This window comes from Lemur catta, chromosome 25 (genome assembly GCF_020740605.2).
Source record: "Lemur catta isolate mLemCat1 chromosome 25, mLemCat1.pri, whole genome shotgun sequence".
NCBI classification, from domain to species: domain Eukaryota; kingdom Metazoa; phylum Chordata; class Mammalia; order Primates; family Lemuridae; genus Lemur; species Lemur catta.
The window spans coordinates 12,087,320-12,218,801 of record NC_059152.1 but is presented as its reverse complement, the minus strand read 5'-3'; the positions used below and the strand labels follow the sequence as shown (position 1 = coordinate 12,218,801).

Sequence of the window (131,482 nt, the reverse complement as noted above, 5' to 3'; positions counted from 1 at the left end):
GCCAACTAAAAATATATATAGAAAAAATTAGCCGGGCATGGTGGCGCATGCCTGTAGTCCCAGCTACTCGGGAGGCTGAGGCAGTTGGATCGCTTAAGCCCAGGAGTCTGAGGTTGCTGTGAGCTAGGCTGACGCCACGGCACTCACTCTAGCCCGGGCAACAGAGCAAGACTCTGTCTCAAAAAAAAAAAAAAAAATGCCAGTGCAGAGGAAGTGTGTGGCAATGATTTATCCATTGAGAAGTAAAGGGAACTCCTCCCTCCCCCACCCAAATGGTCTGTTCCCGACTCTAAACACTCCCAGACGTGGTTTGCATTTTTCTTCCTGCTGTGTCTCTCGCCAGGCTGCCCTGACATTTGTGAAACGGCTCCCGGGCCGGCTTTGCCAACATCTCCACTTTGAGACCCGTAGATGGTTATTCCTGGCTCCCCCCCGGGAGTGTCCTGGAATCCACCAGATCCAGCCCCTTGACCGGAGACGAGTCTGCTTGTTCCGTTGCCTCTTTCATCATTAGCCAAAGCTCAGGGACTTGGTTGAAACTTCAGGCAATTAAAAAGACTGACTTGTGGGGCTCGTAGCATTCTCACTGTGCTGTCCCTGCTTGGATCTGATTTATGTCCCATTAAATGAATCCCATTAATTTGAAATATTACCACAATACCAAGATCTATGAAGAAGGGAAACAAATACGGAAGAGTGGAAACAGTTGTCTGCTAGGTTTCTACAAGGCAAGAAGTAAGGCAGGGCAGCCCTCCCTCTCCGCTGGCTCTCTCCCTCCGTGCGTAAGTGAAAGCCACTGTCCCGTGCCTCCGGGACCCTCAAGAAATACTTTTAAATGATGGGAGGTGGCTGGAGGAGGGAATCGTGCCCATGACTTGACCCCAAATGCCATGTTGTAATCTGGCTCACGACTTCACCCTGCAGGTCCAGGCAGGGGAAAGGTCATATCCCATTTGTAATGACCTTCCAAGATCTCTCTCGTCCTTTCCTGTTCCACTGCCAGCAGCGCGCTCCAGGTCTCTCGGCGCGTGCCGCCCTCTCAAATCACCCTGCACCCCTCTGCCGGCCTCCTCCTCCCTAGCCCCTCTGCTGGGACAGCTCCCTTTCTGTTATCACTTTAGGCCAAAGCTGTGTCTGGACTTCGCTGACTGTCACCAGTGACCTCACGTCACCAGAGCCCTGGGGACAGGTCCATCCTCACTCCTGCCTCCGAGCTGTGGTCACGTCACTCCACTTGGTCAGAAAGCCCTTTTTCCTCAGGCCCACCTGTCAGAGCTCTGCCAGTTCCTGAAGGTTGGGTTCCAATGCCACCTCTCTGACCTTCCCTGCACCCCCTGTCCTGTGGTCACTGTTGTGTCCTTGGCCACCAGCACAGCAGGGAGCAGACCTGGGTACTGACTGCGCACAAGGACGACGGTCAAGAAGCTCCAGCGGCAGCTGAGTGGCTCCACGGTCGCCATGGTGACCACAGGCAGCTGTGTGTCCACCTGCGTGCAGCGTCCCCAGAGCCACCTGTATCCTCCCTGTCCCTGTCACTGTCTGGGTCTGGCACCCACAGCTGCTCTCACCTTCCACAAAACCAATATGAACTCTCTGGCTACAGGGCACTCCCGCTGGTCTCTAGAGGAATTGTTGGGCTAAAACACAGAAATATGTAGGGCGCCAGTTAGGCTCTTTTGGAAACATCACAAAACAGAGACCAGATCAAGAAAGCTACGTATCTGAAATATTAGTTATGTTCCTATATCCACAAATAGCAGCTAGATGGGCTCAGCTGTTCCAATCCCCTTTAAACCTGAGTCAGAGAAAGCAAAAACCCAGCTTTCCATGTATCATATATTTGGGGGGGAAATCAAAGAACTTTCTGAGGTTAATCTTATCTATTTAATATAAATTTTCATCTAAACAGCCCTAAGTGTTTTAGACACATTAGCACGTAGGTCCTAATAACATCCCTCTAAGAAGAAAGTCGGCCGGGCGCGGTGTCTGTAATCCTAGCCCTCTGGGAGGCCGAGGCGGGAGGATCACTCGAGGTCAGGAGTTCGAGACCAGCCTGAGCAAGAGCGAGACCCCGTCTCTACTAAAAGTAGAAAGAAATTATCTGGCCAACTAAAAATATATATAGAAAAAATTAGCCGGGCATGGTGGCACATGCCCGTAGTCCCAGCTACTCGGGAGGCTGAGGCAGGAGGATTGCTTGAGCCCAGGAGTTTGAGGTTGCTGTGAGCTAGGCTGATGCCACGGCACTCACTCTAGCCTGGGCCACAGAGCAAGACTGTCTAAAAATAAAAGAAGAAAGCCGAAAATTTCCTTCACGTGAGGGCCAGGGAAACAAGTATAGAGACAGAGAAAAGAAACTCACAGAATACATCAGTGTTAAGAGACAGGGATAAAACTCAGAGCCTGGGAATCTCCAAGGAGTGAGCCGTGACAGTGTGTGATGCACACTCCTTCATTCATTCATTCATTCATTCATTCCGTGAGTTCTCTCTCCACTCACTGCTGGGGACGCGGTGGTGGCGTAGGCAACGCTAGACTGTCCTTTCTGTCCTCGTCAATGCCTCTTTCCTTGATAAAATGTTAAAACCAGGTAATATGATCACTCACCTGAGTTTCGGTTCTTCTGAAGGTGCTTGCTTGCGTGGGTAGTTGTTGGGTTTGGTGTTGGCGTGTGTGTTGGGGGGATGATCACTGGAGGTTTCTATTCAGCCACTTTGCTCTGCCCCCCAGGACTGCCTCCAGCTTGTGACATTAAAAACAGAATAAGTATTTGTCAGTGGGAGCCAAAGAACAAAAAGGAATCCAAAAGGCTTTCCCCCGGAGTGCTTCTGGGTCCTGTTTTTCTACTCCGAGGAGGCAGAAAAAGGCGCCAGGTTTAGATTGGGAAATTATGTCAGCCCTGCGCCCGACACAGTCTGGTTTGAGAAAAGCAAGAACCGGGAACTGTATTATCCTACTGGCCAGTTTTTCTTGGCTGGTTTCTCTCTTTCTAACCACCCCTGCATCTGCCACTTGGTATGCAAAATGCAGAGAGGTCTTTTCATGAAGGTCTTTATCAGTGTGAAAGCTTTTGTGGTTACAAGCAAGTGCATGAACAAAGGTGAAGTTACATTAAATTGGCTCTGATTTCTCTGAATCTTCTCAAATTATCTCATCAGTTAGAGAAAACTTGATTTAAGAATTTGTAATTGGCTCACTGTACAACAAATCACAATTTTAAAGCTGTAAAAACTCTGTAGATGATTTAGTTTCACACTTTCGTTTTCCAGATAAACTAAGGCTGGAGAGATGAAGTGACTTGCTTGACGGCAGCAGGGTTGGTTTGGCACCCACATGTCCTGACTGAACACTCTGCAGCTGGTCATGCCCTTTCCTCCTCCTAGAGTTTCCGGGCATTCCTGATTCTGGAATCCTGTAGGTCCCTCTGCCAGGGACTTGAGGGTGTCCTGGTCCTGGCATGTGGCACCAGCATTCCCCACTGTGTTCTCCTGTCTACCTGCATGCTCACCTGAGAAGCCACTCCAATACCGACCTTGGGGATGATGTCGCCTGACTTCATTGTCGGAAAGGTAGCCCTGATGTCATTCTCCCAAGTCAGCAATCTGTGAGCCTTGTGAATGGTAAACATCTTAGCTTTGGATCAGCTAATAAAAATAAGAGGTACAAGCCAAAGTCAGCACTTTGGAGGTCCATGTCACCTGGTCCAGTGCTGTCCCGTCTAGGGGGTCTTTCCCAGTTTCCTCAGGCAGAGCCATTCCCCAGCCCCTTTGTCCCCACTCAGATTTCCTAGGCTGTTAGGACCTAATTTGTGGGCTCTCCCCTACTAAGACTGTGAGCTCCTTCTGGAAAGGGTTATTTTACTCAACTATATTTCCAACGTCTAGAACATAGACAGCTTGTCCTCAGATAGTTGCTGGGTCCAAACGATGGCTGGCTGGGTCTGGGAGGAAGATGCCACGTGGACCAGACAGCAATATAAATGAACTTTCACACTCACCAAATAAAAGGTCACTTATAGTCAGGGGCACCATATGAATTATCATCCAAACCAGGATACTTTTGAATGAAAAGTGGCACTATTAATATTTACTGTGGGACAGTAGGCTTAAATGAGGATTGTTTTGAGTATACTGGTGTATGGCTGTACTCCTTGTCATATAGGTTTGAAAATTTTACCTCTGGAAATGATGTATAGTAAGAAAAGAAACATTAAGTAAATGCATGACTTGAAACTACTAAAAGAAGAGAAGTCTGTTAAAAAAAATCAAACAACTACATTCTACCAAAGTATACTGGGAAACTAGGGGAATGTTAGTCCGGAAGTTACTGATCCCTTATTGTGGTTTAGACAGTTTATCACATGACTCCACCCCATGGCACGACAGATTGGTCTAAGTGGTCACCTGATCTGAGTTGGCCCAATCACCATCCTTTCCCTGAGATTCTGGGACCGGAACTGGAAACGATGGGCTGTCTGAGGGGCCCAGATGCAAAGCTCAGCACTTTAGCCCTGCACCCACCAGGTGAGGAGAACAGGATTGCAGAGCAGAGAGGAGCACAAAGCAGAGACAGAGGGACAGGCCCCGTCCGACACAGCAAACATTCTGGGCCCAGAGAAGAGTATAAACGGACTCACATATCATGTGTCTACAGATTTGGATGTTATAAATCCATTGTCAAATGAAATATGTTCTGTCTTCCCACCTTACTAAATACATCTTTATAACCAAAAAAAAAAAAAATGGATATGGAACACGTATAAGGCTGTACTGGTCTTATATACCTAAAAATTTGCAAAATGCCAGAGACAACTGAATTTAATCATTATTACCTGTCTGGTGCTCTCAATCGGCTGTGAAGTCTGCCTGAGTAATAAAGATGTACCTGATTCATAAATCATATTAATTGCATAAAATACACCATTCTTGCCTTCGTTTCAGCACATCACTAATGTGGTTCTAGTCAAGATTTTCACTTGATTTTTGCTCTATCAGTAATAATCTATAGGATTAAAAAATAAAATTGTAGTCAAAGTACACAAAATTTGAATATATTTTTTAAAAATTTAAAATGTACACATTTTTAAAGTTTTTTGCTCTTAAAGTGTTCAATGATATCCACTAAAGTTAAAGGCAATATACAAATTATGATTTATAAATATGAAATTAAAAATCAAACCTTTAAATAAAGCTGAATTTTAATTTAATTTTAAAATATAATTTTAATCTTAAATATAAAAATTATTTGCAATTTTAGCATTTGGTGTCCACTCAGTGGCCAGTGTAAAGTGTGACTGGCATCATGGATCATGCGTGTTGTGACCAGACCTATGTATCTTAATAGTTCCCACGTGCAACTATCACATAAGCCATGCTAATTCATGGAAAACTCTTGAATCGGGTCACAGAGCAAGAAAAAACCAATCTGGGCCACTGGGGCGAGACACATCACTGTGTAAGAATCCCTTGCCTTCCTACCCTCCGAAGGGAAGAATTTGACAAGACAGTTTTTCCCCTCTTATCTAAGGCATCTCAGTTGCTCAGATAAGTCTTAGAAGAAACGCGCCAGCGTGTAATCTCAGCACTCCTGGTCTCTTCATGCTCCAGGGCTGTGCAGCCTGGGATCGGGGCTGCTCAGGCGGCTGGCCAGGGTCTCACTGGGGGTCCAGAGCTGTGCCCCTGAGCACGCACATTACCAAAATTAGACTATTGGTTATTCCGACCCAAAGGTGGAGCAAGAAGGAGATATAGAAAGGGAAATTAGGCTGGGCGCTGTGGTTCACACCTGTAACCTCACTTTGGGAGGCCGAGGTGGGAGGATTGTTTGAGGCCAGGAGTTCAAGACCAGCCTGAGCAACCCCATTGCTACAAAAAAAATTTTTTAAATTAGCCTGGCACGGTGGTGTGTATCTGTAGTCCCAGCTACTCAGGAGGCTGAGGCAGGAGCATCGCTTGAGTCCACGTGTTCGAGGGTACAGTGAGCTGTGATCACGCCACTACACTCTGGCAACAGAGTGAGATCTTCTCTCGGGAAAAAAAAAAGGAAATTAGAGGGGTCAAGTAGTATAGGCATAGATGAATGCAGATTATTTTAATGAAAATGTTCTTGATAATGAATGGATTGCAGAAGTCAAGATTTTACTAATAAGTAAAGGCACTTAAGATACAAGTGTTCATAGATGATATTTAATAAAATTTTTTTATCACAAACAGGAATATTATATATATATATAATATAAATTTCTGGAGTGCTGGTAATGTTCTGTTTCTGGATCTCAAAGCTGGTTGTAAAGGTATGTTGGGTTTGTGAAGGTTCATCAGTGTGTACACGTGCATTTTTCATACGTATGTTGTACTTCAATAAAAAGATCTTTCAAAAAAGGAAAGGATAGGCCGGGCGCGGTGGCTCACGCCTGTAATCCTAACACTCTGGGAGGTCGAGGCAGGTGGATTGTTTGAGCTCAGGAGTTCGAGACAAGCCTGAGCAAGAGCGAGACCCCGTCTCTACTAAAAATAGAAAGAAATTATCTGGCCAACTAAAAAATATAGAAAAAAAATTAGCCGGGCATGGTGGCGCATGCCTGTAGTCCCAGCTACTCGGGAGGCTGAGGCAGGAGGATCACTTGAGCCCAGGAGTTTGAGGTTGCTGTGAGCTAGGCTGATGCCACGGCACTCTAGCCCAGGCGACAGAGTGAGACTCCATCTCAAAAAAAAAAAAAAAAACGGGGAGGATAGCTCCTTTCCCCTCTGCACTGACCAGACCACATCCGGACTATCATGTTTAAGCTTGAAGTTTCATTTTAAGGAGTATGAAGAGGTGGGAGAGAAAGAGCAACGAAGGAGCTATTTAGGCGGAACAAGAAAGGCCCAGTTTTTGTGCATTCAGCTCAGTGACGGTGCCAGGTTGACTGCCAGCTCTGACACCATCTGAGTGACCTGCAGGAAGCCACTCACCACTTCATGTCCCAGCTTCTTAAACTACAAATCACAGCAGCTTGACTAGATGTTCTGAGAACTCATTATCTCTAACGTGCCACGAGCACTGGAAGGTGTGTATAAAACACGTGCGGGCAGACGTGTGTCAGAGTTCATCGGCTCCCCGCGCATGTTTCTCTTTTGTCGCATGTATTTTTCATCCAGCTGTGAAACTGGATGCAGAGTTCACATTTACACGTTGACCTGGGGCAGAAAGTGCTGTATTCCCTTCACAAAAATTGCTTCTATACCAAACTGGTCATTTAAGGAGTTAATCTGCAGGTAAAAATTGTTCTAGCTTTTTGTATTAGAAGCCTACTCACGGAATGATTCATTGATTCAGAGTCTATTTTTGGACAGAGATGTATTAGTTTAAATTCTGATCCTAATAAATGACAATTCTCAGTCTTTGTCAAGATTATAAATAAGCTTTGACAAATTGGTTCATCCTGACAGGATCTCTAGAGTTCCATTAAATAACAAGCCAACCTATATGGTCCCTGGATGCACGACAGCTGGAAGATCATCTAATAATACGGTGGCATTTCTACCTGGTAGATGGCCGGAAGCCACCAGTCTACTTGATGACAGGTTTGTTTGACTTAGTAAGTGGAAGGAGACTAAGGGGTAAGGCTACGTGCACTGGGGTCAAATTCCCACTGGTTCTGCCACCACTGAGCATGTGGCAAGCGCCGTGACGGGTAAGTCACTTCTCCCACCCGAGCCTGCTTCTCTGTCACCAAAGTGGGGATGATCCTAGTACCTCCTCACAGGCAGCCCTTCCGAAGATTTTTTTTTTTTTCTTGAGACAGTCTCACTCTGTTGCCCGGGCTAGAGTGAGTGCCGTGGCGTCAGCCTAGCTCACAGCAACCTCAAACTCCTGGGCTCCAGTGATCCTCCTGCCTCAGCCTCCCTAGTAGCTGGCACTACAGGCATGTGCCACCATGCCCGGCTAATTTTTTCTATATATATTTTTAGTTGGCCAGATAATTTCTTTCTATTTTTAGTAGAGACGGGGGTCCAGCTCTTGCTCAGGCTGGTGTCGAACTCCTGACCTCGAGTGATCCACCCACCTTGGTCCCCAGAGTGCTAGGATTACAGGTGTGAGCCACTGTGCCTGGCCAGCCCTTCCAAAGATTAAATGAGCTAATCAATGTACAACAGTTAGAAAAATGCCAATGTCGTAAGTGCCCAAAACACGTTAGCTCCAAGAGGGCCCCAGTCCCTGGAGAGGGAAGCATCCGGCTGTAGCTGTCCCCCGCCTAGCCACCCACAGGGAAGAGGGCAGCAGGCCTTGTGACGCGCCCACGCCAGCGTGGCATCTGAGAACAGAGCAGCGGGGGCTGCAGGGGCGGCTCCGCAGTGACCGAAAGCAGTTTCACCGAGTTCCGCACACTCTGCACGGGGCCCAGGGGCCAAGGGCTCTGGAGGTTGAGAGGTCAGCAGGTGGGACAGAGGCGGCCGTGTTCGTGCTCTGGTGGCCAGTGGTTCTGGGCAGGCAGCGGCCACCCGTCACCAGTGGCCACAGCACAGCCGAGGCTGCTGCCCTAGATGGAGCAGGAGCTAGAGCTCAGCGTGGGGACATCAGGACCAAGGCCTGCAGGCAGCTGAGATGTCGGCTTGGGACATCGGACTGTCCCCGGAAGACAAAGAGAACTTAGCTGGGAGCTTAAACAAGGCAGTTTAAAACTGAGTCACCTTGTGTCGGCACAGGTCACATTCTCTACGACCAGTAGAAGACACTGGAGTCTCTCTATCTATTCAAGCAGTTACAGAGACTTATTTGTACACCCGCCTTTTTGTAGACTACTATAACTGGTAAAATTTGTTTACAACATGTGCAAATAAAGGGATTTTAGATTTATGGGAACATAGTTTGAAGAAAAAGGGACTACCGTGACTCTAATGACAGCTATAATATTACTCAGGGACATGCTTGGCTTCGTGATGCGAGTTGGAGGAAATCACCGGTGCAGCAAGGTGGATTTCCGCGACGTCTTAGCTTGATGCTTCTCAGCGTGGCTCCTGGACCACCTCGGTGGCTCCCCGGCGACACTGGTGAAGACACAGACCCCAGACCTAACCCCAGGCCCCTCCGATCAGAACAGAAGGAGACTTTTCAAGCCAGTGCTGGAGATTTTTCTTTTTCTCTTTCTCTTGTCTGTCTCCACGTGCTGCCACCGAACACTGGTTTTCACCCTAAACCCCTCAAAACCCTTAAGATCACAGGACTGCCACGCTGATGGCGTCCAGCGCAGCCGCGTGGGAGGGATCACTCTGTTCTGAGGGTGGCAGTGCTGTCTGATGGAATGTTCTTTGATGCTGGGACTGTTCTGTATCTGCTGCCCAATGTCGTAGCCACTAGCCACATGTGGCTACCGAGCACTTGCAAGGCTGCCGGGAGACCGAGGAACAAGCATTTAATTTTAATTGTAATGAGTTGAAACTTAAGTAGCTTGGGCGTGGGGCTGACAGCAGCGATGGCTGGACGGGAACAGATCTGGGATATTCTCAGAGGTGAACCGAGGGGTGATCAATTGGAAACTGGGGAAGGGCCAGTGCAGACGCAGGAGCCACCGGGGTTTCTGGCTGAAGCTGCTGAGTGCAGAGGGGCCGTGGGCTGACGCAGGGAAGAGTGGGGACAGCAACAGATTTGGGGGCGAGGAATTCAAGCTGCATCACAGACGTCGTCATGAACACAGTCAAATCCTGTGGGGCTGGGCCACACTGGGTTTCTGTAGGTGGTTTTGCTCTTCTCTCCTCTGTGGCCCGTAATTCCTACTCCCTGGCTGACAAATTCCCGGAGCGTAATGACGGCAGAGTTGGCAGACGTCAGTTTCTCACCCCTTAATACTTTCTACACCAAAGAGATTCCACACTAAGATTCCTAGTGTCCTATCAAATTTTGATCTGGAAGGCTTAAGTTATTTTTGTGAAAGTTTTAACATCTTGATTCATAGGAGCAATTTTATCACTAGAACTGTGACACTGTGGGACAATGAGAAATGTACTTCTGCTCTCTGCCCTCCGGTTCCTGGCACGGAGCTCCTAAAACCCTCGGAATTCCCTGAGTGACTGGAGTGAGAGAATCATCTGTTGTTCTTCATAACAAGCACTTTCGACCATACCTGGGTTTATGCGACGCGGTGATGCTGGAAGGATGGAGGCCGGTGGCCAGAGCTTAGGGGGTCGGAACTGTCAGCCTCCACCCCAGCCTCCAGGGAAGAAAGACTGGCTGGGAATAGAGGTGATCACCAACGGCCCGTGATTGGATCAACCGTGTGCACGCAATGGGACCTCCCTAAAAACCCTAAGTGAAGGAGTTTGGAGAGCTTTCGGGGTGGAGAGCAGGGAGGTGCAGGGAGGCCAGAGCACACCCGGCCCTGTTCACATGTAGCCTTTATGACACGCATACTGGTAATATCACAGTAAGCACGGGTTTCCCTGAGTTCCGTGGTGATTCTTGCAAGTTATCAGACATGAGGAGGGGCTGTGGGGACCCGGATTTATAGCCAGTCCGTGAGAAGTACAGGAGGCCCGGACTTGTGATCGGGCAGGGGACAGTGTCGTGGGACTGGGCCCTTAACCTGCGGGGTCTGTGCGCACTCCAGGAAACCAGAGTCAGGACTGAACGTCAGGTGTCTGGGCAGTTGGGGAGATGGCTGGGGTGGGGACAGAAGTCGCACATTTGCTGTCAGAAGTGTTGTGAGTTATAACAGATCACAGGAAGAGCTTAGCTCCTGAGGCAAGTCTATAATATCAAATCCATAATGGTATTAGATTGCCACAGGGGAACATCATTTGGGATTGTTTCTGTGTAAGCAGGAACTCTGTGGGTCCAGCATAATCATCACTAGCTACACGAAGCTATCTGAGTTTAAATTAATTAAAACTAAACTGAAAACTCAGCTCCTCAGTGGCACCAGCTCCATTTCAAGTGCTCAGTAGCCGCATGAGGCCACTGGCTACCCTACGGGACAGTGCAGAAGTAGAACATTCCAGATCATCAAAGAAAGTTCTACTGGACAGTGCCGAGTTAACCATAAGGTCCTCAAGGAAGGAAAGGCTTGGGGAGTTGATGGCACAGGGGAGAGCGTGGGCAGCAGGTGTGGGTGAGGTCGGAGAAACAGAGAGGCCACATCAGTGGGCCACGGCAGGAGACCGAGTGGCATCGGGGGCAGTGAGAAGGGGTGGGGAGTAGACAGGGCAGGAGACTGGGGAAGTGGCCAAGCGAAGAGGCAGGTGAGAAGAGTAGGCTTGGTACAGGACAGCGTAGGGCCAGGATGGAGAGTGGACCCTGATGACATCCCTGGACTAACCCACCACCCCCTTGAACACACATTTCAAATTCTTCAGGGGCAAAGGGATGGACAGCCAGTAGCAGATGAGGGATCCCTAACGGCAACTGCTGTAGCATAAGAGAACCAAAGCGCGTATACACCATTAGCCTGGCTCACAAAGCAGCGGGACCGTGGCCTGTCCCCCCGCCGCTGGCCTGGGCAGGGCCACCCGAGACACACTCTGTCTCCAGGTCTTCGCCACCGAGGAGGCAGAGCAGGCCAAGGGCGTGGGACATGCGGGATCCCGGTTCTCACGCGGGAAGCCAGCAGGATGTGGGCGGCCAACCAGACGGAAACCGGGCCCCGACAAAACAGGTCTCGCTTCCTCAGAACGAGCAAAAGGTTTCAGTGTGAAAGCAAACCTAATTCTGATTTTTAAGAGAGAGATTTGTGTTAAAAAAGAAAAAAAAAGCTTTACACAGAGGACAACTTGTATGGTGGCACTCTGGCTGATTTTTAGGTGCAATTTCTCAATTTTACAGAAGATGTGATGACAGAATTTTAAATAGCATCACGCAAAAATGCATTCCGTATTTCCAGGGCCTTCCTGAGATAAAGACAAGAGCCCTCAAAAACGGGAGCCAGAGCGCCAGCCCCTTCTCGGCCATCAGACAAAACTGCTTGTGACGTTTTGTTCAGACCATGGTCAACTTGGCCCAACGACTGGGACCTAGGGCGGAAGACGAATGTTCTCCCAGAACATCTTTCAGTCACGGACTTTAAGCATGTTGTTTCCCAGTATTCCCAACAATGTTATAATTACATTACTTACATGAGGAAAATTCGACTATTAAAATAAAAATTACAACATGGTAAGTTTAAGCTGGTAAACTAAGTTTCAAGAAAAATATACTCTAATTCTGGGGTGCCATGAGCTGAATATCTGTGTCCCCACCCCCGATCCACACGTCGAAGCCCTAACTCCCAGTGCGACGGTGTAATATTTGGCGCTGGGGCCGGTGGGAGGCATTTAGGTGTAGATGAGGTCGTGGAAGGTGGAGCCCCCATGATGGAGTTAGTGTCCTTAAAAGAAGAGGGGGAGACACCAGGGCCCCCCGTCTCTCACCATGTGAAGATGCAGCTAGAAGCTGCCATCTATGAGGAACGGGCCTTCACCAGACATCGAATCTGTCTGTACCTTGATCTTGAACTTCCAGCCTCCAGAATCGTGAGAAATAAACATCTCTAGTTTAAGCCACCCAGTGTATGGTATTTTGTTAAGTAGAGCCCCAAATGACTAAGACATGAGGTTTAGACACAGTCTGTCACACCTTGGAAAAGTTAACTTACTTATTTGGGCCATTTCCCTAATTGAAAAACAGGTACCTCACGATTTAAAATCATAAAGTGTTGGTGATACAGCAAAGTCACTGATAAAATGGAAGGATTTTCAGACGATAAACAAAAAAGAGAGACAAGTTTTAAAAACCTATTCATTTCCACTTTGTTCAATCTCTGCAACTCTCATCTTGCTTTGCAATCCCTCAGGGTGTATCTGAACAGAGCTCCTCTGTGCTTGGAAGTTCAGCCTCACACGGGACCACGCCGCACCTGTGCCGCGGCGGTGCACGCGGTGCACACGGGACTTGCACTCAGAAGACACAGGCTCCAGGTCCCTTCGCTCACTACTGGCATCAGTGACTTCTTTGAGCCCCACTTCCTTTATTTGTAACAGATATAAAGCGTGGACCAGTTTTAGTCAAAACAGGATGAAGCGAAGAGTGCAAAGAAACTTAAAGGAACCTGATAGACATATGAAGATTTTGCACGGTACAGTGCTAAGGGTTCTCAATCCCGAAAAGAGCCAGAGAATTGAAACCTTGGTTCCCCAAGACCCTGGTGGGGCGGGGCAGGCCCTGGGGTCAGAGAGGACCGGTTAGGAATCCCCTCATCACTCCTTCAACAGCACGGCAAGCTTGGAGAGTCACTAACCTCCCAAAGCCTCAACTGCCTTACCCGTAAAGCAAAAGTAAAGACGCTGATCTTGTTTGAGTGCAGCGTTAGTCTCAGGAGGAAACTGATCTGTGGATCTGAAATCTGTTTATAAAATGAGATGTGCCTAACGATTCCCATCATTCTCCCCTTCTCCTTCGGCGGTGCCCAGACGGGATGAGAACGTGAGGCCACATCCTTGTGGCTGCTTTGCAGCACGTGTCAGCACCAACAGCACCTGCCACGGGGCAAGGCCACAGCTGCTGGGAGTCAACTGCACAGGACGCATCCTACCAAAGCTCACAGGCAACTCCGCTAATGGCCAGCACTAGGAAAGCACGGTGACACAGTCTCCTAAGTATGACACACAGTTATGCTACTCTTATGTAAAATTTCCAGAAAAAAAACTACATAACAGAAAGTAGTGAATAGTTTGGTTTTGACTCTTTAACAAAAATCAAAGAATAAAAATGAAAGTGACTTGGAAATGGCAACAGTTTAATCAACGCATTTTACTTATTGTCACTTACCCTGTCTGGAAAAAGATGAGTAATTTTCTGAATGTTCCTGTACCTGAAAGTGAAACTAGCCCCCACAATAAAAACATACATAATCCAGTGCCAAAAACTGGTGATTTGCAGAAATCACCCCAGTTTATTTTTTTCCAACAAAGAAAAAAAAAATGGTTCGATAATTCAGTGTTTGGGACGTCGGTGAATACTGTTTGTATCTTTCAAAACAAGCGTTCTCGGCCGTGGGACACACACTGACAGGCTGTGAATCTTCCGTAGTTCCAATCAAACAGAGAACCCACACAGGGACATTATGTGAGTCAAAAAAAATACCCTATTACAATGTACCTAAAAAGAAAGTCTTTGAAAAATAAAGGAATGAAAACACTCCTATTCGGTTGTTGGTTTTGTTCATCTTCATGATCAATTTTTGGTTGTTCAAGAAAACTTTTTTTTTTTTGCTGTAAGGAGGGAGTTGTATGATTTTTAAAGTGGAAACCAACAGGCCACTGGCTAATATATACACTTTTCCTCCTGGAAGAGTAGCTTTTTTCCCCCCAAAAACCCTCTTTCGTGATTTTTGTTATGGTTCAGAAAAGTAAAGAGAATGGTTTCAAGTATTCAATTCCTATCAAAAGTCAGTATCAAAAGTAATAAAGGACCTAATTTCTTTATAATTCCATGTTTTAAAAAATAACTTAAGAAGCAAGAGGTCCGGCCCTTTACTTGTATAAATACCACAGCGGAACTAGAGTTTCTTAAGACACCCTGGAGAGGAGTCCGTGTTTAGCACCTCGATCATTGACCTTAGCGTTGGAAATGTCTCTGATACCGATGGCAGCGCCTTATAAGAAGGTGAAATACTGAAAAAGAAAAACACAAAGAAGGGGTATGAAAATTAACACAATTTTACAAAGAAAGGGGCAAGGCTGATGTTATATTTATTTCTATTATTATATTCATATACTTCGATGATTATATTCACCCCTACGTACATCACATCAGACGCTATCAGAAAAGCAGGGAAGAGCTGGGAACAGACCAGACTATGGCGATCGACTGGGGTAGGCTCACGTTACGAGCTGCTCGGAATTCAACTAGAACTTGGAAAAGGAAAATTCAACTCTGACTTACACACTGTCACGTGCCACAGGTCCTGTGGTGGAACCTGCTGGACGTGGAGTCAGAAGACACAGGCTTGAGGTCCAGCTTCGCTCCTTGTTAGCTTTAGCTGTTCCTCTAGGCCCTGCTTCCCTTATTTGTAATGACTGAACGAGATGAGGTGTGACAAAGTACGCTGGGAAACGCTAGCTGCACAACGTAAGGTAGCACTGTTCTTCTTCCCTTAAAGCGCTGTTGAACGATTCACACTGCACAGTTACGTAAGGAATGGCAGCAAGCTCTGTGGCCACGTGGTCATGTGACTGACACACACAAACTAACAAAACCAAAGCAAGAATGTACTGGGACTTGGTGTAAGTAACTACTGAGAGGTTTTCACCACAGAGCTAAGGGCGTCCTTACAAGTTAGCCACAGTGGACTATAGGCACAAATTTCTCCATTTAAACACGAGTACAAATTCCCCAGCAATGACTTGAGTGGCTCTTGTGTCAAATAAAGGTGAAGGCAAGACTGGGGGCAGTGGGGATATAAAAAACAGAGAAGGGGCAAGACCAAGCAAGGTCACACGGTGAGACCTGCTTATTCTTTACTAACTACCAAAGCATCTGGGAGTTAAATTTTACTAAGAGATCGCAGTCTGCTGGACTCCTCGTGCACAGTAACTGCCAGGGGTAACCCGCCGGGCTGGCATTCACTGTTCACACATACTCCCTGCCTAACTTACAACACAGTGCCAGCTTCTCCAAACTGGAGTGTAATAAAATGCAGTTAAGTAGGCTAAGTGCTACCACCTGGAGTCACGTATAATGGGTTCTGCCTGCAGGTGCAAGTTCACTCTTGAATACTGAGCCTAAGAGTTGGGAATAAAGGGTAAACAAATGCCTGATTATATCAATAAGACATTTGTAACATTTCTTTCACTATTTTCCTTATTTTGTATTCATTGTTCATTTTTATCCATCCACTCATCCTTAAGGGGTCTCATACACAACTATAAAACCTCTTAACCTTCAACAGGTGGATTAAATTTGTTGTAGCAAATATTAACTTATAAAACAAGTGTAACAATTCCAGTTTTCACAGAGCTCCAAAGTAACAGGAAGCCCTTCCCTGCTCCAGCTGAAATGTCCCTTTGTCAGCCCTCGTCCACCAGTTACCTTTTCAAGTTCATCCAGCTTTTGGCTATTTTGCTAAAGGCCTCTGAGCCAGGGGCTGTCATGGCTTCAAAGTCAACTAACTGAAAAAGAAAGAAATTTAGGAATGTCACTAAATACAGAGCAGAAAGTTACAGTTTGAGATCTGTTTAACTCACATGCCTTAAAATAATAAATCCCACAGGTTGGGATTTAACACCCAACCAAGCATTTCCTCATTCCGGCTCCGACGTACCTTCCCTTTGGGAATTTTTCCCGCGACTTCTTTTCCACTTGCCATCAGCGCTCCCACGATGACCGAGTACGCGATGACACTGTTTAAGCAAAGAACAATTGTCAGCTTGTCCTGCTCCATAAACAGTTATCATGTTAAATCTCACCATGGATTTTCCATCATAAAAGATAAAATTTTACTTAAGAAGTCTTTGGAATAAAATAGTAAATGTTTCATTAAACATGAGACTATCTCTACTTGTTTTAAAAACATTTACTAATTTATTAATTTAAGGGTAAATGTCACCAAGAACATTCCTTTTCTGAGGAACAAAAAACTGCTTCCTTTTATTAGGAGTTCCTTTCCTACTTGTTTTTTCCTATTCTTGTGAAATAATATATTTAAAAATGTGCCCATTTATATTTTTAACAACTTCATAAGGCTCAGCATTTTTCAAAAAGAAATTTATTTTTAATTATTATGGGTACGTAACAGCTGCATATCTTTGTAGGGTACATGTGATGTTTTGACACAGGCATGCAATGTGAATTAAACAAATCAGAGTAATTGGGGTATCTATCACTTCAGGTATTTATCATTTCTGTGTGTTAGGAACATTCCAATTCCACTCTTTTAATTATTTAAAGCACACCCTAGCTTACTGTTGATTATAGTCACTTTGTTGTGCTATCAAATATTGTTCATTCTATCTAACTATATTTTTGCATCCATTAACAATCCCCATTTTATTCCCCCACCCCCACTACCCTTCTCAGCCTCTGGTAACCATCATTCTACTCTGTTTCCATGAGATCAATTATTTTTAATATTTAGCTCCACATACAAGGGAGAACATGCAAGATTTGTCTTTCTGTGCTTGGCTTATTTCACTTAACATGATGTTCTCCAATTCCACCCATGTTGTTGCAAATGGCAGGATTTCATTCTTCTTTGTGGCTACGTGATATTCCATTGTGTGTATGTATCACACTTCTTTGTCCATTCATCCATTAGGTTAATTCCAAATCTTGGCTATTGTGAATAGTGCTGCAATAAACATGGGAGTGCAGATATCATTTTGATATACTTAATTCCTCTCCTTCAGATGTATACCCAGCAGTGGGATTGCTGGGTCATATGATAGTTCTATCTGTACTTTTTTGAGGAACCTCCACACTGTTCTCCATAGTGGTTGCACTAATTTACATTGCTGCCAACATTGTACAAGGATTTCCCTTTTTCCACTTCCTCGCCAGCATTTATTACCTGTCTTTTTTATAAAAGCCATTTTAATTGAGGTGAGATGATATCTCATTGTAGTTTTGATTTGCATTTCTCTGCAACAATAATGTTGAGTACTTTTTCATATATCCATTGGCCATTTGTACACCTTCTTTTGAGAAATGTCTATTCAGATGCTTTGCCCATTTTTAATCGGATTATTTGATTTTTTTCCTATTGAGTTGTTCGAGCTCCTTATATTCTAGTTATTAGTCCCTTGTCAGATGGGTGGTTTGCAAATATTTTCTGCCATTCTGTAGGTTGTCTCTTCCTTTTGTTGATTGTTTCGTTTGCTGTGAAGAAGCTTTTTAGCCTGATGTGATCCCATTTGTCCAATTTTGCTTTGGTTGCCACTGCTTTGGGGTATTACTCTTAGTCCCTGCCCAGACCAATGTCTTGAAGCATTTCCCCAATGTTTTCTTTATGTAGTTTCATAGTTTCAGGTCTTAGGTTTAAATCTTTAGTCCACTTCTATTTGATTTTTGTATATGGTGAGAGTTAAAGGCCTAGTTTCATTCTTCTCCATGTGGATATCCAGTTTTCCCAGCACCATTTATTGAAGAGATTGTCCTTTCCCCACTGTACGTTCTTGGCACCTTTGTCAAAGATAAATGCACTATAGATGTACAGATTTATTTCTGGGTTCTCTATTCTGTTCCATTTATCTATTAATACATGTCTGTGTTTATGACAGTACCATGCTTTTTTGGTTACTACAGCTCTGTAGCATAATTTGAAGTAAGGTAATATGATTCCTCCAGTTTTCTTCTTTTTACTCAGGATGCCTTTGGCTATTCTGGGTCTTTTGTGGTTCCATAAAAATTTGAGGATTATTTTTTTTATTTCTGTGAAGAATGTTATTGGTATTTTGATAGAGATTGCATTGAATCCGTAGATTGATTGCTTTGGGTAATAGGGACATTTTAACAATACTAATTCTTCTAATCCATGAGCTTGGAGTATCTTTCCAGTGTTTGTGTCCTCTTCAATTTCTTTCATCAATGTTTTATAGTTTTCATTGTAGAGATCATTCACTTCATTGGGTAAATTTATTCCTAGGTATCTTATTTAATTTGTAGCTATTGTAAATGGGATTATTTTCTTGGTTTCTTTTTCAGATTGTTTACTGTTGGCATACAGAAATACTGCTGAGTTTTGTATATTGATTTTTGTATCCTGCAATTTTACTGAATTTGTTTATCAGTTCTAACAGGGTTTTTTTGTAGAGCCTTTAGGTTTCTCTAAATATAGGATCATAGCATCTGCAAATAAGGACAATTTGACTTCTTCCTTTCCAATTTGGATGCCCTTTATTTTCTTCTCTTCTCTGTTTGCTCCAGCTAGAATTTCCAGTACTATGTTGAATAACAGTAGTGAAAGTAGGCATCCCTGTCTTCTTGCAGATCTTAGAGGAAAGGCTTTTAGTTTTTCCCTGTTCAGTATGATACTAGCTGTGGGTCTGTCATATATAGCTTTTATCGTGTTGAGGTAAGTTCCTTCTATACCCATTTTTTTGACAGTTTTTATCCTGAAGAGACATTGAATTTTAACAAATGCTGTTTCAGCATCAGTTGAAATAGTCATATGGTTTTGTCCTTTGTTCTTCTGATACAAAGATGTATCACACTGATTGATTTGCATACATTCAACCATGCTTATATCCCTGGAATGAATCCCACTTGATCATGATGAATAATTTTTTTAATGTGTTGTTGAATTCATATTGCTAGTATTTTGAGGATTTTGGCATCTATGTTAATCAGAGATACTGGCTTATAGTTTTCTTTTTTTTGTTGTGTCTTTGTCTGCTTTTGGCATCAGGGTGATACAGGCCTCGTAGAGGGAGTTTGAGAGTATCCCCTCCCCCTCAATTTTTTGCAGTCTAAATAGGATTGGTATTAGTCCTTCTCTGAATGCTTGGTAGACTTCAGCAGTGAAGCCATTGGGTTCTAGGCTTTTCTTTGATGGGAGACATTTTGTTACTACTTCTATCTCATTCCTTGTCATTGGCTCATTCAGGTTTTGGGTTTCTTCCTGGTTCAATCTTGGTAGGTTGTATGTGTCTAGGAATTTATCCATTTCCTCTAGGTTTTCCAATTTATTGGCATATAGTAGCTTATAGCAGTCTCTGATGATCCTTTGAATTTCTGCAGTATCATTTGTAATGTCTCCCTTTTCATCTCCGATTTTTTTATTTGGGTCTTCTCTCTTTTTTCTTAGTCTGGCTAAAGGTGTGTCAATTTTGTTTATCTTTTCAAATATCCAACTTTTTGTTTTGCTGATCTTTTGTATTTTTTGGTTTCAATTTCATTTATTTCGGCTCTGATCTGTATTATTTCTTTTCTTCTACTAATTTTGGGTTTGGTTTGCTCTTGTTTTTCTTATTCTTTGAGATGCATCATTAGGTTGTTTATTTGAAGCTTTTCTACTTTTTTGATATGGCACTTATTGCTATAAACTTTCCTCTTATTACTGCTTTGGATGCATCCCATAGGTTTTGATATGTTCTATTTTCATTTTCACTTGTTTTAAGAAATGTTTAAATCTCCCTCTTAATCTTGTCATTGATCCCCTGTTCATTCAGGAGCATGCTGTTTAATTTCCATGTGTTTCTATAGTTTACAGTGTTCTTCTTGTGATTGATTTCTAGTTTTATTCCATTGTGGTCAGAGAAAATACTTGGTATGCTTTCAAATTTTGGGATTTTTAAAGACTTATTTTGTGACCTAACATACAGTCTATCCTTGAGAATGATCCATGAGCCGAGGAGAAGAATGTGGACTCTGCAGCTGTTGGGTGAAATGTTCTGTAAATATCTATTAGGTCCATTTGTCCTATAATGCAGATTAAGTCTAATGACTCTTTGTTGATTTTCTGTCTGGATGATCTGTCCAGTGCTGAAAGTGGAGTGCTGAGGTCTCCAGTGATTCTCGTATTGGGGTCTATCTCTCTCTTTAACTCTGATAACATTTGCTTTATATATCTGGGTGCTGCAGTGTTAGGAGCATAAATATTTAGAATTGCTATATCCTCTTGCTGAATTGACGCTTTTATCATTATATAATGACTTTATTTCTTTTTACATATTTGTCTTGACATCTATTTATCTGATAGAAGCATAGCTACTCCTGCTCTTTTATGGTTTCTGTTTGCATGGAATATCTTTTTCCATCCCTTTATCTTCAGTCTATATGTGTCTTTACAGGTAAAGTGGATTTCTTGTAGACAACATATAGCTGGCTCTTATTTTTTTAAATCCATTCAGCCACTGCATGTCTTTTGATTGGAATTTAGTCCATTCATGTTCAATGTTATTACTGATAGGTAAGAACTTACTACTGCCACGTTGTTATTTGATTTCTAGTTGTTCCGTGGTTCTCCATGAGGCCTGGCTTCAAAATGCATATATATAATAAACTTTGTAAATAGAAATATATTAATCTTATTTTTTAAGCATTAAAAATGTTGGCCCCCAAAGAAGAAAAGCAGAACATATTCTCAGAATGTACTAACAGCCTGGTGGTTTGGAGCTTTGGGGTGTGTGTGAACTGCAGAAGCTCTAAGGCGGCTGTTAGAGGCTGAGGAGATTGCAGGGTACCTTTGCCTGCTTCCTCAGGCGCTTGCGAGGCAGGGTCCCCTGCCTTAGTCACTCCAAGACAAGCGTAGGGCACAAGTGTGCAGGGGTAGGGTAGGAGGTGTTTGGAGGAAGTTGTGCTTGCACTCGTGCAAGAGGAGAGAGAGGGGGCTGGCTGCTTCTGAGTGGAGTGTGGATGGCAAAAGTCCATGGGACCCAACATTGGCACCATGGTGTTGTGCTTTTCCTAGAACCAACTGGCTTATGATAATAACAGATCTTGCCTTTGAGAGTGTGCAGCCTAGCAGGGGGCACAGGATGGCACAGATACCTTGAGAGCAAGTTTCTAAATGCCCTGAGTGGACACCAAGGAAAGCAAGTTGAGTGGATTCCTGGGGTCACCTACCAAGGAAGACTTCACAGAGGCTACACACACAAATACTGCATCCTTAAGGATCCTACTGAGCAGATGTAGGGACGAGGGACAGAGTAGAGAATGACTGGTGCTGCACTTCTTTCAGCGTCACACATCAGCCAACAGAGCTGCTGCAGGACAAAGGACGAATGCGGGGAGTTCTGTGCCGTGCCCACACAGGTGGTTCACAGAGGTGGTGTCAACAGGCCTTACCCACATTTATTCAGTGGACGCAACTAGCAATAATTATGCTGATAATATAACATTTATGTTCCTATTTAGTTTCAATGCCTTTTAAATACTGTAACCAAATCAACTACCATATTTAGGGGAATTTTGCTTTCTGAAGCATTAATTAAAGATAAACACATTCAAGAGAATTATTTTTAGCCAAAACATCTCAAGTTTAAATATGTGCTAGCAATGGCAATATGCCGTTTGTTTACATGGTTTACTGGACATAGTACTGGGAAAAAAAGAGAATAAGATGAAAACTCTACAGACATATCCTTTGTTTTAATGACACCTTAAAAACTCCTGATGCACTTATACAAGTAGCAAGGATTTATCCAAAATAAAAATATTAAGGAATGATTAGGACCCCAAAGTATAAAATATTAGGATTAAAGGTCAACTAATGGCCAAAAAATGGAAGAGGGAGAAGAAGGGAAAAGAGTAAAGGGCTGTAAGATGCCAAAAATTAAAACACACTGAGCACAACGCATGACACATAGCAAACCTTCAGTAGATTTTTGTTGAGTGGATGAATCCCTATCGTATTAAACATAAACATACTACATTAGGACTATCTTTTTTTTTTGAGACAGAGTCTCACTCTGTTGCCCGGGCTAGAGTGCCGTGGCGTCAGCCTAGCTCACAGCAACCTCAGACTCCTGGGCTCGAGCAATCCTCCTGCCTCAGCCTCCCGAGTAGCTGGGACCACAGGCACGCGCCACCATGCCCGGCTGATTTTTTTTCGTATATATATTTTTAGCTGTCCAAATCATTTCTTTCTATTTTTTTTTTTTAGTAGAGACGGGGTCTGGCTCTTGCTCAGGCTGGTCTCGAACTTCTGACCTCGAGCGATCCGCCCACCTCGGCCTCCCAGAGTGCTAGGATTACAGGCCTGAGCCACTGCGCCCAGCCAGGACTATCTTTTATAATTCTTCAGATGATACGGCAGATCAAGGAAATCATTTTTGAAGTGGATTTTGGAAATACATAGGGTCCTCTCACCAGTTCTTGGTGTACTTTTATACCTATATCCATAACAGGATAAGCAAAAAAGGACACATTTCTAAATTTAAAAGAATTTTAATGACAAGTTATCACTTACCTGGATCCTCGAGAAAGTGGCATTAAATTATAAAAGTAATAAACTAAGGATAAGATTAAGTTACAGACAGCATCAGCCTCCTAGAAAAAAAGACACAGGCTCATGAACTTACATACTCAATTACAAATTAATTTTTCATTAGGTGACAAGACACTTAAGAATCATTTATATCAGGGAAAGGATTGTTTCATTCCTCTCCCATAAGAACCAAGAACCCACTTTTCACATTCTTAAATATTCTATACTTTTTTGTAGCATTGTTTCCAATGAAAGGAAATATATGCACAGTTCAATTTAGAGCAATGTTTTCCCAGCTGTTTCTTAAACTGTAACCCTTTGAAAGACATAAAAATCTCAGTCTCCTTTGATGCTATTTGAAATGTCAAAATATATATTGTGATTAAAATTTTAAGAAGCACTTATTAATACCAAATATGCTTTTCAAACATGTTCCCTCCCTCAACAGACCCAGGTAAGCCCCTTCCCCCAACACTGAAATGAGATTTAGTTGATAAATACGCTTAATTATGCATATGGACTTAGATGCTTAATTCCATGGATGAACTGATTGAATGGCAGACAGTAAAGTGACATCTTGAGGGTTAGGGGCATCCGTCGCAGCACGCAGGATGGGGACCTGGTGGGGAGAGAATGTCTGCTAGGAGCTGCCACCCGAGGGACGTGGCCCCAGACGAGAAACGGGCTGCCAAGTGCACGCCACTCCGGTGTGCTTTCGCTGCTGTGAACCAGTGTGCATGCGCCATCTGGCTCACGTTCAAAAGCTCACTGCAAACATCCAGTACAAGCAAAAACCACAGCGAAGGGAAGAAAATGGCAGAAAAGGTGAAGCACGGGCCATTTTCATTATGGATCAACTTTTCATTTAAATCCTGTCAAAGCCTAAACTTAGGACAGTACGCAGCACCAATGACATAAATAATAAATTTATCATCCTCCCCCATTGCTGTAGTTACTGAGTATGGGAAATTTTTTATATTAAAGAATGTTTAGAGGTCTATTTAATCTGATTTTGGTGTAAGATGTACAGTCTCAATGAAAGGACAGAGGTTTTAAAAAGTTTACAAAGGAATCACAGGAAGAGCGGAAACCATGGAAACAAAGAAACCTACCCCAAATTCTGATGAAAGAATCAATACTTTTCCTTTTGCCGTCAGATCTTTATAAAGTGCATCTATTTCAGCATGATATAATTGCGTCCTTTCTTCTGTGGTTTGAGTTTCCACAGAAAATAGTATATTGCCAACTCTGGAAATACAAGAATGGGTGTCAAAGGTATGCATTATACAGTTTAAACAGCCAAATACAGAAAGCTAAAAAAAAAGAAAGAAAGAAAGAAAGAAAAGCAAACAGCATGCTGATGTGGCACTCAACGTATCTAACTACAGACAGGTGAGGCATATTTTATAAGAATGCATTTTTCCAGAAAACATGATACTTTCCTCACAATTTAAGTGACAAGTTACTCATCTGCTCACAGTAAGTCTAAGCACATGTAGTTATATGAGCTTACGCTAACATACGGGAAACAATTATACACAGTGAAGAAAGCATTTAAATGCCCATACGCTGTCTCCAACAACTTGTGTCCCTAGATATTTTCTCAAACGGCCACTCCAACACGACTGAAGACCAGGAGCAAGAACTGTGCCTAGGAAGGAAGTTCAGGGACTTTGCTGGTTTTTGTCCTTTTAAGCCTCTGCTACACGCTTAGCTCCACTGAGGCTCTACGGAGGATGTAGGTTTGATGTGACAGGTATTTACTGAGTAACAGCATTAGGAAAACATGGCCCTTAGTTCTTAGATCCTACAAACAAAAGCCCAGCTGCTGCCTTGATTGAGGAAGGGAGGGAGAAACTGGGCTGCAAATTAATATGGGACCATGCTTTGGGCCATAATACAGCCCTTCAGGGCTTCAAAGGATGAGACTGGATCTAATCCAGAAGACATGCGGAAAAGCAGGACAGGTGTCATGGGAGAAGCGACCTGAACATAGGTCTTGAGGGTCAGGAGTGACAGACCTGGACACAGGAGGTGAGCTCGGGAAGCCAGCAGTCCAGTCGGACTGGCAGGGCAGGCTGTGACAGGAAGGTGGCCTGACTCAAGCAGGAAATGTCGGGGCCACGTCCCGGGAGGCTGTGAGTGCCCGGCAGGGAAGCTGGTTTCAGGGGCGACAGGCAACAGCAGGGTACGGGGAGGGGAGGCATTTGGGGGGCCAAGGAATGGCTGGTGCGGGGGCTTTAACAGCGCTGCTGAAGCCCGGTGGAAGCAGACGGGAGACGGGACACCAGGCGGGGGTCTGCCCGAGGGGTCGGGAGGCCCAGAGCAAGGGAGGCAGCCGGTGGCTGAAACAGGCAGCTGAGGAAAGACACCGTGTTTCAGGGGGGACAATTCCATGCCCAGCTGACCCTCGAGCAACACAGGTGTGAGCCGCACAGGCCCCCGTATGCAAGGGTCTGCTTCTGCCCCTGCCACCCAGCCCCCTCCTCCTCCCCAGCCTGCTCAGTGTGACGATGACAACAGTGGGACCTTTACGTTGATCTACATCCACTTAATCAATAGGAAATACATCTTCTCCTCCTTATGATTTTCCTAAAAACATTTTCTTTTCTCTAGCTTACTTCATTATAAGAATGTAGTATATAATACATATGGCATTCAAAGGACGTGTTCATCAGCTGTTGAGGTTACTCGTGAGGCTGTTAGTCAATGGTAGGCTGTCAGTGAAGTTTTGGGGGAGCTAGTTACATGCAAAGTCTGTGTCGGGGGAAGTGGGGTTTGGTGCCCCTACCCCCTGCGCTGTTCAAGGGTCAACCGTACTGTTTTATTTAGTGATTCCATTTCTGCCTGGGAATCTGATCTGAGGATACACATCATGGATATGTGAAAAGGTAGGAAAACACTTTTAACTTTAAATAGCACAGCCTGGAATTCCTCCTGGCGGAGAATGATCTTGATTGGGAAAACACTTTGATAAGCAGCTTGGAGTAGAGCTGGAGACTTCAAGGATATGGAAACACTACAAAGTCTGGAAGTTGCTTTAGTGGTGTTTACTCGTGCAGGCCTGTTTCAGTTTGGACGTGGGACTTGCAGAGGCGGCTCCTGGTACTTTGAGAGTGAAAGCACCCTTCCACAGGCTGAGCACTGAACAAGGGTGTGTGTGTGTGTGTGTGTGTGTGTGTGTGTGCGTGCGTGCGTGCGTGCGTGCGCGCGCGCGCGCATGCAGTTACAGGTATATGGAGGTTGCCATTTGAAGTTTGGATTTCAGATACAAATAAAACTATAGTTAATAAAAACATTCACTTTAGTATTATTTACAAAGTAAAACAATGGGAAACACCCTAAATGGTCAATAAAAAAATCAGTAGGAGAAATTCTACAATATCCACACAATGGAGTACTATGTAGCTACTAAAAATGCTTATAAGAATGTGATTGGTGGCCGGGTGCGGTGGCTCACGCCTGTAATCCTAGCACTCTGGGAGGCCGAGGTGGGAGGATCGCTCGAGGTCAGGAGTTCGAGACCAGCCTGAGCAAGAGCGAGACCCCGTCTCTACTAAAAATAGAAAGAAATGATTTGGACAGATAAAAACTATATATATAGAAAAAAATAGCCAGGTATGGTGGCACATGCCTGTAGTCTCAGCTACTCGGGAGGCTAAGGCAGTAGTAGGATCACTTGAGTCCAGGAGTTTGAGGTTGCTGTGAGCTAGGCTGATGCCACGGCACTCTAGCCCAGGCACTATAGCCCAGGCAACTCTGTCTCAAAAAAAAAGAATGTGACTGGTAAAATGACCATGATAATGTAATGGAAAGGGCAGAAGAGAAACAGGTCACAAAACAATATGTACAGTGTGACTTCAGTCTTAAGGAAAACGGCTTCATTTTTATTTTGTTAATTTTGGTCATCTGTGTATTCTAAACTTTCTATGATAAGATTGTACTACTCACGTATTTGTTAAAGTCTATATTTTTTAAAGAAATCCCATAATGGACTTCAAGCTGCCAACCGCTCATCTGCTTTCATTTCATCACTGTTAATAAAAGCTTTCCCCCCGCCCAGCAAGGAATGACAAAAGCTGGGAAGAATGCTTTTCACAAACTACCCCAGATATTATACTTAGTATCTAGAAAGTTGTTAGATTTATCACAGTCAGAAAATGTGTCCGCCGGTGTCATACTCTGGATGTCACATTAAAAAAAATAATAACTGGTCATAAATGCACCCTGGACCTTGGTAACTTTTCATTTCAGGATAGAGCAAAAGCCCAGTAAGACCAACCTCTACGGCAACAGAAATCACACGCACACTTTGCTGCTCCAGTCTCTAGTGTTATACCCACGTCAAGAAGCACACGTACTTGTCTCCCGTGATAGTGATCGTGAATCCGTCATATTCCTTTCCTTGGTCTTTGAGGCTGGGAACTTTTGTGTTCACCGTGAACCCATCCTTCGTTTTAGTGTTAAACTGCTTTCGGGGAAAAAGAAAATTCACATTACTAGTGTTTAATTCATTGCAAACTCCAACTTCAACTCTGCAGTGCTGAATCCGACTTAGCTGTTTTTTAAGAGGGTCAAGGAAGTCACCTGACACACGTTCCAACCAAACTCTAGGAGCCCCTACCAGAGGCCAGCAGGGAGCCCAGCACCGAAATCTCACGGGCTTCTTACTCAGCAAGGGGCACTGTTCACTGCCAGGGGTGAGTTTCTCCCTCATGTGCACCTTAGCAGTAACACTGATTGTTGGCGGAATAGTTGTACCAAACACCTTGTAACTCAAAATAGCAACTTATGTTCATGCGAGTGATCCTTCAAAGCAAAGTCTCGCTTTTCTCAAAAGTACTCAGAATTATATTTAACTAGAGACATTCGCACGCGTGTGCGCACACACACACTTTGGCAGACCACGGAGAAGTACGTTAAAGGAATTTCTCAGAGCTAACAACGGACCTCAGGGGTGATGGGTACAAATGCAGTTTCAGATGACAGCTTTCTGCGTAAAACATTTGGGACAAACCTGAAATGCCAGCAAATAGGTTTTGTGCTTATTCCAGAAAAACGCCCCCCAAATTAATCTATATTGACAATTTTTTTTTCAGGATTGATGGACTTGAAGTAAGAGAACCAACAATAAAATAACAGGTGAGACGCTGCCGGGTGTGGGGGCGAGGCTGTCTACCAGCAGCAAGACAGCAGGTGCCGCCGACGGCGGAGAGGGGTGGAGGGAAGGGACGGGGGCCGTGGAGGCCGACAGTGGATACTGACACGGGCAAGCTGTCCACGCAGAAAACGCCCTCAGAAGAGGGAACGTGCTGGCACTTACCACGTGCCAACCCTCATGTGACCCTCACAATGCACCGATAAAGCACAATCTTACAGACGGAGAAACACTCGGGGAGGCGAAGTCTGGCCTGGGCGGCGGTAGAGGGGGCTGTGCACCCAGGCCTTTGGGGATTAGGGTCCAGGTCACTTGCTGATAACCTGCCACTGGGGGGCTGAGGTCCACTTTGACTTGGATTCTCCGTGACGGCACTCTGTGTATCTGCGGACGCTGTCAGGGACCACGTTTCACCAAGCGCTTTAAAACATTCAAACATCTGGTCGCATATACTTCCGTGTGTGCCTTGGAAAACACCAGCGTCTCCAGGATCCCGGGCTAAAGCTGGACATCCAGTGCTGACGTGGAACGTCAGTGCCACCACCGAGAGCAAGCACCTTCCAGACAGCACGGGCTGCTGGGGACTTCACACTGGGACTTCACACCGGGGACTTCACACCAGGACTTCACACCGGGGACTTCACACTGGGACTTCACACCGGAGTGGCACCGAGGCTGGTGACGCTCCGCCTCTCTCGGGCTGTGGCTAAAAGACACAGTCGTGTCGTCCACTTTGCTCTTCTCTTTAAACAAAGACATGTATGAAATATTAAAATCTCCCTTAGCTGACTTTGTATTCTGCCTAATGACAGCAAATGTAAATGCCCAAAATGCCCACAGGGAAAGCAGCCGGGAGCCTCTGGGACACGCCGCAGTGTCCTTCCGAACGGTGCCACCCGCAGCCCTGAGTGGAGCCCTTCTGCCCTCTGGGGGCCACTGGGGGAACTTGTCACCGTCACTAGGCAGATGGGGCCAAGACTACGAGATGTCCCACAGTGCAGGGGACTGTCACACATTATGTATGACTTTCCGATGTGCCCCGGGACTTTCCTGTAGATGAAAAACCTGTTTGTGATTGAATAATGACCTGGAGCTGGAACCAGACTCCGTTTTGCACTTACAGTTTGTTATGCAGCTTTCAGATGCACCGAATTGAATGCAAATGGCTTACATGTGGAGTGAGGAGTGTACTACCCAGAGCCTGGCACTTTCGTAAGTGCGTTTACCATTTCAGAAAACCACGTGGCCAGTGACAACGTGGCTCACCAGATAACACGCAGATGCAGGGCCGCGCTGTAACCGACGTATTCGCGTGACCAGGTACGGGCTGCCGGCCACTTCTCTCTGGCTTCTCGGAAGGCCAGCCCAGACTTTAGCACACCGGAATACGTGTGATCAAGTAGAAGCTACCTCTTATTATAACTCCCCCAAGGCACAAAACTGACTTGGAGTGGAAAATGTTTCCATATTCTCTATGAATTTCATCTTGATGCAGTAAATACTCAGTGGAACTCAAGCACGTCAGCCAGAATCCTTGGTCTTCAGCAGACAGGAACCTGGGACAAGACCATAAAACAGGCCACCCGCGCCCGGCTGGGCAGAGGTGGGGCCTGGTGCAGATGTTTGGCTTGGTGCCCTGTTCACAACACGCTGCTTCCTCACTATTCCTTAGAAATAGACGCTTTGTTTATTCATACAGATTTCCTACGTTTCATTCGTTGTGAACCAATCTCATCCATTACAGCTACAAGGAGAACAATGATTCAGGGTTCACATCAATGCTCAAACCGTTAGCCGGAAAAGCAAATCTAACCGCTGTTGCCACATTTTTGGGTAGTTTTACTTCCAGGTGGAGAAAAGGTTCATAAAGTGTTAACTTCTTAATGGATTATACTTTAACCAATATAATTTCTGTCCCTTGGAGCACCATTCCCTGTGAATTCAAACGGTTCCGATACTGACATCGCCACACACACTTTTCTTCCCCCCTGGCATTTGCCTGGTGTGGCTGGAATCACACTTGTTCGTATCTGGCTTCTTTCGCTCAACTTGTTTCCGAGAGTGTCCCCGGCTGCTGCAAGCTGCAGGGCTTTTTCCTTTTCAGTACCGAGCAGTAGTCCACTGCCGGTCTCCCCCGAGAAGCACGGGCAGATCCTGCAACAGCCCTGATCTGGAGGACGGCCCCGGTCCAGGAAAGCTACGAATGGCCACACGCAAAACCGAGGGGGCAGCCTCTCTCTGAGGACGGGCCACACACCTTGACCTCATCTCTCCATGCAGATGAGAGGGGCGGTCCCTCCTCGCTGGGCCACACGAGGAGACGCAAGATGCTCTGCCCAGCATCCTTCTGTAACGCTCACTCACCCAGTGCTCGAGAGCTGATTACCAATCTGAACCCGAGACCACTGTCGTCTCTGTGCCAGAATCTTCTGGTTCTCATTATAGTTTCCACTTCTCTGCAGAAATCCTCCATCACCCGGCTCGTGTTTCCCTTCAGCCCTCGAACTCATTGATGCAGCAGACAAGGACATTAAAGCGAGCAAATTCCGACATCTGGCTCATCTGGCGAGTGTTTCTATTTTTCTTGGTTATGCGTCACATTTTCCTCTTTTTCACTGCCTTCGTCCTTTCATGCTTCCGTAACAGAATATTTGAGACTGGGCAATTTATGAAGAACAGAAATGTACTCTCACAGCTCTGGAGGCTGGGAACTGCGAGATCAAGGCACAGGCATCTGCAGGGGCCTTCTTACCATGGCCTCCCACGGCGGAAGGTGGAGGGCGAGAGTGAGCCCACACTAGAAAGCCCCCCCCACACACAATGGCGATAATCCATTCTGCACCCCCGTGACCTAAACACTTCCTAGCAGGGCCACCTCCTACCGTCGCAGCACTGGGCATCAAGCTTCCAACACAAAAGTTCTGGCGAGACGCGTTCAAACCACCAAGTTCACTTCTCTGGTAATTAAGGAGCTTAGATGATTTTGCCTTCCTTTAAAGGGGACTGAGTTTTGTTCTGCCAGGTAGTCAAATCACTAGCAGATCCACTTGATCCTTTTAGGCTTGGTTTTATTCTCAGCATAGTCTATTTGGAAATGGTCCTTCGTCCTGGGACGTGGACCTTACTAGATAGTGTTGTCTTACTTCTACAGTGTGTCCTTCCTGGGGTCTTAACTGAATGTCTGAAGTGCTCCCAGGCTGCGTCCACCCTGGCGAGGCCAGAGCTTCAATGTCGCTCAGTACCGTAAACATGCGTACCTCCGCTCGGCTCTTGTCCCCACATCGGCCATGCTCTGTGGAGCCTCCTGAGTCTCTCGCTGTATGTGCATGACCAAGCTCTAGCCAAGGACGACAAGGAACACCCTCCTTGACCTCTGGACACTCCCACCCTGCACAGTCTCCTCCTCCTCTGCCATACAAATTCCAGCCACTTGGGCAGACCCCAGTTCCAGTCCCCACCTCCTACGCTCAGCAAGACTGCTGCTCTCTGCTGGGGTTCCGTACGCCTGCACAGTCGTCTAGTAAACAGTCCCAGCACAGAGCTGGGGTGACACTGGGACTCAGCTCATGCTCCCCTTCTCCCAAGAATCACAGTCTTGTAATTACCCAGTGCCTGAAATTGCCACCTTGTATCTTGTCCACTGGTAGAACTGCTGTGCTGTGGAAGGGCTGAGTGCCACATACGCAACGGTGGCCTGGAGCAGAATTCAGTTACATGTACTTTTAAGTTCTCTTCTGTTTCCTACATTAACTGCTTCCCCACAAGTTAGTTTTTCTGTTTGAGTCTGATGCCTGTGTTTTGTTTTATTTTGGTTATTATACAGAATGTGTTCATATTAGTGATTTCGGATGGCATCTTTTGTAAATTTTAAAACAATTATAGCATTAATTAATAAACATGCATTTAACAATTATGAGTTCTTTTTTAAAAAGTGCTGTTGGGTTTTTTCACCTCTCAAAACACCTACTATGATTTTGATGATAAATTTACCTTCATAATTGGAAGAAGGTCTTCTACCTTGTGTACCTTTTCCAGAGCTTCTCTAACTTCCAACAGTCCTTTAGGGTTATTAGCTCTTAAAGAGAGACAGAGAGAGATGGCAACAGATTAATGCAGAAATGTAATAATTACATTATTGTATTTAATTTAAATAAATTGTCCTTAGTTGTGAGTAGCTCAATAATCCAAATGATGGGCCAGGACTAAGGTTTCTAAAAATGGGATGGTTTAACCCTAATGAGTTTTGCTAATGAGAATTAAGGAAACAGCAGCCCAGCTAGAAGGTGAAACACGGAAAACAGAACGAACTGACAGCCGGCACTTGTGTACACAGGTACGGGCATGAATTTGGTCATAAAATTTTGATCCTCCTATTTTGACTCTGAAATTAGAAGTATATGCTTTTTTTCTTTCTAAAGCTGCTCAAATGAAAGTATCGTGCTAGGTTTTTATATCGATTTTGTATTTACTTAGTGATATTTAACCATTCAGAATTCTTCCCCCAATGTTTTGCTACCTGCTGTATCTACACCATGCTGCCTTTCAAGTGCGGGAGAATGAATATTAAAGCTGCAATTGCTAAGAGATAAATTCAAAAAAACATCCTGCTTTTTGGAAGAAAGAGACTACAAAAGTTATAATATTGTGTGTAAGGTTAAAGACAGTCCAGTGGAGGGCCATGAATTTTATGAAACTATTTTGAAAAAGGTTGATCAGTGATTGTGAAAACATTTACGATTCTAAACACTATGTAAAAATTTAATATAGTTTGTCTGGTCAACAGGCTTGACTTTCGAGTTTCATAAATATCACAAATGTGAAATGTATGAAACCAACCCATGACTACGAAGCAGGAAATGGAAGCCTTACCCGTGATAAACAAGAATTCTGTCTTTAATAAAATGAAGTATTTTCTCAAAATATTCCAGGTATCTCATGTTAATCACCTGACCCCTATAAGGCAAAAATAATAATAAAATTAAGGACTTTTTCCCCAAAGGAGCATGCTCAAAACACCTAACTTCAAAGTTAATTAAAAAAGCAGTAAGAGAGCTATGAGAATAATGCAGGGAAACCACGTCTGGGCAATCGGCTGGTTCGCAGCAGGCGAGTGGAAGCCGCGAGCCCCGTCTTGGCGAGATCACTCATCAGGGACGGCGCCGGGCTCGGCTCGAGATGCGACACGGTGGGAGGAAAAGTCCGCACGTGCTGCAGGGAGGTCAGACTCGCTGCCAGCTCCCTTGGATGGAGCCCACTGCTCTCCCAGAACGCCATGTGCAGCCAACATGCCGAGTCACGTGACACACCCAGCTGCTCCCGGGACGTCACGCCCTGGGTCCCCCCGCCCCACCCCGGGGCCTCCCAAACCTCAGGTGTAACCGTCAGACAGGAATTCATGCCCCACACCACGCTGCCCCTGCCCCCAAAACGCGGCCACCTGCTTTTCACCCTGGTGCTCTCTGGGCCGATGGGACAACCAACCACGTGCAGGGGCGGGGGGAGGGGGTCGCATGACCTCCTCTAATTCCACACTCTCTCCCGTTTCTAACCCACCCCCAGTGCACCTGAGTCTACCTTCTAATACCCACCTCTTCCTCTCCCACCCCCCACCACACAGTGCTTGCTCACCCCGATAACTGCACAACCTGCCAACCTCCTCCCCGGCCTCCAAGGCCACAGCCACCTTTCAAATCTATTCCGCCCTCTGCTGCTGAAGTGATCACCCACGTGCAAACCTGCTCACGTCACTTCTCTGCTTATAATCCCTGAACGGCTCACCATCAACTCCAGGAAAAAAACTCCTTAGCATGGACTATACAGTTACTTCTACTTTGGCTTCTGCCCATCCTTCTGGCCTCAAGGCCCTTCACTGCAAGCTACTCAGCAGGTTAAGGAGCCAGTCTCAGTCTCCTGACCACACGTAACTCGCCCGTGGGGCCACACCTGATCACCCGCCTCTCTCTGTCTTCCGCTTTTCCCAGGAGCTGACATGCCACTGAAGGCAGGGTTAGCGGCCCCTTCTCTGGGTTCCCGTGACCCTGTACATCTGACCACTGCACTCCCAACACGCTGAACAGTAGCTGTTTACTGCTCTGTCTTCGTCACTAAATTGGGAGCTCTCTGAAGTCAGGGGACTGTGTCTCCCTCCTCTGTCACCGTGACACAGCACAGCACCCTGGCAGACGGTGGCTTCATTTAAAGCAAGTTGACTGAGGCTTCCTATCAATGTCACAAGTCATTCCATGACAAATAGGAATATAAAAGTCATGAAGGGAAAGGAAATTTGTTTCTAGAAATTAAAAATAAATACACAAATGGCATTTCCATCAAAACTCAAACTTAAATAGAATAATAGTCTCTTGATTCAAGTTCCTGGACCTAGAAGCATTTTAGAGGTGACACAATGGCTACATTTATACATTTTATCTAAAATTCATTAAAACACAGGCTGATAATATGGGTCACCTTAAAGCTGATATTCTTTAATATTTGTTCATCATTTATTTGGAGGCCGGGTAAGCACACGAACGGAGGGTGAAGAGGACAGCATTTCACCCACGTGCCAACTTGCAGGGCCTCTGGAGAAAACTGCAGCTCTCCCGGCACCTGCCTGGCCCTCTCTGGGAGGCAGCTTAGTGGCCAGAGCGTTATTTATCTAAGCACTGGTGTGTTAGCGCTGGGAGTCGGGAGCCTTTCCCCTCCTGCAAGAAATTTGTCAAAGAATTTCTTTGAGCCACACGCTATTATTGAGATGTTATAGTAAATGTAACGTTCTCCTCCATCTAGTTACTTTCTTTTCTTTTTTTTTTTTCTGAGACAGAGTCTTGCTCTGTCGCCCGGGCTAGAGTGCCACCTAATCACTTTCTGTGATGTTCTAGGAAGCCTTATAGGCAAACATCTGCAGTCTACCTTTCTATTGCGCTCTGCACCAAGGAGAAGAGGCTGGGGAGGAGTGTGGTGTTTGCCGCATTTCTTTCTGCAACTGGACTACCGGAAAGGAACGTGGGCAGGATTCCAGGGGGTGCAGAGCTAATCCGTGTGTTCCCTGCTCCAAAAGGCACCAGGAAAGGAACGACGGGTCACCACTGGTCTCAGTGCCTGCCTCTTGGGCAGGAACTCCTAGGGAAACAGGAGAGGCGCGCGAAAGGCTCGTACCTGATTAAATTGATGTGGTTGTTGAAACCTCGACTGAGACTCCGTGCTGGCATCTGGTCTAGCCACAGCACAGGCTGGTCTGGGTCAGCAATCCTGTAAAACAGAGCCTGTTAGAGCCAAAGACCTTACAAAATCCAGACGTGTTCAAAAGCATTCTAAGCAAAACATGTGGAAGTCTGTGTAAAGGTAGGGACAGAATGACTGCTAGCCCATTATGTCTGAAAACATGACGTACAAACGTGCCAATTCCAAACAGATGTTCCAGTCGGACCGAGTGAGAAGCCAGGAAAGGTTTACAGGGAGAGCAGGATTTTTCTCATTAAAATGCATATCAAAGGTCCCTTCCTCTAACTAGCTGGTTAGCCGGACACACACCTACCTATGAAGGGACTGGGCCATTGAGGTTCATTCAAAGGTACCACAGGTAAGATCTGCCCTTTCAAAGAGACTGTGGTTCATAAAACACTTCATTTAAATGTGCTTTGGAAACATGATAACCATCAATTCTTATTTCATAAATGTTATTATAGTCAAATATATGTCAAAGAATAAAGATGTCAGCAATTTCTGACAAAGTTTAGACAGGCAAATCTAACAGAGAAGGCCTTTAGTAAGGAAAACAGGGTCCGCAACCTGTCAGCTAGAATACACTGATGTTATTTTGCAATGATGAGACTGCTAGTTTATTTTCACTAAAACATTAGTTACCTTCTCCACTTTACTGCGATGTCAAACATGTCTCTCCACTGCATCAGCCGCGTTTTCCCATTCATCCGAACCTTCGAGTTAGTCCACGTACGCTGCACAGCTTGCATGACTTCCAGCGCTGCCAAACCCATGGCTATGAGAAAGGAATAGCAAGAAAACAGAGTGTGCAAGTACGTTTTAGAGGGACCTATCTCCACCTGCTTTAGAGTCTCGACGATAACTCAAGAGTCATCACATAGAGGATCAGAAGGATTGGTGATATAACAAGACCCACGGTACATTTCAGCCATGATGTTCCTATTAAAATTAAAACCCGCGAGAGGAAACTAGAGACACCCGATGCTGTCTCCTCCCAACTCTGCCTCATACTGAAACAACTAGAGGTTCCAACTCCTCCTCACTCCTACAGTCAGAAAATACTAACAGCTCCCCAGACCAGCTGTCTGATCTAGAGAAAGGACTTAACATCAGTATCCTAGACCTATACTCCAGCAACAGCACAACGCCAAGGCTGGCAGCCGCCTTCCTTCAGAAGCCAGTACGAATGATTCCACACATTTCTGTCTGATCACATGGCGAGTGTGAGTAAGCACAGTGAATACTAGTTTTTAAAAAAGCACAACATGGTTTAACCACCCTTGCTCGTATGCCAGAAACATTTCCACTTTGAGACAGTGTCCAGAATACCTCTGTGTATCCTCTTGTTTGGCAGGAAACCGGGCGTTTCATACTGCATCAGTGATCCCAAACGGTCAGCCACACAAATCAGCTCTTGTACTTCAGGCTTGTAACTCTCGAAGTTCTGATGTAACACGTCTCTGCAAGAAACAGCACGTGCGTGATAAGGACTTTTGTAATAGACATGTGGTGATCCAATTCCACCTGAAAAACCACCACGTTCTCCACTAGAAAACTAATCAAGAAATCTACGACCACAAAATCCTCACTTCAGTGCTTTGTACCCAACCATACACAAGTCAAAGGAAGGAACCTTTATGTGGAACAGTAGCCCCCCTTCTCCACTAGAGATACGTTCCAAGACCCCCAGTGAATGCCTGAAACCATGGATGGTACTGAACCCTATATATATTATGTTTTTTCCTATATATACATACCTATGATAAAGTTTAATTTGTAAATTAGGCACAGTAAGAGATGAACGACAATAACTAATAATAAAATAGAACAACCATAACAGTATATTGTAATGTAACTTATGTGAAGTTATATCACACATCTCTATCTTAAAATATCTCACTGTACTCTACTCACCTATTTTCAGACCTGGGTTTACCGCAGGTAACTAAAACTGCAGAAAGTGAAACCGTGGATGAGGAGGGGACAACTGTATGTGCACAGCTGCCATCCCATGCTGGTTAGTAACACTGATAACTAGTGTGCACCCAGATGGCACGTGTTACCATCATTTGCTTTGTAAACTTCTCCAGAATTCACACCTGCATGGACTGCCTTTTTCAGTATGCACCCAAACCCCCACCCTTCGTCCACCCCCACCCCTACCCAAGTTGTATCACAGCAAGGATACTTGGAAATCATCTATTTGTAACAACTGTTGTTTTGCTGCCAATCTGCTTGATGTTTTATACCAAAGATTGCAACTCTAAGTTATCAGTTAGAGCCTCACTCAGGCTCAGTAATTGGCTAAGAGAGCTCAGAGGAGTCAGCACATGTGCACAGCTGTGATTTATTACGGCAAAAGGCTAGAAAGCAAAACCAGCACAGGGACAAGGTACATGGGGTGAAGTCTGGAGGAAACCAGGCACAAGCTTGCAGGGGTCCTCTCCCAAGGAAGTCATACAGGACACATAAAATTCCCCCAGTAAGGAGCTGTGAACACGTGTGTGAAATGCTGCCAACCAGGGAGGCTCATCAGAGATTCAGGGCACAGCATTTTTATTGGGGCTGATCACAGGCACCTTCTGCCTGGCAAGTACACAAATTCCAGACGCCCAGAGGGAAAGCAAGCGTTCAATACAAGCCACATTGTTCGAACAAATGGTTTAGCACAGGGAGCCACTCTTACCAGTTCAGGGGATGTGGGGAACCCTCCAGAAATCCAAGTTCCCAGACCCCTGCCAAGGGGTGCCCCTGCAAGCAGGCCTCTCTGAGGACAGCAATCGCAGCCTGCTGTGTCAACTCTTCTGTGCACAGAGAGCTTTCCCCAAAAAGGGGTGGCGGAGAATGTATGCAACCCCTTTGAGCAGTCAATTTTCTTTTCATTATTTTTGATTATGTTATGACAATGAGACAAGCACACAATCACATCGCCCAATTGCAGAACTGGACTGATGTGTAGCTCTATCTGCTTCTACGCAGCTTTCCTATCCCAGCCTCCGGCCTCCAAGCTGGAGGTCACTGATCTTGAATTTTGTGCTCAAGATTCCCTTATCTTTTAAAACTAAAATAGGTTTGTTACATACATATATCCCAAAACGAGACAGTCTATGGCTTTGCTTTTGAGCTTTAGGGGAAATAAATGATGTGACAGTACAGGCTACTGCCTTGCTGCTTTCGCTCTGCGGTGCATTTGAAGACTAATCCACATTTTTTGCTGGGGTCATCTGCTTATATAACATCCCACTGTGTGGCTGTATCGCATTTGTCTGTTCTGCTGCTGATGGACACCTGGGTTGATTTCCAGGTTTTAGAGGGAAAAATACTGCCATCGACAGTCTTGTATGGACTGGCAGGTATATGCACAACACAAGGTTCTATGCTGAATATATATACACAGAGGCAGAATCCTACATAGAATACGCAAATGTGCAATTTACTAGATAATGACAAACTGCTTTCCAAGGTGGTTCTAGCAATTTATACTCTCAAAAGGATTCTATAAAAGTTCCCAGTGGTCCCCTTTTGACCAATATCACTATTATCAGACTTTGTAATATTTCCTCATCTAGTGGGTGAAAAAAATCTCACATGGTCTTAATTTATGAATCGAAGCACCTTTTCAGGTTTATTTGCTATTCCTGCTTCCCTTTGGTAAAATTACCTGCTCATGTCTTTTGTACACATTCATATTGGTTGCCTTTTACTTTTAAATTTGTAGAGGTTCTTCATAAATTTGGATGCTAATTCTTGATCAGTTATATAGGTTGCAAGTACCTTTACCGAGTCTGGGCTTATTTTTTTATTCCTTATGGTGTCTTTTGTTGAATACAAGTTCGTAGGTTCCGCCGTAGTCTAATTTAACAATCTTTTTGTCTCAGATCTATGTTTTGAGCATCTTAATTAAGAAACCCTTCTCAAGCTCAAAAATCATAAAAGTCTTCATTTGTATTTTTCTCCTAAAGTTTAAAATATTTTGCCATTCATATTTAAGATTTTTCATCCATCTGGAATTGGATGGCTACATATGCTATCCCAAAAATCTGTTTTATTTTATTCATACAACAACCTAGTTGGCCCACTCGCACATACTGACAAGTCCCCCTCTGGTCTACAACATACCTTTACCATTTACCTAGGCTGTCGCGTCTGTTCCTTTGGCCTACTGGTCTACCCCTGTGCCAATACCAGTCTGTCTTAATTACTATATTAAGTCTTGCTATCTGGCAGGATGGGAATCTTCCCCTCCTCGTCTGGCCATCATCTTCTTTGGGAATGTCTTGATTACTCTTGCTCCTTTGTTCTTCCATATAATTTATAGAATCAGCTCAACAAGTTCCTCAAAAAAACTGCTGGTATTCTGAATGCCATTTTATTAACTCTAGAATTAATCTGCACAGAAATGACCTATTGATGTTGCTGAACTTTCAATGCATGAACACAGTATTTCTCTCCACTTATTTGTTTTCTCTTAGTAACTTTCAATTAAGTTTTATGATCTCCATAGAGGTTGTACACATATTTTGTAGGATTTATTTCTAAGTACTTGCTGCTGTTATAAATAGTACCTTTTTGTTTGTTTATTGCTGGTATGCAGAAATGCAACTGGTTCTTGTATATTGATTATAATCAACCACCTTTCTAATCTCTTATCACTTCCTCTAATTTGTAGGTCTTCTAGGGTTTCTTTGTAGAAAATCGTGTGATCTGCAAACAATGACATTTTTCTGTCTTCCTTTCTAATGCGTGTAACTGATTTCTTTTTCTTCTCTTTGTGCAGCGTCTAGGACCTCTAGCTCATGTCACAGAGAAGCAATGATCTTAGGCTCGATGATTTTACTCTCTTTTTTTCCTTAGAGACGGGGGTCCTGGTGTGTTGCCCAGGCTGGAGCACTGCGGCTATTCACAGCTGTGATCATGACGCACTACAGCCTCGAGCTCCTGGACTAGAGCCATCCTCCCGCCTCAGCTTCCCGAGTAGCTGGGACTGCACCCAGTTTATAGCTGTTTTGAAGAAGAAAAAAAAAACCATCTTGAAAAGCACTTACTTTATGTGGGGTTGCAACCCCGGCTGCTCCTCATAGTCCTCTATGAGGAAAGGCAGGTTCTTAGCCCAGTGGTCCTTAAAGCTTCCGGGCAGGTCCACGTCGATGTTATATTCCGTGAGGGGGGTGTCCAGGTGAGCGTGAAGATATCGAGAATACTCTGCAGACGGGAAATGAGATCTGACACACCCAACGACTGCTGGAGAAACATTTTTTACAGCCAGCTGCCATACAAATGCTTTATAACAAGCTGTTATTCAATCCTAAGAATTCTAAAAGGAGATTCTGAATTTCAGTAAGTCACAACTATATGATAAGATGGGTAACCTGACACTGACTTGAGTTACCAGGGTCAAATATAAGCCAGTCAATCTGGGTGTGCTTTGGCTACATTTTAACCACCTTCCCACAGTCAACACTGAAGATCTCATTGTTTTTGATTCCAGAGCCTGAGAATCCAAGCTCAGTGTGAGATGGAGCCTGGTGCTCTGGCGACGGATAGACTAACTAGGTGTGCGATTCCCCCAACAGGCTGACTGCCGCTGCTCGTCCACAGCAGCAGTGCAGAGAGGAACCCAGACACGGAGCACCCACACCTCCAGCCTGTGATTCTCAAGTCCAGGCTCTACTAAATCAAAAAGAACAGGGAATTGTAATTTAGGGTAAAGAGTGACGCTGTCCAGTGGATAGTCCTTAGCCACCCGGCTATTGGGTACTTAAAATGAGGCTAGGGTGACTGAGAAACTGAATTTTAAATTTTATTTAATTTGAATTAATGTAAACTTAAAAACTGATACTTGATTCATTCATTAGAAAACTTCAGTATGTTTGGAACAACTTGCACATACGAATCTACCTTTCCAACTCTGAATTTTATAAATTCTAAATTCAGCTCAAGTATTTCCAATGAAAATTTAACATCCAAATTGAGATGTATTATAGTGTTAAATATATACCAGATTTCAAAGACTTAGTACAAAAAAATGTATAATATTTAATGACTAGCAAGCTTTTAAAAAATAGAGACAGAACCTTGCTATGTTGCTTGGGCTGGATTTGAACTCTCAGCTCAGACAATCCTCCCACCTTAGCCTCCCAAGTAGCTGGGACTACCTGGCATGCCACTACACCTGGCTTTATATTAATTATATGTTGAACTAATACTCTGGATATACTGAATTAAATAAAATATATTATTAAAATTAATTCCACTTTTTTGATTTTTACTTTTTTAATGTGGCTACTACAAATTTAAAATTATACATATAGCTTGCAATTTTTTCTGTTAGACAGTAGTGGTATAAAGCTCTCATGGTAAAGGAAAAATATGTGGGCTTTATTATGGAAAACAAAAATATCTTTACGTATGGTAAAAAAAGGTGAGTAAGACTATGACTAATAAAAGGATGACTGAAAGATCTGCTTTCTTCCTCGACTCAATTTAATTTCTCCAAAATATAGGAGAATTCTGATATGAAGGAATGACAGGTCGAAGAGACCAAGTTCACATTTCACACTAAAAATCTCACAAGACGGTTACTTTCCTGCCCTTCCTATATCCTCGGACGAGATGTGATGAGAAAAAAATTCCCCAGATAACTGTCATATTTAGTTTAAAATATGTTTTTTTGATTGAAGTAAAAAAAATTTTAACTTCATAAAGAAAAAAATATAAGAAGTGGTAGAGAAAGCATTAGACTGGTCTTTAGGAGACATGGACTCCGTTGAGTCCCGACACCGCCACTAACAAGGTGTGGCTGCGGACAAGTCACCCAGCCTCTTGGAGAGTCCACTGTCTCCTACTGAATGTGACTGAGTCAAGCGATGTGACTTCTACAGCTCTGAGTGTGAAAATCTAGCGATTCCACAACTTGCAGACTCACCTCGGAGATATTTCACTTTGAGGTACTCTGGGCTGGCCTTCTGGCCTGGGAGAGGATCATTCAGCATCACTTTTGTTTGTGCTTTTATCCCTTCATAGAACTGTCCCATTGCCACATGGCTGAGTCCCTTCATGTACTGGCACACTTCATTATAGGGCTCCAGCTGCAGACACCGCTGAGACAGCGAAGGACAAAACGCTGCGTTAGTGTGGACAGAGTTTAAGAAAACTTTGAAGGCTTTATTCTTTTTAAAAAATGTTTACTTATGTTTTTTAATTGACAAATAATAATTACACATATGCATGGGGTACACAGTGATGTTCTGATACATATAATGTATAGTGATTAAATCAGGGTAATCAGCACTTTCCTCATCTCCAGCATGTCTCGTTTCTTTGTGTTTGGAACATTCAATATCCTCCTCCTAGCTATTTGACACCATATGTGAATAATATATTATTGTTAACTATATGAAATACTTTAGTCTTTAATCTAGAATCAGAAGTCTTCCCTCCAGGTCAAATCAGACCAAATGCATGCTCTGTAAATTAGTCTACAGGACAAGGCAATGATTTTTTTCTTTTTCTTTTTGTTGCGGTATAAACACCAATCGTGGTGCCCCTTCTCTGTTTATTGCACTAACTTTCATTAAAGAATAATCCAAGAACTCTAGTTATAGTGCTTCTTACTTATAAACGCTCACCTTAAAATTCTTCAGGGCCTCCTGTAAGCTGCCGTGGTGATACAGCATCATTCCCCGGAGCTGAAGGGTCTGCACGTGATTTTGGTTCAGCAGTAGTGCCTTCTGGAAGCTCTCGGTGGCTGCTTCAAAATTGCCCAGTTCTCTAGGTGGGTAAGAGTAGTTATGAACACAGTATAGCTGTTACAGTGAACATACAGAATAAGCTGTCCTGAGAATTAGGGACCAATATGGGAGTAAGACGCCTTGATGTGAGTGTTCCCTTTGTCACTTTATCACTTTACAGACTTTATACATACACGGCCTTCGACACATTCCATTCCACTTAGTTCTTTCTAAATCTTACCAGCTTACAGGACAACCACAGAGCTCTTGAAATTTTCTGGGGAAAATTAATTTATTGATTTCCAAAGGCTTACTCAAACCCCTCTTCCCAATGCATGTTGAGCTCCAACCCCTAAAAAACTATGCGTAACTTTTAGTATATGGATAAAAACATAGCTTCCCCTTTGGAAAAAAGTATACAGACTATAACCACACATAGTTTTATCATTTTAAATCAAAATCATAGCCTTGAAATTATTTTTTTTTAGTCACTGAAGTTACTTCACTTAAAATCTACTAAATCACTATGTAATTTAAAATTCTGAAAAAAGAAGTATATTTTAGAATTACAATCATTCCAGAATAGAAACGGCTATTATTAATCCATCTTCTTCTATATTAAAATTTTTATAAAGAAGTAACTTCAAAATATTGTATATAGCAATTTTCTATAAATAATGAATATTTTAAAAATATAATACTTGCTTACATTTATACAACACTTTACAAGCCACTTTCAAATCTGTTCTCATTGATATTCCCAACAATTCTCTGGGGCAAGAAGGATAAATATTAACACTTAAACCCCAAATAAATCCAAATACACTTTCTCCAAGTTAGTACAAGAGAGCTTCTCAAACTATCACATCAGATAAATAAGCTCTTGAATTTAAACCTTCCCAAATAAGGTAGCTAACAAAGGGCATTTCTGCTTTCTTTTCTATCATTTATGGTACCTTACAAGTGAGAAACCTGAAGCTCAGAGAAGTCAAAGACACAGATCTGTAGAATGGCTTAAGCCAGAACCAGAATCAAATCTCTCAACACCTAAACCATAAGCTCCTTCTGCCAGCCGTGCCTCCTCCTTCTCAGAGCAGACTTTTCTTTTTTTTTTAAGCCAAAAGTTGGAATAGTTCTATTTGCCAGGGCAATGCATGGAGTCAGGGAGCCAACTCTAGTCACCACTTCTCATTCCTGATACAGGCACATTACTAATCGTAACTTTTCCATCCTTTTATTCCAGGACTCTTCAAACACATCATAGTGATATGAAAATGAACCTAAGTTACTATCTAAAAAAGCAGCAACACCATCTGTAACCCAACAGCTTATAATGCCACTATTTCAAACAATAAGCCTTGAAGGACTAACATCTTCTAGACCAGTATATATATATATATATATACACACACTGAAATTAATAGATAATACTTGCACCATGATAGCCTCTGACACATAGTTCTTTCTATATTCCAGAAGATATCAACAAGTGTATCAATGCCTACGCAATTTAAAATAACCATCTCTTGGTTAAGAAATGCCATTTCTTTTTTCTTTTCTAAGACAGAGTCTTGCTTTGTTGCCCAGGCTAGAACAGTGGCATCATCATAGCTCATTACAACCTCAAACTCCTGGGCTCCAGGGATCCTCCTGCCTCAGCCTCCCAAGTAGATGGCACTACAGGTACTCACCACCATGCCTGGCTAATTTTTTCTATTTTTAGTAGAGACGGGGTCTTGCTCTTGCTTAGGCTGTCTCAAACTCCTGACCTCAAGTCATCCTCCTACCTTGGCCTTCCAGGGTGCTAGGATTACAGGCATGAGCCACCATGCCTGACCCAAATGCCATTTCTTTTTAAATATCACTATTATGTTAGACTATCTTGTCTTCCCATTCTTCACCCTCCCTCCTAACAACTATGATTATATTATTTTACTTACCTATAGGCTTGCCCTAGACTTTTATACGCATCAATAAAATCAACTTTCTGCTTCAGAGCTTCTTTGAAGGATTCAATAGCTTCCTGTAGAAAGTATATAGCAAATTATTTCATTTGCATAACTGCTAAAATTGAGTTTCACTTAAATCACTAAAGAATTTAAATATATATTATACATGGTCCCTGACAGATATTTTTTTAAATAGGGGACTTAAAAAAAGAGAGGCAGAAAATACAATAAACTATGCATTAGAAGGGATTTAATTTTGGTAGAAAACAAATGCGTTATTATGAAAAATAACAAAGACTTAAATTTCTCCCTTTTAAAATGGGAAATCAGCTTCCCATTTTATGTGCTTCATTACTATCTACTTCATTAGGAGTCTGAATGCTAATGATATCACCTTTATATTAATATCATTTCCTTAATTCATAAAGGCTCTTTGGACCAAAAGTAAGCCTAACAGCTGAGGGAAATAATTCAAAATGATCACAACTAGCAGCATTTAAAATGGAACCAACAAAAGAGACGAAAAAGAAAGCCCAATGTGAAACTGTTTGCAAAACAAGTAAACAGGCTCCTAGTTGGCTATATAGAGGATTCCCATGATCCACAAGGAAAAAGAATTAGTAAAACAAAATAAAACAAAAACTTTAAGGCTGGGGGCGTTTGGGGCATAGCTTCTGTCAGCCTAACACCAAGTCTGTGGCTCGGGAAGTGAGAACGGCTACACAGGCGCTGGACTCCGGGCAGCTACCCTTGGAAACGCGTGGTGTACCTGGCTATTGGCTAACTCTCTATCTGTGAAAACTATTAATGAAAGATAACATTCTGTTTAAGAATAAACAACCAAGATAAACCTCTATTGCATGTACTTTCCACTACGATTTAATTATTTACTACAATAAAAAATTATGAAAACATTTCACACTTTTCCTTAGGAAAAGACGTATTTTAACTAAAGTTAATTTCTGCAAAGTATCATGACCTCTAACAGTTTTAATGAAAAAGACTTGACTTTAGATAATTTCAGACCTGAAAATGCACAGGAGAAAACAACTGAAGATGTCCTATGCCTGGCACATGGTAGGCACTCAATAAATATTTAATGATCTGGTAGGCAACACATATAGTTTTGCACAAGCAGGAGTTCAATCCTAATTCTTTCCAAAATGTCATCCATTCTCTGCATCTCTGCATCTTGATTTTCTCCGGGGGGACAGCAGGCCAAGAGAGGCTGGCTTTCAAACTCTCCAGAGACAATAATGGGGACAGCCACCTACTCATTAAAGATTCCTGCTGAATATCTACTATTTGGCAGAAAGATAAGAACGGATAGATTTTAACATTTAAGCAACGTTAAAGACCACATTTAATTAGGCTTCCTGCCATGGCATAGCCTTGATCTTTTAGGATTTTCACAACTATATTCTTAACTCAACAAACATGTATTGAGAGCCTACTATGTGCCCGGGACAGTGTGAGGGACAGGGGATACAAACATGAGCAAGTCATTATCTCTGTCCTCTTAAGAACTCACAGTCTAGTTAGAAAGCCAACGGTGTAACCGGGTTATTAGGATACAAATTAAGAGCTCCAACAGAGGTATGTGTAAGTCTCAAGAATAAAGAGAAAGAAACCACTGACTGAGCTTGGGGATAGCAGAACAGGCTGCAGGGAGGAAGTGACAACTGGGCTGGGTCTTGGAGAACGAAAGGAAGTTGGTAAAGAAAGAAGGCGTTTTAGAGACAGGACAGGACTGTGTTCAGAAACTGGAAAACCCAGCTGGGCAGGGGTGCAGGTGCGTGCATGGGAGCAGGGGAGAGGGAGAAGATGAGAGACCGGGCTAGCTAGGAAGCTGGGGCCGAGCTGTGCGGTCTGGGCGTAACTCTGCAAGCAGCGAGGGCTGGGGGGCTTTACGCAGGCGCGTGGGCCCAGAAAATCGACTTCTTAGAGGCGATTACTACTAGCAGCAGCAGTGAAGACAGACTGGGGAGGGAAGAGAACGGTGACAGGGAGCCTACTCAGGAGGCTGCCGCAGCAGTCCAGGCAAGAGACAATGCAAGCTCCAACTCAGGGGTGTCTCCAAGGAGAGAAGAGAAGGGTCCAAAGGCACACTGAGACACAATTCGGTGGCTGTCTGGGCATGGGGGGAGGGCGGGCAGGAAGGTTTTAAGCTGAAGAGCCTGGGTGGACGGCAAGAGCGTTATGGACGTGAGGAAGAACAGGAGAAAGGACAGCTGCAGGTGGGGATGGGGGTGCGGGCGGGGACGGGGACGGCGGGGGAGGCCGGTGGGGGACACGTGTCCGGTTCGGGGCATGTTAAGTCTGGAGTGTCTGTGGACATCTAGGTGGAGACGCCCGGGAGGCTGCCCACTCCACTTACAGCACGCTTGGACGCCACAGTTCTTCAAAGTCTGATCTCTCTTCAGCTTTTAAGAGTCTTTGGTTTCGGGGTTCCTGTCTAATCACTGCACAGCTCTCTACCTCATTCTGCCAAAGAGGGGACACAGCAGAATCAAGATTTCAGGCCGCTGGGAACAAAGAAACTACGTTCGAATGAATCAATCTCTAAGCATATGAACTGGCTCTGCACTCATCTGCTTGGCAAACGCGTCACACGGCTGTCAGTCCCCGTCTTGCTCGAGCTGACGGGCACGCGCCTTCCTAGGGCTTCACTGTAACTAAGAGAACACTCTCAGGGAACTTGCACAGTGAAGGCTGGTAAACACAGGTGCTTAGAACACACGGTTTTTAAAACATCCTTATAACATAGATAAAACAGATGGAATTCAGTAGGAAAGTTTTTGCTGTTGCTTCCCTAAGAAAATTCAAAATGCCTGATATAGCCACTGAATTGGATAGTTGTGGAATTTGTAATATAATATTACCTAATATACTCATATCAGTATAATATAAGTAAATAAGCAATCACCTACTTAATTAATCTCTAAATTGTTGTTGGCCTGGAGAGACCACCTTTAGGACATAAAGATGGCTCAGACTCACTGACTCAGACTCATTTACTATAATGCTTGGTCTCTATGGTTAACAAGAGAAATAGAAATATCTAGACTAAGTTCATTCACTAATTCAGCCATTTCACCACTGACTCGTTCTTCCTAGCTCTGTAACGGGGACACACTCTGCTCCTTCTCTACCTCATGGGGACGCCATCGGGGTGAATGAGACAACACGTAACCGCTCTGACCTCCTCCGACAGCAGATCCACAAAATGCAAAGGGCCCCCACCTATCACATTGCAGGTGCAGTGCTCACGAGCATGGCGAACGGCAGAGAGAACCAGGTAACTCGGTAAGACTGGTTCACTGGGGGGCTTCTAATGACCCGAAAATGAAAGCATTGCTACTAGTTTCTCACCATGCAGATCTAGAATAAACCAAACTGAATTTTAGTCCTTGTATAATTTGTAGTTAGTGTCTCAATGACAGCTCTTTTCCGAAAAATTCTCATTTCCAAATAACCCAAAGAGCCCTGCCCATGTTCCTAAACCTGGCTTTGTAGTAACCAAGTTAAAAGTGAAATTATTTGTTTGCATTTGTTTACTTTTAAAAATAATTTTAACCTCTTAAATACTAACAGGTTGGTACTGTTTTGCACTTCTAATCTTTTCCCCTCTGTGAGATACCCAAGGGGTCTACCTTGAGGATGGTACTAAGGTTCTGAATTGTTTCATTTAAGGTGATCGTGACAGAAGATGAGAAGCCCCGAGGGCAGATACAAAATAAACTGGAAACATCCACCTGGCAGCTGCTCAAAGCACGTTTAAGAAACTGCTTTCAAAGCCTGTGGCTGCCAGTCTGCGTCCTGAGGGAAGAGAGAGACAGGGTCTTTCTAAGGACTGTCCTCCGCGTATTTGCAAAACGGATGTGAGGTGCATGGACTGGAATTTGCACTACTCTCTTTGGTCTGGTTTTTAGTGGGATGGGAGTTATTCTTTTAGAATCTACAATAATTAATACTTGATCTCTGTTTACAGCTTACGAAGTACTTTTCACATAAAATATTTTATGTAATCCTCACAATCACTCTAAGAGGCAGGCAGTAGAACTGTTTCTACTTTATAGATGTTGAAGAAGCTAAGAGAGTTTAGGTCACTTGTCCACAGTGAAGCTAATGAGGTTCAGAGCGAGAGCTCAAATCGAGACTCCCAATGCCAAAGTCAGCGCTCTGCCCTTGAAATTCTTTTATCCCACGAATACTTATTGAGCACTTACTATGTGACAGGCACTGTCCTTACACTGAGAATTCAGAACATGTGGCCTTTTTACAGGTAAACCCTCTCCCTACCCTCCAAATGTATATGTATGTCAGATCCTCAAAATCCTCAGAACCATTTTCAGCACTAAAATGCCTGCTCCTTGTGCCAGAGTACACCTCCTTGCCCTGTGCTACTGAAATGCTTCACAGCCTTCCCAGTCCTGGACAGGTACCACCTCCTCCGGGAAGGCTTTCCCGGCCTCCTAGTCAGAATGATTGCTGTCCAGCTGTGCAGGCTGACTGCGTTTAGCTCTTAGGCCAGTCTGTCCTCGGTCAAGTAGCACCTACAGTGTGCCAGGCCTTGTGGGGCACTGAGGAGGCCCAGGGGAGAGAGCCAGCTCAGTGCCCAGCTGGGTCCAGCCGTGTGGCCCCTGGCACAAGCCTGCTGCACATAGGTCCTCGGGGAACGTGGAACCGAGGGCCAGGGTAGGGGAAGGGACAGGCTGGAGGCTATACTTCCGCCCCACACTTTTCGCCAGCTCAGACAGCTCTCCTGTCTCCCTGTACCTTCCCTTCCCACCTGCCAGGCAGTCTCCAAGCAACTGCCATCCCGTCAGTCTCACGAGTGTCCCCCGACCTGCGCCTGTGGTCTCCCGAGGAGTTTGGTCAAGTCTCATCCCCTCCGACCTACAGCACTGTCAATGTCGCCTGGCCAGCCTCTCTGTCCCTCATCTCCTCAGCCACAGCATCATCAGAATCTACTTCCTAAATCACAGATTCGGTCTCAACTATGTATCTTCCCCAAATCTAGAATTTGTAGCTTCTCTGGACCTACACATTTAAGTCCAAATGCTCAGCACAGCACTCTAGGCTGGAGATCTGGGCCTAATCAGCTTCTCAGCCTCGCCTCCCGCACACCTGGCCATCTGCCATTCCCTGAACTGGCTGCATTTCCAACTCCCCAGGTCACCACGCCTGAGGGCCTTTCTCCCCCCCCTCCCCCCACCTCCACCACTGAATCCTGCTCAGGCAGGATCCTTCCCAGTCTGGGACAAAGTCTACTTGTTCTTCAGAACTTTCTCTAACTCTACAGTTCAAATGAATCTTTCTTATCTATGTTTCCAAATCACTTTGTTGTGATTGCTTTCTTGAGTGTATTAACCATGTGATAAACTCTATGTGGAAAAAAACCTGTGCCCTATAAATGTAAAGTATAAACCTATAAACTGTACCCTTTATAAATGTAAAGTATCATTTCACCCTCCTACTAAGCTTTGAGGCTCTCCCTTTCTGCACCTTCCCCAAGAGCCTAGCACATAGTAGGGGCTCAATAAATACGTGGATTCAGACTACTTTCTAAAATAGACCAGTTAGACACCTGAGACATCATTTTTCGACATCATTCCACTGCATTCCTCCCGCCCACAAAAGACAGGCAGGGCCATCCCACGGTACACATACTGCACCACACGTTCACCTTCAAAAGTCCTCTGTGAAAGAAAGTTAAACCTTTGTACAGCATCGCTATAGGCTGGTTTTTGTTCAGTTCTAAGGACTGCTGAAAATCTTCGTGGGCTGTTGCATAGTCCTACAAAAAGGAGAGTGGGGGAAAAAATAAAATAGTATTCATTAGATATTTAACCATTTCCTACTTTGGACTGGTAGAGGAAAAAAAAATTTATCCTGTGCCTTTTTTGGCTTTAAAGGAAATATTTCATAGCTGTAATATTAGTTGAATGCTTATACTACTTGTTGAAATAGTTGGTTTTCTTAAGAAAATTTTTTTTTTTTCTTTTTGAGACAGAGTCTTGCTCTGTTGCCTGGGCTAGAGTGCCGTGGCATCATCATAGCTCACTGCAACTTCAAACTCCTGGGCTCAAGGGATCCTCCTGCCTCAGCTTCCCAAGTAACTGGGAGTAGGAGCACATACTACCACACCTGCCTGATTTTTCCTATTTTTAGTACAGATGAGGTCTTGCTCTAACTCAGGCTGGTCTCGAACTCCTGACCTCAAGTGATTCTCCCACCTTGGCCTCCCAGAGTGCTAGGATTACAGGCGTGAGCCACCGTGCTTAAATTTCCTTAAGAAATTGACAGTGAGAAAAACTCACAAAGCTTTAATTTAAGCATTTTGTCTCAATGACCAAAATAATATTATTTCAAATACTATTAAAGTGATCACCTGTTAGAGAAACTTCTGGTACTAGCATTTTTATCGTACTTCTAAAATCATCCCACAAATCAACCTTGAAATGTATTACGCTGAGATTTTTTTTCACAGGTTTTCTTTTGTAATAGAAAATCACTATTACAAGTAGTATAAACTCACAAAAAATAATTGTGGCAATCATAAATACCACTGTGATGACAGAGAATAACCTTGTTAGATTTGGGTCACTGACCCAGAGAAGCTATAGTCTGGAAAGCCATGTTAGTTCAGGTTACGGTTCTTGGGTTGTGATACCCAAGAAATTCAAATGTACCTTTAAGTTTAATAATCGAATTGAAAACATGCACCTGCTTCCCTATGCTGACATTTGCAAGAAAGGCTGAAGTAGAATCCATGAACCAAATTTCTCTTCTGTTTCTCTCTCTTCTTTCTCTCTGTTTCTCCCTCTCTTCTTCTCCTTTTTTTTTTTTTAATGCCAGTCCAGAATTAGTTACTGCTGACAGCTCAAAGAAGAAAAATGTTGTTTCTAGTACTTAATGTTCTCCACTGGGTTTAATTTCAGCTAAAGAAAATGCTTTTATAACTGACTTGTAGCACAGACTTATTACCAGACAGCCCAAACCCAAGTCTATCAAATAGCAGCTTTCTGAAGTGAAGGGAAAAGTGAAATCTTTATCATCATGAAAAGAAATGTTCCAAGACAAAAACGACTCACCTCTGATATGAAGTACAGGGTCCCTCGGTGTCTGTACAGCCGTGCTGAAGGCTGAAGTTGAATGGCTTTGGTGAGATCGTTCACTGCTTCATTAATGCGACCCAGAGGGGACAGAATCTAGAAATCCAAAACATGCAATTAGGAAAAATTCCAATGATCAACCCCCAAACTGCCAATGTTTTTGACTTGCCAATTCCACTTTACTACGCTCCATTCACAAAGTCATTCCCTCAGCAGGCTGCAATCCTTGACCCACGTGCTGTGCAGTGGGGTTCAACGTCAACAAGCTGAGGTGCCACTAATCGTCTTTGTCCGGTCAAGGTGGAGGCTGACCAGCTAGGACTGCAGCCACTGCCTTGTCACTGTTCCACATTCTAGGTTTTAACACATGTTGCTTTGCTGGAAATGTGATTTTTTTTTTCTTGACCTATAATTTATCTTTCAAATCAAAATTTCACATATATACATAAAGATGTCAAAATTAATCTGAAAGATAACTTTGAACCATTAAAATAGACCAATTAACAGAAAAAATTAGCCAGGCATGGTGGTGAGCACCTGTAGCCCCAGCCTTGGGAGGCTGAGGCAGGAGGACTTGAGCCCTGGAGTTGGAGGTTGAAGTGGGCTATAATGACACCACTGCACTCTAGCCAGGGCAACAGAACAGGACCCTGTCTCAAAACAATTAAAAATAAAAAATAAAATAGACAAATTATTGGACACATGTAGAGTCCTCCATGGCCTTTAGCTCTGTCCTCTATGGTAAGAGGAGCTGAATATTGATGTCTAAGATTCCAGGTGCTCTGTAAGCCCTTTTATGTTAACAACTCTCAACTCATCAGTCATGGTCTGCAAAGGAGGAGGAAAAATATCTGCAAGCCTATTTGGAAAAGCTCTCTAGAGCTAGCAATCAGCTGTGTTCAGGCAACACGACAATACAAAAGACAGTTCAGAATACAAAAGTAAACCAAAAAGACATAAGAAAATCCAAAACAGGTATCAGTCAGTATTCATGCAATCAAGCCCAAGTATTTTATCCTGAACAAATGTCCTTAAATTAGGGTTTATTTTGTTCTTATCATACAGGTTATTTCTATCCAGTCTTATTAACTGACTTTCTATTCTGCAGTTTAAAATGAGCGAGAGAAGATTGAGGCAGGCCCATCACCAGTAGTAAGAATGACATCTCAGAAAGAGAGAAGAAATGAAATGTATGCCCAAGGATTCAAAAAGCACAGTGGGCTGGGATTATATTTTGGAAGGAAAAACATCCCCATCTAGTTTATTAACCCCTAGATACATAACCGAGTCACCATACCTCAGCACAGTTATGTGCATGATGATGAGTAACCAAAAGAAGTTAAATTATGTTCATTAAATATAGACTATTACAGAAAGAAGGATAGTGAAAGACTTCTTATAAAATAAATTCTGACATATACAAATGGCATGTTATAATTTAGCTGGAAAAGTCACTGTGAAGTAACGTTATTGCCTAATAATGCCAGAAAAGGAGAATATTACTATATATTTTTAAGACAACTGAAAATTATTTCTTAAATTATCGATACCATTTTTGGATAAACAATTAGCTTTTTATTAGATATGCAAATTTTAAAAATGTGTTAAATAAGTCTTATCTAAGCACACTTAATTAAATTCATGATTTATCAGATTTTAACCTAACACCAGAGAAATGAAGGGAAAAGCATCTCCCAGGAGCAGATGATCACCAAATTATCTGCTAAATACCAACAAGAGTCTCACGCAATGGTGAGCAAACTATAGTCCCTTAACTCTTAGGATTATAATCCAAAATAGACAAGAGGTAAAGAATTATATCATTAATTAAGAAAGATTTTATTCAAAAAGCCAAATCCCCAAGCAAAACATAAAATTCACTTTAAGAGACTGAACTGTAAGATGCTATGATTTTGAGAACAAAAACATCGCCAATACAGTCTTAAAATTACTAAATACTTAGCGCTTCCTTTACTTACTAGCTTTCTCTCCCCAAAAGTAATTTTTTTCTTTAGTTCAACTATGAAATCATGCCATATCAGATAATGAAAAGTTAAGTTTCATTCAGACTGAGTATGTTAACATACGCAAAACCTGGATAGTTTATTGTTACTTTAAGAAAACAATAAAACAAACACATTTCGCTTTAAAAGCATTAAAAGGAGTGCCTTTGCACGGACTCTTTTCTTTGCTCTGAACACTCTCCTTCACCTTGCCCCCCACGCCTGGCATCTGATCAGCTGCAGCCTCAGCAAATACTCCCAACACTCCCTGCAGAAGCCTCTCCTCCTTACTGGCCGCTCAAGCAAGTCCTGGGTGGCATGTCCACCCATGTTCTCTCTCTGCCCCTACCTCAAGTCCTCAGTTCCTTTAAGGTCTGCTTATAATCAGTCATCCTTACCTGACCTATGTAGGTAGGGCTAGCTCATAAGAATGGCATCAGTGCCCCTCCCACACGCACAGCCGGTGGAATGAATGCGTCCAAGGGCTATCCATTCCAGTCTGACCAATCTGTCATAGTAAGTCTTGCTAAAGTATGTCACATATACAGTAAATATCATGTGTGATACATTTTCCAGTGAATATCGACAGAAGCAGTACATGTTATAACTGTATATTTTAATACTAAATATTACTCTTATATGTTAGATCAGGAGTATTACTCAGTCTACAGTTTTCTAGTAATTTCAACCATGCTTAAAGGCATTAAGTGTCTATGCAGGAAAACACAATGGGTAAAAGGGAGCATTAAAATTTACAAGTAATAAATAATAGAAAAAAATCTGAGATTCAACTAATCCAGTAACAACAGAGGGAAAAAGAAAACCACACTCACTTCTGCTCGCTGCTCAAATACCTCTGGACGATCTGGTTCCAAGGTAATTACTCGGCTCAGTTCGAACAGAGCAAGCTCAGCATTCTTAATGTCCTTGAAAAGGCATTAGCTTAGTATGAGACACACTGTTGCTCAAAACCGGGTAGAAAAGATTTTCTGAAAAAACTAATAATTTAGTAATGATATAACCAATTGTTTAGAAATAAACATGAACTTCGCTTTCTGTGTAAGAGATCTGCCAAGTTAAATCAGTCACGGTATCATGATTATTTAACTGACTCAAGTCTGCCTACCCATCAGTAGCTTACTGGACCTGACCACCTATCTCAAGTTCCACGATGGCAGGATATTACTGAAATTTAACCTATTTAAACACTGGATCAGGGAGTGGGGAGGAGGAGGATGGGTAAAATCACACCTAACAGGTACAGTGCACACTACCTGGGTGATGGACACACTTATACCTTTAACTCAAACTGTACAAAAGTAATTCATGCAACCAAAGCGTTTGTACCCCTATAGTATTCTGAAATTTAAAAAAATTACATCTATAAAAAATAAATAAAATAAATACTGAATCAACAGATGTCAAGGGATGAGTATGTGGATACCAGCCTGTGACATGACGCTGCTCAGTGGCAATGGAGAACACAAATTGGCCCAGTCAGTGTCAGTCAAAAACCATAAGCCTATAAGACTATACCTTAAGAAGTCTAGGTTTAAGTTCTCTTCCACATTTCCATGTTACTTCTACATTAAAAATGCATGTATAGGCCGGGCGCGGTGGCTCACGCCTGTAATCCTAACACTCTGGGAGGCCAAGGCAGGTGGATTGTTTGAGCTCAGGAGTTCGAGACTAGCCTGAGCAAGAGTGAAACCCCATCTCTACCAAAAATAGAAAGAAATAATCTGGACAGCTAAAAATATATAGAAAAAATTAGCCGGGCATGGTGGCACATGCCTGTAGTCCCAGCTACTTGGGAGGCTGAGGCAGGAGGATCGCTTGAGCCCAGGAGTTTGAGGTTGCTGTGAGCTAGGCTGATGCCATGGCACTCTAGCCCGGGCAACAGAGTGAGACTCTGCCTCAAAAAAAAAAAAAAAAAAAAAAAATACTATGGGGAAAAAAAAATGCATGTATAATTTTTTATTAATGATACAAGCAAATTTCACGTTAATATATAATTTTAAAAGATGACAATCAGAAAGAAGCAGCGTCTCTCTGAACCTTACTAGCGCAACTTCAACCCTAAACATTATTGATGCTATAAATGAAATATCGTTTCCTTCCTAAACACTTCCATCATTCCCAGTTATGAATTCATTCACAGTCCTCTATGTCTCACCAGTATACAATTATATAAAATTTCTCCAATAGGCCAGCACCACCTTAGTGTAATATCTTTAATTTTCATAGTTTAATAAATTTCAATTAAAATTTTAATAAACTATTTAATAAAAATGGTTTTTAATATTTTTAATGCAAAGGTTGCAAAAACGGTATTTCTCCCTCAAAGCATAATTTCACATAAATATTACTGGTATACAATAAGACAACAGTCTATGGTCATACCACCCTGAACGCGCCCAATTTCATCTGATCTCAGAAGCTAAGCAGGGTTGGGCCTGGTTGGATCTCAGAAGCTAAGCAGGGTTGGGCCTGCCTCCCACTTGGATGGGAGACAATAAGACAATAAAAAAATGTGTGTACGATGTTCTAGACTAAAAATTTGGAAAGCATTTCACGATTTCCTACATAATCTCAGTAGTGGTGCCTTTGTGTGTATTTATCGTAAGCTTCCTCTTGCCTTCCTCAGAGAAATAGGGGAATAATTTGATTGCAGCTACACAGATATTATGAAAAATATAGAATATAACAAATAAAAATAAATTTTACACACTAAAAAAAACCCAAAAAACTTTTGGTCTTTCATTCACCCCTTAACAACTGTGAAAGGAGCTCAGATTCTCAGCCCTGCGACACTACCGCTGCCTTCCCTGCTTTGGCCACTGACCACTTCTCAGGAACGCAGGCAGGGACTCCTGCTGTTCTTGCTCTGCGTCCAGTTCATCAGAACTGACTTCAGAAGCCCTGGGTGGAAATCTCCCATCCACCACTTCCTAGCCAATGGATCTTAGAAAATGGCCACTTTCTCATCTGTGAACCGGAACGGTAGATGCCACTCCGTGTGCCATGAGAGTCGGGTGAGAGTGAGCAGTCCTAATGGGGCCCTGGTCCGTGTCAGGCGTGCAGGCGCTACAGCAATCGTGACTATTCCATACTCACATGTAGTCCCTTCTTTCCATAGGCTATCCCTCGGCCATAAATTGCACTAACCAGATCAGGCTCCTCCTAGTCAGACCAAAACAGAAACACGTCAAAAACTATAAACAAATAAAAAAAAAAATCAGTTTCTGCTTAAAGCATGTTAATGCCACAGTGACAGCTCTACGTCTTTATGCTACGACCACTCATCGCAGTTTCCAACCTGAAAAGCCCATATTCTTAAAAGCTCATTTGAATGAGATGTGGTAAGGGTTTCGCACTGAAAAAATAATAGAGAGAGGGGAGGGGAACCAGCATCGCTGAGCACTGTGCTGGCTTCTTTCCGTTATTTTATTTACAGCGTAATCCTCTCAACAACTCTCCGATTGGCAGCGTCAGCCCCCGTCTCTTACAGAGGACAGAGAGAGGCTCACGGGGTAAAGAGATGTGATAAAAGATCGGGAAACGCCTCTTACTAGTTTGCTTCCTTTCGTATGTCCGTGAAGCCATCTGAAAAGGAAAGAACCCCTCAGGGCCATCACCACGAGGACGGAGAAATGAGTCTGCTCCACAGTCTGCTGGAGATTAATCTGATCCTTTATACTAACAGGTCAGAATTAAAAACCAGATCCTCTGCAACCTGCTCCTTGCTCTCCAACTATCCTACCATCCCGACGGACCAGATGAACACCTGTCGGGCCCGAGGACAGAGCACCCGCTGTCCCCATCACTGAGCACTTATGCAAAACCCAGTGGCATGAACTATTCTATTTGCTGAGTGAATGAAATGCCACTGGTCTAAATTTAGCCCCAACAATGTTTACTTCTCCTCTGAATCCTCTGCTATACATTTAAGAAAAAAGAGTGAACAGCCACCTCTGGCTCTAAGGTCCTGTGTGAAAGCCTTGACGCTGCTAAGGAACATTCCAGAACCGCACTGCACTAGGCATTTGATAATCTACTGTTTGGTTCCAAATCAGATGGGCATCTGCCAGGATTTTAGAAAAAACACATCCACTTCAATGACAAGTAAATGGAAAAAAATAAAGGAAAAGATGTCACATATGTAAAAATTTTTAAAAGGCTATTTAAGTAGAATGAGGTCCATTTATATCCAGTGGCAAACTGGCACATCACTGGCCATAACCCAGGTAACACACTGGCCTACACAGCGTAAGAAAAATTGCAAAAATCAAACTAAACAATTTCAGGTTTCTAGCTTCTCTTGGAACATCAAGAGACCCAACAAATTCCTGGTTACTGTATTCTAAGGAAAAGAAAAAAAAGATCCAGCAAAGATACGCCCACATATTGGCATTCTCACCTGGCAAAAAATAAATAAATACATAAATAACTGGAGCTAAATACTGGTCACCTCTTGAGATGAAGTGTACGCCTTCCCCCCGTCGCTGCAGGGCCCACTCATTGCTGCTACATGACACCAACTTGCTTTGCTCATTTAAGTTACCTCCCTGGCCCCTAGAGAGTTCCAGATTCATGATTTATAACTTACATGTAACTGGCTCATGCTATTTGCTAAGGGGGAAAAAGTACAAGTTATAGACCTACAGAGGAACGGTGGTTACGTCTTATAAATAATACTTATGTGTGATTGTTTGGGCCATTATGTGTATAGAAAAAAACTCTCCAAAATACTCTCTCTGGGAGGCAGATTACTTGATATGTTCCCATTAGAATTCTCTATGGGGAGGGAGATTACTGGATATGTTCCCATTGCACTTAATACACTGTTGTATTCCTTTTAATTGTTTGAAACAATTGTTTGTTCATTTATAATCAGAAAAAAAAATTTAATGACATATTTCATTGTAGAAAATTTAGAAAACAATGAAAAGCACAAAGCAGAAAGTAAAGGGGACCCTACAATCCTGCCACCCAGAGATAACCACATTCAACATTTAAATTTCCTTCCTGGCTTAAAGAAAGGCCGTGCAAGTGGTTTGCAGGGAGAAGGCGAGCAGAAAAGCAGGTGCCTCCTGAGGAATTGGAGCGACACTGCCTCCATGCTTTCCTGTGGCAGAAAAGCCCAGGACGGAACAGTCAACAGAGCAGAACGGAGCCTCAGCCAGGATAGAGACAGGAGCCCACCACGCTCACCCTTTGTGGGGGGCATCTCCAGGGATTATTAATAAAGACCTATGCTCAGATTTGTTACAGTGTAAAATATGCAGTTCAAGCAGCTTTTCCCCTGAGAAAAAAGTTTATTCCAGATGACCAGGAGGTGAATCAGAAAAAGGTGTAAACAGACAGTCTATTGCTGTGACTGGCATCCCGTAAACCCGCAGCCAGGGCTGGCGCTCTGGGCGTCCTCCAACCTCCCTCGCTAACACAGCCTCGCGGAATCCCAGCCATCTCTCCTCTGTCACAGGTTGGTGTTGTCCCGCCTGCGCCACTGGCCACTGCCCTATTTTAAGCCTTCCTTTCATGCCGAGGCCACTGCGATCGCCTTCCCTGTCCCCCTGCTTCTTCCCACTCATCTTCCAGACACACACCAAGAATGACCTTTTTAACACTGGAGTCTGATTGTGTCACTCCCCGGGACTGAAATTATTCAGTGGCTCCCCAACACCTTGCTCAGTGACATTCAAACATTTTTTTTTTTTTACTCCAAACCAACCACTGAAATACGTTTTACATTGCAACCCAGTACACACATACACATGTGCATAACACACACATATATCAAAAAAAGTTCACTTAGTCATACCTAGCCTCACTATACACAATGTAATCTGGTATTTTCTAGTCCAATATATTTCATTTTTTAAAAAGTGCTAGTCTTGACTCACCAATTAATTTCAGGACTTATGAAAGAGCAGCAACCCACAATTTGATAACATCTAAATGCCTTTGCAGAAAATACTGATCATTTTCCTGCCTTATTGGTCTCAGCCTCATCTCCTTGCTCTCCCCCACTCACATTTCATACTCTAGAAATGAGAACTATTAAATAATTCCCTACATAATGCTCCCCCAAGCTCAGTGCATTTGCAAATGCCGTCACCTCTGTCTGAAACACCCACCCATTGCCTCTGTGCCCAAGAAATTCCTTCTGTCCTTTAAGTCTCAGCTCAAACATCACCTTTTCTCTGACTCCTTCCAGACTCCCCTGGAAAATAAACATGATCCTTCTGTTTATTGTACGTTGTACAGATGTTAGTCATTCAACAAACATTTACTCAGGGCCTACTATTGGCCACATCAGGTTCCATGTGCCACGAACACCGTACAAAGCTATTCTATTCCTACATGTGCTAGGAACAAGCAAGCAAACACCAACACAGATGGCAAGATCTCTGCATTCCTGGAGCAAAGAATCACAAATATAAATGTAAAGCTACATCTTCCATCAATGCTAGAGTAGTGAGTGGTGCTTTCAGAAAATGCATAAAGATACAGACAAAGAAAGTATTCCCTAAGGAAGAGGGAGGTGGGCTGAGATGAGTAGGAAGGAAAGAGGGAGGGCAGGAATCTGAGCTGCTGGTCCAGGCAGGGGGAGCAGGCTGTGCAAAGGCCCCGAGGGAGGCAGGGAATGTAGCACGTGTGCCAAGACGAAGCTGGAGAGGCAGGAGTGGCCTGACGAAGGACTTGTGCATTCGAGGCACACAGTGTGTATGGTATGTGCGTGTGCGATGGGTGTGAGAGGAGCCAGGAAGGGACAACCGTGGCGGTCATCTGGCACGTGACAATGCCTTGGGTGTGTCTGGGCGGAGCAGGCGAGCAGCGGACAGGCTCGGGAGACATTGGGGACGTGCAATGACAGAGCGCGGTGATAAGCAGCAAACAGACGTGCAGAGAATGCGGAAGGCGATGCCATTTGTTGAGCGGACAACGTTGCAATGTGACTCAGGTGGGCAGGTGCGCAGGGATGAGGGGAGAGCGTGCGGGTGAAACTCTGAGTTGAAGATGCTTTCAGACACGCAGGCGGACGTAGCCCCATGGAGGTGACTCTCTCGCTAGATCACAGTTCTGCATCTGCACACCTATCACTGCGCTAGCACACAGCGCCTTGGAGGGTGAGTCTTGTCATCCGGCGTCTGCGGCCCCTGGCCCACGCCTGGCATGTACGTCTTAACACACGGCAGTTATTTAGAGCAAACATTGCCCACCGTATATTAGGCAGCTAGGAAAACCTTATTGAATCCTACAGGCTATCAGATCAAAATTAGCTCAGTTAAGCCTGTTCTCTCTCAAGGGGGAGGCAGGCAGGATGCCACGGAGAGACACAGCAGCACATGGTCAACGTAAACAAGGGCCAGACCCAGGGTAACAGGAAGGCAAAGCTCGAGGACAGATGCCACGTGGTGAGTGGCTTATGGCACACCACCTCTCCTGAGGCTGCAACATTTTTATACCAACAAAAATTTTAAATCTTAAAAAAAAAACAAAAACAACCAGCTACTCAAGAGTGGATTACAGCTGAAATGTCTGGACGCTGACAGCTTCCTGAATTCGGGCATCATCATTATCATCATCGCTCCAGGAGCTGACGTGTGCCTGACCCGGGGCCCTGGCACAGGCCTCCCTGGAACCATCCTGTGGCCTCCTCGGCAACACAGCCCTGGCTGGTCACTGTGCGCATCTGCGGAGGAATTAGGTTTGCTCTACTCGATTTACTCTTTTTAGAATTTTTTTCTAACAGCATAGAAGTGGGTGTAATTACCGTGGCTGTTTATTATATTTATAGTCTAGGATTAAGTTTCCTAAGTTTCAATAACAAATTTTATTACTTTTAAAAATTGATACTTTATTTACATATCAATAGCTTTGGATGTTAGTAAGTCAAAACTTTTCTCTATAAAATGTCATAATTATTTTTTTTCAAATAAAAACCAATGTTTACTTCTAAAAAAATGAGGCTCAGAATATGAATTTTTCTAAGTATTTTTACAAAATTTACATTTTATGAAGTTTTAGAATTTTAAATGAGTTAAATAAAAATTCATATTCCAATCTTCCAATTTTATTTACTTTATGCAATTGCAAAATCACAGTGTAATAATTTAGTTGCCTTAATGGAGGTATGTCCACTCAGATGTCTCAATTCTCTAAAAAAGTCTAATATATTATCCTCATTTCATTACTTATACAGTGACTTTAAATTTTACAGATATTTATTTTTCCACCACAAAGCTGGCTTTTGGATTAAAACTGGAAAGTCACTGGATCCAAAAACAAGTCAAAAAGACAATGTAATGATTAAATTTAGACCAAGTGACAGACACAGATTTACATAAAGAATGCTTGAAAAACTACATGCAGAGGAATGTTTTCAATTTTGTCTGCTTATGTAAATTATGCAAAATAAGAAACAATGTTCTTTCATAAATTCAGTTCCACCAGAATCAGATGAGCACAGGGTCACACAATTAACAGCAAAGACGAAACTGCCCATAAAATTACTGAAGCACTTATGTTCTACGCAGCCCTGCATGGGCACCAAAGAAACAAGGCAATCAGGAGAAGGTTCTACTTTCCAAGAACGCTATGACTGATGCACTCACACGTGGAAGTGACTTCAGAGCATTGATACAGAGACAGCACTAATTCATAAGTTCCAGAATTCGAGAGTTTCAGATGCAGACTGACATCTATTAAGCCTTGTCATTGTCCTCAGGTGGAAACCCTGATGTTTGAGGAGCATTTTTCCCCTTTGTAGACACACCAAACAAGCCACTGAGGATAAGCATCCACATGAACACTTTGGAACAGCCAGGACTATCGAAATATCTCATAAGTTTGTAAACTCACGGTACTGACAAGACAACAGGAAGGTATAAAAGCTTTACATCAAAAGTTCATTCTGGAATTTAAGTTGCCCTTGTATGTAGATCTGAATTTCACATTAAATGATCTTATCAAAACAGTGATTCTAAATAAAACCCAAGCCCCCGCGGCCCCATTTGTTATCAGCTTTCTATGGATGGGATCAGATTCCATGCTCTGTTGCTTCAGACTGGAGCTCATGGGGTAAAAGAAAATTTTGAAAGAAGTAACAAAATCAAGAAAACCAAAAAGTCTGTGTGTGAGTGGTTATCACTTCGCAGATTTGTTAAAGGACATTTACTGGCTTAAAAACAGAGTTTTTGTACATCTGGAAGGTCCTGCAAGGAACAGGTAAATCTAGATATATTGGCATGCAGAGAAAAACAATTCTCTAGCGATACTTAGTTCAGTCATAACTTGAAGAATGAGAAGTAGTAGAGCAACATCCCTGTACGACTGAAGAAAAAAGCTTCATCACTCTTCTGAAATACTGGATATGAAAAAGTATTGTTGTAAAAATCAATTGCATTACTGCAAGAAATTTTATCAATACATTTGCCAATAAAAGAAAAGGAAGTACAGTTAGATTTAAAGAATGATCATACTTTTAAATATAATTTAAAGAGACTGATTTATGCAAATTATGATTCTTGGTGAGAAAAGGAGTTTCGGTCAAGCAGAGAAGAAACAATAACTATTCTTTGGACTTTTCTACCACCTACTTGTACAGTGTCGTCATGACACTGGCTTTCAAGAGTTTGAAGAAATTAAGAGAAAATTCAAGCAGGAAGTATATGCATCAATCTCAAACATAAAGAAAAGTTTTGCCCAGAAAAGCAGGATCAAGTTTCTTATTAAAATTTTTGAAAATAATTTTAGCATTTAATATCGAATCTTTGTATTTTCTATTTCTTATCATAATCACATAATAAAAGGCAAATGTGACCAATTTTCACCAAGTCCTATCTGGATGACTCCAAATCTGTTCCTGCTTACCCACGGGCCATGCACATAAGATTTTCCGCATGTGCCGTGACACGGAAAAAGCCAGGAAGCGCTGAGATGATGGGTAAGGAGAGAGAAGTCACCAAGAACAGTACCAGCAGGAAAGCCGCGGGCACTCTTGCTGGGGCATAGAAATGATACAAATGATCACCCACTTCTTTCTTCTGCATCTGAACTTCCCACTCCTCCACTCCTGCCCATCAACAGAAGAGCAGTGCGACCTTATACTCCACACGTGCTCAAAGAAGAATTTCCCAGTTGACAGCAACCCACCATACCACAGATTGATGAAAATGCCATGTCAGATTTCAGTACATTACTGTCTTTTCTCTGCACAAAGAGAAAAAGGCTGATCTACTTTCCAAACATAATCGCAAGAGAAATGTTTTACAGCTACAATAAATGGACAACACAAAGGCATATTATAAAGCCATTAAAATCTTAAGATTGTGGAGAAATATTGAAAAACATTTACACTATAAAATTAAGTGAAAAAATAATACAAAATAGTACATATATTCAGATTATAAAACACAAATGCATACTTTGAAAAGGTAAACAAAGAATTTAAATAATATTAGAGTGGCAGAACTAGGAACTTTTTTATCATTTAAAATCTTTTCTTTAACATTGTCATATTGCCTTCAATTACAGTGGTAATAATATTTTCAAAAAGTTGAGTAAAATGATAATACATTGCCAATGCCTACTGTTTTCTGTTGTTGGTTACCACAAATTAACTGATATTTGCTCCTATAAACATATCTCTTTCAAACCCGGGTCAAATGTTAACTGTGTAAAAGTGCTTGCTTACCTTTTATAATATTGCAACATTAAACAGAAAGGCAATTTTAAAAAGTATTTATAATCAAATCTTCGTACTTTAAATTCCACTGAAGAATAATATTCCATATGATCATCTAAACACACAGCTACTTGGATCTAAGGACCTCAAAGTCATAACTAAAAATATCTCATCAGGTTTTTGAGAATGAAGATAGAATTACCAATATAATAATCCTATTTTTAAAAAGAGAAAACAAAAGTAGAGCTAAAATTTCAAAATTAGTAATTTGAAATTAAGTCTACCTGCTGAATTATAAGGTATCTGTTGGCTCTTACTATGATTAACACAGATGAATATACCAGAATGGTATTTTGAGTAGCTACAATTTACTGAGCACTTACTATGTGCCAGGCACTGGGTACTAAGTACTTTAATAGGATATTTCATTTAAACCGAAAAAGAATTTTGGGGGAGGTAGTTATTATCCCTGTAACCCAGGAGATTAAATAATGTGCTAGCAAGAAGCACAATGGATTAGAACTTGCGTATCTCTAACTTTAAAATCTATGACTTCTTCACTCACTGTACATTATTGGACAGACACATCAAGAATTAATAAATGGCTAAGCACCTACAGTGGGTACAGTTAAATAAATTACAAGATATAAGGCCAATGATGTGGGCAGCTGCAGGTCTCCTTTGCAAGTCTTATATATTTACACATTTTATCTCAACTAGACTTAACCACAGCTGCCAATCAATCAAGGCCCAATATTTCCATTGAGGAGTCTAATAATTATACTTTAAGGCAAGAAACAAAACCATGAGTGGAAATTAACCATGCAGATCAACTCTTGTGTAGAAAGGAGTTGGAATTTCAAGAGTTTCCAGTGTCCACATCTCATGAGAGACATCGTGGTAGAGAGGAAAGCGAACTGAAGCTAACGTCAGTTTTAAGCTCGCATTTGAATCCCGTCTCTGCTCTCTGATGGTTGGAGACTAGGAGCAAATTGCTTGACCTCATCACATTGCCTTCCCTCATTTAAAATGAAGTAACATTGCAAAGATGAGATGAAAGCATGTCACAAGGCCTGGCACCAAGAAAGTGCTCAGTCTATACCAATTTCTTTTACTTTCTTGTATAATCTTAAAATAGACGTTTCACTACAGCACTTTAGCTATGCATGATATTTTTGTTATGACTATAAACTTGAAATCGAATAAGAAGAAAAATTACCTGAAGCATTGTTGAAAAATGCCTTATTGCTTCATCGTAGAGACCACTGCCAATCAACACATAAGCAATAGCTATGAAATAAAATGGAAAAATATTAAAGGAAAGAATAAAAGAGCTCAGACTAGAATCAATAACTAAATTCCTTGCTAAATCTCAAAAGGCAGCTCCACAGACTGGAAGTAGTTACAGAAAACCCAGAAGTTAATAAGATGTCATTGAATTCTGCTTTCACCACTCAGCACTTGCTAATCAGCCTTCCTGTTCCATCTAGATTTAAATTATTAAAGTTATCTATAAAACATATACTTACAAGAAGTACTTATCTTTTTCTAAGCCCATCACTCACTTTCAAATCCCAAATAACCTTTATGATGTCTCCTAGCTATATACTGAATATCAGAGCTAGTAATGAGCCTGAATAATATCCACACAACATGGCTATGTGGTGTTACTGCGAACATTATGAGAAATTCCCAAATAGCATCGCAAATCTCAATTCCTGGGAGTGCTGAATTTACTGTCAATTACCTAGTAAGAACAAAAACAGGAGCTCAAATCTATTACTATAATGCTTAATTGGGTAATTCATACCCCTACAATGCAACAAGTCTTTTTCCTTCTTCTGTTCAAAAATATAGTCAAAATACTACTCAAAATATACACTAAAGATGAATAGTTTTTGATCAAATTGTTTAGGAAACTGGTACTTTGAAATTAGAGCCATGACAATCTCTTATAACACAGCAATATTATGACTAGACTTTCCTACCCATCCAAAAAATAATAAATTTGAATATTCTAGATTACACATCCATCTATAATATTTGCCCTGACCACTCAACTCCCCCAAATCCCTGAAAAACATTTTATTTCTCACTCAACATATGACTATTTTGATCACATTTCTTTGCAAAAAAAGCTTTATTGTAATACACTCTAATTCTAGGGCCTAATAGGTGTTCAAGAATATGAGCAACTAAAATTTATGGACAGTTAAAAGCAGTAAAAACATTACAATTCAGTAGAAACATAAATTAAATGTGGAAAGAGATTTAGAATATCTTTATAAATTACCTGACAAAAATAAAGTTCAAAACACTTGAGCATCACAAGAGGTTTTGGCGAATTTCTTGAAATAAAAAGAGGGCTGTTTTTACCCCAGAGTCTTTGAAAAGATAAATTAAGGCCAAACGCACGTTCAGAATAATAAGAATGGATATATCCAAACAGCTAACCTCCGGGTAACCAGAGACCTTTTGTGAGGTGGGAGGACAGTGGTATTAGCAATACAAACAACAACAATAGTAATAGTAATTACATGTATTGAACTCCTAATATGTGCCAGGCACAGTGATACCTTTCATGGGTATTAACCCATTTACTCCTTAACTGCAGTGAGGCAGGGGCAATTATTAACCCCATTTTGCAGACAAGGAAATGAAGGATAAAGCAGTAAAACAAGCTGTCCAAGACCACGAGCAGTGAGACAAAGGAACCAGGCTGCCTGGCTCCGAGCCCACCCTCCCAACCAGCCCATTACAAGGAATGAAGGCCACGCCAAAACCACCGTGCGTGGGGCTGGACTGCAAAATGGCTGGAACTCCTTAGTGGTCAGATGACCAGGGACTAAAACATAAATGTGCACTTTTGTGAATGCAGGAAGAGGAGCTATACTGGAAAGCCAAGATCTGGGCTTGGATTCTGGCTCTGCCACTCCCGGCCACGTGATCATGGGGACCTCAGTCACTTCTCGTTAATTCTCTGGGTCTTGCTTAACAAGCCTGTAGAAAATTTTCTTAAAGATTCTTTTCAGATCTAAATTTTTAGATTTCCTACCTATCTTCCCACAATCAGTAAGTATCTGTTGAATGAACAAATGAATAAGTGAGCCATGAAAACAAATATAACTTCAGGGGATAAATTTTGTACTTTAGGAACATATTTAAATTGTCCACAGCTAGGCTATTGAATTCCACTCAGATAAAATCAAAATGATGTTCTCTAATCTTTCCATCTAAAAGTAAACATTTTTGTGAGCAAAACCCAAAAGTACCGATTAAAAAATAGACCTAATTCAAATCTTGTACAAATATAAATAACTATTAGTAACTAAATTTTGTTGTGAGAGTCTAAAAACATAAAGGAAAAACTGGTAGAGCTGGAATTCTCTCAGAAATCTGTACTAACAAGCAACTCCACCTATCTTAGCAATGTATATGTTGACAGAAGTCATTTTTCCAAGAAAAAATACCCCGTGGTATCAAAGACCCTAAGCCAGATCAGGGCCTACACTACCCCAGGGTGTACCCGGATTATTCTTGGAGGATAGAACACGCCTGCACAAATCAGGCCCCTAATTCATTATTTAATAAATGAATACTAGGCTGAGCAGAATCCAAAGACTTCAGAAAACACCAAAGCTGATGCCTGACAGGGTAATTTTCAAAGCCTCCTCGAAGTTTATCACTGTAAAAGGATTAGTACTTTCCAAACAGTCAGCTCTCAATTACCTGCACTAACAGGGGAAAGAAGCCAATACCAGTGCTTAATTTTAATATAAAATACGTATGGCCATAGTAAAGATAAAATGATTTTGTGTAAATCAGATAGAAAAAAATTCCTGCAGGCACCTGGGGCGGCTGGCCCCCCACAGAATGTGTGGTTCTGTGAAGTCTGCCCAGCTGCACTGCTCACCCCTGCGTTCACCTTTGCTCCCACTCCTTCGAGCCTAAGGTCACCAGACAGTGGGAGAGGCACACCCAAAGCACTTGACACTGGCGAAACCAGCCTATTTTAAAACACGCCACGAACACACTATCTACACGACTGTGTGCAGATTTGAATGAATTTGATTTTTGTGCACCCACCTTCTCAGACCAGAAATAACTAACTGACCTCACGAGCAGAATAAACTTAACCCTCGCTATTTCACTGCACAGGCTAAGCAGGTGTTCTCTTCTGCTTTCACTTCCTTATGGTCCGTATCTGATGACAGCACACAGCCTTTTAATGAATGGAAATGACTCATAAAAACTCATTACCATAATCATTACTTTCCACAGAAACACAGGGCTGGAACAGTTCTTACTGATCATTCCATCCAAAACTTTTTTTTTTAAATGACATATAATGCACGGAAGCTCAGCAGGGCTGAATGCCCTACGCGAGATCCCACAGCCAGGACTGGCAGAGTCGGTCTCCCTGCTCTTCCTGCCTCACCGTCCTGCATCTCATCCTCAGTCCTAGGCGACTATTACAGGAGTGTTCCCAGATTCAAGTCTTACCTAACTCTTCATTTGTGCTGTCGTTATCAGTAGCAAACGGGAATCTCTTTTGTTCTGCAATAGACTTGGCCTGACTCTGGAAAAAGAAATAAAAAAGAACCAAACATACATTTTAGCTTATCACAAATGAAGGAAAACTTGTATTAAAAACTTATATTTTTAAAATTTAAGGCTCTATTCGATTTAAATGGAAGCAAGAAAATCCCACTATCATGGGAATGTTTTATACATTGTATCTTTCAGTAAAACCCTTGATGATGAGCGGAAAAACTCTTATTAGCTACTTCTTATTTTGCTACGTAGCTGGGAGCTTCACACATGGGCACCTGGTAAGGGTTCTTCAAGACATGGAAGATTTAACAATGCATGAGGGTGTCACTGCCAGTATACAGCTGGGTGTGACCAGAACATGTCCTGTTTCTCTGACAAATGGTTACAGAGAAGCACAGATGCAGAAGATTTTTCTGTGTAATAAACTGCTTAGATAGCTTGAGTGTGGTAATCATTTCACAATGTATACATATAATCATATCATCACATTGTATACTGTAAATAAATACAATTTTTATTTGCCAATTATACCTCAATAAAGCTGCAACAAAATTGCTTAGAGCCAAGAAAAAGAGTCGATAAATATTGCTTTTATTAGTTGCAGTGCCCTACTGTTGCATACAGTATTTGATGAGAGTCTACCATTTGCCAAATCTTTGCGCAAAAAAGACATGGGGAAGAGAACAGAAATGAAATCCTTTACCAAGCAACATCAAGAGAATACTGAAGAACACATCTGATTTTAAGTTGTTTGTATTATATTAGAAAGTGGGCAGGAAAAGTATAGTATGAACAAATCAAATTCTTGACAAAAAAGAATCTTTCCCGTTTCTAACGTATCTGTAGTTATCTTCTCTGGACAGAGGTGAGAAGCTGTGATCAAGTAAGTTAAACCAACACAGCTCAGCATCACTAGTAGACTAATTTCAACCCATCCTTGTCATTCTTGCTTACATTTCAATTCCTGAAGCCTGATACCCCTAATGTAAGGGAGATTATATTGACCCTTTGCGTTTCTTTCATATGATGTACACAATTGCATTTTTGTGTTTATTTGTATAATTATTTGGTTGGTGACTGTAGGAGTCACAGGGCAGGGACCAAGGAATACTGTTGTATTCACAGGACTTACCTAGCATAATGCCTGGCACATAATAGGTGCAAAATAAATATCTGGAGAGTGGATAAATAAATGAATTGTCTAACTACCATATTTCAATCTAGGGACAGTGAAAGGCGGAAACTGGTGAGCTTCCTCCCATAGGTCACAAGCTAGCACCATCTTACACTGGAAATACAACTAGAAAATAGCTGAACTACTATCAGTAAGAATGACCCTCATAACTCTAAGAATCTCACCACCTACATAAGGTGGATTATCTAATTTCTACTTAAACACTTTCAATGATGGCCAACTCACTACTTTACAAGATAGCTCATTCTGGTTTTAGACAAGCCTAATCCAAAAGATTTCCCATACATCAAGCTGACTGCTAATGCAGTGAGTTAGGTAAAAGCAGCTGATCGTTGTCTGCTTTGTAATTTTTTTTCTCTTTTTCTACTGCCTCTATAATTGCAGGATCTAGTTTGTAATTTCTATCTGTATTCAGTAGTTTTGGCATGGAAAGGCAAAGCTTTGTTTGGAAAAGAAACAGTATCCCAAAGGAAAACTTTAAACAAAAGCAGCATATAATATCTACGTGATGTGGAAGGAAAAGGCCTGGAGAAAAAATATGTTAAACTTGGGCAGGGAAAGAACTCAGCTTCATAGAGTTAAGTAGGAACAAAAAGAAGACCCACCTTGAGGTAGCCAGGCCGGAGGATACGTGCTAACATGGATAGGCAAACGCAAACATTACCTAATACCAGGTATTCATCCCTGAAATGCAGATGTCCCCTGTACAGTTTAGCTGGCAGTGACAAAAAAATAGATATAAAAGATATCCACATAGGCAAAGGCTGAAAAAATAAGATTCCACTATACCTCCAAATACACAAGGCTCCTAGAAATATGGTTCAATCATGATCTCCCCTTTATTCCTTGGAACTTAAAAGTCCTAGGTCCAGAATGACCAACCTTCTAACTCATAGGTCATAAAAATTCAGTGTGACTAAATCCCAGATGACCTGTCTCTATATGCACATTGAACCAACGGGACCCAACTTCTAGTTGATAAACAGACGTGACCTCCACCTTCTGGAACTAGTATCGGTCGCTCCGGGTCACACAAACAGAAAGCACGGGCAGAAGCTGCCTACCAGGATCTTTTCAGTGTTGAGGGAAAGCAAGGAGTCACAGGGCGGCGATCCTTTGGGTTCGCAGTCCGAGTCGTGGAAGTTCAAGAAGGATGACTCTGAAAAGCAAATGTTCTTCGTTACTCTCTTCACCTTCAATTTATGCTCTTAGGTGCTTAACCATGAATTGGAATTTTAAGAATCCACAAAGTAAGAACACGTGTAAAAAGCACTAAAAGTGGGAATCTCTCTTCTACCCTTACGATTGTGCGATGTTGTACAGTGTGCAAGTATCTCGCACACCCGTCAGGGACTGTCCTCACCACCACTCTGGCAATGAGCAAAGCCAGGCAGCTCTGCGGGGGATGAAATGAGGCTGGAAGAGGCTGCCACTATCTGAAGGCAACAAGGCAGAAACAGTCCTAGGTCAACACTCGTCTCCCTGCACATGTGGAATTAATACCATCATTGAGCTCCTTCGGTTGGACATCTCCTATGTGGCAACACTTGCCACAAGTTTACAAAAAAAAATCACAAAAGAACAATGCCAAGCCAGGAAGACCTAATATTAAAAGAAAATGCACTATGGATCTAGTATGCAAAACTAATAAATAACTCCTATAACCCAACAAAGAAAAAGACAACCCAATTTAAAAAACAGGCAAAGGACTTGAATGGGCAATTCTCCAAAGAAGATATGCAAATGGCCACTGAGCACATGAAAAGATGCTCATCAATACTAATTAGGGAAATGCAAATCAAACCAGCATGAGGTACCTCTTCGCATGCACTAGGATGACTATAACCGAAAACCCAGAAAACAACAAGTGTCAGCCAGGATGCGGAGAAACCGGAACCCCTGTGCGCTGCTGGTGGGAATGTGAGATGGTTGTACTCATGATGGAAAACAGCTCCTCAAAAAGCCAGTCAGGCCTTTCGGTAGTTTTTATCTATTTTCGGCAGCACACGGCGGCAGGATGGCAGTGCAGATCTCCAAGAGGACGTTTGTCGCTGATGGCATCTTCAAAGCTGAACTGCAGGAGTGTCTCACTCGGGAGCTGGCTGAAGTGGAGGTCTGAGTTACACCAGGCAGGACAGAAATCATTATCTTAGCCACCAGAACCCAGAATGTTCCTGGTGAGAAAGGCCAGCGGATTCGGGGATGGACAGGTGTAGTTCAGAGGTTTGGCTTCCCAGAGGGCAGTGGAGAGCCCTCCGCTGAAAAGGTGGCCCCTGGAGGTCTACGTGCCCTCCTCGCCCAGGCAAGATCTCTAGGTTACAAACTCCTCCGAGGGCTGAGGGCTTGTGTGCGGAGCACCTGCTACGGTGTGCTGCGGTTTGTCACGGACGATGGAGCCAAGGGCTGTAAGGTCCTGGTGTCAGGGAAACTCCAGGGACAGAGGATTAAATCCATGGAGTGTGTGGATGGCCTGATGATCCACAGAGGGGGCCCTGCCAACTACTGTGTTGACACTGCCATGGGCCAGGTGCTGGCATCAAGGTGCAGATCACGCTGCCCTGGGACCCTACCAGTAAGACTGGCCCTAAGAAACCCCTGCCTGACCATGTGAGCAGCGTGGAACCCCAAGATGAGATGCTGCCCACCATGCCCATCTCGGAACAGAAGGGTGAGAAGCCAGAGCTGCCTGCCAAGCCCCTGCTGGTCCCCACAGCATGTAAGGGTCTCCTTGGCAGCTGTATCTGGAGTCTGGATGTTGCTCTGTAAAGACCTTTAATAAAGTCTCATGCAAAGACGCAAGGCGGCCTGACCAGACCGTAAATCCAGGATTCAGACTGCAGGTGTCATGTTGGCTTATGGAGCGTTACTTATCCTCTTGGTTTTAACCACACTTGGGGTATTTGCAAGGAAGGGCCAGAATGCAAGGGCCTGAGCAGAGCTAACCAGAGAAATGTCCTGTGTCACAGTGAAGGCCGATGGCTAGCAGGGCAGCACTTTACCTAACTGTCCTGTGCAGTTCAGGAATGGAGGCTTAGAGGATGGATACTCAAGATGACTTTTTTCCTGATGCATCAGGAAATCCATACTGCACATAGAAAGTAAACACAGTGGCCATATTTTGTGTCATACTGTACCATGTTCTCCATACACACAGTCACTTAATCCTCAACATGTCTAAAGGGTAAAGGAAATTTGCTTGAGCCACTGAACTTGGCTCAGAAGTAAATTTGTCTAAGCAGCATTAAGCTCTCATTAGAATCCACATTCTTTTTTTTTTTCCTTTCAGAGACAGGGTCTTGCTATGTCGCCTAGGCTGGAGTGTAGTGGTGAGATAATAGCTCAGTGCAGGCTTGAACTCCTAGCCTCAAGCAGTCCTCCTGTCTGAGCCTCCCAAAGTGCTGGGATTACAGAAGTGAGCCACTGGGCTGGCTAGACCCACATTCTGATGTTTTGAAGTACTTTCTACCGATATCTATATTTTACAAGAAATTAGAAGCTCTTAGTTTACTTAGGCAAAACTAGTGAAGGACAGGTTGGCTTGAAAATCCTACAAGCCACATTCTGACTGATCACAGAGAGGGGACTTCCCAATGACAGCTGTCATGGGCCGGGGAGGCCCAGCCCGGCAGCTGCAGCCTGGTGGTGACGCGGTCTGGCTCGTGCAGTAACCCTGGTGCCACAGAGTGCCTCGCAGGTGCCGTTTGGTTATCCGGTGCCTCCTCAGTCAGATGGAGCTGCACAAGGGCAGACGCTGCACATGATAAGGGCTTAATATCTGAATTAATGAATTTTGTTGGGAGCACACTGACAAAGCTATCTGCCCCCTGCTCCCTTTTTACTATTGTAATTATAAGCACAATATGCAATTTATCTCGTTCTTCTACATCATCTCTGGCCATTTCTTCATTGCTCCAGATTTTAACTTATTAGCAGAGATTTCTACATAGTTGTCTCTTAATCCTACTGGCCTCCGTAGCTCTGCACAGACTCCTCCTCACAATACACGTTTGCTCTTCTCTCTTCTTTATGTCTTAGCCTTATCAGGCATATCTATTCTTTTTTTTTTTTTTTGAGACAGAGTCTCACTCTGTCGCCTGGGCTAGAGTGTTGTGGTGTCAGCCTAGCTCACAGCAACCTCAAACTCCTGGGCTCAAGCAATCCTCCTGCCTCAGCCCCCCGAGTAGCTGGGACTACAGGCACGTGCCACCATGCCTGGCTAATGTTTTCTATATATATTTTTAGCTGTCCATATAATTTCTTTCTATTTTTAGTAGAGACGGGGTCTTGCTCTTGCTCAGGCTGGTCTCGAACTGAGCTCAAATAATCCACCTGCCTCGGCCTCCCAGAGTGCTAAGATTACAGGCGTGAGCCACCGTGCCCGGCCCTATTCTATTATTTTTTTTAATGACTTAAGAATTTGTTCTCCTGTGTTTTTTTAAATTGTGATAAAACGTGTATCACATAAATCTACCATCTTAGCCATTTTTAGGTGTATAGTTCGGCAGTGTTAAATACATTCACACTGATGTGAAACCGATTTCCAGAACTTTCCATTTATTCTTTTTTTTCAAGCACCAACTCTTGGGTCTATGGACCAGTTCCATTGCGGGTCTATTTCTAATTCATTTGTACTGGCTTTGCGCTATTTAGTCCTTCTAATTTCCCTTATTTCCTCTCCTCGCTTCTCGAAATTAGTATCTGGTTCGTTTACTCCCTTCCTTATTAGCAGCAAACTAAGAAGGCAGGGTGGGCTTAAGCAGGAAGAGGCATCAGTGACAGGTGCCTGAGAAGAGGGGAGCAGAGCAGGGAGGCCAGGTGGGCGGCAAGTTAAAAATGAGCAAAGTCGGAACACAGGTAGGGGCCCCGGCACTGAAACGGAGGGTCAGAGTCTAAAGAGATGTAGGAAGTAAAAAGGACAGGGCTGTGAGGGAAAATTAGGCATGGGAAGAGGGAAAGGACACAGGTTTCCGGTTTGTGCAACTAGGGAAGTGGTGCCCTGAATAGAAACAGGGAGCTTAGGAGGGTGAATGGTTTCAGAGGGAAGGAAAGAGCTAACTTCGGGTTTAAGCCAAGTGCTTAGGAGACGTTAAACTGTAAGCTATCCTAGTACGCAGTTAGGGAATTCCAGACAAAGGTAAAAGCCATGGATGTGCATTTGATAATCATTAACTGACGGTGGAATTTAGCTGGGAATGTAGGTGAGATCTCCAAAAGCTTGGGAAGCTTACGTTTAATAAGAAAAGAGCTGACCCTGGTGGGGACAAGATATTTAATAGATAGTAGGAAAATCCACTTGGTAATTTACCTTTTCTTAAAGAACTTTCCATTTATTTGAAATGTGCTACATCTTGGCCATAAAGCTGTACACAATTATCATGATTTTCATATTTTATTATCCTCGCTTATTCCTAAAGTATTTGTTTCTTCTCATTTTTCTTGATTAAGCATGCTAGATAATTGTCTAAACTTTACCAGTATTTTCAAAGAACTAGGTCTTATGTTTAATTCTGCTCTCTCCCTGACTTCCAGTCTCACTAGCTTGGAGCCAGAGCAATAGTGGTTCAGGGGACAGGCTGTGGTATCAGTCAATCAGACCAGATGCTTCACTGGCTGTTTGACCGTGGGTGGGTCCTTAGCATGCCTTACCCTCAGTACCCGCACCTGTTAAACAGGAATGACCATCACAATATACCCGCATGGGGCTCTTGCGAGGAATAAAGGCCATAAAATCCAGTTCACAGAAAATGACTATTTAATGTTAGCATAAAAATATAGGCTAAAATTGCTGGTTTTTCTGTAAATTTCTTCTGTCTATTTTACATAAGTTTATTTTGTTCTTTACAGCTTTCAAAAACAGTATTTCTTTTGGGTCTCCATCCTCTAAGGTAGGTAGAACATACATTGTGCCCAGTGTACACATGGACAAACAAGCTCATGTCAATGAATGTGTTTAAGGTCACAAAATGAAGACCTAGCAAAGCTGGGACATGCCACATCAATAAAGAACATGGTACATTTGTCCCAACTCATTCTGCCAATGCTGAGTTCTGGTAACGAACAGTTCAGGTATAGCAATGTCTTCAAATTTCTTTCCTCTCCTCCTAGATCTCACACACAACTGACCTTACGAAGAGTTCTGGTGCAGTGACCAGGACAAAAGCTGACTGCAGAAGACTCAAGAGAGAGTAGAGCAGTGGAGACAGTGCACATAAACATCTCCTTTGAGTAATTCTGCTGTAAAAGGAAGCAGAGACAGGGCGGTAGCTGGAAGGACATGTGGTCCTGTCTTTGTTGCTTGTTTTTTCAAGACGGTAGCTGTCACGACCGTAGGTGTGCTGATGGAAGACAAGGGGAAAAAAACACCAGTGCACAAGGAGAGAGCTGCACTAGGTCGAAGCACAGGCCACTCATTCACTGCATCAGCACAGAAGACAAAATCTCCCAGTCCAGTTTCAGGCAGGCTGATAGCTAAGATGGGGGGAGCAGGGACATTCTCTTGTCACTGCTTCTTTCAGTCAAATAAGACGACAGTCATTGCTTCCGAGGGAGGAGAGAAGCTGGCACTAAAAGTAGCATGGATTTGTCACACACTCATGCCCGTAAGTGAAAACTGACTGAAAGCTTGTAAACAGCAAACCATTTATAAGGAAGTCAACAGCTTCTGGGTTGCACTCACCACCTGACCCCCTTGCTCTAGTTGTAACAGATGGCGTGCTGAGCTACTCGAGAATAAGGATGAGTGGGCTTTTCCCGCGGAGGGGCTAGAACTTGGAAATCAAGTGCCAGATATTTATTGACAATTCTAGTCCTAGGTGTAGGGGAACCTGGGAAGAGAAGACAGCATGAGTGTGCCTGCAGGAACTACCCAAAGGTTAGGCGGCTGTCACAGTAGCAACCTGTAGTGTTTTACTTTCATCAACATATGGTCCCAAGTGGTAAACTTCTTTTAGAATGTAATAACAGGCAAAATTCTCTGAAGAATTTATATGCTTCATTTATTCTAATGAAATATTCTTTAGTACCTGAGCTGTGTAAGCTATCATAAAACAACTTGAAAATAGACTGCCCACTGAGAGTTAATTATAAAGTAAACACATAATTAATCCGTTAGAACAAGGATCTGCAAAAACCATCGTAAAGAGACAGAAGCGATTTTTAAAATAAGGCTTGACTGTAATCTGATCAAAGCTATATTAACCCACATATAAATATTAACACACGTAAAGAATGTACAAAACCAAAAGAGGAGTTAGGTGCACAGGAGGGAAACAGAGGCACAGAAGCAACTTATGCGGTGCCAATGCAAGCAGCGGCCAGATGGAGGGTGCTGTAACCCACAGGGACCAGGCGTTACCCACAAAGGTGAGTTTTGTAGCCTGGGGTTGTAAACCAGATTGAAGATGCTCAAAGTGGCACATACCTTTAAGAGCTAAAACCTTTCTCACAAACCCACGCATACTGTCAGCCATCATCCACACTCCAGGGGATGCTGAAGCAGACCTAGGCAGTGATGTGAAATGATTAGTGACAAAGGAACACAGAGTCATTTAGAACATCTCAAACACCAGCAGGGGAAAGGTGCGAGAGAAGTCAACTGGTCTTTATGTGTAGGGCAGGTCCCGAGCAGAGGATGGACCATTGGACAGAGGATTCCTGAGTGTGTATGGAAAGAAAACCAGCACATGTGCAGAACTAATCCACTGCACTGTGCTGGATCCTGAATTAGACATAAAGCCAGAGAAAATATTTTCCAAATGAAACTAGGATTAGCATAGAATGAGACTTTATTAGCAAGCTTAAAAACAGGTAGTTATTCATTTTGGTTCTTTTTGGTTACACAAGTTCAGTTCATGAAAATTCACTGAGCTATATATACACTTGGAAACACTTGTGACACATATATTTTTATGTGCATGTCATATTTCCATAAAAAGTAAAACAGATAACAGAATGAAAATGTTGGAAAGCATTCATCCTAAGTATTAAAATTCTGCTACTTCAATAAATTGTGTATTTATTCTGTCTGCAAGATCAGATGAGCCCAAACAATTTTTTTTTTTTTTTTTTGAGACACAGTCTCACTCTGTCACCCCAGCTAGAGTGCAGTAGCATCATCATAGTTCACTGCAAACTCAAACTCTTGGGCTCCAGTGATCCTCCTGCCTCAGCCTCCCAAGTAGCTGGGACCACAGGCATGCCCCATCATGATTTTTCTATTTTTTGTAGAGATGCAGTCATTCTTGCTCAGCTGCTCTCAAACTCCTGACTTCAAGCAATCCTCCTGCCTCAGCCTCCAACAAATTAACTTCTTTAAAACAAAATATTGTGAAAAGGAGAAGATTTAAAAGTTGGTCAAGGAGACAGACTTGAGTGTTTCTTCCTGTCTTTTTACCAGTTGACTTGCAATAAAGGTTTCCCTTTCTCAAAAAAAAAAAAAAGTCAAGTAGTTATTGAGTGCAATGAAGCCAAGCCATCTCTACGCTCTGTTGAAAAGCCTTCTTTAGAAGTTTTTATACAGATTGTTCTGCCACTTTCCTGTAGCCATGTTCCATGTAGGTTCTAAAATCCAAGCCACATAACTTTTGACCTTACCCAGAGGGTTAAAAAAAAAAAAATTAACCCTTATCACCCAAAGCTGAATATGTTTAGCAGTGTGTAGATAGTCTAAAAGGTAAATGTGATTCTTAATGACAACAGATATATATGAAAAAGCTAATCACAGGCTGTCATCTTCATAGGGCTTATGCTACAAAATGCTACTTCTAAACCAGAGGACTTTCTGAAAGATGTGGTTCTGTCAGCAAAAGACACAAACATCCTGCTGGCATTGCCACAGTGGCCAGGACTTGGTGAGATACCAATGCAAGAAAGAATCTCTTCACTCTGTGCCTCAGTCTCTGCACTCAGAGTAGGTCACAACTTTACACTGGCATATTTACTCAGGTGTGCCCTGGAAAAAAGATCTGGAGAGATCTGCCACAAAACCGTACATGGTAACACAGAAAACCAGAGGATCAAGCAAATACACTAACAGTAACTGTCACTGCACTTCCTATGACTGAGCACAAAATGTGGTTCTTAACTTCCTCATAGAACAAAAAAGGAAATAGCTCTCATTACAAAAGTTTCCTTCTATTGATTCGCTACCACCTCTAGGCGTAGCAGTGATTTAAGCATTGTGAGCAATAAGACCGATGTCACGTACTTAGCCTGATTCCTCAGTTCAGAAAGATACCACATGCATTGACAATCTATAAGTCTTATTGACTGCATAAAAAATCCTGAGCTAGTCCATAGATACTTCCCTATTGTTCTGGCAGTTAACAATTCCCAAATTGGACAGACACTAAATGCTCTTTTCTCCACAAAGAACTGTAGGAAAATAAACTCAATTCTGGGATTATTAATTTCTACAAACTAAAGAAAATTAAGACATCAAGTATAAGACTACATCACCCAGGAGCAGTTAAAAAAGTCGGAAGGCAGCAAAAAAAAAAAAGGTCACACAAACTCACTGTTCTTAGTTTTACTACATTTTCAAAGGAAGAAAACAAAAGTATTTTTGAAACAATTACTAAAAATGCGTACGTTTGAACCATTAAAACACCTCTTAGACTGTCCATAAAGAACACATAAAGATATATCTAACACAAGATGAATGCTACATTTGAATGAGATGCGGTTCAGCTTTGGTAGGAAGAGCAGAGAAGCTAAATTCTTAAAACAATAAACAAGTTACAATTTGTGCGGACCTTATGTAGCAAATCCATAAAACGAGGGTGTCAAATTAAGATATCTCTAAAATCTCTCCAAATCTTACTCTAGAATGTCAGCTTACCTGAGTCCCTCTCTGGCCACCTTTTAAAGTAGCACCTCCACACTGCTCTTTACCCTCTCGTGCTGCCTTATTCTTCAAGGCACGTACTACTCGGCCTATTATATACAGTTGTGTGTGATGTTTTGATCAATGATGATATACATGTATGATGGTAATTCCATAAGATTATAACACCATTTTTTTACTGTACCTTTTCTCTGTTTAGATATGTTTAGATAGACAAATATTTACCATTGTGTTATATAATTGCCCACAGCATTCAGTACAGTAACACACCGTGCAGGTGTGTAGCCGGGGAGCAATGGGCCGTACCGTACAGCCTAAGTGTGCAGTAGGCTGTACCATCTAGGTTCGTGTAAGTACACTCTATGTTGTTCACACGACAAAATCACCTAAGGACACATTTCTCAGAACATATCCCCACTGTTAAGCAATGTATGACTGTACTTATTTCTTCTCTCACCAAGAGAGACTCCAGGCTGGGAACTTGGTCAGTTGAGCCACAGCACCAGGGTCTACACTGAGAAGTACCCAGTAGGCACACAGATAGCTTTTCAATGAAAGAAACAGATCCATTCTAGCTCTATAGCTCAAAATAATAGGTTCAGTGAAGGATCCTTGTATTTGTATAACAACTATGAAATTCTAGAAGTTATTTAAGAATATGACATTCAACAAAGCTTAAGGGTATAAGACTTTATCAGTGTCATTAAGAAATCGTACTAATAACGCAAATATTACTGAAGATAACACACACAAAAATGGTCAGATCAGGTTCAAACCCTGGCTCTACTCTTTACTGTGTGTAACCTTGCTTAACTTCTCTTGCCTCAGTTTCCCCTTAGGTAAAGAGGACAAAAACAGCACCTACTTCAGTGGCAAGAGGATTAAGATCGCACAGAATGTTTACAACCATGTAACTGCAAAACTGGAGAGAAGAATTGAAAAAAACTTCCGTTCATTATTTCCTCCCACAATTACAATTAAAATAGGGCCAAGTTAAAAAGCAAAGGAAGGGCTGGGTACAGTGGCTCACTCCTGTAATCCTAGCCCTCTGGGAGGCCGAGGCAGGTGGATCGCTTGAGGTTAGGAGTTCAAGACCAGCCTGAGCGAGACCCTGTCTCTACTAAAAATAGAAATAAATTATCTGGACAACTAAAAATATATATATATAAAAAAAAAATTAGCCGGGCATGGTGGCACATGCCTGTAGTCCCAGCTACTCGGGAGGCTGAGGCAGTAGGATCGCTTAAGCCCAGGAGTTTGAGGTTGTGTGAGCTAGGCTGACGCCACGGCACTCACTCTAGCCCGGGCAACAAAGTGAGACTCTGTCTCAAAAAAAAAAAAAAAAAAACAAAGGAAGGTAAATTTGCTTTTATTTTAAAAACATGTACAAAGCAGTGTTCCATTTCTTTAAAAGAGTAAGATTATTTTCTCCACAGGAAAACAAAGACGTAAGTTTGTGGTTATACGTGTTTTTCAAATTAAAAAGTGAAACATAGGCTGGGTGGGCGGCTCACACCTGTAATCCCAGCATTCTGGGAGGCTGAGGTGGGAGGATCGCTTGAGGCCAGGAGTTCAAGACCAGCATGAGCAATGTGGCAAGATCTGTTTCTACAAAAAATAGAAAAATTAGCCCAGTGTGGTGGTACACACCTGTAGTCCCAGCTACTTGGCAAGCTTAGGTGGGAGGATTACTTTAAACCCAGGAGTGGGAGGCTGCAGTGAGCTGTGATTGTGCTACTGTACTCCAGCCTGGGCAACCGAATAAGACTCTGTCTCTATAAAGGTGTAACGTAAAATTGTGCTGGAGGAGAAAAAGTTAAGGGGAGTGCCGGGGAACACGAAAAGCTCAGGCTGAGACATGGCACCAGGGGGTCATCCATGCTTGCTGCCTGTGCAGTGGATCCAGGCAGGGCTCAGCCCACTGAGTACCAGGCTGTTCCCTTGGACCGAGATTCCATTTAATGTTGGTGCGCACGGCTAGGGCAGGCATTGCCAGTGTGTTATCTTCAGACTGGTGGGCTCCTACAGCGGTTGTCCTTGCACCTGCAGTCACTGGGGCTTCTGTCTTAAGAGAATACATACACTGCTCACCACAAAGTGTGCAGATTAGACCCAAGCAGGCATCAACTTTGCCATTTGAACTTGACAGCTGCAGGAAGCATTCTGAAAAGTGGTTGCACTGCTGCGTCTGTCTTCCATATACGGACTGGCTTGATATGAACAGGTTTGTGGCTGGATAGGCAAGCAAGTGACAGTGGCATAATCAACGGTTGGTGAGGTCAGATTGGTGTGATTCTGAAGAACTGATTAGTTCTGCATCCTGGCATTTCATCTAGAACCTAATGTTGATCAGATGGGGGCTCTGGATACAGAACATCAGCCTCCCCTCAAGCTATGACATGGTTAGTTGTAAATCCTGAACTTGTCCCTACATCCTAGGACAGAGAGGGAATGAAGCAGGTTGCATAAGGTCCAGCTTCTACCTAGTTGTCCAGGGTGAGGAAGGAGAAATAAGAGGTGTTTTGGGAGCCTCTCTAACAACAGAAGCGGGTTTTTTCATATGCTGCAGCCAGTAAAGCTGAGGGAAACGGGTAGAGCTCCAAGCAGCACAAGTAGCTGACTTTGGAAGTGACTTAGTGGGTGACTACAACAGCAGCCAAGCCACTTTAGCACCTGGCAGCTATTGGAACAGCCAGGGGAGGCTATGTGAAAGATGCATGCTGCTCCTTTACAACAGAACATTTTAAATTTCAAACTAAGAAAATAAGTACCATAATACATGGGGGAGACAAAGAGAAAATTGAAACATTTAAATAAATTATGTTTAAAGCCTCAAAATACTCTGAAGCAGAACATTAGATAATGTTCTCCATATGTAAGAAAGTTTCCTCCAATTGCCTAGTTATAAAAACTACATTTAGGCAGGGCGCGGTGGCTCACGCCTGTAATCCTAGCTCTGGGAGGCCGAGGCGGGTGGATTGCTCGAGGTCAGGAGTTTGAGACCAGCCTGAGCAAGAGCGAGACCCCGTCTCTACTAAAAATAGAAAGAAATTATCTGGCCAACTAAAAAAAATATATATATATAGAAAATGATTAGCCGGGCATGGTGGCACATGCCTGTAGTCCCAGCTACTCGGGAGGCTGAGGCAGGAGGATCGCTTAAGCCCAGGAGTTTGAGGTTGCTGTGAGCTAAGCTGATGCCATGGCACTCACTCTAGCCCAGGCAACAAAGTGAGACTCTGTCTCAAAAAAAAAAAAAACTACATTTATCATTATCTGGGGTAAAATCCTAATGCAAGTCAGAGTTGGCTCAAACAAGGATTCTTAAATACTGGCCTAAGCTGATGCCAAAGAATGAAATGAGCCACTTACATCAATAATGCCAATAGATTTCATAATATTAATTGATAGATAGCTTCTACTGCCTAGGATCTGGGTCTCCTCTAGCCAGTGAGCATCAAGTGACAATAGGAGGAAAGGGAAAAGGAAAATTTACCTAATATGCACCACATGCTAGTAAACACTACAAACGTGTTTTCCTAACTATAACCACTAGTGGTTACGACAAAAGCTTTGTCTAAAGCCGGACTACCTGGGTTCCTCTTTTCACAGCTGTGGGACCTCAGGAAGATGACAATTTCACTATGCCTCAACTTCCTCATCAGAGAAAAGGAGCTACCATCCAATGAGGTGGCTGCTGTTTTTCTGATAGACTGATAATACTAGGCTAATAGACCTAAAGCACTTAGAATAGCAACTGGCATACAGCAAGCACTCAATATATGTCAGCTATTTCTCATTTTCCTCACAGCACCCTTGTGAGGAAAATAAAACCCTGTAATTAGTTGAACAGTGTCTTCTATTTACAGAGGAGGCAATTTTGCAAAGACAGGTAATTCACTTGCTCAGAGACATAGAAAGTGACAGAGATAAAAAGCATTCTTTTTCCAGTATGCAATGCTGGCCATATTAACCACGCTGTTACCGGCTAAGGCCTACCACAAAATAAAGAAGTCACATACCCCTCACTGAGTTAGACTTCCTCAAGGAAGTCAGATTGTGCTAAAAGGAAATCAGATTGTGCTAATCTTGACATCTCATCTCAACTAAAAAAAAAAAGGTATTGTTTTCCTAGGTGCACAATGCTTAGGAACACTGCCTTGATCAAGCCTTAAAAACGACCAGCCATCTCCCATTGAGCAGACCCAGGCCCTTCACGAAGCCAGCCATAAGGGGACTGGCCAAGGGGAAAGAGAAGAGGAGGGGACCGAAGGGTAAAAAGACCCACTAGAGAACTTCCAAACAAAAAAACGTACACATGTACTTTGCCCCGGAGGCATCTGCCACGACTTATTAAACCGAGGCAATAACACCCAACCTTAATGAATGAGCTGGCGTAGCTCCAATACACACACAGCGCTGACACGCACAGGCTCAAGGCCTGCGGGGCCCTGTCACCCTCCGGGAGACACCTGACAGATCACAGGTCAACCTCAACTGGAAACAAGATGTCAAGGAGCAGATAAAACGGGCTTGGTCTTTCTCGTCTTTCTTCCAGGGATCTAATTTTTAGGGACTATGTTTAATACAAGACATCGACCCCGACGTCAGGAAACCCGGCTTCCAGGCCTCATGGGCCAGGCATGCCCCTCCAGGGACGGTCCCGTCCGCCCGTCCTTCTCTTGCCCCCGCGGACCCGCGGGAGGGCGGCGGAACAGGGCTGCCCCGGGCCACCTGCCATGCCCCCTCCACCCCTGCGAGAGTCGCCTCGGGCTCCGGAGAGGCGCCCGGCCCGGGGAGCACGCTGTCAGCTCCCTACTCACCGCCTCCCCGAGGCGGCCGCGGGAGAGGGCGCGCGGAGGCGTGGGTGGCAGCAGCGGGAAGCCGGCCGCCAGGACCCTCGCGGAGCCGGCTCCCCGAGCACACGCCGCCGCCGGAGGCGGTGAGGGCCGGCCGCCCGTACCCCGGCCCAGGGGCCCGCCGCCCCGCAGGCCCGCCGCCCCCTCGGCCCCGGCCGACCGCACGCCGCCGCCGCCCACTCACCGCCGCACTCGGCAGAGTACTGGTCCCCCCAGTCCCGGGACTGCGGGCTGCAGCCGCCGCCGCCCGCCGGGGCCTCCTGCTGCTGCCGGTGCTGCAGCTCCTGCTTAAGCAGGGACAGCGGCGAGTAATGCTCGGTGGCCAGGGCGCCCAGGCGCGGCCCGGCGGCCAGGACCCCCAGCAGCAGCAGCCGCAGGACGCGCCAGGCGGCGCCCGCGGCGGCCACAGCGCCGCCCCAGCTGCAGCAGCAGCAGCCAGCAGGTGCCATCTTCCCTCAAGGCGCATGTGCGGCAGCCCTCGCCGGGTTCTCAGGCCTCCCCTCCTCTACCCACCGCGCGCAGGTGGGCCGTGGCAAGGGGGCGGAGCGGGGGAAGCATTGCCTCTTGGGAGTTGTAGTCCCGGCTCGGTCGGCTTCGGGCCCCGTTTCCGGGGCTGGGACTACGAATCCCGATAAGCCTCGCGTGACGCGGGTCTTCCGGTCTGGCGTCTGACGTCTTCCCCGCCACTGGGTCGGAAGTTCTGGGTCTCGGTTGAGTGAAACGGGCAACGGCGGGCGGAGCGGGATGCGGCCCGGGAAGGGGAAGGCAGATGACGGGGTGTCAGCGACTCCTACCGCTGTCTCGGCCTCCTGCCAGTACAGGTGCATCGAATGCAACCAGGAGGCCAAAGAGTTGTACCGAGACTATAAGCACGGTGTGCTGAAGATAACTGTCTGCGTGAGTTGTCAGGTGTGGGGTGTCCTTGGAAAGAAAATGGCGCGGCGGGATCTGGGGACCGTGAGGGGCAGGGTCCTCTAATACAGTTTTAGTTTGGTGGTTGACATTCTTGCCCGGGGTCTTTTTATGAATGCCGGTGCTGATGGCGAACTCAATACCCTACAGCGCTTTCCTCATACTGGGGCATACTTGGCTGGTGAGACCTGACCAGGTGAAGCGACCGTCAGGTAGGAATGGGATGTAGGCATTGTGCCGAGAAATTGAAGATCGGGTTAGGCTGACATTTGGGTTCATGCCAAAGCTACTTCATTCTAGCGAGTCTCCCTTTCATTGGCAGAAGTGATTGATACTATCCTTACCCTCCACAACCCATGCTGAATTCTCCTGGAATGCTTTATTTCAGCATTCCATCTATTGTAGTTATTGAATGGCTACTGTGTACAAAGCGCTATGCTAGACGTTGGTGATACAAAAACCAATAGTGAGGAAGTAAAAATTCTGCTTCCAAGGTGTTCATAATCTATTGATAGGAGATAATCTTATGTTTAAAGAGTCTACAAAATTGGAAGTTCTTTGAGGGCATTAGCAAAGAACCTCTCACATAATAGGCAGTCAGTATGTTTTTGTCTCATTTCTGATCTTGTTATTTTCCGATCTTTAGTAAAATGTCTGTAGTAACACACAGAGGAGTAGACAAACTGTGTGTACCTATATAATCTCTTGTCAACCATTTAACAGTCTGGTGCATACATCCTCAATTTCCTGTTTCTCACTCAAATGCTTTCCCTTGGCAAAATATCAACCCTTGTTAAATCCAGCATATTGCCTGGTCTGTCCCTACATCTGTGCAGCTGTATGCTGCTGGGGGGAAACACCTTAAATTCATGACCATTAACCTAAGGTAGGCCCTTCATGCCATCTGGCAGTCCTGATACATTTCCCTAGTCCACTCACATTCCCACTTTTCTGGACAATCACCAAATATCCTTTCTCTTCGAGTTTCCCATAGATCCTCCTGTCTTTCACTAAGAAAACAGAAAAGAACTTCCACAAGCTTTGCAACCACGTAAATCCAATATTAACATTTGTTATTTATGTACTATGCTCTGTCATCCCTCCTGTTATTACAGGTGGGTTGTTGGTCTACCTCCACGTGTACACTGGGTCCCATTTTTTCCATTTACTTATGGCCATGCCTGTAGCAACACTAGCCTGCTCTGCTGGATCATTCCCACCAGCAGGCGTACTAGTGTTTCCTCCATCAAAAAAACAAAACCACCAACAGCAACAAAACACTCACATTACTGCTACTTCCCCCTTTAGCTTCTGCTCTTTTGTTCCTCCCCTAGACAACAAAACTCTTCTAAGAGATATTTGTGTTTGTTATCTTTATCTCCTCTCCTAATCTCTCTTGAACCTACTGCAAACAGACTTTCTTCCCACTCATCATTTCAGTAGAAAAAGTTCTTGTTAAGATCACTGTGGACTTCCACTTTGCTAAATCCAGTAGTCGATTTTCAGTTGGTTAACTGAGAATCAGTAGCATTTGGCCTTATTACTTCCTCCTCCTTGAAACACTGTGCACTTGCCAGGCACAATACTCTTCTTACTGTCTTCTTACGGGGCTGGCTGTTTTCTCTAAATCTCCTTTCTGGTTTTGCCTGACTTCCTTACCTGTTAACCACAGAGTACTCTACACCTCAGTCACTGGGCCTCTTCCTGTCTGCATGCGCTCCCTTAGAAAGCTCATTCTATCATATGGCTTTAAGTACCATATAAATTTTAGTAATTCCTGAACTTATATCTCCAGCCCAAACCTGTTCACTGAACTCCAGACTCAAATATCCAACTACCTACTTGACTTCTCCACTTGGATTTCAATAAACACCTCAAACTTTTCCATCACAATTAATGGCAACTCTACTATTTTAGTTCCTAAGACCAAAAAACTTAGAGTTATTTTTGATTCCTCTCTCTCATATCCCATATTCAGTTGCCCAGCAAATCCTATTAACTCTATCTTCAAACTATTATTCAGAATCTGCTACTTCTCACTACTCCTACTACTACAACCCTGCTCTAAGCCACCATCGTGTCTCACCTGGACTATTGTCACAACTCTTACCTGGTCTCCCTATGTCACCCTCCCACCTCTTCAGTCTCTTCTCCTTACAGCAGCCAGGGACTGACTGATCCTTTAAAGATATAAGTTAGATCATGTCATTCCTTTGGTCAGAACCTTCCAGTGATTTTCCGTCTCACTCAGAGTTAAGGCCAGCGTCCTTGCACTGGCTTAGAAGGCCCTCTGTAATCTCCTGCTACTTTCTTCCTCCCATATCCACTGCAGTCCCACTGGCTGCCTGATGTTTCTCAAACAAACCAGACGGGTTCTTTCCTCAGGGCCTTTGCACGCTGCCTGGAGCACTCTTCTCTGAGGTATCGGCATGGCTAATTTCCTTACCTCCTTCAATTACTTTTTCAAACATCTGGGGGCAGCCTATTCTGACTACCCTATTAAAAATTATGATACCCCTCCCAGCTGTATCTTTCTCCATAGCACCTATCATCTTGTAATATTCTATATAATTGATGTATTATTTCCTATTTCCTCCTACTGGAATGTAAGCTACAGAAAGACAGACATTTTGTCTATTTTATTCATTAATGTAGCTAGATCACCCAGAACAGTGCTTGACACATAGTAGGTACTCAATAAATATTTGTTGAATGCCTGGACCATTTTCAAGTTTTTAGATTAGCATATTTTTGGCCATCGGGGAGGAAGGAGAGAACAGTATCTTATGTGTGATCTAACATTAATGGTTTTTGGACTGGTCCTGTTAAATGACCATCTGGAAGAGGATAACCACATAACTGTGAATATGGTCTTTTGTCCAAAGAGAAGCTAGTATTTGTATATGCATTTTAGTAATCTTTAATAATATAAAACAGTCTTTTTATATTATATTAGCATTAAGCTAATAAAATCCCTTTCCTAATCATCAGATGCTTAAGCCTTTGTACTTTTATTTATGGAAAGACAAAATAATTATTGGATAGCTGTTCGGGTCAATAGCCACCTCCCACCTCCCCCTTTTCCCCTGCCACCATATTCTCTTTCCCAGGAGACAGATTTTAGAGTTATATTTGGAATATTGATTGGTGGCACAGTACATTATGGATTCATTACTGTACACAGTCATTCCATAATGAGATAGAACATGTAATGGCCTCGTTTTTATCATGCTAATGCATAGTAAACTTTAAGCCATAATAGCATTTCTCAGGAAAAATCATTTAGTTGATGCCAGACTCTGAAATATTAAACCATGAAGTGATGAATTTTTTAAAGGCTTTCCAACTTTTGAGATATAAAAAGTAAAAGTTTTTAGACATCAGGCTATTTGTCGTGAAATAGTGTTCTAAGTGGTTACAGTGGGTAAATGATACATTCTTTGGTCTCTTCCCTGCCATTTTTGGAGTCAGCAAGACCCTCAGCCTGATTTCCCACTTGTATTTTGCATCCTAATCTCCTTTCCCTTTGCTCTGCTTGTTTTTCTGCTGCCATTCCTCCCAGCTCACCTGTGTTTGTCTAGTTTTCCTCCATCTAATATAACATGTCCTTCCGCTTCAGCTCTTCAAAATTTATTACAATTATTCTTAAAGATGTGATACTTTTAATATCCTATAGTTCCTGGCTTATTTTAAGTCTCAGGTGTCCGATAAGTTCATTATTATGGTAACAAAACAAAACAAGGCTCCGTGAAGATTCTCGTGTCAGTTCCGTTCAGCACTAAAGCATGTGGCTCCCACCCTTGGGATGCTGGATGCGGAGCAGAGGGCTCTAATTTTAAGATATATGTTTGCTTATTGTGGAGCTAAAATTAAACAGATTTGAGAATAAGTGAAAGGAATGGTCCTAGAGATGATGGGAAGAAAGAAGCAGCAAGAATATTCCAGGCCGGGTGTGGTGGCTCACGCCTGTAATCCTAGCACTCTTAGAGGCCAAGGCAGGAGGATTACTTGAGCTTGGGAGTTCGAGACCAGCCTGAGCAAGAGCAAAACACCGTCTCTACTAAAAATAGAAAGAAATTAGCTGGACAACTAAAAATATATAGAAAAAATTAGCCGGGCATGGTGGCACATGCCTGTAGTCCCAGCTACTTGGGAGGCTGAGGCAGGAGGATCAATTGAGTCCAGGAGTTTGAGGTTGCTGTGAGCTAGGCTGATGCTCCGGCACTCTAGCCCAGGCAACAGAGTGAGACTCTGTCTCAAAAAAAAAAAGGTCCAGAAAAAAATTGGCCAATTTATATTCTAAAAGAGATGTGATTCGTTAGGGAGTTGGAGACTAGCACATGAAGTCAGTCATCGCCATCTTAAGATGGAGGTGGTAAAAAATTTGAATTCCAGAGTGTGCATGGATGGTCCCTGTGCTGGAGGGATTTCTTAGAGGAAAACTTTATCTTTTCCAGATACTTATCTATTAAGTAGTAAATTATATGGAATGGAACAATTTTGCCAAAATAAGAAAATGTATTTACTGAATTTTGAAAACATAACTTCCAATAAGATGTTTTACTACTTTATTTGTTGGGTTTGTGTGTGTGTGCAGTTTTCCTCCTTCCATTCAAGGTGAAGGCATGAGGAAAAGTAAGCTGAGCGCAGCACGTAAGGGCAAAGCAAGTCATAGAGGGAGAACAAGGCAAAGTTAGGTCTAAACTGACCTGGAGAGAACCAGCAGACTCTAGTGAACTCTCAGTGTTTATAAAATGCTCAGAGTCCTAGGAAGGGAAGCTGGAGAAAGCACATAGCACGTCACATGATACCAGAAGCTGCCCCTCCTGTTTGGTTTCACATCACCCTGTGCTCATCCCATTGTAGCACCTGGGATGCTACAGTGTCGTGACTGGTCATCAGACCATGTCATAGGGACTGTTTGTCTTCCTCTTCTAAACTGTAATGTCCTTGAGCTTAGCGACTTTTGGTTAAAGGTGAATATGTAGTACCTTAGAAGTGCCTGGCCCATGAAATGACCAAGAAAAGAGAGCTACTGTTATAAATGTAATAGTCTCATCAAAAATATTTGTCAAGCAAATGAACGCAAAAGCAGTAACAGCTGCTGTGTCTCTTGGTGCTGGTTTGTGCCTACCTCCTAAAAATTGTCCAAATCCTCAGTCTTAGACTTGTGATGCTATCTGATTGTGGGTTTTAGAGAACTTTTAAAGGACAGAGGACCCCTGACCTCTTAGTGGTTTCATTTTAAAATAAAGTAGGATCTCTTGTCTTCCAATCTTCTTCCAATCTATAAACTAGGAAATGTGCTCCACACGGGTAGCACAGGAAGAAAAATATAAAACAGCTCCTTGTCGTGAATATGGAATTTCTGATTCTGGGGCTTCTGTTTAGTTGCTGGCTTACCCTCTGCTCAGGTAAGGAACTGCAAAAATAATAATTCCTCACACCTCAGTTTGATTAAGTAGATTTAAACTTGAGGTAACAACACATCTTCCTTCCTGGGTTCACTTGATAACTGGAAAAACATACCTATTTCTTGTAATGACATGAATGAAGCGGAGAAACTCTTTAAGTTGGAAACAAATACCATTTTTTATTACATTTCAAGTACAGCATTAATATTCTTCAGTGTACTTCATTTTTCTTCCAGCATTTTGATGTAAGTAAAAGACCATCCTTGCATATTTTTATACTCATCACTTCTTGTATTTCAATTTTATCCTCTCAAAGTTTCAAAATGTTTTTGTGTTTGAATTATAGCCATCCCAGTGGTCCCCCTTCTCTGAGGGGGATATTAATATGTTCCAAGATGCCCAGTGGGTGCCCAAAACCACACACAGCATTCAACCTGATTGCTGTCAATCAGAACATGTTTCTGTTCATGCCTTCCACCCACAAATGTAATGCCTTTACCGTCTTAGCTAAGCACTTACCACCTTAACTAAGCACTTACCATACACTGTGACCCCAACTTTTGTAGCTTGAGGTGTGACAGCAAAATTAGCATGAATTTCTTTTTTCTTCTTCACAATTTCACGAATAGGAGATTCATTCTTATTGTAGATCTTAGCAACCTCAGCATAAAATTTTTTTTCTTATTAAGGCAAGAACTTTGACCTTTTCACCTAAACAATGCACTTACCTTTTCATTTAAAGATGCTTTGTAGCTTCTCTTTGGGATATCCAGACTGCCAGCATCACTACTCTTGCACTTTGGGGTCATTATTATGTCCAGTAAGGGGGACTTGAACACAAGCACTGTGGTACCATGGAATTCAGTCTGATGACTGAGATGGCTGCCGAGTGACTGACAGGTGGGATCATCTACAGCTGAGATACGCCGGACAAAGGGATGATTCATGCCCCAGGCAGCAGAGCAGAATGGTGTGCAATTTAAAACTCGTGAATAGTTTATTTCTGGAATTTTCCATTTAATATTTCAGACCACCGTTGACCATGCAGAACTGCAGAAAATGAAACTGCAGATAAGGAGGGATCCCTGTAGTTTTATGAAGTGAATTGTAGTATTGATGCAACTTTGCAACTCATACTGCTTCAAATGTCGCATTTCCGATGAGCTTGTTTTGGGTTTTTTTGGTTGGTTTGTTTTTGAGAGAGTCTCGCTCTGTTGCCCAGGCTAGAGTGCAGTGGCATGATCACAGCTCACTGCAACCTCAAACTCCTGGGCTCAAACAATCCTCCTGCCTCAGCCTCCCGAGTAGCAGGAACTACAGACATGTGCCACCACACCCCCAGCTAATTTTTCTATTTGTCATAGAGATGGGATCTCACTCTTGCTCAGGCTGGTCTTGAACTCCTGGCCTCAAGTGATCCTCTCACCTCAGCCTCCCAAAGTACTAGGATACAGACATGAGCCACCACACTGGGGCTGTGAGCTTGTTTTTATATACCTGCATTTTATATGTTCTACTGGTATTGGGATCTGATACTATTGTAATCACATGTGGCTAGAGAACCTGAACTCTAAATTGGTAACCCTTTAGGGGGCAAAAATTCACTTGACAGGCGCTGCTGAGAGCCAAGGGAGGCTGGATTTTGGAACCGAGAGCCAGGCTGCACCGCCCAGTTCCTTACACATAGCCCAGCACTCTCCACTGTCCCTTGTGTAGCAGAGAAAGACAATTCTCTTTCCCTGTTCTTGATGTTAATGAAGAAAAAAACCAGGCTTCCCCTGGCATCAGCCACCTCAGCATCCCCAGCACTGTACCCTTGTATTTACTCACTTGCAGATCTCAGTAGCTCTGGGGCAGGGTGGTTTCACTGAACACTTTCCTCCAAGTCATGTCTCAGGAACCTCAAGGTTGGGAGCCATCTACCCAACAGGCATCAATTTGTCAATGAAAGTACATTATAAATGTATTTATTTTTTACCAATTCTTACAAGTCAAAAGTAGAATTGAAAATATTAACAGAAGCCCAGCCAGGCATGGTGGCTCACACCAGTAATCCTAACACTGTGGGAGGCCGAGGTGAGAGGATCGCTTGAGCTCAGGAGTTCAAGACCACCCTGAGCAAGAATGAGACCCAGTCTCTACTAAAAACAGAAAAAAAAAAAAATTAGTGGGCATGATGACACATGCCTGTAGTCCCAGCTACTCAGGAGGCTGAGGCAGGAGAATCAGTTGAGCCCAGGAGTTTGAGGTTGCAGTGAGTTACCACTATGCCTCTGCACTCTACCCAGGGCAATAGAGTGAGACTCTGTCTCCAAAAAAAACAGAAAAAAAAATAGAAACCCTGCAGATTGAAGGTAGAGTCTTCTGGGAGACTTTCCTGCCTCAACTCAGTCTTTAAGTCAGATATCTTTTTGGCTTCTTGCATATGGGTTTAAAATATTAATATTTCTAGCCTAGAAGATCATATTTAGTCATTTTTGAAGTCACTTCTTATACAGATGAACATTTTATATCTGAATGGAAGTTTATTTAAATAAATGCTGATATAGCCTTGTTGCTATACACGTCCAAATAGACTCTGCTGTTTTGAAATCTTTTAGGATGTCAGAATGCATGACTTTGCTTGTTCTAATATTATCTTGTATTATTTCAGAAATCCTGCCAGAAACCTGTAGACAAATACATCGAGTATGACCCTGTTATCATCTTGATTAATGCTATTTTATGCAAAGCCCAGGCCTACAGACATATTCTTTTTAATACTACAATAAATGTAAGTTGTGGTAATTTTTTTACTTTTTAATTTTACTCGATGCTGTTGCATTTTAAAAGAATAATATGAATTTTGAACAGAATTAAAGAATATTATAAAAAGGAAAAAGAAAACTAGCTTAAGAGCGGTTCTTTTATCTCAGCAGGTCTGGAAGTTTCTAGAAATAACAGGTGTTGATTTAAAAAGATACACAATACTTAATGTTTAAGAATGTGGTCACTGGCAGGAAACTGACAAACCATAATCTGGATTGCCTTTTATTAGGTTGAAGCAGCCATCACTGATTTTAAACAGAATAAAATAAAGCATATCCAGATAGAGAATTGTTCCTGAAAGAAGTAAGCAGACATTAAAATAAAAATGTTAAAAAAGACAATTTATTGCATTTTATACTCTGCTATTAAAGGAATGTATAAGGTAAATAACAACATTGAGTTTAATCAGAAAAGTCCTGATTTATAAAGTTGGATTTTTTAAAATATACTTTTAGTGTGTTGAGTTGTGAGCTCTTTAATAGTTTGGTTAGAGATGACAGGTAAAATACAGATCACCCCCAGTTAATCTGAGTTTCAGATACGCAACAAATACATTTTCAGTGCAAATATATCCCAAATGTTCCATGGAACATACTTAGAAAAAAACATTTATGCATTGTGTATCTGAAATTCAAATTTAACCTGGTATCGTGTGTTTTTGTTTGCTAAATCTGGCAACCCTAAGTTTGGGCTAACTTGGACAGTTACGATGCAGTTTATTTATCCCTGCCCCACCCCGCAAGTTAAATAACCAGGGTAGTATTTAAATTACCAGAGCACTGATTCTCAAACATTGCTACACATTGGAATCAGTGGGGGGGTGGGGACAGCCTTAAACCTGCCAAGCTGAGGCCTCCCTAGAACAAATTTAATCAGAATCTTTGGGGATCCGTATTTTTCAGATCTCCCCAGGTGACTGCAGGGTGCAGCCCGGGGGACTAGTGTGCCAGCTGGAGCAGCCTCAGAAGCCTAAGGCCGATACCTGCCCCCGGACCACATTGGCTTTGCACGCGTGTTTTCTGTTCCCCACTTTGTATTGATGGGCAAAGCTCAATCTGAGGGAGAAATATATAGGCAAAAGCCAATTCTTGTTGCCTAATATTTCTGTTAGCCAAAATTCCAGTCTTAGGAACTTCCCGCTTATAATTGCTCTTTTAATATATTGAGTTCTACTCATCCAGTCCAGAGGCATTTTTTTAAATTTATGTTTAAACTAATAGTTTCTTATGCAGTATCATGGAACTTTCAGATTAAATCTATTCTCTTATTGCTGTTTCCATCCATACATGAGTCACATAAATTCTCTGCTTGATTCTGAGTGTAGGACAGATGTTGAAAATATATAATGAAAGGTGAACTATGTAAAACAGTTATTTTTAACTAAGGGTGCACAGTGCACATTAGAATTCCCCTAGGAGCTATTTCAAAATATGGATGTCCAGGTTTTACTACCAAAGATTCTGAATGAGGACTGGAGCCTGCACATTTATATTTTGAAAATTCTCCCCATTTGATTCTGACGGACATTGCTGATTAAGAACCACTGCAATTAGGTACTTAATTGGACAGTTCTGAATTCGAAAAGCGATTAGATGGGACGTTCTTCAAAACCATGAACACTTAGCTACCTCTGTGCCTGGTGATATTAAGTGCAACTAAGTGTTTCTTTACCTAATTGAATGGCAATGTCTTTGACTGTCAGATCCATGGAAAACTCTGCATGTTTTGTTTGCTTTGTGAAGCATACCTGAGGTGGTGGCAGCTTCAAGATTCCAACCAGAACACTGCCCCTGATGACTTGATCAGATACGCCAAAGAGTGGGATTTCTATAGAATGTTTGCCATTGCTTCTTTAGGTAAGGAGACACCACACTTTCCATTCTTAACCAGTATTTAACTGTTCTGATTAAAATAAAGACATGTAGCCTTAATCATTGGTAGGAGAAGCTCCTTATCACTTGAAACTTGAGACTGGATTTTCAGCTTTGCCACTAACCTGAGTTAGTCTGTCAAAATTACCTGCTTTTTATTTGTCACCACACATGTGGTATGGAAATAGTTCTGCTTATCAAATTAGAGAATTTCATAAAGTATTCGAAGCATAATATTGTTGATAACATTCTTAATGTTTAAGTTCTGATTATATAGTTTAAGGATTACGTAAGTCCCATCTTTATTAAAACAGATTGATAATGGCCAGACATTACCCAATGTACTAATTGCATTATACTAGTGCAATACATTTAATAGGAAAAACTTGTCAATTATGTGATTGCATACAGGGAAATTGGCTGCTCCCCAAAATTGCTTTGGTTCACAAAGTGTATTTTTTCAGAATTTGGATTTGTGACTGAAGTTATCATTTTTCTAAGGTCAGAATTATGTTAAATTAATTTCTGTGACTCTTATTACTTACTCATTTCCATGCTTCTCTGCTTCTAAATTCTTTAATTATAATGAAACTTTATTTTAGTCATACTAAGCCTCCAGTCTGCTTCATTGTCTTATTTCTAGACTGTGTGTTCTCTTTTGCCCTCTGTCTTCTCTGTCTGCCCCCTCTCTTGTTGATCGCATCTGTCTGCTGGGAACTCCCAACAGAGTCCTGCCCATCTCCAGTCTAGGCCTTTCTCCCCACCCCTAGACTCTCCATCTGCCTTTGCAACATCTCCAGGTGCATATCTGTAGTCCCCATGTCCATAACCAAGCTCCTCGACTCTCTGCTCCATCCACAGCCTTCCCCGTGTCAGGGGCAGAGAACTCCATTCTTTTAGTTGCTTAGACCAAAAAGCCCTGGAGTCATCCCCGATGCCTCTTTCTTTGATACCCAGTGGTCATATCATCAGGAAATGCCATTGGCTCCACCTTCAGGATAGTCCTTCTACCGTACTACTACTACGGTCCACTCCCCCTGTGGCCACCACCCTGACACAGGCCACCGTCATCGCTCACGGGGATTACTACATGAGCCTCCTTGTTTTCTAGCCCAGTTCTCCAACAATAGATTCGCAACACAGAATAGTGCTTTTCAAACAAGTCAGATCACGTCGCTTCATCTCCCATATCCACTCTGGCCCAGCCTCGCTGGTTAACTTGCTTCAAACACAGTGGATGAGCTTCCACCTTCAGCTCTTTGGACTGGCTCTTCCCTCTGCCTGGACTGCGTGTCCCCCCAGTGCCCACATGTCTGACGCCCTCCCAGCCCTCAAGTCTTTATTGAAATGTCACCTTCTCAATGAAGCGTACCTTGACCAACGCTATCAGCCCCCCTCTGATACTCCTGATCTCCCATTTCTGCTCTACCGTTTTTCTTGTGGTACTTATCACCTGACACATCACAGAAGTTATCTGTTATCTCTTCTCTGTGGTCTGCCTTCCCCCACTGACGTATAAACTGAATGAGGGCAGGGCTCTTTGTTTCCATCACTGGTGCAGTTCAAGCCCTTAGATGCCTGGCCTATAGTAGGTGTTCAATAAACATGTTCTAAGATAAACTACTACATGGCCATATTTTTAATCTAATATAAGAAAAAAAGCTTATTTCCAAATAAGATAGGAATTCCTATAGCAACTATTCTAATGGATATTTTGACACTTAATCAGAGAATTCTTTCTACTGTTACTTAGCATTTTTATGTATCTTAATCTAATCCCTAGTTAGATTATAAAGCCCTAAAGGAGTTGATTAAGAATATCTTATATAGGCCAGGCGCGGTGGCTCATGCCTATAATCCTAGCTCTCTGGGAGGCCGAGGCAGGAGGATCACTTGAGGTCAGGAGTTTGAGACCAGCCTGAGCAAGAACGAGATCCCGTCTCTACTAAAAAAATAGAAAGAAATGATTTGGACAGCTAAAAAAAATACATATAGAAAAAATCAGCCGGGCATGGTGGCGCATGCCTATAGTCCCAGCTACTCGGGAGGCTGAGGCAGGAGGATCGCTTGAGCCCAGGAGTTTGAGGTTGCTGTGAGCTAGGCTGGTGCCATAGCACTCTAGCCCGGGCAACAGAGCGAGACTCTGTCTCAAAAAAAAAAAAAAAAAGAATATCTCATATAGAGCATTTTATAATGTAAAAACTACTGTTATGGGTATTATCTAATTTACTTTTCACAACTGTCCTCTGAGGTAGGTAGGTTAGGGTTCTCCCCTGTCTATTGCTGTAGAAACATAGATGTAGCCACAATAAATGACTTCCCCAAAGCCCCACCGCGAGTCAGTGTCGGAGCTGAGACTGGGAGAGTCTCCTAGGTCCCCATTCAGTGTCTTCTGCCCTGCAGCGTCCTGCAGGTCGGCAGCGGCTCCCACTGACCCCACCTGACCAGCGAGAGCCTGAGGGCTGTGCAGTTCCGTGAATCCCGTAAATCCTACAGGACAGAGGCGTGGAGGTTATCTGCTCCAACCCGTCTGGTGCAGGAAACCTTCCCTAGATTCCGGAGGTGGTCTGGCTTTGTTTGAGTGTCTCCCGTGACAGAAGGCAACCCATCAGTGTTAGATGATTCTTGTCGTTCCCTAGTCATTCACTATTCATTTATTCAGAGAGTTCTTTATTACGTGTTTGAGCCAAAATCCAAGCTTTCCGGTCTGCCTGTTTGAGCAGATCCTTGTGTTAACAAGCCCTTCAGTTATTTTGAAGGGAGATAACTTGTCTCCGCTGAGGAATCTATCAAATTTCGTGCAAGTTTAACCATCCTAAATTATTGTATTGATTCTAATCACCTACATATGGAGGCTCTGTAGTTTGGCTGCACAGCAGAGGAGTTAGGGGAGTCGACCCTCCACGCTGCTGAAAATCCACGTACAATTTTGACCCCCTGGAAACTTACCTACTAATAGCCTGCTATTGACTGGAAGCCTTACCAATAACATAAACACTCCATTAATACATATTTTGTATGTTATATGTATTATCTACTGTATTCTTACAAGAAAGTAATCTAGAGAAAAGAAAATGTTATTAAGAAAATCACAGGGAAGAGAAAATATATTGACTGTTTATTAAGTGGAAGTGGATCATCATAAAGTTCTTTTCCTTATCGTCTTCACGTTAAGTGGGCTGAGGAGGAGGAGGAAGAGGAGGGGTGGGCCTTAAGTGGACCCATGCACATCAAACCCGTGTTGTTCCAGGGTCAACTGTATTCAGTCATAGAACATTTAGAGAGGAATTTAGTTTCTTCTGTTATAGTATGATACATGTGTTCCGGAAAAACCTGATTCTGCAGAAATCTAACCTACAAATAACACAGCTTATGGGAACAAAATGGAGTTAGGGACAGACCACTCAGAACATATGCAGCTAGGGAGTGAGAGGACTGCCAATCCTAATAAAAATTATAGCACAGTTCAAAGAGATGTTAAATTACTACTTCATAGGAACTGAACAGATTATGCTGTATTCTGACCATAAGACACAGTGGAACTATTGCTCTAACCTAGACTCTGTCCTTCTGTGAGTACTGTCTGCAAGTATAAAGGATTGTACTCAGGCCAGGCATGGTGCCTCACGCCTGTAATCCCAACGGTTTGGGAGACCGCGAGGCAGGAGGATCGCTTGAGGCCAGGAGTTCAAGACCAGCCTGAGCAACACAGTGAGAGCTCATCCTGCAAAAAGTAGAAAAATTAGCCAGGTGTGGTGGCATGTGTGTGTGGTCCCAGCTACTCGGGAGGCTGAGACAGGAGGATCCCTTGAACCCAGGAGTTTGAGGTTGCAGTGAGCAATGATGATCCCACTGCATTCTGGCCCAGGCAACAGAGTGAGATCCTATCTTCAAAATAAAAAAAGAGAGAGAGAGAATTGTAGTCAAAATGAATGAGGGAAATCTTTTAATTTAGGCAACAGAATATTGAAAATTGTATAGATGGTAGGCACTCAAATAGTGAAGCATGCACAAAGAAAAATGTCTTTCTGTGTTATCCCATTTTTAGGATAGGTCCCATCATTCAGACTTAATGGCTTCCATCCTCTTTGTTTCATTCTCTCCTTGGAGATCTCTTACACGGATATTTAAACAGAATCTTACTTCCTAAGAACTTCAGAAAGTGTATGACTATCATTCTAATGGAGTTACTTTTTCTTCAATGGATGATGAATACTTCATGAAAGAACTGTTGAAATATGTTTCTGAAATACCAGCAGGATGTGACACGAAAACTAGGAGTTTATTAAAAAAAAAAAGAAGAAGAAGAAAAAGAAATTTTGATCTTGATAAAGCATTTCTAATGAAGTCAGCTGATAAGGTGCATTTTGGAATTTGGTTTATTCTGAAGGGAATATGTTTTGGATGGGGACATTCATGTTTTTATTTTCCATTTCCTCTGTAGAACAAACTGCCTTTTTTATTGGCATTTTTACTTTCCTGTGGGCAGAGCAGCCCGTGACGGCAAAAAAAAAGCCCAACTTCGTTTTGCTGCTGAAAGCGTTGCTACTGTCCAGCTACGGAAAGCTCTTGCTCATTCCAGCTGTCATTTGGGAACACGACTACACACCGCTGTGCCTCAAACTCATTAAAGTATTTGTCCTCACATCAAATTTTCAGGCCATCAGAGGTATGTTTTTATTCTGCCCTCTCAGCCCTCAGCCGCCATAAAGCTTAAAGCCTTGTTTCTGGAGCGCTTTGTTTATACAGCTTGGTGAACACTGGAATTCTGCATAGCATGACGACACCTGACACAGCTATGGTGCCTTACACTCAGGGTACCCAGTATTTGCTCTACCACGTAGCACGTAACAGGTTTGCAAATGCTTTCATACGCACTGTTTCTCTCCTGGGAGGTTAGTAGGGCAGCCGTTAGACTTACATTTTATGAATGAGTTTGTGTGGCTCTGAGGGTTAAGTGGCTTTTCGAAAGTGACAAGCCAGGAAGGAATGCTGGATCCGCCTCCCAACGCAGGACAGTTCCTGCTACACCCCGGAAGAGATGAGTACCCCGCTGTGTCTTCATTTCCCATGTATTGCGAGAAGCGCCATCTTAAATGAACCTCTGACCTAATGCTTTTTATCAGGATGCTTGATGCTTGATGCTCCCTGGTGGGAGTATCATTGTTTCCTATTATTTTCTTTATAAGCTTAGAAATGTTTTTACTTTTTCCTTTAATATTCATGGGAATCTGTCTCTTGATTTGAGGAGGAGGAGCTCGGCATTGGTTCTCTCGAATGATCTGTGGATGGGAAAGTGGGAGAAGGTAGCAGGATTGATTAGTGAGAATACAGATTTTCTAAGAAGCGCTTTACAAAACAGTTCACACCACCACGTAGTTTATAGCCAATATCATTTAATTAAATTCTTCAGAGCTTATTTGCAGCCTTCTCTTTTCCAGTGACCCTGAACACCAACCGAAAGCTCTCCTTGTTTGCCATCCTGAGTGGCTTCGTGCTGGAGAGCCTGGTGGTCTACTTCTTCCGGAGGATGGAGTGGGACGTTGGGAGCGACTGTGCCATCTACAGGTCTGAGGACTTCTGAGGAGGTACCGACAGATCGCTAGTGTTCACGCGTTCACGCACATAGCCTTCTCACGTCAGGCAGATGTCACTGTGAAATAGTAGGTGCCCTTAGGTAACCCGCCCCATAGCACCTGATTTCCCTCTGGGTCGCCCACGTCCTGAGGATTTTAGTGCATGGCTCCCAGGGTCCTTCGGTTCCTTTTGTCCTCTTCAGGGACATCAACATCCATGTTTTTGTTGCTTCTAGGGCCCCAACCTCACAACTTCTCTAACACCTCTAATCCCACCCAGTCCTGCTAAGATCTCAGACTCTAAAACTGTCTCCCACCCGCCCCCGCCTGTCTCCCTCCCTCACCCATCCCTGGTTTCTGCTGCCCTTCTTGCCTTTAGTTCCTCGACCCCTGACCTGCCTCGACTTCCGACCCGCCTGCCTGAGCTTTGACCACACCTGGGACCTGTAGGCAGCCGCCGAGCTGTGCCGTCTCAGTCCCTAGAAATCCACCGGCCTCCTGCCTTCCAGCTCACGCGCTTCGCTAAGGCCGCGTCTGTCTCTCTCTAGGGCCACAGTGTTCCTCAGCAGCCACCTCTGCCGGCGCACAGAATCCCGGCTGCTCCTGTGCCGTCACAGTGACCCCATCACACGGCCTTAGCGTGGTCGTTCCACCTGGTTCCCGCATCCTCGCCCCCATGTCTGTGCTCACCATGCTGAGAGTTGAGTGTCGCAGGTCCCTTGAGCTGCCTTCCCCTTCACTGCAGGCCTTCGTTGGTTGTCGTTTTCTCCTCCTTCCCTCCTTCCTGTCTTGCTCTGCGCTCAGCTTCCTCTCGGGAGCTGTTTCCGGCTGTGGGTCTCCCCCTCGCTCCAGTCACACCCGGCCTCGTGGCTGGCAGGCTGGGGTCTGGGGCAGCCTGCGGAGGCTGCAGGGGGGCGGCACAGAGGCAGAGGAAGGCAGGCTGCGTCTGAGGCCCGTGTCAGGGAAAGTCGAGGCCATGCTTGTGGCCACTCCTCCCTCCATCTGCGATGTCCTCCCTGCAGGTGGCGGCTCTCAACGCCCCTGCCTGTGCTAATGCTCCACCCTGCACTCCTGTCGCCGCAGTCTTCATGCCAGTTAATCCTCTTCCTTCCCAGGTCTGCAGAGATGTCGCTGCTTCGTTCATCCTCTCTCCTCCACGGTGGCTCTTTCCCCTCCCCTGGGCACACGAGGAGCTCTTCCTTCTAGAACAGGTGGTCCGAGCCTGCTTTCCCTGTTTCTTCACTGCCTCTTGTCTTTGTAAAATACGCTTTCTTCCAGTGTCCTGAATCCAGACTCCTCACCTTCACAGGGAAGCCCCTGCCAGCTCCTCTTCTCAGCCCTCCTCCCCCCTGCGCTCCGCTCCGGGAGCTGCTGGCTCATGGCCGCTCCTGGGAAGGCCACCGCTTCCTTCCCGGCCTCGGGTCTTCACTGATGCCCTTGCTGGTGCCAGGATTCTCTCGCCAGCCCTCTTCCTCGCCCCCTCACCGTGCACAGCCCTCGCAGACCCCTCTCCAGCCTCCCTCTCTGCCGCGTTGCCGTCACCAGGGCGGTCCTGCAGGGCCTGAAGCAGGTCTGACGTGGCACTCGGCGTCACCGCCCTGTCCCCACTGTAGCAGAGTCCTGTCCTGACAGCTTTGCTCAGGCGACGCTCCTCGTCTCTCCTCACTCGGGCCACAACCGCGCCCCCTCCTCTCCTGCCTAAAGGTCACCACAGCCTTGTGACCGGCCTCAGCAGGGCCGTGGAAATCTCCAGAACGGACACTCCTGGGGCCCTCCAGAGTCCTCAGTAATGTCTTACCGTCGACGTAGGAGTTTCTCGTCTCTTCCTAGGGAACGTCCTTAGTTTCCCCCAAGCGTCAGTGTGGCCCTTCGTAACGTGGTCCTAATTATTCTCCCCAGGCCTGTTTGCCCACACCCTACACCCACCACAGATCCTCCCTCCTCCCTCCTCCCTCCTCCTCCTCCCACCTCCCTCTTCCCTCCAGCCTTGTTCTCTGGCTGGTCCTAGAGCACCCTGTTCTCCCCCGGCCAGATCCGGGCGTCTTTGCCTCCGCGGAGTGGAGTCCATGGGGCTCTCTCCTCTGGTGACCTCCTAGTGCTCATTTAACACCTACAGACGTGGACCTAACACGTGACCAAGAGCTTCCAAAGCTGTCCCAGTGTCAGACTTTTGTCCCCTACTTTCATAAGTGCTTCTGCGTGTCAGACCATCAATTATAATTTATAGTTAGGAGAATAAGGTCCCATATCCTCAGTCATTTGAAAACCATTGTCCTGTTTTATGTCATCGCATGGTTTCTACTTGCCTGTGTCGCCTATTACAGTTTCATGTGTCTGTGCCTCACTCCCCCAGCCTGGCCAAAGCTTGGTGCCAGGAGAGACGTGGCCTCGGGTCCTCCGTATCCCCCGTAGCCGGGGCTGCCCAGCGAGTGTGTGTGGATCCGACTGTGAGCAGAACGTGCCGTCTAAACACTTCTTTACTGTCTACAGTTGCAGTCTTTACTGTCTGCGGCACGGCCAGCTGCATCTGAAAAAGAGAAGACGTGAGATATAAACCAGGCTCCTCATTTCTGATGAATAAAGTGAAGCAGGGATTTGGAAATCCTTCCTGGAAAAAAAGCAGTGATGGGGCCAGTGGACACCCAGCCGCACACACCTACCCGCACACACCCGAGAAACGGCTCGACCGTTTACACACAGGTGCACACACACACAGACACGAGGACTGTGGTTACAGGCACTGGTACATGCACCAGGTGACAATTTATGTTATAGACAGCCCAGGTAAGCACTTCTAATCCACATGCAATAAGGATCTCGGTTTCATTCCTTGGACATGTTTAATATCTTTGTCATTTAAATGTTGTTAATGGCTTAAAATAATAGTATTTTGTGTACTTACAACAATAGGAGCACTTTTCTCTTAATAAAGTCTTTCAGAATAAACTCAGTTTTTGTAAATTTTCATTTCAGTAGAAAGTTACTTTTTAAAACTGGCTGATCCAAAACTAAACAAGGTACCGACAACCACTGAATTGTACACTTTACAGGGGTGAATTGTATCTCAATAAAACTATATTTTCGGGGGGGAATTATATCTCAATAAAGCTGTCATTTAAGAAATAGATAAGATAGCTCCTCTCTCGTTTCCACTCTCTTTAGTTTGTTCTTTCATTCATTCTTTACTCACCAGTCCGGATACTTACTGGGGACCTACTCTGTGTGTGTCAGACCCTGTGGGTACAGTTGTAAATGAGACACAGCCCTCTGGGAGTTGACCGGGTACTGACATTTGGAAGCACAAGCGAGAGAACGACAGTGCAGTGTGGTAAGTGCTATACAGGGTGGTGGGGACACCTACCGCCGCCTTAGAAGTGGGGGCAGGGGCTCTTCCGAGAGGAAGGGGAAAGGAAAGGAGTTTTCTATCATCCCTGGTGGGAAGAATAAGAATGTTCTAGAGGGCAGAGTGTGTGAGGTGGGTGTGCAGGGGCTGGAAGTACACGCATGCCTGGCTGGAGGCTGGGCAGTGGGGGTTTTAAAATGACACTAGGAAGTCACCTAAAGGTCAGTTACAAGGGCTTCGTGAGTTGTAATGTATCCCCAGGGACAGTGAAACCAATACAGATAGTTAAAGGAAGAATCCAAAGTGGAAAAAAAAAATCCATTGGGTTAACATGTCAGAACAACCACGGGACGGAGAGGGCTGCTGACCACCAGATGGAGCCTTCAGCGGTGAGGATTGGAGACAGGGTCACAGGCGCACAGCCGAAAGGAAAGATCAGTTAAAAACAAGAGTTGGGGAACAAGACAAAAAATCTAGCACATTGATCGTAGCTTTGCAAATCTTTGATCTGTTAACTCAGGTAAGTCAAGATAAACACATCACTCGTTTATAAATCCATACTCAATTTTTTATCTCCAGTCTTTCTTGATCACCATGAAGGTATTTGTTAATCTTAAAAAAAAAAAAAATACAACCAGTATTAGAATGTCTTTTCTTGGTGACTATCCATGGGCAGTACTTAGCCAAGGGCATGGAAAGTGTGGTAGGGGACTGGCCTAGACCCCCAAGGTCAGAGGAGACCCACCTGACCCATCTCTAATCTTAGGCTCCATTCAGCGCATTGTTTATTACATCACTCCTTGGAGTGAGAAAAGAAAGGTTAAAATCCCAGAAAGAAGGCAAAGACTCTGCTTCAAATGGCCAAGTAGGTAGACTGCAGAAGGCAACTAGCTCTCTAACACCCAAGCCTGGGGAGTTCATCTCTATGCCATTAGCTAGTGGTCCTAAATTTTTTTCAACATTTTTAATGAAAAATTTCAAAGACACAGGAAAATTTAATGAAAAATTTCAAAGATATAGCTTAAAAGTGTTTTCATATAGTGAAAAAACATGTACCACCTGGATTCTATTTTTGAGACAGGGTCTCCGTGGCCCAGGCTAGAGTGCAGTGGCATAATAGCTCGCTGCAACCCCAAACTCCTGGGCCCAAGTGATCCTCCTGCCTCAGCCTCCCAAAGTGCTAAGATTACAGGCATGAGCCGCCGCATCTGGCTAAAACTTGTTTTAAATATTTCTGAGACTAAGCATATTCCCCGTAGAGTTATGTTGGGAAGTTACAAGGTGGTGGTGATGTTTGGTGCCTTAGAATGATGTCTGTGTTTTCCAAACCACCCCTCCCCTCAAAGAATTGAGATGAAGATTACAATCAAAAGTGTATTTATGTGAAAATGCACTTGAAGGTATAAACATTAGAACATTTACAGGAGCTCTATCTTACTGAAAAGCTCATGCACTCCAGCCACCCTGGAAAACCTGTCTCAGAATCACAGTTGCAGATCAGCTATGTTGACACCGCGGTTACTCTTCAGCAGAGCCTACTGCTGGCTCTTGAGTTTTCAACACAGCCAAGAACTAGAGGAGAAAAAGTACACATTTTCTGAGAGCACAATACAGACTAATAAGGCACATGGAAAATAGACAAGTGGCCTACGGTTAAAAGATTTTCTACCAGTGTTTGAACCAAATTGGGAACAAAATATCATGGTTGTATGTATGAGCCACAAAAAGGTATTTTTAGATATTTACAAGATGAAAAGTCAAAGACATTTTAAAAAGTCACAGTCTCAGAATGGTTAGGGGATTTGCCTACGGTCACACAGAGTCGGGTCTGTCTCTCGCCACTCCTAGTCCACTGCGGGTCCAGGGTCCATCTCGGCCTCCGGCTGTAGTCTGTTAGCTGCCTGGGGGTCTGTCTTCCTTTATTGAGAGGAGGGTAATTTACTGTTCTTCAAATACAGGGAACAGAGAACAAGGGGTTTTAAATAAATAGGGAACTCAAATGACCAGATCCAGATTTAAATAATAGCCCTTTGTCTCCAAGGGAAGAAGCCGTGGAAGGAGACCAGCATTTCCCTGTATTCTTTCCTTAGCGGGACACCCGTGAGCCTTCAGCGTTGTAACGTTGACATCTAGCACATCCAGCCACAACCTTTCATTATAAAATTGGGAACATACTCTTTTCTTAACGGGTGAGTTTCATTTTCTTATATACACTTTTCTCTATTTTTTTTATTTTAGAATATAACAGGGGTACAAATGTTCAGGTTACATATATGGCCTTTGCCCTGCCCGAGTCAGAGCTACAAGCGTGTCCATCCCCCAGACGGTGCACACACACCCATTAGGTGTGTGCATACCCATCCCCTCCTCCCCACATGCCTGACACCCAGTGAATGTCACCACCTATGTGCACGTGCGTGTGATCAGTTAGTACCAATGTGATGGTGGGTCCACGTGGTGCTTGTTTTTCCATTCGTGTGGTGCGTCTCTTAGTAGAATGGGCTCCAGCTCTGTCCAGGATGATATAAGAGGTGCTAGTTCAAACTCCATAGGAACATACTCTGAAGGGAAAAGTTTTTCACCCAAGACTAAATCTAAAATATTCTCTGACTCCTGAAGAGCCAACAGAGAAAGCACATTAGAAAAGCAAGAATTTCAGCACCCTAAACAGGATTCTATTTGTTCCTATTTAACAATATTTGTATTAATATATACTAGTTACTTTGTGCCAGGCACTATGTCAAGGGCTTTATGATTGTTAACTTGAATCCCCGTAGCGGCCCTAGAAGACTCCCGTCGACTGGAGCTGACTGTACGGGCCCGTCGGGAAGTTTCCTGAGGACGCAGAAGGTTGGGACGGTGCCGGGCAGCACACAGGGTGACGATGTGGCGGATGAAGAGCTGGGGGTCCCCGCGGCTGCTGTGACAAGTGACCACACGCTGGGTGGCTTAAAACAACACATTCAATCCCACAAATTCTGGAGGCGAGAAGTCCAAAATCAGTTTCACTGGGCCACAATCAAGGTAGCAGCAGGGCCACGCTCCCCGCAGCAGCTCTGGGGATAATCCGTTCCCTGCCTCCTCCAGCTCTTGGTGGCCGCTGCCATTCCGTGGCTCTTGGCCACCTCGCTCCAGTCTCTCTTCCATCTTCACGTTGCATCCTCCTCTGTCTGTCAAATCTCCCCCTGCCTCTCATAAGGACACTCGTGATGGCATTTGGGACCCACCTGGATAATCAGAATAATCTCTCCCTCCCAAGATCCTTACTCACTTTTCCAAACAAGGTCATATTTACAAGTTCCAGAGATTCTATCTTTGGACCAGTTACCTCCAGGGGTCATTTTTCAGCCTGCCACAGAGCAATCTGGCCAACAGAGCAGCCCTGCCTCCCCACCCCGTCCCAGGATTGAGCCGGACTCTCCAGGGGAGAGAACCCTGTATCCGTAACATCCCCCAAATCTCAGGAAGGTAGACTTCAGGGCAACACAAGTCCTCACAACGCTGTGAGCCACCCATTTTCAGAGCCATGGGAGCAGAAACTCCACGGCCAGATGCGTGATGAAGGAGATTCCCACGCTGGTCGAGAGGTGGATTTGATACGACGCTGACGATTCCCTTGCAACATTTAAAGAAAGCCATTCTAATGCCTCCCTGTGTTTTCCAGAAGTCACCTGGTACACATTTGGCAGGGAAGCAGCAAGCAAACACCTGCTCTAGAGCTGAGCATTTATCATCTATCTCTGGGCCTCAATTTGCATTCAAGGTCAGAACCGCCTCGTTAGTGGTCTGCAAACAAACAGGCCTGCTTGTCCTTCGCACAGCAGGTGCTGCTTGTGCTGGTTTTACACCTGGCTTCACCGTATCTGCCCTGCCCTTGTATTTCCTTTGTCCTGATTTCTAAGCCCACGTTTTTAAAAATTGCATTTTATTGTGTTGTGTGAATTTTCATACAGCATCCTTGAGTAATTTTGGAACAAAGGTGGTATATAAATATCAGTCCATTTAAAATAAATAAAATATATGATCAGACATGGCTCTGGTCTAGACTACGTCCCCTGCCCTATGGGGCGTGCTTGGGCTCTTTCTCCAGCAGCAGGAGACAAGCACAACTGCCAGGTCCTACGTTGGGCTCCTTTCAGCTGGAGCTCCCAGCACGGTGGAACTGATTCCGTAAGGGTGGCTGAGCCTGTACAGGTTATTGATCATCGAGACAGTCACTCGGGGTGTGTCTGCTAGAAGCTTGCCAAGAGAAGGCACTTGGTGTGTGACTGAAGGGGGATGGAGTTGAACCTGCCTTCCCTCTTGTTTTTGCCAGAAAAGGAAAACAGGACAAGAACTTTGGTCCTCTATGGGTCATTCCCATAGAGGACCAGCGCCCAGTGGAGAGAGTTTCTGGCCATGACACGCTTGTCGCTACAGTAACCGCATAAGTGCCCACTCGCATGCTCCAGACACCTCCACCTAGATTCCTGAGCATATGCACAAGGAGACCACCAGACAAGTGGGCAGGATCACTGGCTTGTCCTTCCACCTCAAATCCCCATGGCTCTCCTGCCCTCGGGCTGAACTCAGGAATTTCAAAGGAGCTTTCTGGCCTCTTTAACACAAATGATGTTCTAGTATCATCTTAAATGGTCTCCTCTTTCACCCTTTCTCCCTGGGCTCCACTCTGGCATCTTTCATCCTAAGGGCAGGAGAAGGGCAGAGAATGAAAAGTAAGGTGCTCTTCTTCCTTTTTTTTTTTTTGTGTTTGTTTTTGAGACAGGGTCTCACTCTGTTGCCTGAGCTAGAGTGCAGTGGTGCCATCATAGCTGACTTGCAACCTCAAACTCCTGGGCTTCGGCGATCCTCCTGCCTCAGCCTCCTGAGTAGCTGGTACTACAGCTGCACACCACCACACCAGGCTAATGTTTCTATTTTTTGTGGAGATGAGGTCAACTCGCTCTTGCTCAGGCTGGTCTTGAACTCCTGGCCTCAAGCAGTCCTCCCATCTCGGCCTCCCAAAGTGCTAGGATTACAGGCATGAGCCTCCACGGCCGGCCTCTTTTTCCTGAAGTCCTAGAACAGAGCTGATCTGAGTTGTCCAGTCCTAACTCCCCTTCTCTTAGGCTGTGCCCTGTGAAGAGAATTGGGAAGTGCTGTCTGGCCATATGGCGACTGTTACTTTAACCACGTCTATTTCTAACGTGAGCGCTCCTCCCACCGAAACCCACCTTCCCACTGTAACGACTGGCGTTCCTGGGGCTCCACTCGTCCCTGACTTTCACTAGAGCTTCTGTGTCTTGGAGACAGATGGGAAACAGGAAGACGGGGCCATGGGGCTTCCACTGGAGATGAGGACGTACAATTCTGCAGGGAGCACTCACGGCTGTCCTCTCCTCTCCTCAGGCATCTGCCTCGTGGGCTGTAACGTCTTCCTTACCATGGCTTCATGCTTTGATTTTGCTCATATTGCTTTGCTGGTTTTGCTCAACATCCTATAGACGCCAAGCTCGTTTGTGTAAGCTCTCCAGGGGATTAGTCAGAGAACCTGGTAGAAAGCTGGGTTTTAGGAACTCAACCTTGGTTGACCAGTGGCCAGAGCAGTGGGGAGGGCTGGGAAAAGGTGAGAGAGTAGCGTGCTCCTGTCACAACTGGCTAGAACAGAGGCAGCGGCCAGGCTGCTGACACTGGTTCCAAAGCCCACATGAGGTGGCCAGAAGGCCCGCACTCTCGTAGCATTTTCACCCAAGAAACTATTAATACCATCCAGCAGCTGCCAGCTGTTCATCAGGTGCAATTTCCAGATGTCTCTGTGATATATCTTGTATCTCTCTCTGAACTGAAAGTACACTTGTTCATGAAGCCAAAAGGACTGGACATGCTTGGACTTTTACAAGCAGTAAGTTTTTCTTTACGCAGCAAGATGACACCAAATGGCCAGCTCACCTATGGTGAGGTGACAGGAGCTGCCACAGAGCCTTTGCATCACCCATGCACCTGGCACACGTTTACGACAGCAGGCTCTGATGGAAACTGGGCCCCTCCACGTAGAGGTCAGACCAATATTGGTTAGAAAAACATTCCACGACAAATCACGAAATAAGAAAGCACTGTCATCTAAGATTAAAGGGCTGTGGCCAGTATCCCTAGATTTTAGGTTTTGTTGCAGCACTTGCCTGTGCCTCCAACACAGATGGAGCAGAAACTGCGTCTGAGGAGGGACTCCAGCTCTGCCTCCACTCAGCCATGACCTCGGGCAAATCACTTTTATTTCGTTACAGAAATAAAAATGTTTTACAAAGACACACAACGCTATACATAACAGTTCTGGGGGACTTTGTCCATGCCACTCCGTCAGCCTTTCTACTCTTTTTCTCCTGAAAAACTTATTCACCCTTCAAAGCCAACTCAGTTGTTACCTCTGCCCACATCCCTGAGTCCTTGCTGAGCCTCCTTCTAAGCCTGTCTCGTTCCATGATGACAATACCTGACCACGCGTTAGGCTGTCGGTAACGTCACGTCACCCGAGCTCAATGTGACCAGAAATACTAATTAATGCTAGCTGAGTGAATGTCATCGGCCTGGGTTACGGACAAGTGAAAGCAACAGATCAGCTTGGTTAGTTGACTGTGAATCGTACTCGGGACCTAAGAGCTTTATCATTTGTGAATTGCAAGGCTTGAGTTATTAACAATTCTTGGTTCCCGGCACATGGGCCTTAGGAGGCTCAGGGCTCTTTTCTTTGGCTGCTATGTGCATTGTGCCTTAGAGTAAACCACGGCTCCTCCCGCCTCCATCAGGTCACGCTGGACTCCCTTTCCCCCCACGGGGTCTGCTGTGCACCAGGCCTAACTCCGCGGGCAAGAAAGTCCCGCCCCGAGCTTAAAGGTGGTAATTTACACCAGATGGCAACAAAGAATAACAGTTGGATTTATTTTCTAATCATCTGTGGCTCTGTTATAAAGAGGGTATATTAGAAAACATTTTATAGTTTGGGAAATTTTAATATTGCTTGCCAAGCTATATTTACCCCACACTTGGAGTAAAAGTTTGGGGTGATTTTTATGTTTCAAGCGAGTGGTTCATGTACGCGCGGGCACGTGCCGCTTCCCCGTAGGAGCAGGGACGGTGTCAGCCCTTTCCAGCAGCAGCGGGGACGTGCCTGCCTCGACCCATCCCACTTCCAGCCCTGGTCATCCAACAGCGGTGAGACGAGAGCACCCAACTCACAGACACAAGGAATCACTGCGGTGCCCGCACAGCACAGAGGCGGCAGACCAGGGAAGGAAGACGTTCTGAGCCAGAGAGCGTCCCTGAGCCGGAGCTGGCCCTCCCAGCGTCAGTCCCTGGCTGTTCTTGACCGATTCTGAGAGGACTGGGGTCTCCCGACCACGGCCTGGGCCAGCCAGGCTCTTGCTCAATGCTGCAAGGAGCTCTGGGAGGCCCTAGAGCAGCCTGGCCTTCAAGCGTCGGGCACTGGCCAACATACAGCAACTTCCCAGCCTTTGTGCAAAAGAACCAATCCTTGGGGCACCTTAAGATTCAGGGCCTGATTCAGCAGGGCTGGGGGTGTGAGATTCCACATGGCTGATCTGCGGAACAGACTCTGGACACAAAGTAGCCGAAGGACTGTATCTCAGCACTGCTGCACAGCAGAATCACCCAAGGGGAGCCTTCTAGAATCGTGCAGATACATGCCCAGGCCACACTCCTTACTGATTAAATCTGGATGGCGGAGGGATTGCTAGAGTCCAGGCAGCAATATTTTTCTTAACACTCCCCAAGCGATTCTTAATGGAGTCAGGGTCAAGAACCACTGACCTAAGGGCTCAACTCATTGTTAGGCAGGGCCCAGCCTCAAAGGAACAGCACTTTGACCCCTGTTGGTTTTACTGCTTTCAATTTTCTTGTGCCTGCTGAACTGTCACCGGCTGAAGGCAATTGACTGCCACCCTCATCTTAACCACTTTCAACAGAGGAAATAGGCAGGAACACTCTGCCTTCTCTGGATCCACCCAATTCGGAGCCTCTATGAGCAAGTCCAATGCACAGAGAGAAAGAACAGGCGGAACAGGGGTGGAGCGTTCAAAGGCAGCACAGAGCCGAGATCCAGCTGCAAACGGTGACCTCCCCCAAGTTCCTTTGACATGCACTCAATGGCAGGAAAACAAACTGCAAGCTTCTTTCAGTATTTGTTTGATTGGACTCAATGCATTCAAGTTATGGAATTGATGATACTGAATTCAGAACAAAATAACATACAACCACAGTCTAGCAGTTTATCCTCATTTTGAACCTACAAAGGGTAAGGTTTTCATAGAGTACTTTAATAAATATATTAAGGCTTAAGGTAATCGCTTTGAGTGGAGGGTGGTTTGCTTTCTAACATACTCGTTTACATTCAGAAAAAAACCAAAAACATTTGCCATCTTATAGTGAGGACACAAAACATGAGCTTGCCCCAGTTTTTTTTTTTTTCTACTCCACATATGTTTGTATTATCTTCCTTCCTCCTATATCTGATGGACAAAGAATGATATAAATTTTTGGTAGTTTGAGACAAAGCAGTTGATTGGTGTGACCAGAAATGTTGACTTTTTCAGTAAAAAGTTTTCACCATGTCACCTGGACAGTTAATAATGCAGCTTATAAATAAATAAAGCTGAACCAAGAGGCTTCAAATTTAAAAGCTCATTAAATGGAAGAAAAGCTGCAGACCACCTTGAGGAAGGGAAGCGGTGAGACGTCGGTTTTACTACATCGCAAACTGGAAGCAGGAACCCTAAACGGAGAGGTGTGAATAATCCACCACCTGTGCCCAAGTCACTGGCCACGAGTCGCCTTGCACAAAACACCCACTAAGGTCCTTCGCGGAGATCCTCCTGCTGCCTTTCCTTATGAACCCCCAGCAGCTGCATCCCAGCGTAAGAGTGTCAAGGACATTGCTGAGCGCCGCCAGGTCACCTAAGCAGAAACTGTGGCCATCAAAGCCAACTGCCACCATGTGCCAACGGAGAACTCCCTCCTACAAATTCAACTGGCTGTGTTCGTGCCACCTGCCCGAGAGGAGAAGCAAAGCCTGGCAGTGTGTCCGGTGGGAAGGGCCCGCCCCACCCTCACGTCCCTCCCGAGACCCCCTAGATGGACTCCAGAATCCAGTCGCTGCTGGAGAGCGGGGAGACAGGCAGTGACAAGTCCCGAGGAGGGTCCCTGCCATCGTGGAGGGAGCTCTGCTCCTGGAAATACTCCTCGTCCTCGTCAAAGAAGCCATTCTCCAGAGCGTAGGTGCAGTCCGGGCTGGAGGCCGCCTGGCACGCGCCCTTGTACTCCTGAATCGACTCGTAGAGGCTGTACAGTTGGCAGAGCAGGGACATGTCCAGCTGGCGGAGGCCGACCTTGAGGGAAGGGGGGGGGAGGTAAAAACAGGAGTCAGCACCGAGTTTCAGTTCAGCTGAGCACGCAGCCAGCAAGTTGTCACCACGTTCCCCGCACGGCGGATGATTCAGAGCATCGCTCGGATGCTTTGGATTTCCAGTTTTGAGAACACCTTGACTGCGTCACGCCCACACCTCAGACATGACTCAGTGCATGGGAAGGGACACACCTGCGGGGCAGCCAGCCCAGCCTGCAGAATCTGCCCCGCACTCCCGTGCACGCCCAGTGAAGCCACAGCACTGCACACTCTGCTGGTCCCAGCTGGCTTCACTTGGGGCGCTGAGACACAAGCGCGTCATTTCGTCTCCCTACGATGGGACTCAGAGAAGACCCACAACTGCCTCCCCTGCCACTGTGTTAGGATCTGAGTGGTGCAGTCATTCTCAGCCCCCAGGGGCAATGGATTGTCCCTTGCAGGTGACAGCAGCTCACCAGCCAGTGTGACGCGCCACCCCTGGAGCACCCACCTCTGACCAGCTCAGGCCCCAGGCTCCCTCTCCTCCAGACCGGGTCAGCCTCACCCCCCGGTGGCTGCGGGGTCCCTCCCCAGAGCACCTGGGTGCACAGGAAGCCCCTTAGTCAGAGGCGGGCCTCCAGGGTTCCTCCTGGAAACTGCTTCCACAAAAGCAAAGGGTGACAGAACAAAGAGGATCTGTAGAAAGTCACAAATTTGTTTATCTCCAAGTTCCTCGCCACCCATCCCAGGGAAAAGAGCACCGTTAGAACAGGAAACGCATCCTTTACATCAATCCCGAAGAGAGAAGGGTTAATACACTGGGAAACGCAGTGTAGCCCGGGGCACCTTAACCTTGCTATGTGGGAGAACCACCCAGGGATCTCGTTCAATGTTCAACGTGCAGATTCTGTCTGGCGGGTCTGGGGCACAGCCCCCGGGTGACACTGAGCAATGCTGCCGGTCACACACCCCACTCTGAGCTGCGAGGAGAAGACATGCTCGCCAGGATGCCAGGACACCTGCCCTCTGCTTCTTGGCCCCTAAACACGTTACTTGTCATCCCTGTGCCCTGGCTGACGGCAAAACAGAACAATAACTTGTCTTACAGACTATTGGGAGGATCAAATGAAATATCAACCCCTTCGAATAAACAGTGTTCAATGCCTCCTGGGCTAAAGCACTAAACAGGTCCGTGCACATATAAATACAGACGGCGTTACAGGATGCACAGTTTTTATAATTACCGACATGACTCATTTACCGAGCAACGAGATATTCCACGTAGACTGTCTGGCTTTCACAAAGGGAAGCCGGGACTGAGGAAGGAGCACTCTTCTGGAAAACTGGGGATTAAGGGCCAGGCTATTCTGCTTACCCTCCAGCCACACCGCGGATCTTTTTTTTGTTTTATTTTATTTTTTTCTTGTTTAGAGACAGGGTCTCACTATGTTGCCCAGGCTAGATTCAAACTCCTGGGCTCAAGGGTCCTCCTGCCTCAACCTCCTGAGTGGCTGGGACTACAGGCGTGTGCCACCATGCCCAGGACGACTGCTCTGAATCGCCAAGTGAACACTGGCTGCCTCCACCTCACATGGCAGATTTTGACACTCAAGGGAAGACTTGCAGATACGAGGACTCTGCTGTTACCACTACAGCTCCTCCTACCTCTAGAATTTCTAAAAGAAGACTTCCTTAGGAAGAGACCTTGGCCACAAGTTGGGGACACGTCTCCAGGCCCAGCTCTGCCACCCTCAATGGCTTTGCTGAGGTCCTCACCCTCAACCAGCTACACAACGAGGGAGTTAGGCTGGGTCATCTACGGCCCAAACACTCTGTGACTCTGTGTACTAGGCTGTTGCTTCTTTGTCCTCAGTAAACTGCAGGCAGCTAGGGAGACAGTGGCCCGGGCTGTTCCACGAGGGCCGACGTGGTTCACGGGCCTCCGTCAAAAGCACGCCCTGAACAGGGCAGCCACGGGCAGCCATGACGCCAGGACACATCTTAGGTCAGGCCCCACTGCTCACACTTTCCTGATGAGAGTCCGAGTTAGTATGTGTGTGTGTGAGTGTGTGTGTGAGTGTATGTGAGTGTGAGAGTGTGAGTGTGTGAATGTGTCTGTGTGTGTGAGTCCATGTGTGAGAGTGTGTGTGTGTCAGTGTGTGTCTGTGTGTGAATGTGTGTCTGTGAGTGTGTATGTGTGTGTGAGTGTGTGTGTGTGTGAGTGTGGGTGTGAGTGTGTGAGTGTGTCTGTGTGTGTGAGTCCGTGTGTGAGAGTGTGTGTGTGTCAGTGTGTGTCTGTGTGTGAATGTGTGTCTGTGAGTGTGTATGTGTGTGAGTGTGTGGGCGTGAGTGTGTGTATGAGTGTGTGTGAGAGTGTATCAGTGTGTGAGTGTGACTGTGTGTGAGTGTGTGTCTCAGTGTGTGTGGGAATCTGTGACTATGTGTGTGAATGTGAGTGTGTGTGTGTGTGTGTGTGAGTCCGTGTGTGGGTGTTTGAGTCCGTGTGTGAGTGTGTGAATGTGTCTGTGTGTGTGTGTGTCTGTGTGTGTGAGTGTGGGTGTGAGTGTGTGTAAAAGTGTATCAGTGTGTGTATGAGTCTGTGTGTGTGAGTGTGAGTGTATGTGAGTGGGAGTCCGTGTGTGTGTGTGTGAGTCTGTGGGTATGAGTGTGAGTGTATTTGTGTGTGTGTGTCTCTGTGAGTGTGTGAGTGTGAGTGAGAGTGTGTGTGTGTGTGTGTGTGTGTGGCTGTGTGTGAGTGTGTGTATCTGTGTGTGTGTGAGTGTGTGTGCGCATCAGGAGACAGGTAGAGGAGGAGAAGGAGGGAGGGTACCAGCACCTGGGTTTAAACGTTCCCCGAATGATTCCGGGGCCCCGTTCCAGCGAAGACCCAAGGTCGCTGCCACAAGCACCTGCCTTTCCCGAGCCGCTCCTCTCCGTCCCGGGCAGCGCGATTCCGGGCCAGCCCAGCGGGGGGGCAGGACGGGGGGGGGGGGGGGGGGGCAGGCCTGGGGCCGCCCGGGTTCAGATCCGGGCTCTGCCACCGCCCGGCTCCAAGGCCGTGGACCAAGTCGCTCTCGCCGTTGTTCTCTGGGAACGGCAGCGCCTGTGTCCTGCCACGTCCTCCCTCCCCTCTCCCCGTCCAACACGGAGACGGAAAAGCAGCCACGGTACACGAGAGAGAGCCACCCGGTCACCTTCGGTCAGAAGACAGCCAGCAGAGTCGGGCAGGATGGGAACAGTGCGACCTGGAGACTCTCAGAGAAGAAAGGACCTCGCATGTCTCGACCTTCCAAACCGGTTCATTCTTTTCCAAACCGATGTGATCATGTCACACGAAGTCAAAGTCTCCCAGCCTGCAGGTGCCACAGAGCCCCTGATGCTACTAGGTGTGACTGTCCAGCAAACAGATCTCATCTCACACTTCACTGACCACCCTTGAAATATTTTAACATAATGCACATTCCACCACCCCTATGCCTTAAAAACAAAAATAGAAAAAGAAACTTGTCTTTTCTCCAAGCTAAACATCTCAGGTCCCCGCACTATTTTCACTCTGACGTTCTGGTCCGCTGAGTCCTGTCTTGCAGACTCACTCCCATCTTCCAAGCCTGGGAAGCGAATACAGTGCGCGCACCACAAGATTCTGCCTCAGTCGACTCCGATGTACCTATCCTTCCTAGGATTTAACAAAAGGAATACTAACGTTAATAAAGAAAGTCACAGCCTCCCAGAGTCACACCAATGTCTGCTCAGAAATCACGGAAAAGGTTCATCTGGAATCCTGGATACAATTCTACTCGGACCCTGACTCCGGTAGGGTTGGGCGATCCCATGACTCTACTTCCCCCCTCGGGAACGAATCATGGAAAGGTGCATTGGGACAGGTGTGATTTTCACCTTCCCGGGCCAGGTGAGGTCAGCTCAGCTAAAAGCAGGAGCCTGAAACCCTTCTAGGTTTCAAAGGCTGTGACTTCTCATGACCCCACGCCGGCCAAAGAAAGGTTCCAGGCTTTTCTCCCGAAGGTGCCATTTCCAAGGTGCTCCGAGGCCACCGCGGCTGTGCACCGGGCGGGGAGCGGCGGCCAGGCATTGCAGCGCCCGGTGACTCACGAAGCCGCCTTGTCATCGGGCGGACGCCGGCCTAGACAGCAAGTCCGACCCGCCCGGAGCACAGCCCGGCCCGTACGCGCCCACTGCGCAACCGAGCACGCGCCAAGTGCTCGCTCGGACCCAGCAGGGATTAAACACACGCACCTACACACGCAGGCACGTGCACACGCACGCCTGCACGCGTCCCGCTTCTCAGTGCCACCTCCTCAGGCGCTAGGCTTCCTCTGGCTCGCCAGAAACCCTCCCAGTTAGCCAGGGGCACGTCCCTCCCTGCCCTCCCGACGCCACGTGCGGTGGCAACCTTGGCCAGGTTGCGGCCCCTTCGCCCGGACGGAGCTGCCACCTGCGAGGCCTCCCTGCCCCCTGCCCGGCGGCGCTTCCTCCGCGCTCACCGGTCTGTCCCTGCCCCGGCTTCTGTCTGCAGGCGGTCACTGTCACTGTCCTCAGCCTTACAGCACAGGCACACGCTCCTCCGCCGGACAAGCTCCCGAAGGCAGCGCCCTGCTTCCTCCCGGGGCCCCTCGGGTCCAGCCCAGAGCCTCGGGGAGCAGATAAGCTGATATTTGGTGACTCTGCAAGAACACCCTCCCAGAGCACATGGGGCTGCAGGGGCCGCCTGGCGTGGGGGTCACCTGTGCTGGGACCCACAGACCACCCCTCCGGCTGTATCCCTCCGGTAGCCACAGACGTGCGGGGCTGAACAGGCGGCCCGGAGTGCCCGCGTGGGTCCCACCGGGTCCAGAAGCGAGAGACACCCCACCAGGTTCCCGCGGGGACCGTGGTCACGGGGCGGAGCCAGCGTCCCGGGAACAGTCAGCTGGCTTCCAGCGCTGCAAACCGCCCACCACCGAGTCCTGTTCAGGCCTCCTGCTTCCTTTCTGCTCGTTCTCCTCTCCAGGCCCGGGGTCCCCTCACCCCCGGGGCAGCACACGCAGGGGCCCACCAAGCCCCAGCCCTCCCAACCACTCCTGAATCCGTTTCCTTTCACTTGTGATTTTTGCAGCTTAACAACAGACTCCACACTGGAACACACCTCACCCCGGTGGCGGTTCCCAGCCAGGTTCAGGTCACTTAGTCTCCGACTAGCTCCGGAAGCTGCAGCCGGGAGGCAGCTCCTCCTAACTTCTCAAAACCCACAGCAGCAACACGCCCCCTGGGAAGCAAGCACTAGAGGATGAGGGGGAAGCTTTAAAACGAAATTGTTGTTGATTCAAAACAAAACATCATGAAAAATGTTCAGATATTTTTTTTTGGAAATAAAACACTTATTCTGTTTTATGCAAGAAACTAAAAAATAAAAGTTGGGGTAATTCACTAGTGTGTTGAAGAGACATCAACAAAAGTGACTCTCCCCAAATGCAGAAGAGTTGAAAACAAGGAAAGGGTCTAATTTCTGCCTGGCTCCACCCAGGCAGGGTCTGTGGGCGCAGCAGGGGACGGGCTGCAGCAGGGGAGGGGCTGCGGCAGGGTCAGCCACAGGAGAACCCCGTGCAGCGAAGCCCCTCGCCCGCCCACTGTCTCCTCTCATCACCGTCATTCCTCAGGCCTCTGCTTCCCTCAATTACAATCCAGTCCTAGATTGTAATTGATAAGTACCGGCGGATAAGTGCTAGTTTTTAAAAATTATGGTCTAGCCGTACAATCAAAACTAGACAGTCACTTACAAGGAGGCGGCGGCCGTGTCTGGATTAGAATAGAACAGCGACTAAGGGACACTGCCAAGCACAAAAGTTCACGTTACAGAACAGCTGGCTTAGCAGGGTCTCACTGTGCATGTGTAAGTACATGCATGTGCAAGCTTTTGATTGGAAGAGGAAATGTCTGTCAGCAGAACTTTCTGGAAAGTGGGAATGGGTGGAGGAGGGAAGAGAGCGCTACTCATTCAATTTACAGCCTTGTGCACTGCTTAACTTTTCCCCCAACAAACAGGTTTCTCTTAATGTTAAAAACTCATAATAATGAAAAGAAAATACATAACAGATCCATACTGCTAGTAGGACTGCACACTTGTACAACCCCTCGGGCAAGTAACTGGAAATATCTATCAAAAGCCGGCTACTTCCCTCCTAGGGATTCACTGCAGAGGAAAAAACAGAAACTCAGCTGTACACACATACCTCCTCCTCATCTTTGTTGTGTGAGGTAGCTACTGATTCTGTTAGATGAGGAAACTCAAGCACCGAATGACAACAGCTCCGGCCTAGACCGTACAGCCGCTGGTGGCAGAGCATGGAGCCGACGCCAGGACTGCGACACGGAGCTCTCACCAGCAGTCCATGCAGGGTGGCCTGGACTGGAGACGCCCTAACCCGCTGCTGGGATCACAAGAGATCTTTATCTTTAGCTTTGCTGAATTGTCTAAGTTTTTTACTATGCACATATATTAACTTACAATGAGAAAACAGTTATCTTTTAAAAACATAATGAATAAGTATACGCAGATAGCTTATAAATTTATTTCAGAAAAGACTTGGTAAATGCCCCAAATCTAATCAAGGTGTCTAGTCGGTATCCGCAGCACTGGACCGTAATTGAAGAAAGCAGAGACCTGATCAACTGTAACCTGATTTCTAATAACGTGTTGATGGAAGGACAGTGTCCTGCATACGTTCAGAAAAGGAAATTCAAAGAGGAAGATTTCATCAGTGTTGCTGTAGCTGGAAAGGGGCCACCCAAGCTCGACAGAAACCCCCTGCAGGGCTTACTCTAAGCTCCCCTGTGGGCTCTGAATCTGTGCTCACTAAGCAGCTTGGATGCCACGGTCTCCTACCAGACGTTCTCCTCCCCTGGGCAGAAACACACTTGTATTACTTGGTCCCCTTCCTCTCCTGTTAATGTTTTACACCTGCCAAGCTGAGGACTAGCCTCTGAAGAGCCACAGAAGATAAACCAAGCCACACGACTGATCCTCCAGATTAAACCAAACCCAAAGCCCCTCCCACCCCTACAGAGTCCTTTAAATTCACCTACGAGGTAAAGCAGTTTGAGTTGGGTTTCCTGCTAACTTAAAAGCGGGGACACCCACACCAATTCACAGCCCATCCTATAAATTAACAATTCTCATAAAAACATTCCTGTTTATCTCCAACCTAAACTCACCAATTCACAGCCCATTCTATAAATTAACAATTCTCATAAAGACATTCCTGTTTATCTCCAACCTAAACTCACATTGAGTACAAATGAAGCCCATTTCCTCTTGTTCTGTCTCAGGCATAGACGAAGAAAAGCAATTGACCATTTTCTTTAAGAAACGTGTTTCATTCTTTCATTTGTTTCTGATTATAAATATAAAACATTCTAATTGTACTGAAAATTCAAATGGTTCATAATTATATGAACCAGACTTCTAAAATTCCACACTGCAAAACAGCAAACTTCAAATGTTTTGGTCTTGGGATCCCTTTACATCCTTAAAAATTATTGAGGGGTAGGCCAGCACGGTCTTGTAATCCCAGCACTCTGGGAGGCCGAGGTGGGAGGATCACTTGAGGCCAGGAGTTCAAGACCGGCCTGGGTAACATAGCTAGACCTCATCTCAACAACAACAACAAATTGCTCTGTGAATAGCTGCTAAAAATAAAATTATTGAGGGTCCCAAAGAACTTTTGTTTATTAGATTATACTTATTGATATATGCCATATTAGAAATTAAAACTGAGATATTACAAAATGTTTATTAATCCATTAAAAATAATAAACCTATTATATGTTAACATAAATAACATTTTTATAAACAATAACAATTTTTGTAAATCTTTTTTAACGTCTACCTTATCTGCTTCTGCATTTGGGCTTTTGTGTCATGCTGTTTTAGTTGAATTAAATGAAGAAAATCTGGCTTCACGTAGATGTGTCATTGGGAAAGAAAGGAGTATTTCAACAGCCCTTTCGGACTAACCGCCCTTTAGTTAGCTGCAGTGTGGAATGTGAAACTGCACCAGTGAAATTTTCACACTGTCACGTTAAAACCCATCAGTCTTGCACTTTGAATGGCTTTTAATATCAAGCACTAGTCAATGTGGAAAATTGATTCAGTGAATTATGCAGATCTTCCAAATGGTAGTACATTTCCTTAGATAGTAAGAAAAAAGTCACATTTGTCAATATCACCACCACATACTTATGGACCCCGGAAAGGACCAGAGGAACTCCCAGACGTCCCCAGACCACACTTTAATAACCACTGCTCTAAAGACATCCACTTGTAGCAATGGAGCACATGTCCTTCAAGGCGCTGTGCATATTCATTTTGGTTCTTAGCTACCACTGTCACACATACAAACTTACATACATACTGTTTTGTAACTTACTTGCCACGGTGAACATCTTCCTACGTCCCTACACATCGTTATCACATTCTTTCCATCAGTGGTACAGTATTCTATCACTATTAGAAAAAATCCTGCCATACATATCCATGTAGAAGTGTTGTTATCCACTTGTGCGACTATTTATTTCTGTAAGATACACTTGTGAAAATGAAATTGTAGGAGAAGAGGAAATGATGCCCAAGTCTTCCAATCCTCCCCAGTCCTGGGCCTCAAATCCAAAGCAACGAGAAAATGTAATGGGAAGAAAGAGCTCCACTAATAAGGTGATTAGATCTGGACCACTTTTCATGATGGAAAAATCTTATGTCTGTATTAGTGTAAAAGATTCAGTAAGTGGCTTCTGCTGAATGAAGATGGAACAGACATACTACAAACACTTTACATCCCTTTTGTGACCCAAGTTACACGTATTTGAGAACTGCCTATCAATTCTGCTTTGCTATTTAGTAAAAAGCCATTTTAGAGTTTTTTTAAAAATGCAATTACAGGGTCAAAAGACAGGCACAAATTCAATTTCACAGGTACTACCAAACTGCTCTCCAAAAAACCACTTTACACTCCCACCAGCAATGCATGAGAGGGTTCATTGCTCCAAACCTTCACTGTGACCATAATCATTTTTTAAAATCTTTTTTGGTCTTTTAGGTAAGACATGATATCTTATTGTTTTGATTTGCATATCTGTGGTTATAGGGGACGTTAAATGCCTTGCCATTTCTCTTTTAACCGTGTTTAACTTGGATATTTTATCTCCAATTGTAAGTACAATCGAGGGTCCCAAAGAGTTTGTTTACAGAGGTTACACCTATCAATGTTTCTCTTATTAGAAATTAAAGCTGAGAAACTTTATTAATCCATTTGGATTAATCTAGTCAACCACCTAAGAATATACCAAATACCCTCTTTCATGTGTATTTCAGTCATCCTCTTCCTCAGCCCAGCCCCTCCTGTCTGGGACAGGCCTGGTGGTCCCCAGAGATCACCCCTTGACTAGGGAGCTCTGGTCAGAGGACAGAGGGCCCTCCTCCTCCTCTGGTCAAGGACAGTGGCTCTTTCCCCAATCCCTGAGATGCAGAACGTGCACACCTGCAAAACTAGGCCAGCCGCAGCTGTCAGGGCTGATCAAGGAAGTGAACTGAGAGTGCTCACAACAACAGAAAAGGCAACATGTCTTAACAAATTTCTGTGGACTCAGCAAGGCAGGCTGAGGGCTTTTCTGTCTCCAGCGTTCCTGGAGGAGAGGGACCAGCCTCTGTGTTAAAAGTCTGCAGGGCATGAGCCACAGGGAAAAATGAGCAATCTGCTCATCACTGCTTGGAAACATCGGGACCAGGGGGGCAAGGACTGAGGTGGCTGGAGGCTGGGGCTCTGTCTGGAGAACGATGCTGGCAGGAGGGGCAAATATCTGACCAGCCAGCATCGGGGCTCGTTTCCTGCTCGTGGAGTCTGTGGTCTGCCCGGTTTCCTGATTCACAGAATCATGAAAAACTCGGCTTTTCAAAGGGGAGCATGAAGTCTCCGTGGAGTTTCCGTGGGCATTCCAGGAGCAAAACTGCACAACTTCAACTGCTGCTGGTGGGAGTGAACTGCACGGGGAGCTGGTCCTCTTCTCAAGCCCCCCCCCTCAGTACCCTTGCCCACCTTGCCTCAGGGAGCTACAGCGAGACCTCGGCGGAGCAGGGGAGGGCACCGATGTCCCTGTGGGGCAGACGTGCCTGGGCTGTCGCTCGCCTGCCCACAACTGGGGCACCTGTACATTTACACTGAACGGGTCAATACCTTTAACCAAAGGGGTACAAAAGGAGAAGGGCTATAAGATACTATGAGTTAGGAAAAATATCAATTTATATGCTCTGCAGGTCGGTACAGTAATAGATCGAAGTTCAAAGTGGTATGAAAAATATCTTCAAATCCTTTATATCTTCAAATCTTGGGACCAGAACTCTAACCTCACCTGCAGATAACATCAAGTGAATGAAGCCAGGCCAGTGACCCCACAGCCTGTCCTCACTGTCCTCCACCCTAAAGACACAGGTGTGCTTTTATCAGGTGGACATGGAGCTGGGAGCCAGCACAGGGTAATTATGGCCTAAAAACCTGAAGAGCTGCTGCAGGCAGCCTAATCTGCGAGGAACTGAGCCCAGGATGGCAAACTTGTACCTTTCTTCCTTTTCTGCTCCTGGCTCTTTGCATTAAAGGAATTTATTATACAACAGTCAGGTATAGCTGTGCAAGTGTCTTTGGGGACACCAAGCACATTGCAATAGACAGGCCCCGCACCTGCACCCGAAAGTCACCTTATGACAGAGCCAACTTCTTCTGCAGGCACCAGAAAGACCCACAGTGGCACGAGGGGGAAAGGCTGCTCAGCCCAAAGGATCCTTTATGCATTTAATCTCATTTTTCCAGTGGGGGAATCTATAGCCCAAAAGAGTAAGTGGTTTGTCTGCCAGAATCGTATCTCACAGCTCAATCTGATAACACAGAGTTCGAGCTCCTGACGCCTGATTCCTGTGCTTCTGAAGTCTGCAAGAGCTTATCAGAAATGCAGATTCTGCCTTCTCCCAGATTCTGATTCCACAGGTACAGGATGGGGCTGGGAATTTGCATTTTAGCAAGCAGCCTGGGGGATTCGCGGGTGACCAATTCTCTATGGAATAGTGCATTAAACAAAGACCGGTGAACTGGAGATCTTAGCAAAGCGAGATCTTCTTAGCAAAGCTAACCATCAGCTTAGCAGATAAAAATCTTCCAGACTATTGCCTTGAGTGCAAAGTATTTTTAAATAGAAAAGGTTCTGAGATAGACATCTAGTATTTTGGCCATCCAGCGGACACCTGCTCCATTTCTGCAAACTGTCCTTTCTCTGGGGGATACCCAGGCCCCCACGCCATCTTCATATTAATAAAATACAATCCTGTCCTCATCACTATTAGCTGACCCAGGCTGGCCAGGCTATCCGAGCTGGGCCAGCTGGCATCCTTCCACAGAATTTGCCAACTGCAACTAAGAAGTGTGGCCAAAACTGAGTGTGGACACTGTTAGTGGCCAGGTTCCAAAATGGACAAAAGAAATCCAAAATGGTAGAGGAGGAGAGAAGACCTCAGTGGACTTCCTGGGTTCCCCATATGCCCCCATTCTAGTCTCTCTCCACCTACCTCTAGCCCTTTAACAAGAGTCTACTTTTGCAAAAGCTAGTTCAGATTGAGTTTCTATCACGAGTACGGAGACTTTGGTCTTGAAAAATTGAGGACTAGTCTAAACTAAAACAATCACATGCTGCAACGAGGCTGCATCTCCTGGCTCCTTAACATCTAGGTGTTTCCTATTTGTCCTTCTATCCTCCACAGCACTTCATACTTAACATACACCCAGTAAAACATCTGTTAAGTGTGATCTAAAAATATTCTCTGATGTAAAAATAATAATCATCATCAACTACTTTATTAAAAGGCCATTTCAGTCTATAGAGCGATAGCCATCCATGTGACCCTTGCAGCATTCCAAATGGACCCTCTGGGGAGAGGACAAGGACTCATAGTGGTGCAGATTTCACAGACAGGGGTTACTGGAACAGGTGTTGAAACTCGGGAGTTGAAACCACAACTCTCTGGCAGAGCAGGGCATCACCAATCATGGGACAGAACCCTCTGCCCACAAGGGCCTCCCCTGCCCCCTCAGCCCCAGGCTCCACCCTGGCGGTCCCTATAGTATCTCCTCCCCTAGAGACTGCACGGCTCCCTCAGCTCCAGCCACCTCTGCCATCCTTATCTCCAGGCCAAAATCTCTCTTCCAGCCTCTAGCTCCACATTCTGAAATGTTTAACATACTCTTCCGCTGATGTAATAGCAAACCACCGTCCTCCCGACAGCAGCCGCTACTCCTGACCCCCCATGTGCTGCGATGAACCCCACTTTGCCAGTGATTGATTATCAAGCTTCAAAATGTCACTGAATACTGCCACACTATGGCACACTGTGCAGTCATTAAAGACATCGTAATATATACTGACTGGGAAAATGTTTGAAATGGGTGCTCCCAAAAAGCAAACAAGAAGGTATAATGTGATCCATGTGTGTGTGTGTGTGTGTGTGCGTGCACACAGACAGTTGAGTGCAATGGTTAAACAGGGTTTTGGAGCCACATAGACCTGGTTAAGCCTGTGATCTTATAGTTAAACTCTGTGCATCTGCTTTTTTAAAATATAAAATAGACTTTGGGTACCTATCTCACGGAAAATTTATAAGGTTTAAATAAGACACTGTGTGGAAAGCATCTGCATTGTACCTACACAGGAGATATCCCAGAATTTTTTTTTTTTTTTGAGACAGGGTCTTGCTGTGTCACCCGGGCTAGAGTGCAGCGGTGTGACCATAGCTCACAGCAACCTCAAACTCCTGGGCTCAAGTGATCCTCCTGTCTCAGCCTCCTGAGTAGCTGGGACTACAGGCGTGCGCCACCACGCCAGGTTAATATCCCAGAATATTAACAGTGATTATTTCTAGGTGTTAGGATTGTGATAATTGTTTTGTTTAGTAGCATTTTTCATAAAAAAGCTTAAGTCATCTTTGATTCCTTTTTCACCATCTTCCCTGACCCTAATATTTAATCAGCAATCCCTGCAGCTTCTGCTTCAGCGAAGAGTCTCCCATGTGTATCCTGTTCCACACTGGCAGGACCCCACCCTGCTGAGGGCTCGGTCACCATTCCCATGCACACCCTCTGGCATCTTCCTAATCAGCCTCCGAAGTCCAGCTTTCCCTCTCGCATCCTGCTATCAAATCCATTTCCTCCAAGTCCAACTGGGACCATGCCAACCTCCTGCTGAAAGCCACTCCTTTGCAATCTAAGCGTTCTGCAGCCCACCTGGCCTACCTGCCCAGCTCCCTCTCGCTCACACTTCAAACTGCAGCCAGTTCTGCAGCTACCTTTCCAGTGCCCTTTCCCCTTGCTGAAATATCCGTCACCTTCGGAGGTCTTCCGCTCCGTGAGGCCCACCTCTTTCCTGCTGCAAGTCCTCCCTCTTTCTGTGCCTGCAAGGGCCTTTTCTTAAAACAGCATTTATCACATTCTGCCATGACATCTAGTTATGTCCCTTATCACAGATTTGACCCCAGGCCTTCAAATTAAACAGATCAACACAAACTATCTGCAGATAACTGAGGAATGAACTCCCAACTCTTACTCTGCCTCGGCTGGAGTTGCCCATTCAGACCCCAATGCCCCATTAGTAAATCACTTAAAAGGCCAAAGGACCAGAGTACTTTCAAAGACCTTGTGACATTTCTTGAAAGGGAGTTGTCAAGGCCTGCAGCCACATCTTATCTTTATCTCAGCTAAACACCAGGCAGACCAAAGATGGCTGTTTATTTCCCTTGTGCTTCAAATAGGCTTAGAGAGTGCTCTGGTCCAAGGCATAATTATAAAGAAGACTGTGGCTGTACTTCCATCACGCCAGGAGGGACCTGGAAAAATACTTCTGGGAACAGCACATTGACTCCCCAGCCACCCAGCCAGACTCCAGAGCATGTTTATAAACCAGAGCTTCACAACAGGAGAGGCCCTGAGGTTTTCCTGTCTCTAGTTCAAGCACAGACCTTCAACAACCAGAGATAGTCTTCCTTCTCACTCTCATGTTTATGCTATGTCCAAGTTTGGACTGTAAACACACTTGGTGTAGATTTAAATCTTAATTTAGAGCAGCTATGCCATGTTCATGTCAATGAATGCTTATTAATAAATACAAAGAGATGGCCTGGAATGCAAGTGGTTCTGTAAGAAGCTTTAGAAAGTCTTTTCAGAGAAAATTGGAAATCACTTCAATGACAGCTACAGAGTGGGAAGACAATATCTCATTGATTAAAAAGTGTTAATTAAGGCTGCTTTCTGGATTCAATTAAGTCTTGGTTTTCAGAACAGATATGCTCCTGAAAAAAAGTATGTGTACATTGATTTTTTTCTAAACAATATCTTAAATGCACGAGATTTAGCTGTGATCAGGGGCCAGCAAGAGGGCTAGAAAGGAACAAGTTTTTCTGTGTTCTTCTGGCCTGGCCTATGCTTGGCAGAGAAAGCGAGGGGAAAAGCTGCCGTCGCCTAAATCCCTGCTCTTGTCCTACTTTCAGCGTCACCCTAAATCGTGTGTCCCAGTCCACCAACACCTAAGGTGCTTACCGAGGACTGAGAAAAACTAAGCCCCATTGTTCGGAGCTCAGACAGAACCCGAAGAACTCACACGGACTTCACCCAGATGGGGAGGGCAGTCACCCCCCATTTTCCTGAAGCGGGTCGGGCGATCGGCTTTACGGGGCCGAGAGGGGCCAGGACGCCTCCCGCGCACGGGGGCGCGTCCGCCTTCTTGCCGTCTGCGCGCCGGGGCCGCCCCGCCGTAATCCGATTCTGGACGCGCGGACTGGGGCGCGGGGGGAGGGGCTTGGGCCGTTCCAATCTGCTGTCTACACTCGCGGCGGACAAAAAGCTGTCTTCTTCAGGGCGGGAAAACACAATCGCTTAACCCCTGGGCGCAGCGAAAGCCTTTCCTGCACCCGGGAGGTCTGTTCCACCCCGGGGAGGGGTGACAAAGCCGCCCCCGCTGAGCGCGAACCCCGCCAAGCGCGAACCCCCCACCGCGCCTGCGGATGCTCCCGGGCTTCCGAGCCAGCCGGGGCCCGACCGTGGGCGCGGGGGTACGGAAAGTTGCCCTCCAAGAGCTGAGACTCCCCCAGGTGAGGGTCCAATCGTGGGCAGAGAGAGCAAAGACAGGGCGGCCGGGAGGACGGTGCCAGCGCCGGGGACCAAGGGCCGGGGGGGGGCGCGGACTTCCGGGGCAGAGCAGGGGTCCCCGAACTTCCCGGGGACCGCGAGCCCGACTGCGAGAACCCCGCCTCCCGCCCGCCGAGCCTGCTCACCATCTCCTTGCGGAGCAGCGCCAGGGCGGCGTCCAGGTTGGGGGGCTTGGCGGGCCCCGCCGCAGCCCGGCCCCCGCCGCTGCCCGGGCCCCCGCGGCTCAGCTCGTCCTGGATGCGCGACTTCTGCGCGTACAGCCGCTCCAGGTGCCGCCAGCCCCCCGCCGCGCCGCCGCCCGACGCCGAGTGCAACAGCCCGCTCAGGCTCTTGGGCAGCGGGGGCAGCCCGTCCACCCGCAGCCCCCGGGCCGCGCCCTCGCCCGCTGCCCCCGGCGCCGCCCGCGCCCCACTCATCGCGCCGCAGCGGCCATGCGCCCGCCGCCGAGTCCCCGGCCCGGGGCTCCCCCTGCCCGCCCCGTTCCCGGCGGCGCCCCGCCCACTTCCCCTGCCGGCCCGCCCCTCCAGAGGCCACGCCCCTGGGCCCGCCCACCTCCCCTGCCGGGCCCGCCCCTCCAGAGGCCACGCCCCCGGGGCCCGCCCCTCCCTCGACCCGCGGGCCCGGGGCTCCAGCTGCGTCCGCGCCCCGCAGCCGGGCTCGCCCGCAACCAGGTCCCCACCCCTCTGTGCCCCCTCAGCCCCCATGGATTCATCTCCAGCCCCGTCCCCACCCTCTCTGGGCCACCCCACAAGGCCCGGCTCCCCTCCAGCCCGGCTCCCGACGCCCCCCTCACGTCCCCGCGCTCCTCGCCCCCCAGAGTCTCGCCCACTCCCGATCATGTAGCCCCCCCCGCCCAGCCCCCACAGCTGCCAGTAATTACCGAGGTTGGGGGGCGCAGGTTCAGATCCCCGAGAGGCGGGCTGCTGCGGGGCTGGGGTGCCGAGGATCCGGCTTGCTACCGCACGTCGTCGGGGAGGAGGCCGGTCCCCTAGGGCGGAATCCAGACCGCCTGTCACGTCTAACGCCGCGCGGGGAGGGCTGGGGACGCCCGGTGTGGGCAGGCCCCTCATGCAGCCGTGGCCCCCGGCCTTCTCAGCAAATGGCAACGCCCGGCAGTGGCAGTCACGAAGAAGTTCCCACCTTTGGAACTTCCAGACACGGACAAGTATGTCTTTCAACCTGGCATTTAATCTCGGAAACTATTTTTCAACTCAGGCAAAAATAAACACGACTCACACCTCAGAAAAAGAGAGAAAAGACAGGGAAACACGCTCTGCCCCTCCAGGAAGAGTAAAAATGACAGTTATAGCCAGGTTAGGGACGCAAGAGACAAGGAAGGAACCACAGCCCAACTGCAGACTAAAGCCACTGCACCATGTAGAGAGAGGGGGTAGCTTTAACGCCCGCTGATGAGTGGTTTTAATTATAAAGGGATTTAATTGTGCTAAACATTCAATAGGATCGTAATTATAAAGTGTTCTGAGCGCTTCAGACACCAAAGGTAAAAGAGCCCTACACTTTGGGTAGCTTTTTCCCCTTTAATCTACCCCCTATAGAGCCCACGGCAGAAGCAATGTGTTTGAAAGTGGCGTCATGTACTCGAGGCGGGGGACAGTGAGTGACTGACATGGCGAGACTGACATGGGAAGCTTTAGTGCCGGCCCTGCAATTCGATGGCACCCGGGAGGCTTCCCACCCCACCTACTGCCCCGAATTTTCCACCTCCTCACAGTGCCTCACCTTTCACTAATTACCTAGTCA

The 131,482-nt window shown here is 44.8% G+C and overlaps 3 protein-coding genes and 1 pseudogene across 11 annotated transcripts; 2 read left to right on the top strand and 2 right to left on the bottom strand.

Annotated features, from left to right (window-relative positions):
- Nucleotides 1-13,859: 13,859 nt before the first annotated feature.
- On the bottom strand, nucleotides 13,860-85,688 carry TTC13 (tetratricopeptide repeat domain 13). Of its 9 annotated transcripts, none has more exons than XM_045537296.1 (23): nucleotides 85,382-85,688; nucleotides 71,559-71,653; nucleotides 69,249-69,324; nucleotides 65,965-66,035; nucleotides 57,170-57,235; nucleotides 54,886-54,978; nucleotides 52,029-52,145; nucleotides 50,621-50,731; nucleotides 44,923-45,005; nucleotides 42,881-43,022; nucleotides 42,178-42,352; nucleotides 40,298-40,454; nucleotides 36,582-36,712; nucleotides 35,895-36,027; nucleotides 35,187-35,279; nucleotides 32,901-32,984; nucleotides 32,022-32,106; nucleotides 27,235-27,344; nucleotides 23,986-24,121; nucleotides 22,856-22,935; nucleotides 16,271-16,349; nucleotides 16,039-16,118; nucleotides 13,860-14,621 (listed from the first exon to the last, which is right to left on the bottom strand). In XM_045537296.1, exons 1-23 carry the CDS (start codon nucleotides 85,644-85,646, stop codon nucleotides 14,507-14,509), a joined length of 2,577 nt encoding a protein of 858 aa, XP_045393252.1. In that variant the 5' UTR covers nucleotides 85,647-85,688; the 3' UTR covers nucleotides 13,860-14,506. The 9 variants fall into 9 exon arrangements, with proteins under 9 accessions (XP_045393252.1, XP_045393254.1, XP_045393261.1 ...); XM_045537298.1 differs by having other exon boundaries at nucleotides 27,235-27,341; XM_045537305.1 differs by lacking the exon at nucleotides 85,382-85,688 and adding an exon at nucleotides 71,100-71,209 and having other exon boundaries at nucleotides 71,559-71,578.
- On the top strand, nucleotides 72,512-73,268 carry LOC123627608 (annotated as a pseudogene).
- A 111-nt stretch (nucleotides 85,689-85,799) lies between the features above and the next one.
- ARV1 (ARV1 homolog, fatty acid homeostasis modulator) lies at nucleotides 85,800-104,745 on the top strand. Its single transcript, XM_045537290.1, has 6 exons — nucleotides 85,800-86,094; nucleotides 94,177-94,296; nucleotides 96,034-96,187; nucleotides 100,647-100,871; nucleotides 101,644-101,790; nucleotides 104,269-104,745. The coding sequence occupies exons 1-5, from the start codon at nucleotides 85,942-85,944 to the stop codon at nucleotides 101,784-101,786; spliced, it is 795 nt and encodes a 264-aa protein (XP_045393246.1). The 5' UTR covers nucleotides 85,800-85,941; the 3' UTR covers nucleotides 101,787-101,790; nucleotides 104,269-104,745.
- A 9,371-nt stretch (nucleotides 104,746-114,116) lies between these two features.
- On the bottom strand, nucleotides 114,117-130,161 carry FAM89A (family with sequence similarity 89 member A). Its single transcript, XM_045537289.1, has 2 exons — nucleotides 129,847-130,161; nucleotides 114,117-114,498 (listed from the first exon to the last, which is right to left on the bottom strand). Exons 1-2 carry the CDS (start codon nucleotides 130,135-130,137, stop codon nucleotides 114,241-114,243), a joined length of 549 nt encoding a protein of 182 aa, XP_045393245.1. The 5' UTR covers nucleotides 130,138-130,161; the 3' UTR covers nucleotides 114,117-114,240.
- Nucleotides 130,162-131,482: the final 1,321 nt, after the last annotated feature.

Bases quoted from the DNA above. Each gene is read 5' to 3' on its own strand.
- FAM89A (XM_045537289.1), bottom strand. From the start codon at position 130,137: ATGAGTGGGGCGCGGGCGGCGCCGGGGGCAGCGGGCGAGGGCGCGGCC. The intron at 114,499-129,846 runs GTGAGCAGGCTC...CCTTCCCTCAAG, and splicing joins CGCTGCTCCGCAAGGAGATG to GTCGGCCTCCGCCAGCTGGA.
- ARV1 (XM_045537290.1), top strand. From the start codon at position 85,942: ATGCGGCCCGGGAAGGGGAAGGCAGATGACGGGGTGTCAGCGACTCCT. The intron at 86,095-94,176 runs GTGAGTTGTCAG...GTATTATTTCAG, and splicing joins TGCTGAAGATAACTGTCTGC to AAATCCTGCCAGAAACCTGT. The intron at 100,872-101,643 runs GTATGTTTTTAT...TCTCTTTTCCAG, and splicing joins AAATTTTCAGGCCATCAGAG to TGACCCTGAACACCAACCGA.
- TTC13 (XM_045537296.1), bottom strand. From the start codon at position 85,646: ATGGCACCTGCTGGCTGCTGCTGCTGCAGCTGGGGCGGCGCTGTGGCC. The intron at 66,036-69,248 runs GTAAGACTTGAA...TTTATTTCATAG, and splicing joins CAGCACAAATGAAGAGTTAG to CTATTGCTTATGTGTTGATT. The intron at 36,713-40,297 runs GTAAGTGCTTTT...TGTTTCTTGCAG, and splicing joins GGGTTGCAACCCCACATAAA to AGACGTGTTACATCAGAACT.